The 133,624-nt window shown below is 64.4% G+C and overlaps 8 protein-coding genes across 18 annotated transcripts in view; 5 read left to right on the top strand and 3 right to left on the bottom strand.

The window, feature by feature from the left end:
- LOC116960062 (sialoadhesin-like) overlaps window positions 1-19,672 on the top strand; it is a 20,480-nt gene extending 808 nt beyond the window's left edge. The window contains 24 exon segments of the mRNA XM_042807921.1: window positions 1,840-1,990; window positions 2,674-3,030; window positions 3,128-3,424; window positions 3,817-4,080; window positions 4,779-5,033; window positions 5,559-5,858; window positions 6,818-7,073; window positions 7,816-7,968; window positions 7,970-8,118; window positions 8,725-8,979; window positions 9,914-10,207; window positions 10,953-11,207; window positions 12,735-13,037; window positions 13,508-13,762; window positions 14,007-14,179; window positions 14,315-14,351; window positions 14,822-15,130; window positions 15,402-15,653; window positions 15,895-16,377; window positions 16,558-16,812; window positions 17,259-17,555; window positions 18,420-18,519; window positions 18,631-18,703; window positions 19,080-19,672. Coding sequence (XP_042663855.1) covers window positions 1,840-1,990; window positions 2,674-3,030; window positions 3,128-3,424; window positions 3,817-4,080; window positions 4,779-5,033; window positions 5,559-5,858; window positions 6,818-7,073; window positions 7,816-7,968; window positions 7,970-8,118; window positions 8,725-8,979; window positions 9,914-10,207; window positions 10,953-11,207; window positions 12,735-13,037; window positions 13,508-13,762; window positions 14,007-14,179; window positions 14,315-14,351; window positions 14,822-15,130; window positions 15,402-15,653; window positions 15,895-16,377; window positions 16,558-16,812; window positions 17,259-17,555; window positions 18,420-18,519; window positions 18,631-18,703; window positions 19,080-19,097 — 5,541 coding nt within the window. The 3' untranslated portion in view covers window positions 19,098-19,672.
- An 8,562-nt stretch (window positions 19,673-28,234) lies between these two features.
- On the top strand, window positions 28,235-54,450 carry VAX2 (ventral anterior homeobox 2). Of its 3 annotated transcripts, none has more exons than XM_042807589.1 (4): window positions 28,235-29,697; window positions 30,250-30,546; window positions 35,612-35,799; window positions 51,486-54,450. In XM_042807589.1, exons 2-4 carry the CDS (start codon window positions 30,252-30,254, stop codon window positions 51,972-51,974), a joined length of 972 nt encoding a protein of 323 aa, XP_042663523.1. In that variant the 5' UTR covers window positions 28,235-29,697; window positions 30,250-30,251; the 3' UTR covers window positions 51,975-54,450. The 3 variants fall into 3 exon arrangements, with proteins under 3 accessions (XP_042663523.1, XP_042663524.1, XP_042663522.1); XM_042807590.1 differs by lacking the exon at window positions 28,235-29,697 and adding an exon at window positions 29,962-30,030; XM_042807588.1 differs by lacking the exon at window positions 28,235-29,697 and having other exon boundaries at window positions 30,165-30,546.
- On the bottom strand, window positions 53,143-54,266 carry LOC122154866 (nascent polypeptide-associated complex subunit alpha, muscle-specific form-like). 2 transcript variants are annotated; one of them, XM_042807591.1, is made up of 2 exons: window positions 53,664-54,266; window positions 53,143-53,454 (listed from the first exon to the last, which is right to left on the bottom strand). In XM_042807591.1, the coding sequence occupies exons 1-2, from the start codon at window positions 54,264-54,266 to the stop codon at window positions 53,143-53,145; spliced, it is 915 nt and encodes a 304-aa protein (XP_042663525.1). The 2 variants fall into 2 exon arrangements, with proteins under 2 accessions (XP_042663525.1, XP_042663526.1); XM_042807592.1 differs by having other exon boundaries at window positions 53,143-53,460; window positions 53,670-54,266.
- Window positions 54,451-56,502: 2,052 nt separating the features above from the next.
- On the top strand, window positions 56,503-78,271 carry LOC116961795 (V-type proton ATPase subunit B, kidney isoform). Of its 2 annotated transcripts, XM_042807586.1 has the most exons (14): window positions 56,503-56,666; window positions 65,992-66,047; window positions 68,558-68,656; window positions 69,576-69,669; window positions 71,695-71,772; window positions 72,133-72,272; window positions 73,203-73,304; window positions 73,483-73,580; window positions 74,815-74,938; window positions 76,139-76,289; window positions 76,780-76,862; window positions 77,037-77,141; window positions 77,664-77,793; window positions 77,894-78,271. In XM_042807586.1, exons 1-14 carry the CDS (start codon window positions 56,582-56,584, stop codon window positions 78,058-78,060), a joined length of 1,512 nt encoding a protein of 503 aa, XP_042663520.1. In that variant the 5' UTR covers window positions 56,503-56,581; the 3' UTR covers window positions 78,061-78,271. The 2 variants fall into 2 exon arrangements, with proteins under 2 accessions (XP_042663520.1, XP_042663521.1); XM_042807587.1 differs by lacking the exon at window positions 65,992-66,047 and having other exon boundaries at window positions 56,565-56,666.
- A 407-nt stretch (window positions 78,272-78,678) lies between these two features.
- LOC116961797 (shootin-1-like) lies at window positions 78,679-87,973 on the top strand. 2 transcript variants are annotated; one of them, XM_042807585.1, is made up of 16 exons: window positions 78,679-78,932; window positions 80,386-80,459; window positions 81,532-81,595; window positions 81,932-82,026; window positions 82,231-82,357; window positions 82,886-82,983; window positions 83,286-83,367; window positions 83,667-83,761; window positions 84,092-84,238; window positions 85,574-85,727; window positions 85,840-85,951; window positions 86,301-86,350; window positions 86,787-86,896; window positions 87,048-87,101; window positions 87,300-87,468; window positions 87,715-87,973. In XM_042807585.1, exons 1-16 carry the CDS (start codon window positions 78,890-78,892, stop codon window positions 87,855-87,857), a joined length of 1,617 nt encoding a protein of 538 aa, XP_042663519.1. In that variant the 5' UTR covers window positions 78,679-78,889; the 3' UTR covers window positions 87,858-87,973. The 2 variants fall into 2 exon arrangements, 1 of the variants encoding a protein (XP_042663519.1); XR_006166994.1 differs by lacking the exons at window positions 86,301-86,350; window positions 87,300-87,468; window positions 87,715-87,973.
- A 3,751-nt stretch (window positions 87,974-91,724) lies between these two features.
- On the bottom strand, window positions 91,725-98,525 carry LOC116961796 (protein TEX261). Its single transcript, XM_032993845.2, has 6 exons — window positions 98,356-98,525; window positions 96,862-96,941; window positions 96,273-96,426; window positions 94,527-94,594; window positions 93,290-93,392; window positions 91,725-92,965 (listed from the first exon to the last, which is right to left on the bottom strand). The coding sequence occupies exons 1-6, from the start codon at window positions 98,423-98,425 to the stop codon at window positions 92,850-92,852; spliced, it is 591 nt and encodes a 196-aa protein (XP_032849736.2). The 5' UTR covers window positions 98,426-98,525; the 3' UTR covers window positions 91,725-92,849.
- A 16,663-nt stretch (window positions 98,526-115,188) lies between these two features.
- On the top strand, window positions 115,189-118,085 carry LOC116961794 (N-acetyl-D-glucosamine kinase). Its single transcript, XM_042807942.1, has 10 exons — window positions 115,189-115,234; window positions 115,667-115,751; window positions 115,999-116,097; window positions 116,227-116,368; window positions 116,462-116,572; window positions 116,695-116,807; window positions 117,092-117,179; window positions 117,411-117,508; window positions 117,605-117,683; window positions 117,797-118,085. The coding sequence occupies exons 1-10, from the start codon at window positions 115,206-115,208 to the stop codon at window positions 117,982-117,984; spliced, it is 1,032 nt and encodes a 343-aa protein (XP_042663876.1). The 5' UTR covers window positions 115,189-115,205; the 3' UTR covers window positions 117,985-118,085.
- Window positions 118,086-120,153: 2,068 nt separating this feature from the next.
- LOC104367011 (polyadenylate-binding protein-interacting protein 2B) overlaps window positions 120,154-133,624 on the bottom strand; it is a 15,952-nt gene continuing 2,481 nt past the window's right edge. For 3 of the 6 annotated variants that reach the window (XM_042807944.1, XM_042807943.1, XM_042807945.1), the window contains exons 2-5: window positions 128,593-128,756; window positions 126,317-126,471; window positions 121,988-122,164; window positions 120,154-121,045 (exon numbers count right to left, since the gene is read on the bottom strand). In XM_042807944.1, coding sequence (XP_042663878.1) covers window positions 120,989-121,045; window positions 121,988-122,164; window positions 126,317-126,463 — 381 coding nt within the window. In that variant the 5' untranslated portion in view covers window positions 126,464-126,471; window positions 128,593-128,756 and the 3' untranslated portion in view covers window positions 120,154-120,988. The remainder of the gene's footprint in view (window positions 121,046-121,987; window positions 122,165-126,316; window positions 126,472-128,592; window positions 128,757-133,624) is intronic. The other 3 variants (XM_042807946.1, XM_042807947.1, XM_032993843.2) reach the window with 1 other exon arrangement.

The following is a 133,624-nucleotide window of genomic DNA, read 5'->3' as shown; positions in this document are numbered from 1 at the left end:
CCGGTCCTGCGGCTGGGCCGGTGCCAGCTCAGGCCGAGCGTGACAGTGGGTGCGCTGGGGACCGTGGCAGGGTCTGTCACCGCCTCTTTTCCCCCCGTTTCCCCGGGTTTCTACATGTCCTTGCTGCGCTGGGGTTGGGCGATAACGCGTGACACCTCCCGCTCGGGCGCGTGTGGCGTGGCTGGCGCTGGGCACGCGTGCCCACGCGCCCCCGGCCGCCACCACAGCCGCTTTCGGTCCAGAAATCGGCTTGAATTCTGCTGAGCTGACAAGCAGCAGGGCCCCCACCGCGGGCTGCTGCCGGGGTGGGTGGGCAGAGGGGTGCTGGGGTCCCCACCCTGCACCGAGGGTCCCGCCGAGGCCACGCTGCCCAGAAACCGAAACCGGGTGATTTGAGGCAGAAGAAACGAAACTTGGTGTCGGCGGGGAGCGGACCCCGGCGCTGAGCCGGCGCTTCCTTCCTCCTTCGCCCCGAGCCCCGCAGCCCCCGACGAGCCCACGGGCTGTTTCTGGCCCCGGGGGGGGAGCGGGGTGGGGGTGTGATACCCCCCATGTGCACGGTCACCCAGGGGCCGGTTCATTTGGGTGCTTCAGTCTGGCCAGGAAAAATCCCCGGGCAAAGTAAATCTCTCACGAGTGCTTTGGAGTCTAAAATAACCTCCCTAAACTGAATGAGCAGCAAGCAAATTCGAAGCATATGTTGGAAAAAAAGGTGTTAGCAAAGCAGCAAATCCCTGTTTGAAGGAGGAAAAGGCTGGCTCAGGGAGTAAAGAGCTGCCTCGTTCCATATGAAAAGATATTTGGCAAGGCTGCGCGATAGAGGTCTAGATTGAAATCAATCAATTAATTGATTTCCATGATAATGAAAAAAAATTCAGAAAAAAAATATCCGGTTTCTCACTGTTTTTTGTTTTTTTTTTTTTTTTTTAAATTTTGAAAACATTTAATCAGTTTGCTTAGGTCTAGAGCTGCAAAAAGCCATTAAGCCCGTTAAAAAGGGATAAACCCTTTGTTAGGGCCATCCCAGGCAAAGGCACACCGCCGGAAAGCGGGGGCAGGCCCCGAAAGCTCCCGTTGCCTCCAGCCCCCTGCAGCCCGCGCTCGGCTCCGCGCACCTGCCTGCGTGCCCGCGGGGCTGCGGTACCGGGGCAGCCTGAACACGAGCTCTGTCCCTCTGCCCTGCGTCCCCCCCACCCCCAGACGCTCAGACCCCCCCGGATCTCGGCCGCTGGCCGTGAAGGATTTCTGCCTTCACGGGGATTTCCCCGAGAGCGCTTCTTTAGGATTACCTCTCCTCTTGATTTCAGGTATCCCCTCGCTTTCCTTTGCCCTCAGCTTTATTTTCAACCCAGACGCCGTAACCAGCATTTGCACAATCCCGTCCCGTGCCATGCTCACATTTTCATCGAATCATCAATTCCCCAGGTTGGGAGGGACCTCAGGGATCAGTTGGTCCAGCCTTTCTCGGCCAAAGCCCCCCCCAGAGAGGGTGGCCCAGCGCCCCGTCCCGCGGAGTCCTAAAAGTGCCCAAACTTGGGGAAAAATTTTCCGTGCCAGTGTTATCCTTCATTTCCTCCCCACATCACGCGGATGCGGCGAGCGCGTGACTAAGCTCCTTGTCACCCCACAGCAAAACCCGGACTTGCTCCTTAAGCTCCCGTGGGAGTTTGGGGGGGGGGGGGTCCCCTCCCTCTGCCCCCCGCCCGGCCCCGCTGCTCTCCTCCGGGATGCTCCCCGTGCACCCGGCGCGCTGCCGGCAGGATTTATCCCACCCGGACCGATGACGTGTCGACACGCGACGTGTTTCAAGGCTTTTGGCCAACCTCTTCTTCTCGTCAGGGTCCCCGCTGCCCAACGGTGACCGCGAAGACCGGCCGCCCCCCACCCTCGCGGCGTGAGCCTGCCCTGCCTCGGCCCCCGGGGACCCCCCCCCCTGCCCGGGGTGCTGCCATGCGCCTGCTCGTCCTCCTCGCCACCCTCGTCCCTCCAGGTAGGGTGTCACCGGGAGACCCTCTGCCACCGCTGTCCTCTCCCCGGCCAGGGGACCTGCCTGGATTTGTGCTGGGGTGGCGGGGAGCGCTCCGCTGCCGCCCTGGCGATGCCCGAGGGACGGGCGGGACGGCCCCCCGGGGATCCCCGAGCCTGCTCCTGGCTCTCCCGCGGGCCGTGGCACGGGGGATGCTCCGCGGAGAATCGCCGACACGCGTGGCAGCTCTGCCCGGGCCGTGGTGCCCACGGGATGGGGCTGGGCTGCGGGACGGGCTGGGCAGGGGGTGGCAGGGGGACAGCCAGGGAGTGAGAGAGGGGACAAGCAGACAGAGAGGGGCGCGAGGAAATAAGCTTTTGGAGGGCGAATTTTCCCTTTTTACTAGTTTATTAGGCCTTTGCTTTATAAATCAGGCTGCTGCCGTGTGCTGTCTGAAAGCACCACCCACAGCTCCAGCTTTTCCCTGTCATCTCCCCCTCCTCCAATTTGAAATTTTCTCCTGGTGGGGGGGTGGGTGTTTACCTCAAATCCCCACTCTCCTCTCCCACCTCCCCGCCTGCTCAGGCAGCTCCGGAGATGGGACAAAGCCCTCGTGGGTCCCAGGAGGGGAGCGGGAGGGGGGGGAGCGGTCATCCCCCCACCCTGACCCCCCCACCCCTCTCCCCCCCGTCTCCCCTCCGCCACAGCCCTCGGCTCGTGGGGGGTCGCCTACCCCGAGTCCCTGCGGGGCGTCAGGGGCTCCTGCGTGATGATTCCCTGCACCCTGAGCTACCCCGGGGACGTGGCGGCCGCCGACGGCATCGTGGCCATCTGGTACAAGGATTACAGCACCCAGAAGGTGCTGGTGTACCACTCGGCAGCCCAGGAGGTGGACGCTCGCTTCAGGGGCCGTGCCCAGCTCCTGGGGGACCCCGCCACCCGCAACTGCACCCTGCTGCTGCGGGGGGTGACGCCGGAGGACAGCGGGCCCTACAGATTCCGCTTCGAGATCGTCAACGGCGACCGGTGGTTGGCGATGCGGGAAGTGATGCTGAGCGTTTCGGGTGGGTACGGTGGGGAGGACCCCCGCCCCGCCTTCCTCCTCCTCCAGCTCCCTGCCCGCCCCACGCAGACACCCCGCCCTCGGCTCTCCATCCCCAGACGACCTCGAGCACCCGAGCGTTGCCGCCAGCGAGGAGCAAACCGAGGGGCAAACGTCGACTTTGGAGTGTTCCACACCTTACGGCTGCCCGCCGGGCGACGTCGCCCTGCGCTGGGAGGGCTACGACCCCCAGGTCTCGACGGTGTCCGGCCGCGTCCGGCTGGACACGAACGAGGTCAGCCAGCGCCTGACCCTCACCACCTCCTTCTCCTGGAAGGACCACTCCAAAAAACTGCTCTGCCAAGTCTCTTACGGCTCCAGGAGGGCGAGCGGGGAGGTCGTCCTGCGGGTGAGACGTACGTGGGGCGGCTCTGCACAGGGGCGGGGGGACGGGGGCACCTCTGCCACGGCCACCCCACCCAGGTCCCCATCCTGCCACCCACCACGCCTCCTCCCTTCCCTCCTTCCAAAAACCCGGAGAAGTTTCCTCCTGCTTCTCCCTCCCTCCCCAGTTGCCCCTTGGCTCTTCACGGCCAGAGCCGGTGTCGGTCCCATAAACCAGCTCCAGCTCCGTGGCCCATCCCAGTCCCCGCCGCTGCGCCCACCCCTCTGTGCCGCCGGCGTGGCGGCTTTGCCCCCCCCTTTCCCAGCTCCCCTTTCCCCCCACACCAGACCCCCCGCACGCCCCACGGGTGCCAGCCTCACCGCTCCCCCCCCCCCACCCCGCGCCTGTCCGTCCTCCCCGCAGACGCCCCTAAGGACGCCCAGGTGTCGGTCGACCCGCCCGCGCAGAACATCCGCGTGGGCGACGCGGTGTCCCTCACCTGCGAGGTGAGCAGCAGCTACCCCCCGATCTCGGGGTACCGCTGGTACAAGGACGGGGTGGCCGTGGGCAGCCGGCGGGTCCTGGCCCTGCGGGACATTCGCCGCACGGACTACGGGCAATACCACTGCGAAGCCGAGAACGCTGTCGGGGCCGGCGCGGCGCCCGCCGTGATGCTCTACATCTTCTGTAAGTGCCGGCGGGGCTTGGCCGAGGCCGGGGTGTCGCTGGAGGGGGGAGTGGGGCTGTGGGAGTGGGAAGGAGTTTCCCCAGTGGGTCTGGACTGCAGTGGGCAGCGCTTGGCACCAAGGTGGCCGGTCCAGGCTGGTGGAAATTGTTATAAATAAACGTGGCAATTTCTGGTCCGAGAGCTCGGTGGGTGGGGGGGGGACTGTGGTGCTGGCATTGTGCTGGGCTGTGGCGAACCCCAAAACCAGGGCAGGGCGGGATTTCCAGCCAAGGCTGCGAGGCTTCGCTGCTGGGAAGGGGGTTGCGAGAGCTGACGGGGGGCGCAAAGCTGGGACCCTCCACCAGATCCCGCAGTGGAAAGAATCACCCAGGAGCTGCCCGTGTGGGGGGCCCACAGAGAGCATGACCCCCCCTGTCCTGGTGCAGGCGGGGTCAGTGTGGTGTGTGTGTCCCCCCTCCCCGTGATGCTGCTGCACCCGCCTGGGGCTTTGCGCTAAAGCCCGAACTCGAACGCCAGCTGGCAAAGTGCTGGTGGCAGGGAACAAACCCAAACGCCTCCTGCCTCCGTTGTCATCCTGGGGGGGGGGCAAGGGGGGGCTCCCACCTGCCCCCACAGGGATGGGGTGGGGAGGATTGGGGGGGGGGGTGCAGCTCTCCTGCCTCCCCAGCCGCCCTGACCGCGGTCCCGTCTCCACCAGCTGCGGAGATCTCGGTGAGCCCCGCGGCTGAGGTGCGGGAGGGGACGGCCACCACCTTGTCCTGCGACGTCCCTGGCCGGGGGGGCCAGGACCTCAACTACACGTGGTACAAGAACGGGGCCTGGCTGGAGGAGGGCACGGCGCACACCCTGTTCTTCCCCCACGCTGCCGCCAGCGACGCCGGCTTTTACTCCTGCAAGGTGACAAACGACCGGGGCAGCGACACGTCCCAGCCCATCACCCTGAGCGTGACGTGTGAGTGCCTACAGCTCCTGCCAAGGGGGGGTCCCCGCTAGATGAGGGTCCTTTCAGGCTGTGCAAACCCCGCCACCCCCCCCGGAGTCAGAACCAAGTCTGCCTCAGACGCCTCGGGTCCGGTTGGAAGAGGGGGTGATCAGCCCTCCTGGGTAGAAATGGCCAGAAAGGCAACAATTTTGGGTGGTGAGCTGCGTTTGGAGGTGCTGAGAAGGGGGGTTCGCTGCAGCAGCTGCTCACCGGAGCGCCTCCCGCTCCTCCACCCGCCGGTTACACCCCACAACCTGCTGGGAGGTTCCCAGCCGAGGAGCCGGCTACGGGAATAACAGCCCCGGAGCTTTTGCAAGTCCCGGGAAAAAAAATCAAACAGCCCTGGGGTTTGGCTTTGACATTTCTGTGGGTGAATATAACCGGCTTACGTCGGGGGGGGAAGCAGCTCGGGGGAGCGGCTGGGTGGCTCACGGCGGGGGGTCGCGGCGCGATGTGCAGCTTGCGGCGGCCGCAGCACCCTCTCCCCTCCCGCAGACCCCCCCCGGCCCCCCGCCGTCACCCTCTTCCAGGAGACGCCGGGCGGCAGGCTGGCCGTCATCCGCTGCGCCGTGGACAGCCACCCCCCGGCCACCATGGCCCTTTACCGCGACGGCACCTTGCTGGCGGCCAGCAGCTCGGCGGGGGCCCCGCGCCCGCGGCCCGGCCTCACCGTCACCCCCAACAGCCTGCGGCTGGAGATCCGCGGCGCGGGGCCGGGGGACAGCGGGGAGTACCGCTGCACGGCCAGCAACGCCTACGGCAACGCCAGCGCTGCCAAGCTCTTCGTCGCCCGCGGTGAGTCCCGCCGAACCCCCCGGGGATGGTCAGGCTGGGGTGTCTGGGGAGGGGGGCACATGGCCCTGAGAGCCGGAGGGACCCGCGTGGCGCTGGGGGACATCGGGGTCTTGGGGATGACGTGGTGGCCGTGCCCTCCCCTTCCCCACCTCGGGGGGTCAAAGGTGCTCACAGCGTTGGAGGCACCTCTGAGGTTTGGTTTGGTTTGGTTTGGTTTGGTTTGGTTTGGTTTGGTTTGGTTTGGTTTGGTTTGGTTTGGTTTGGTTTGGTTTGGTTTGGTTTGGTTTGGGGGTTTTTTTGTTGTTGTTGTTTTTTTGTTTTTTTTTTTTTTTCAAAATGCCGCAAAAGCCGCAGCAAAGTTTTTCTTCCGTGTCCCTGCAAGCCCCCGGCGGTGCGTGGCACCTGGGCACACAGCGGGGACCGGCTCCTGCTCCGTCCCCTCACCCTCCGCACCCTCCCGCTCCCCAGCCTTGAGGATTTGGGGAGACAGGAGGAGAAGGAAACTCCCCCCCAAAACCATGTCCGAGAAGAACCACCCTTAGGATGTCCAAAGAAACCAAAGGGCACCTCAGGGTCCAATTCCAGAGAAAATAAACCTGAGTTTGGGTGCCACAGGGATTAATCGGGGGCCGTTTCAAGTTGCCCCAGGTGCCCCCAGCCCAACCCAACCGCCGGCGCTTGGGGAGGGCGGGGGGAGGCTCAGGAAAGGCCCCGTTTGTCTTAAAACCCGGGGTGAAGGGCTGGTCTGGAGACATCCCAGCTGACACCCGGTGTCCCCAGGGAATGTCACCCACCAAAGGCGCAGCCACTGACGCGAGGGAGAGGGCTGCTCCGGGTCCTGCTTCGGGGGGGGGGGGGGGGGGGGGGGCTTTGGTGGGATGGAGCCAGGGGAAGGGGCGCAGGTTTGGGGCAGAGCCCTCCCCTCCCTCCCTGACATCCCTCTCCCATCCCTCCTCCAGCGACCGAGGTCCTGATCCAGCCCTCGGCCGAGGTGCGGGAAGGGGAACCTGTCACCCTGACCTGCCTGGGGGCCGGGGGGGGCGGCGGGGGAGACCCTCTACGCCTGGTACAGGAACGGCAAGAGGCTGCCGGAGAGCTCGGCCCCGACGCTGAGCTTCCCCTCCGTCCGCGGCGAGGACGCCGGCGCGTTCCAGTGCGGGATCCAGAGCAGCGACGGCAGCGGCGCCTCGGCGGCCGTCCCGCTCCGGGTGCTGTGTGAGTGCTGCCGGGGGGGCCCCCCACCCCAACAGCCGGGCTGGAGGGGGGGCGGGGGGGAGCTGGGTGGTCCCGCTGGGAAGCCCCTCTGCCGCTCCCACCCGGAGGTTCCCCCCCGTCACCGCCGAGCACTGCTAAGGAGCTCCTGAGTGGGAAAAGGCAGAAATTTCCCCTTCACAGGTAAATCTGTGAATCCGGGGTGGGGGGGGGGGAGGAATTCGGAGAATCCCAACATTCCCAAGAACCAAAGAGTTTTCAAATGTCCTGTGAAATTGAATTCAATTTCTCAGAACATTAAATGATCCCCGTGTAAAATATATTGCGGTTGGATTTTGCCTTCCAAGTATTTTCTGTGCTGTAAAATAAAAACTTTCCCTGATACCAAACCAGGAGAAACACCGTCGGGAAGTTTCATTCCTGACCAAATGGCATTTTTCCGTAGTCACGGTAGGAAATGTGGGTCCCAGCTGCTCCCCAGATGCCCGAACCCCTGGGGTCTCTGCAGGCCTGCCCCAAGGGTTGGGGTAGGGTCGGACGCCTGCACCGGGACCCTGAGCTCCAGCCGGGTGACAACTGAGGAGCCAGGGACACGCAGGTCCCTTGCAGAGATCGGGCAGATGCGGGACCCTGGGGTCTGGCAGCTGGAGGGGCTTGGGATGCCCAGCAATCCCCCCCAGGTTTTGGGGTTCTCCCAACCTCAGGAATCCATGACAATCTCACCAGAGGGGTTTCCACCCTGCAGTCCCGCCGAGGCCACCGGTGATGAGCTCCTTCCTGGACACCCAGGGCGGGCGCCTGGGCATCATCCAGTGCACCGCCGAGAGCGACCCCGAGGCCAACCTGACCCTGTGGAGGGGGGGAGAAGCGATAGCCTGCACGCGGGGCTGCCCTGCGGCCCCCCACCCCAGGGTCCACGCCACCTCGACCTACAACAGCCTGAGAGTGGAGATCCGGGACGTGGTGCTGGAGGACGAAGGGACCTACCTGTGCTGGGCTGGGAACCCCCAGGGCAACGCCAGCTCGACTGTGGAATTTAGGGCTGAGAGTGAGTGTTGGGGGGCGGCGGGGGGGCGGATGGAGCCGGGTGCCACACACCCCCACAGGAGCGGGGGAGGCTGGGGAGGGGATGTCGGGGAAGGAGACGAGCTCAGGAGGGGAAGGGCGGTGGGGGGCCGACGGGCAGAACGGTTTCAGGTGAAATCCGGGGTATCCAACCTCGACAGAGCTGCTGTGACCGAGTCGCCTGGTGCTGGGGTGGGGGTTAAAGTGGGGGTTGCTATGGGGGGGGTGGGGGGCAGCTGAGCCAGCCCGCCCCAGCCTCCTCTGGCGGGTTTGGAGGGCTCCCCATGGCCATAGGGAGGGTTCCAGCTCCCTGCTGACCCCAGCCTGTGTGTGACCGGGAATGCTGAGGGACTTGGGGCTGGTGTGGCCCTGGGGGGGCCGGTACCCCACGGTGTCTGGAGCTCGGAGCTGTCCCCATCACGGCGTAGCGGGACGAGCCAGCGTTTGTTTGCCTTCTGGAATAGACACAAAGTCACTTGCTGGCTGGCTTGCCCCGGCGTTGGGGTTCCCCCCGGCGCGGCCGAGGCGGCGCTGGCCACCCTGGCTGGGTCCGTGCCGGAGCCTGTTTGCCTCCTGCCTCTCCCCGCAGCCGCCAGCATCGCGGTTTCTCCGTCCTCGCACGTGCTGGAAGGCCACGCCGTCAACCTGACCTGCCGGCTGAGCAGCATCTCCCCGGCTCTTCCCAACATCTCCTGGTACCGAAACGGGCAGCGGCTCGCCCAGAGCTCGGCCACCTCCTTGGTCTTTGGGCAAGTGGCCAGCGCGGACGCGGGTCTCTACCGCTGCAGAGCCACCGTCGCCGGCCGCGGCCGGAGCTCGCCCGCCGTCTCGCTGGACGTGCTGTGTACGTACGGGTGGGGGTGGTGGTGGTGGGGGGACACGACACACGGGTGGTGCGTTGGGACGTGGGGTTTGTGGCTGGTGGCCGTGGGTGCGCGGGGGGAGCATCTCCATGCCCCCCCCCGGCGGGGTTCCTCCCGCGGGCGCCCAGGGCCACCCTCTGCGTGCGCCCAACGCGGGGGCGTGCGACCCTGCGGGTGTAAAGCTTCCAGACCGGGGGGGGGGGGGGCGGGCGGCGCTGGGTGGGATAGCACTCCCCGAAAAGCCCGGGAGGGTGGGTGCTGTGCGCCTGGGACAGTGTGGTCACCCCAAGGATGCTGTGCTCCCCCTGGATCTGGCAGGGCCTTGGCTAGCAGAGAACTTCCCCTTCCCTTTCCCCTTCCCTTTCCCCTTCCTTTTACCCCTTTCCCTTCCTTTTTCCCCGTCCCCTTCCTTTTTCTCCTTCCTCGTCCCCTTCCTCTCGCCCTTTCCTTTCCCCTTCCTTTTTCCCCTTCCCCTTCCTTTTTCCCCTTTCCCTTCTCTTCCCCTTCCCCATCCCCTTCCTTTTTCTCCTTCCTTGTCCCCTTCCTCTCGCCCTTTCCTTTCCTTCCTTTTTCCCCATCCCCTTCCTTTTTCCCCTTCCCCTTCATTTTTGCCCGTCCCCTTCCTTTTTCTCCTTCCCCCTCCTGTTCCTCTTGCCCTTCCCTTTCCCCTTCCTTTTTTCCCTTCCCTTTCCCCTTCCTTTTTTCCCTTCCCTTCCCTTCCCTTTCCCCTTCCTTTTTTCCCTTCCCCTTGCCCTTCCTCTTGCCCTTCCCCTTCCTTTTTCCCCTTCCCTTTCCCACTTCCCCTTCCTTTCCCCTTCCCCAAGGGATGCAGTTTTTCCCTCTCTTTCTGGGTGACTCCGTGCCGGGGAGCGATAGCTGTGTGACCCCCCCCCCCCCATTCCCTGCCCCGCGCAGACCCCCCGCGGGACCCCCACTTCACGGCCTTCCTGGAGACGGAGCGAGGCCGCCTGGCCATCTTCCAGTGCTCGGTGGCCAGCAACCCTCCGGCCGAGCTAGCCCTGCACCGGGGCGAGGAGCTGGTGGCCACGGGGGCCGGGGGGAGCAGCCCGCGGGTCAGCGCCTCGGCCACCCCCAACACCCTGCGGGTGGAGGTGCGGGAGGTGACACCGGCGGACGAGGGCAGCTACAGCTGCACCGCCACCAACGCGCACGGCGCCGCGTCCCGCCGCCTGTACTTCCGCGTGCAGAGTGAGTACCGCGCGCCGGCGGCCAGCCTAGACCCGCCGGAGGGGTGGGTGACACTGGGGGGGGGGGGGTGGATCAGGAGGGAGGGGACACGAAATGTTCCCCCCTCCGGCAGCTCGCCAGCGGGTGGGACGGGGTGTCCCCATCGCTGCTGGGAGCGGGGGGAACCCCGGGCAGGGGTTTGGTGTGATGAGCTGGTCTGTGCTGGGGGGGCTGGGGGGGCGTTTCTGGCTGGGGGTGGCTAACCAGCACCCAGCCCCCCTGCCCTCTGCGCCCAGCCCCCGGGGAGGGGGGTGGGGGGGGAGCGGTTAGTGGGAATCCTGGGCTGCATCCGCCTCGTGGGTTGGGATCCATCCCTGATCGATCCGAACGTGGCTCCGTGGGGGTGTCCAAGTGGGAGCCGGTCTCTGCGCACCCACCCAGTGCCGCTGGATCCCACCCAGGCTCCGGGTGCTGCTCGGGGCGGGGGGGGGTGGGCACCCCCCCTGCCCAGACACCCGATTTCAAACGCTTCATCCCTGGGCACCACAGGTGATGGAACTGGGGGGGCTGTGGGCTCACGGGAACAGGGAGCAACGAGTTTTTCTTAAAAAGAAATGTCTAGTGCCAGCCCCCCGGGGTTGCGAGGGTCCCCGGTCAGAGCGAGAGCACCGCAACGTGCCGGAGGTGATGGGGGGGTTTGCCGCCGTCCCACGCCGCGCCGGGGCCGCCCAGTCTGAACTGGTGGTGTCACCTCTCCGCGGCCCAGCGGCCCAGGTCCTCATCTCACCATCCGCGGAGGTGCGGGAAGGAGACGACGTGTCCCTGAGGTGCCAAGTGGCGGGGGAGCCGCGGGGCGACACCGTCTACTCCTGGTACAAGGACAGCCGGTGGCTCCAGGAGGGCCCCGAAAACCTTCTGGAGCTGCCCCGCATCGCCAGCGCGGCCGCTGGTTCCTACCACTGCCGAGCCCACAGCCCCGCGGCGACCAGCGTCTCCCCAGCCGTCGCCCTGCGCATCTCCTGTGAGTGGGGGCCCTCCTGGGAATTGGGGCAGGGGGTGGGATGGTGCTTGGGGGTGGGATGGTGCTGGGACAGTGCCAAGGATGGTGCTGGGGTGGTGCTGGGGTCATGCCAGGGATGGTGCTGGGGATGGTGTCAGGGATGGGACAGTGCTGGGGTGGTGCTGGGGGTGGGATGATTCTGGGGATGGTGCTGGGGGTGGGATGGTGCTGGGATAGTGCCAAGGATGGATCTGGGGTGGTGCTGGGATGGTGCTGGGGATGGGACGGTGCTGGGGGTGATGCCGGAGGTGGGATGGTGCTGGGGGTGGGATGGTGCTGGGGTAGTGCCAAGGATGGTGCTGGGGGTGGGATGATTCTGGGGATGGTGCTGGGGTGGTGCTGGGGTCATGCCAGGGATGGTGCTGGGGATGGTGTCAGGGATGGGACAGTGCTGGGGTGGTGCTGGGGGTGGGATGATTATGGGGATGGTGCTGGGGGTGGGATGGTGCTGGGATAGTGCCAGGATGGTGCTGGGGTGGTGCTGGGGTGGTGCTGGGGATGGGACGGTGCTGGGGGTGATGCCAGAGGTGGGATGGTGCTGGGGGATGGTGCTGAGGAAGGTTCTGGGGTGGTGCTGGGGATGGTGCTGAGGAAGGTTCTGGGGTGGTGCTGGGGATGGGACGGTGCTGGGGTGGTGCTGGGGATGATGCCGGAGGTGGGATGGTGCTGGGGATGGTGCTGGGGATGGATGGTGCTGGGGATGGGATGGTGCTGGGGATGGTGCTGGGGATGGTGCTGGGGGTGGATGGTGCTGGGGATGGGATGGTGCTGGGGATGGTGCTGGGGGTGGGACGCTGAGCAGGGCTACTTGGCTGACCCCTTGCACAGCCCTCGCTGCTGGTTCTGTCCCCAAACGCCGCGTGTCCCTCGCAGAGGAGGGGGCTGGGTTTGAACTAGAGCTCTGCAGGCTTTGGAATGGAGCATCCTCTGCCCTTAGAAAATGCCAAAGTGCTAAAAGCGGGAGGTTTGCAGGAGCAGATCTCCCCAATAAACCCCAGGTCTGAATAAACCCCACCCGGTCGGTCACATCCCCCCTCAAGCAGAACTTTATCATGAGAAGTGCAGTGCCTGCGCCACATCTCACCTGCCTGCCCTGTGGCATAAAAAGGGGGAAAAAAAATGCAGTGACAAGTATTTTGGTCTGTTAAAACATGTTTCAACTGACGTGAAATCACTCGCGTTTTTCAAGCCTTCAGTTTAGGGGAAATAAGTTTCTGAGGTCGAGGGGAAAATCATGGAAAGGGCAAGTCTGGCTTCGGCTTCGCCGCAACCCCTGGGCTGCTGCCGCGCTGGTGCTTGCCCCGATGCCAGGAGCTGCTGCAAACACCTCGGGGTGTCCGAGGGGGCTGGGGAGGGCGATGCAGCCCAGGTCCTGGGTGGGGAGGGGACCCCTCCCGGGCTGGAGCTGGGGGCAGACAGCCCGGTCTCGGGGCGGGGGGGCTCTGGGTGCAGGCTCAGGGTTTGCTCCCCGCTGTCTTGCCTGGGCAGATCCCCCCCGGGCGCCGGTGCTGACCTTCCTCCTGGAGCCCCCCGAGGGGCAGTGGGGTGTCCTGCAGTGCACGGTGGACAGCAGCCCGCGGGCAGAGCTGGCCCTTTTCAAGGACCGGGCTCTGGTGGCTTCCACATCGTCGGCCCGGGCCACCAACCCGCCACGGGTCACCGTCACCTCGGCCTTCAACACGCTGCGGGTCAGCATCCGCCCCGTGCTGCTGGAGGACGAAGGGGAGTACGTGTGCTCCGCCGGCAACACCTACGGCAACGCCAGCGCGGCCGCAAACTTCACGGCGGGCGGTGAGTGCGGGGCTGGAGCTGGCGGCGCTGGGGCTGGGGAGCGATGGAGGGAGAGGGTTCTGGTGAAGGGGGGGGGGGGGAGGAGAGCGCTACCGGGGGGTGCCGGTGGGGCAGGGAGGGGGAGCGAGAAGCTGGAAGAGGGGGGACGGCGCAGAAACGGGGGAAGCGGAGGGAGGTGTGTGTTTATGGGGAGGGAGGGCTATGCCAGGGCGTGCCAAGGAACCGCAGCTCCTCTCGGAGCGGGTGCGAAGGGCTGGCTCTGCCCTGTCCACCCGTGACACCGTCCCGGCCGTGGTCGCAGGGGCAGGGAGGGTTGGCGGCGAGGGAGGGGGGCTGCAGCATCTTCACCACTCCTCGTCTGTCGGGAAAAGAGCCCCGAACTAACTCCCGGAGGAGAGCAGCTCCCCCACGGCGCAGCCCACCGCCGCCGAGTACCCCCCCGAGCATCGCCACCTCCTTCCCCCCCGCAGCTGCCAGGGTCTGGATCTCCCCTTCCCCAGACGTCCGGGAAGGCGAGGCCGTCAACCTGACGTGCGGGGTGCGGAGCGGCGGCGGGGAAGCGCTGAGCTACACCTGGTACAAGAACCGGGTCTGGTTCGGCTCCGGCGCGACGCCGGCCCTCGCCTTCCCCAGCGTGGCGGCCGCCGACGCCGCTTCCTACCACTGCTCCGTGCGGACCCCGGCGCGGAGCCACAGCTCTGCCCCCGCCACCCTCAACGTCCTCTGTGAGTCCCCCACGACGCGGGCAGCGGGGCTCGGGCTGCGGGCTGGGGAGGGGGGATCCCCGCTGCCAGGACCACCCCCCCCGCCCAGCCAGGCAGCGCTGCAGGGAGGTCCCGCGGGGCGTCACCCGTCCCCTTGGTCCCTCGGCTGGGAACCCCCCTGGGGTATGGGCTGGAGGGGTGGGAGGTAGCAAGGCCCAGCTTAATTTTAAGCGGGGGCTGGATAAAAATGAGCCTTTGTCCCAAGGGAGAGCTAAGCCCAGCTTTACACCCAGTCCTGTCTCAGAGCCCCGGCAAGCAGACCCGGCCAAACAGCCCCACGGCGGCTGCAGGAGATTTCGGCGAAGCTTCCCCAAGTTTGTCCTTAAGCTTGGTACCAAACTGAAGCAGAAAAATCTTTGGCTTTCGGGAAACGCTGCAGTATTTTTTTTTTTTATTATTATTTTTATTTTTTCTTGATTTGCAAAATGAAAACCAGACTTTGTTTAAAAAAAGACGTGCAAAACCCATGTAGTCGCAAGTCAGAACATAAGATTTTTTTTTTTTTTTTATTAGAAAAAGACGGCTTTAACTTATAAATCTGCTGTGAGGAGTGAGTGTGGAGAAGCACTCCTGGAAACATCTTCCAGAGAGCCTGAGACCCCGGCAAACAAATCCCAATCCCGGCAACAAATCTGTTGCTTCTCTCCCTCCTCCTGATTTCGGATGGGGAATGCCGGGTGGTAAAATATCTCGGCGCTATGGGCCCGAGCTGCACCCTGCGTCGTGCTGCCTTCGCACAAGCCTCGCTGTCGAGGTTTGCACGCTCCGACGTGCGAAGGGTATTTTTTTTATTAAGGCCGGGGTGTGAGCGGAGCAGCGGGCTGGGCCGGCGTGGCCGGAGCTGCGGGATAGAAATGAGCTCGGGAAATGCCCCCGCGCCCTGGTTTTGGGGACGGTTTGGGTCAAGGAGACCGCGGGCGCTGCGGGCAGCGGCTGAGCATCGCGGCCTGGGGATGCTGCGACCCCCCCAGATGCTGCTCATCCCACAGCTCCCCCCCCCACCTTTTTCCCTCCCCGCAGACCCTCCCCGGAACCTGCAGATGAAGGCTTTCACGGAGAGCGGCGAGGGGACGGCAGTCATCCTCCTCTGCGCTGTGGAGAGCAACCCCCTGTCTGAGATCACCCTGCTCAAGGGGGGGCAGCCGGTGGCCTCCAGCCCCCCCGCGGGGGGTGACCACCACCCCGGGCAGAGCGGCCACATCTCCCCCGCTCCCAACGCGCTGCGCCTGGAGCTCCGCAAGCCCTCCGAGGAAGATGAGGGCGAGTACGAGTGCCGGGCCCGTAGCCCCCTCGGCAGTGCCAGCATGTCTGTGCCCCTCCGTGTGTGGGGTGAGTCCGGGGCGGGGGGGGGGGGGGGAACACACACACGAGGGGGGTGTGGGGATGGTGTGGGCAGCGAGGGGTACGCCCCAAATGGGTGTTGGGCAGCAGAGCATCGGGGTGTGGGGGGGGTCAGGGCGAGGAAGCGCTGCGGGTGGGCACCCACCCCACGCACGCACCCCGCTGTGGGGGGGGACGGACACAGGGGCTTGGGCGCCTTTTCCTGGAGGAGGGCGAACGTCGTGCGGGCGAGGGGCCAGCTCCTCTCCGCTCTCCCCAGGGGTCAGCGTCGTGGTGCGACCCTCCGCCGAGGTGCCCGAGGGGACCGACGTGACACTGACCTGCCGGGCCGGGGGGGCCCCCCCGGGGACCCTTTATATCTGGTCCAAGAACGGGCGGTGGCTGGCGGAGGGGCCCGGGGCCACCCTCGCCCTCCCCGGGGTCCAGCGCACGGATGCGGGTGCCTACGGCTGCCAGGCGGGGAGGGGGGTGCGCGGCCGCCGGGCCCCCCCCGCCGCGCTCAGGGTGCTCTGTGAGTGAGGGGCGGCTGCATTTGGGGTGAGGGGGGAAGGAGGGACCGCCCCCCCCCGACACACGCACATCCCCACCCCCCCAGCCCCCCCGGGTCCTTGCGGGGCGCGGCGCAAAGGCGGGAGGCGGCCGCGCTGCCGTTGGGAGGGGCGGTCTATGTCGCCACCTGGTGACATCCCGCGACAGGACCGCGACAGTTGGTGGTCGGCCGGGCAGCGCAGACCCTGTTCTGGAGGGGTGAGGGTTGCGGGGGGGTGTGTGTGTGTGTGTGTCTCCCAGGCGCTGCCGGGTGTCGCATCGCACCTCCATTCTTCAGCCAGCAGCGAACGTGTCACCCCCTCCAACCCCAACCCCACGGGAGGGACGGTCCCTTGCCACCGCGGGGCGGGGTGGGGGGGGGATAAACACTATCCCTGTCCTCGCAGATGCCCCCCAGGAGCCATCCTTCATCTCCCTGGTGGAGCCCCGGGGGGGGCAGCAAGCCGTCCTGCTCTGCACCGTCGACAGCTTCCCACCCTCCGACATCGCCCTGCACCGGGGGCCCGGCCACGCGCCTCTGGCCTCCACGCAGGGACCGGCCGACCCACGTTTCACCGTCCAGGCGACCCCCAACTCCCTGCGGGTGGGGCTGGGGGGGCTGGGGCCGGGGGACGCGGGGCTCTACGTCTGCTCGGCCAACAACAGCTACGGCACCGCGGCCTCGTCCCTGCGCCTGGACGTGGGAGGTGAGGGTGCCCACGGGGTGCCCCGTGTCAGGGTGCCCGTGGGCCCTCCCGTGGGCGCGTGGCTCTTGGGAGCTTTTGCAGGGGGGGCTGGGGGATGGTGTTTTCCCGTGTAAACCCAAGCCCTGCGCAACCCCACCCCCCCCCAGCCGCTGACTTCCCGGCTTCCCTCCTCTTCCTCAGGGGTCACAGTCACGGTTGAGCCCTCGGCAGAAGTCCCCGAAGGCACCACAGCCACGGTGACCTGCTCGGCCGTCCCGTGGGTGGGCGAAGAGGCCAACTACACCTGGTACAAGAACAGCCGGTGGCTGCGGGAGGGACCGGCCGGTTCCTTCGTCCTCACCCCCGTCTCCAGCGCCGACGCCGGCTCCTACCGCTGCCGGGCGAGCGGGGCGCGGGGCAGTGCCACCTCGGCCCCGCTCAGCCTCCGCGTGCTCTGTGAGTGTCCCCCGGCCCCGCGGGGCAGGAGCCAGCGTCACACGCATCCCCTCCGCACCGTCCTGCTGCGCCGAGGGGGCCTTCCTCCTCTTCTTCCTCCTCTCCTTCCCCTGCGCCTCTCCGGGGAAGAGGACGTCAGGGTTTTGTCTAGCAGCGGCTGCAGATTCCCCTCGGCAGTCAGATTTAAAGCCAATGTGCTCCAGGCTGGGGCGGGGGGGGGGGACGGACACACACTGTCCAGATGTGTGGGGGGGTGGGAAATGAAGGGCTGGGGAGGGTGGAAACCCGCCGGCCCTGGGCTGGGCGCGCCGGAGCTGATCCAACCTGGAGGAGGGATGCGCTAGCCCTTGGCAAGCATCCGGGCCAGTGTGTGTGTGTGTGGGGGGGGGGCGTGGGGGGTGTCCCACGCCATGGCCCACCGCCAGCCCCTTCCTCCCCCCACGCAGACCCCCCCCGGGACGTGTCGGTCAGCACCTTCCTGGAGAACCGCAGCGGGCGGGTGGGCATCGTGCTGTGCACGGCCGACAGCCACCCGGCTGCCACCATCGCCCTGTACCGCCGCGGCCAGCTCCTGGCCTCCAGCCGGAGCCCAGCCACCGCGCCGGGGGTCCGCGCCTCCCCCTCCCACAACACCCTCCGCCTCGACCTGGGGGCCGTGGGGCCGGAGGATTCGGGGGAGTACGTCTGCGTGGCCGGGAACCCCCTGGGCAACGCCACGGCCGGCGCCTACTTCGACGTGCACAGTGAGTGAGGGTCCCTCCCATACCCCCCCCCCCAACCCCGGGGCAGGGAGGATTGGTGGGGAACAGGGAATTGTGTCCAAAAAAAAAGATTTTAGAGCGGTGGGGCTGACGGGCAGAAGTGGGTTGAATCGGCCACAGGTCTTTAGGTAGGTGGGAAAAAAGGGAGGGTTTTACAGTGAGAATTGGGTATTTCCTCTCAAGGCACTTTTCTCCCCAAGAAGCCCTGGCTGATTTTTGTGAAAGGGTTAAAAAAGCCCCCTCCCCAGAAACAGAAAATTGAGTTGAATGCTGCAGAATGCTATTAAAAAAAAAAAAAAAAAAAAAAAAAAAGTGAGGAGGAATTGGCTTGAGTTTGACAAACACCAAAACGGGGTGCTGGCGCTTGTCGCTGTGCTGGGTGACCCCCCCCCCGCCCCCTCCCTGCCTGTCCCCAGGCGCTGGCAGGGGACAGGACACTGCCCAGCTTGGGGTGGCACACAGAATCCTGCCAGCTTGGTGCAGGGGACGGTGACGTGGGCAGGGGCAGTGAGTGTCCCCGCCTGGTCCCTGTGGGGTCCCAGCGTGGTGCCCTGCCACCCTGTGACCCCCCCCCCCCCCACCCGCTTGTCCCCCATCTCCAGCCAGCTGTCACGGGGTCCCTTTCACCCCTCACAAGCCACCCCAAGATCTAAGGGGGGGGGTCCCACATACACTGAGCCCACACCAGGGCCGTGCCGCAGCTGCAGCCGTGGGGAGAAGCATCAGGGGGAGGCCACCCCTTACCCCCAACCCCCCCCCCCCAAAAAAGTGCTCCCCACAGCCCGCTGCGGCGTCGCCGAGGCGGCAGCCCCGGTGGGGATCTGCCCCGGCTCCCTCTGCCCACAGCGCTCACCCACCTCCTGCTCTTCACCGTCCTGGCCGGGCTGCTCGTGGCCGCGATCTGCGTGGCCACCCTGGCCCTCCTGGCTGTGAAGATGTGGCCCAGGTAATGTCCCTAGCTGGGCCGGGGATGGGAGGGGGGGGACAGGGACCCCGGGATGAGCCAGGTGGTGGCGGGGGGGGGGGGGGTGTGACAGCTCCTTCTCCTCCCTTCCAGGATAAGGAAGTTTTGGGGCTGGTCCGGTGCCGAGGACACCTTCGAGCTGCGGAGCAAACAGGAGCAAGCGCAGGTAGGGACCGCGGTGGGGCTCAGTTTGAGGACACCCCCCGCCCACCACCCCCTCCCCGACCTCCCGGGGGATCCCCGTGGTGGTGGGGGGGGTGTCCGTGGGGTGCTCTGTGCTGGAGAACACCTCAGTGCTGCCCCCAGCACAGGGCTGGGCTCACGCACCGGGCAGGACCTGGCCCAGCCAGGCTGTTCCGTGCCGCCACCGCAGCCCTGGCTGCCCTTGCCGGAGCCGGGCAGAGCCGAAGGGGCCGAACCTCGTCAGGACCAGAATTACCCCTTGCAGGCTCGTCCCAGCGGGGCTTCAGGGGTGCTGATCCCTCCGGGCGATGCTCGGGGTGCTCCCCTGGGGTTCCCCAACCAGCCCCAACCTTTTCCAGGTGGATGGAGCTTCCTAAACCGGTGGCTCTCTGGACCTGGAGCAACTGTAGGAGCCGGCGCTGGAAGCGCACAGCCCTGACCTGGCTGGATCCAGGCAGCCTCCTCCCTGGGGATAACCCAGCGCCATCCCCGTCTCCTCCCAGCCCCCTCTGCCCCTCTCCTCTCCCGCCGTGCCCCTCGTCCCTCCCCGCCGTGGATGTTGTTCTCACGCCGGGCACGGTTCGTGCTCGCCGCCGCGCCTGGTGCGCCACGCGTGCCAGGCACCGGCAAGCTGTGACGGCTCAGAGCTGCTCTCCAGCAGCAAAATCCCAGGAAAAATAAAAAAAAAAAAAAAGAAAAAAGAAAAATCTCTGGGTGGTGGTGCAAGCCTGGGGACAGCCTCTCCATCGCCACCACCACCAAAGCCACCACCCCAGGGTGCTGCCTGCCGTGGTGCTGCGCAGCCCCTGCGTGCCGGGGCTTCTCCCTGTGCTTTTCCTGTCTGGAATTAAACCCCGGAGCAACGTGCAGCCGGTGTCTGTTGGGATGAGCTGGGAAGGGGTTTGTTGCCCTGCTTTGGGAAGGGTGGTGGGCTGGGGGGGAGCCAGGCAGCCATGGGGCAGGGCTGGTTCTCCTGGGGCCTCCCCCATCCCCGTCTCTGTCCCCATCCCCATCTCCATCCCCATCCCTGTCTATCCCATCCCTGTCCCCAATCCCTGTCCCCATCCCCATCTCTGTCCCCATTCCTGCCCCCAATCCCTGTTCTCATCCCCATCTCCATCCCCATCCCTGTCTCTGCCCCATCCCTGTTTCCATCCCCATCCCCATTTCTGTTCCCATCCTTGTCCCCATCCCTGTCTCTGTCCCCACTCCTCTCCCCAATTCCCGTTCCCATCCCCATCCCCGTTCCCAACCCTGTCTCTGTCCCATCCTCGTTTCCATCCCTGTCCCCATCCCCATACCTGTTCCCATCCACGTCCCCATCCCCATCTGTCCCCATCCCTGTCCCCAATCCCTGTTCCCATCCTTGTCCCCATCCCTGTCCCCAATCCCTGTTCCCAACCCCATCCCTGTCCCCATCCCCATCCCCATCCCATCCCCGTCCCTCCCCCAGTCCCCAGCTGGCAGCCAGACATGGTGCAGTGGGGAGGGGGCCAGGGCCCCCCCTCCAGCAGCCCACCCCTCCGGGTCCTCCCTGGGGGGTCATTCAGGGAGGAGGGGGAGGCTGGGGTGGGGGGCCGGGTGCCCCGTGTGAGCGATAACTCCCCCTGCCCGGCACTGGGGCCAGCCCCACGGCTCCCTGTGCCACTGGGAGAGGGGGCTGAGTGGCAGTGGGGACAACTGGGGATCTCGTAGCCACCCGCAGCTGGGGGAAGGAGAGTCAGGGAGGAGATGGTTAGGGGGGAGGGTGGCAGCTGGGGGGGGTCCCCAGCCCAGGTTACAACCTGGGCTGGTGACGGGACTCGGGGTGCGATACCGCAGAGCTCGCCTGCACTGGGAGGTGCCCAAATCCCCACTGGGCAGCCAACCCCACCACCCCCCCGCCCCCCCTAGAGCCAAGCCTGCAGTGAGGGGCAACGCTGGGGGCGAGGGGGAGCAGGAATGGGGGGGCTCGTCGGACCCCAGACCGGGCAGGAGTGATGCCGGCAGAGCTGCTCCCACCCACAGCACTGGGATGGGAGGCTGAGGGACTGGTGCTGGCTGGGGACTGGGGGGGCTGGGGGGGGGGGATGTCGGGGGCCCAGGCAGTGACCAGGTCCCCTGGCCTTGGAGCTGCCATTTGGCTCTGTTCCTGGGAGCATCGGGCACGAGCTTTCCGAACGTGGCTCCCGCCAGCAGGAATCTGCTCCCCAGTTTACACCAGTCAGGGGCTCATGCAGCCGGTTCCTTGCGCTGGGAGATGGAGACACCAGTTTGGGGGGGGGACATCGGGATAGCCCCACAGAATGACCCCTGCGTTGAGTCCCCCGAGCACCCCGCAAGGCCCTGCGCTCTCCAGGCGTGGGGCTGGCTTCGCTCCAGTGGGACCAGCTTGTGCCCGTGTGCTCTGGGGACAGGAGTGGGGTGGGGTGGGGTGAAATGGGGTGGGATGGGGTGCAATGGGGTGGGGTGGGGTGAAATGGGGTGGGATGGGGTGCAATGGGGTGGGGTGGGATGGGGTGAAATGGGGTGGGATGGGGTGCAATGGGGTGGGGTGGGATGGGATGGAATGGGGTGCAATGGGGTGGGATGGGATGGGGTGGGGTGGGATGGGGTGAAATGGGGTGGGATGGGGTGCAATGAGGTGGGGTGGGATGGGATGGGGTGGGGTGGGATGGGGTGCAATGGGGTGGGGTGGGGTGGGGTGGGGTGGGATGGGATGGGATGGGATGGGGTGGGGTGGGATGGAATGGGATGGGATGGGGTGGGGTGGGGTGGAATGGGGTAGGATGGGATGGGATGGGGTGCAATGGGGTGGGATGGGGTGGGATGGGATGGGGTGGGGTGGGATGGGGTGAAATGGGGTGGGATGGGGTGCAATGAGGTGGGGTGGGATGGGATGGGGTGGGATGGGATGGGGTGCAATGGGGTGGGATGGGATGGGGTGCGGTGGGACAGGAGCAGCGCTGAGCCCACAGGTGACAGGCAGGGTGAGGGGCAGGGTGGGGGTCAGGGTGGGGGGGTCAGGCATCCCCCTCCCCAGCCCGTTGCAGCAGCTGCTGCCTCCTCGCTGGGATCCCCCCGAGCACCTGGCAGCGGCGAGGTTAAACCCCCCTCGTCTGCTGCACGGCCAGCCCAGACAGATGGGTTGGGATGGAGCTGGGGTGACCTGGGCAGGTCCATCCCTCTGGCTGGCAATCACCTTTACAAGGTACCTCTGTGGCAGAGCCCTCCAACCCCACCGCTGCCGAACCCGCCTCCTCCTCTTCCTCCTCCTCCTCCTCCTCTGCCACCTGCGCCCACGCTGCCCGCCGCCTCCCCACTGAGCCCCCGGGCTTCGTGAAGGGTCCCCGTGCGCATCTATTCCCTCCCTCCTGCATCTCCCCACCCTGAAGTTAATGAATTCTTGCCCAAAGCCCCCCCGGGTGGCCGGGCTGCTCCAGCTGGCCCCCCCTGCCCGGCCGTTTGTTGGGGGGGGGGCCAGGGCAGATGCTGCCGGCCGGTGCGCACACGCCGGGCCCCGTGAGCTGCCGTGCCAGATGCCCGCTCATCCCAGCAACGCAACTGGTCCGGGGGGGGGGGGGGCGTGGGGGGCACGGAGAAGGGGGCGCAGGGAAGGTCCCAGGTCCAGGACCTATATCCAACCCGGAGCGAGGGCAGCACGGAGACGGGCTGTGGGGCAGGATGGGGCAGGCGCCGAGGGATGGCTCCTGCGATGCTGAACCACCCACCCTGCCCCACACGAAGGGGCTCGGGGATGTGGGGAGCGGCAAGCGGCAGGGCTTGGGGGGAGGGACGGGACCGGTGTGTGTGCCTGCCTTAATCCAGCCCCACGGCTGCAGGAATGCCCCTGGGCCACGGGCACGGAGCCAGCGATTACCCCCGGGCCCTCTGAGCTCCTTCTCCTCCTTCCCTTCTGGAGCGACACCCGTTAAGCCAAATCCTCCCGTCACATGGTTTAAAGGCAGAGCAAGGGAATAAGGGCAGGTCAGGAGGTGAACCGGAGGCCACGGATTTGCCGTCGGGCAGAGGACCTTGCAGCAATGTGCTAGGCATTTCTCCTCGGATAAATTAGTGCATGCTTTGATTTGCTGTTCGCGGTAATCCCGGCGACGGCTGAAACGCGCCCGGCGCTGGCGGCGAGGGGGGGGGTCTCGGGGGCACGCGGGGCGCTGGGCTCGCTGCCCTCGCCCCGTGCTGCCAGGGCGGCCGCGATGCCGGGGGCTTCTGGCGATGCTGGGCCGCTGGCCCACCGAGCTCGGAGGCCCCGTTTGGTCGGGAAACGAGCCCAAGCAGCGGCGCGGTGGCCCTCACCGTGGTCCCAGGCCCCGGCCCCCACCGGCTCTGCGGTGGGACGGGCTCTGGACGGTGCCAGCCCCGGGGGCAGAGGGGGGGGGTGCCGGGGGTGCCACCAAGGTGAGAGACGTGGGGCAACACCGCTCTGCCCAGCATGTGCCTCCGCTCTTCCCAGGGCTCAGCCCAAACCTTTGGCGGCCAAACCCCCCGGCTCTGAGTGGGGACCCTCCCCAGCCCACCCCGAGGGTGTCCCCACCCAGGGCCCCCTCTCCTCCACCCCACTGCTGGTGCTCCTCACGTTGTGTGTGTGTGTGTGTGTCCCTGCCCCGCACCCTGAGGTTTAGTGCTCTCCGTAACATCTAAGCCCATCCCGCTTCTTCCTCGCCATCATCATCAATTATCTGGAGGTCACGGCTAGCTGCGCGTGGCAAGGCTTGGTGACGGTGGTGGGACGTCGCGTGGGGCTCCCCCCCCCCCCCCCCAAGCCTCTGCCGTCCCCACAGCCCACGCCAAACACCCACGTGCCGTGGAAAGCAGGAGGCAAAGGGCTGGTCTCTGCCCTCCCGCAGCTGCGAGGGGCAGCCGGGTCCTGCCCAGCCCCCCCCGGAACCCCCTCCCTGCTTCTCTGAGCGGGGTCTCATCACCCCCAAAACCCCCGGGAGTCTGGGAGTCCGTCTGTCCTGCGGAGGGTGCCGGAGCAGCCCCAGCGCCGAGCCCCAGCGCCGTCAGGGCCCCACCGCTCCTCCCGACAGCAGACGAGGTTTATCGGGGTCCCTTGGGGCCCCCCCCTTGTCTGTTGGGATCCTCAGCTCAGCTGGAGGCCACTGGGGGAACCCCCACCCCCAGGAGCACCCCGGGGCTCCCCAGGCCCCCAACTACATTAATTTGATGCTCATTAACTGGAATCGCCTGGGGGGGGGGATGGGGGGTGCCTGGGGGTGAAGCGTGGTTTGGAGCCAGCTCCCCCATCCCGGGAAGCAGCCGGCTCGGGGAGGGTGGGGGGGGGGGGACACACAGTGGCTGTGGGGTCCCCGGCGAGTGCCCAGAGGGACCCACAGTGAGTGTCCAGGGGGACCCTGGCGGGGAGGGAGGTTTCCAGCAGAGCGGGAGCCGGGGAACCTGGGAAGGTCAAGGTTATCAGACCACAGCAGCAGGTCCCCGGGGTGCGCTCGCACCCTCCTCCGCCCACCCCGTGGCACGTGGCGAGCCGGCAGCACCGACACCTTGTCACCCGCGTGTCCCCGCAGCCCCACTCGCCCTCGCTGCGGGTGGGGGGGGGGGGCAAGACCCTGGGGCTAGGGGCCGCCGGCGGGCAGGGGGTGACCCCAGAAACTACGGCGAAACGCTGAGACGCATCTTCCAGCGCAGAATGACCCACGACGGCACGCGGGGGAAGCCCCCGGGTCTGTTCACCCTCCTCCTCCTCCTCACCCCCCCCCCCCCCCCCACCTTCGGGTGCCATCCCACGGCTTGTGGCTCTTTGTCCCTTTGGCGGTGGGGACGTTTCCAGTGAAGACACTGGTGTGTGGACACCCGTGTGCCTCCAGCCTTCACGGTGGGGATGGGACCAGCTGGGCCACGGTCCTCAGCGGTGGGACGCAGGCGGAGTTGGGGGGGGGGGCGGGGGGGGGGGGGTGTGGTTCTGCAGTCACCCCACTTTCCCCACGGGTCCTGTGCACACTTGCAGAGGGTAAACTGAGGCACTGACAACACAGCCTCTGCGTGTTCTGGAGTTGGGGGGTTCTGGGGGGACACAATCAAGGCGTCATTCCCCTCTCCCCCAAGGTCTGGGGGTCCACCCTGCCCCGTGGGGGCCTGGGGACCGTGGGGACCTGGGAGGGGGTGTGGGTGCAGGGGGATGCCAGCACTAATTCTTTCAGCTCCCCCCTCTGCCCCGCATCCCTCCGATCTCTTCACTTCCCCCCCAAACCCCAAATTATTATTATTTTTTTTTAATTTATCCAGAGCGGGAGCTGGCAGGATGCTTGAGGCCAGGGCTGGGTTGTGGGGGTCTCTGGAGCTCGGCCTCTGCCGGGACCACCGCGCCGGCGTGCCAGGACGAGGGGAGAGGGGCTGCCCGGCGTGGGGAGGGCAGAGATCCCAGGAGCAGGATCCCTGGAGCCGGGAGCCCTGAAATGGGCACCCCAGGGGCTCGTAGGGAGAGGGGAGCCCCGAAATCAGGGTGCTGTGGGGGAGAAGGGTGCCAGGAGTGGGGTCCCAGGAGTGGGGGTGCTAAGGGAGGAGGTCCCAGGAGTGGGGAAGGATCTGGGGTTCCCAGCCCCCGCCGCTCCCCGTGTCGGGGTGGCCCCGCCGCCGCGAACTCGTTTGGGGTGGGGAGCCCCGGGGGAGGAGGGGCGCTGGGCGGGGACCCCCCGATCCCGCCAGGCTCGGGCACCGCTGGGCTGACGGACCAACCGTGTCCGGGGGGGTTGCGGTACCGGCCCGCCCAGTTTTCGTTGGATTTCTTTGGATTTCGTTTGATTTTGTTTTATCCGAGTGGGAGCGGTGGGGCCGGGTCGGGTCGCGTTGGGGGGGAAGCGCACTCACCCGCGGGCGATCCCGGTGGGGCGGGGGCGGGGGGTCCAGGGAGGGGTGTCCCCAGCCGGGGAGGGGTGTCCCCCACCCAGGGAAGGGTGTGTCCCCCCCCGCCCGCTTCCGGGGCCACCCTGGGCTCCCCGGGACAACCGGCTCCGCTTAACGAAATCAGCGCTGCCGGGGGGGCGGGGAGGGCCGCGTGGGGGCTGAGCCCCCCCGGGAGCATCCTGGGACACGGGAGGGCCCCCAGGACCCCCAGCGCTTCCCCCAAATCCTCTCCCCTCGGCGGGATCCCCGGAGCAGCCGCCGGAGCCCGGGGCGGGTGAAGCCGCCGAGGCTGCCCGGTCCCCGCTCGTCCCGGCGAGCAGCCCCGAGTGGGCGGGGGGTGTCCCCGTGGGTGTCCCCGGAGCAGGCACCCACGCCCGGACGTGGCAAAACGCACCTCAGCGCTGCAGAGGGGTGCACCCTCACCCCGCAGCCGGCTGACAGGGCACCCTGCGCACTCGCGCCGTTGCCTGCTGGCGGTTACAGCGTGGCCGTGCACACCCACCCGTGTCCGTGCACCGTTACGGTGTGTCCACGCGCACCCACCCGTGTCCGTGCACGGTTACACTGCGTCCATGAACTCCCACCCGTGTCCGTGCACGGTCTCACTGAGCCCGTGCACACTCACTCACCCGTGTCTGTACACCGTCACGGTGTGTCCACGCACATCCCCCCGTGGCAGGGCGTGGCTAGATCGGATAATTGGATGCGCTGTGTCGGCTCCGGCCGCCCTGATTGATCTAAAAACAAACAAACCAACCCCAAAACCCAACCCCAAACCCGTCCCCCGCCACGAGAAGGGAGCGGTGCACGGTTACACCCTGCCCACGCGCGGCTGCCCCGTGTCCGTGTGTCCGTGCACAGCCACACCGTGCGCCTGCAGCTCCCCGAGCCCCTGTAAAGCCGTGCACCGTGCCCGTGGGCGCTCACACCGTGTCCGTGGACATTCACACTGTGTCCGTGCACACCGACGCTGTGTCCACGCACATTTACAGTGTCACAGCGTACCCGTGCACATTTCTCCCGTGTCCGTACACAGCCCCCCCGTGTTTCTGCACGGCTTCCCCGTGTCCCCGCACAGTGCCCCCGTGTCCCGTACACGTTTACCCCGTGTCCGTGGACATTACCCCTGTCTTTTCCCTCACGGCGGAAGTCCCCCCCCCTACACAGCCCGGGCCCGCAGGCCACCGGCGTGGGCTGTGGGCCCGGGGAAACGCGGCCGAGCCCAGCTGATCCGAGCCGAGCCGAGTCTAGCTGAGCCGAGCCGAGCTCAGCTGAGCTGAGCCGAGCTGTGCTGAGCCGAGCCGAGCTGTGCTGAGCCGAGCCGAGCTCAGCTGAGCCGAGCCGAGCCGAGCCGAGCCCAGCCCAGCCCAGCCGAGCCCAGTCGAACGGAGTCGAGCCCAGCCCAGCCGAGCCGAGCCGAGCCCAGCTGATCCGAGCCGAGCCCAGCCCAGCCCAGCCCAGCTGATCCGAGCCGAGCCGAGCCGAGCCGAGCCCAGCCCAGCCGATCCGAGCCGAGCCCAGCCCAGCCCAGCCCAGCCCAGCCCAGCCCAGCCGATCCGAGCCGAGCCCAGCTGAGCCGAGCCGGCCCTGCCTTACCTCCACTTCCAGCGAGCCCGAGCAGCTCTGGGCGGCAGGTCGGGCCCCTTCGCCGGGGCATAAACCGGGGAAATGCACCAATATTGGGGTTTTGGGGGCCCTTGCCCGGCCCCGGAGCGGGGTGGGGCGGCTCGGGGGGGCCCCGGGGCTCGGCGGGGATGGCAGCGGGCGAGGGGCCGCTCGAACGGGGCTGCTGCGGGCGAGCGCGGCCCCCCCGGGCCCGGCTTCCCTGGGCTGGGCTCTGCTCTGCACGGCCCACGCGAGAGAGGAGAGAGAGTAGGAGGAGGAGGAGGGATAATAACAACAATAATAATAATTAAAAAATAGAAATAAAATATTACAACAACGGCAATAACAACGCTAGAACAAAATCAGCAATAATAATATCATAATAGTAAACAGTATAATTTTTTTAAAGTATCATTATTACTATTATTATTTATTAGGGTAAGGTAGGTCAGGCAGAGGCTGCCGTGGCTCCGCTCCACCCTGCACAGCCCGCGGAGGAGCGCGGATCTCCTCGCCTCTGCTCCCCCGGCATTTCCCTTCCTCTGCTCCCCCGCAAGCCCAGCCCCATCCGCAGCAAAATCTCTTATCGTCGTTATTAATGATAACCATAGCGATAACGAGAAAAACAGCAGGACCCGGGGTTGGGGAGCGGCGGGTTCTGGGGCTCCCGGCCTTGTCGCGGCTCGGGCAACCGGGAGCGGGCAACCGGTTGCCGCCGCCAGCCCCTACCCCGAGCCGGGGCTCCATCCGCCCGGCCCGGGCCCCCGGCCCTCCGCGTCCCGGCTTCCCGCTTCCCCCTGCTCAGCCTTTTTCGTTTGCTTTTTTTCCCCTTTCTTTCTTTCTTGTCTTTTTTTTTTTTTTTTAATTTTATTTTATTTATTCTGTTTATCATTTAAAAAAAAATATTTTGAATTTTTCTTTTATTTTTTCCTTTTGTTTTGTTGTTCCTTTTATTTTTTCATTTTATTTTTTCCTTTTGTTTTATTTTTTCCCTTTATTTTTTTCCCTTTCATTCTACTCTTCCCGTTTATTTTATTTTTTTTTCCTTTTATCTTTTTTTTCCCTTTTATTTTATTTTTCCCCCCAATCTCTTTTTATCCGCTCTGCGCTGTTTCGGCTATTTCAGGGACGGCCACAGCCTGCCTCACACACGGACACACAGGGCCCACCCCAGCCCAAAGGCAAATTTGGAGGCCTTGAACTTTTCGTCCCCGAGGCTGGGCGGCTCCTGGCTCGGCCGAGCTCTCCCTCCGGGGAACCGGAGCGTTCCGAGACCCCTCCGGGACGCCCCAGCTCCGGCCGAGCCCGCCGCAGCCCCGGGCAGCATCGGTCTCGGGTGGGTCTCGGGGGGTTCGGGGCCCCCCGGCGTGTCCTTCGCCAGGTCCCGGTCGCTGGGGATTGAGCTCTCGGGGATGTTGGGCTCTCGGCAATTGGATTAACAGCTAATTTATTTATTTTTAATCCACCGTCATTACAACCGCTTCGATTTGAGGGGATACAAGGCGAGGCGAAGAGGGGTGCCGCCCCCCCCCCGGCCCCCCTCGAGGTGAAGCATCGCCGCCGCCGCTTTTCCGCTGGGTTTTGCCCCGTTGCAGAGAGCGGCGGGACGGAGCCCCGGGGGGCTGGGGGGGAGCTGCCCGGGACCCCCGGCCTGGGACGTCGCCCAAGGAGCCGCTCGCCTCGGTGCCGGTGCCGGTCTGGGGGGGCCGCAGCTGCCGGGAGCGGCTGTACCGGAGCGGGGGGCAGCGTGTGTGTTTTCGGGGTTCCCCCGCTGCCCGATCCCGTGGCGGGGGCGCTGGGGTAACTCCGGTAGCAGCGGGGACCCTCGGACTACCGGGCAGCGGGGGGCAACGTGGGGAAAAGGAGGGGGGAGCCCCCCCCGGCTGGCCCCGAGGGGTGCGGGCAGCCCCGGGGAGGGGAGGGCGGGCAGAGCCGGGCCGGGTTATTTCTTTATTTGCTTCTATCTCGGTTAGCGCTTCTCTGCGCAGACGGGGGTCGCCCCCGAGAAGAGGGGACCCCCCCCCCCCCCCCGCCGCGGGAGAAGGAGCCGGAGCCACCGCCCCCGGCCCTGCCCGTACTCCCGGGGCCGGGCAGCGACCGCCGAGGGGGTCTTTTGTTTACCCATCGGTATCACGGAACCGGGAGAGCAGGAAATTGCGTCTGTGCCGGGCCGTTAATTTAAAATCGCTCCTTTTCCCCCACCCTCCACCCCCCCGAACCGCTCCCCGCCGCGGCGGGGGCTGCGCAGAGGCGCGGGGTGGGGGCCGGAGCAATAAGGACCCCGGCTTCTACCTCCGCAGCTCCCTCCCTTCGGCCCCCCCTTCCCCTCCGCCCCCCTAAAATTACCACATACCCCCCCCGCCCCCAGTATTGATTTCCCCGCACGCGAATCCCAGCGCAGCGCGGCGAGACCGGGCACCGGCGGCTCCTCCCCACCGGCACCGGCACCGGGACCGGTTCCCCATGGAAGGGCAGCGGCTGCGGCCGGAGCACCTCAAGTTTTCCCGGAGCGAGGTTCGGCGGGAGGTGGAGCTGGGGAGGGTTTGAGAGGGGGGGTGTGTGTGTGGGGGGGTGGGATGCGGTTCAGCCGCCTGTCAAAGTTTTTAACTCCTTTTTACCCCCCCTCGCACCCTCTCGGGACGCCCCGACGGGTCCCGCCACCACCCTGTCCTCGTCCCCACCCCTGGCCGGTGGAGCGGGGGGGGGGGGGAGGAGGAGGAGGAGGAGGAAGAGGAGGGGGGGGGGTGCTTTAAATGCCAGCCCCCCCCCCCCCCCGGGTGGGAGAGGGCCGGCTCCGTCGCGGAGAGGCGGGAGAGCGACGGCCCCCGGCGGTCTCCGGCCATGGGGGTGAGCTGGGGCGCGGTGCCCCCGGCTCTGCCAGGGCGCTGAGCCCCAAGGGGGGATCGGGGGGGGGCCGGGGAGGGGCGGGGGTCTGGGGAGGGTGGGGGGGGGGGGGCTCTCCTCCCCCCCCCCCCCCCCCCCCCCCCCTTCGCCTAGTCTTGCCTCCTCTCTCTGTCTCTCTGTCTGTCTCCCTCCTGATGTTTGATCCCGCCGCGGCGCCCGCAGGGATGAGCGATGGAGGGGCCGAGCCTGGCAGGAGCCCGGTGCTGCCGGCCGAGCCCACCGCCACCGGGAGGGCCCGGGAGAAGCCGCCGACCCGGGCGGAGCTGGAGAGCGCTCTGCGCGGCGGCGGAGGAGGAGGAGGAGGAGGAGGAAGAGGAGGCGGCGGCGGCCGCGGCGGCTTCAAGGACATCCCGGGAACGTCGGCGGTCAGCCCCGGCTCCTCCAAGGAGTGCGCCCCGGATAGCGAGAGCCCGTCGGGAACCGGCGAGGCGGACTATTGCCGCCGCATCCTGGTGCGAGGTACGGGCAGGGGCGCCGGGGCCCGCTTCCCCCCCCCCCCCCCCCACCGGGGCACTTCCCGCCTGCGCCGACCGGGTCCCCGCTGCTCGCCCCGGTGGCCCCGGGATGGGGCAGGCTCACACCCACCCCTCGGCTCCCCCGGCCCCGCTTTCAGCGCATCCCCGGCCGCTCTCGGGCTCCGGCCGGCTGCTCGCCCCGGCCTCTCGGCCCCGCCGCGGCTTCCCCCGGCTCCGCTCGGTGCGGCGGGGACCGGGCCCGTTCCCCCAGCCCGCTCCCGCCGTGCGGTTCCCGGGAACGGGGCCGGGCTCGCCGTTCAGCCGAGGGACCGGGCTCGGGGAGCAGCCGCGGGGGCACGGATCCCCCACGGGCTGGCTGAGCCCCGCCGGGGAGGGGGGGGGGGACGCGCAGGCAGTGGGAGAGGGGTGAAAGCATCAGTTTTGCTTTTAAAGCGTTGTCGCAGGAGAAAAGCGTCATGCAGCGGCGGCGAGTTAGGGGCTCGCGCGCTCTCTCTCTATATATATATTTTTATTTTTTTTTTTAAACCTCTTTAAAATGTCACTCGCTCGCCCGGGGATGGGGGGACGCGGCGGGCTCGGCCGGACCCGGAGCCGGTGCATCCCGCCGCCCCGGGGCTGGCTGGGACCAACCTGGGTTGTGGCGAACCCCCAAAGTTTGGGGAACCCCGGCGGGGATGCGGCAGGCGGGCAGTGCCGGGCGCTCCCCGGCTGCGGGGGCAGCAGCGCGGCTCCAGCCCGGGGCCGGGGGCGGGGGGGGATGCTCAGCGTCGTATGTCCGACCGCCCCCCCGCCTCCGCCGCCCTCCAAGCCGGAGCCAGGAGAAGCTCCGCGGCCGCTCGGGCTCCCCCGGGGGCGGCGGGGCCTGAGCCGTGTTTCCGCTCGTTCGCCATAAGCGGGGCCTGGCACGGCACGGGTCGGCTCGGCTCGGGCATCCCGCCCGCCACCGGGTCGCACGGAGCCCCGCCGCCCAGCCGAGCATCTTTCCCCGCTGTCGCGATAGGCGCCTGGCGCCGACAACCCGGCTGTCGCGGTCTAAACGCTCTCCGGGCACCTCGGCGGCGGGGGGGGGGGGGGGGAGCGGGCAGCGAGCCCCGGGGTCCCGCCGCGGGGTGGCCCCGGCTCCTCGGTGGTCGCCGAACGGGGCCACCGCAGCTCCCGCCGGGGTCAGGCCGGGGTCGGGCCTTTCCTCCGCCCGGTCTCGGTCCTACCGGGGCCGCCCCGACGGGCCCGGGGCCGCGAGCGTGCCGGGGGGGCGGTGCCCACCCCCGGGGCAGGGTCCCCGCTTCTCCCGGCCCCGGGGACCCCCCCCCGCCCCCGGGAGCGGCCGGTCTCACCATCTTGCTGCAGCCGCCACGGCGCGGACAAAATGGTGGCGGGGAGAAAAGCCGCAAATAAACGGGAACGGAGCCGAAATAATGCGGGGGGGGGGCGTGGGGGGGGGGACACTCGGGCTGCGGGGCCACGGGGTCCCCCGGCTCCCCGTCCTGCCCCGGCCGGGGGCCCGCTCCCGGGGAAGGGGTCGGTGCCAAGCCCCGGCCGGTGCCGGGGAAGCGCCTCTAGGCTGATTTTTCTGCGAGGTGGGATTTAAAAAAAAAAAAAAAAAAAAAAAAAAAGATTTCTTTTTAAAATATATTTTTAAATATTTTCAATTTTCCCCCAAGTTCGGGGGACCGCTCTCCCCCACCTCGCTGCCTGCCCCGGGGGAAGGGGCCGCATCTCCCTCCCCGCCTTCCCCTCGCTGCCCCAGGGGCTACCGCCGGTCCCCGCTGCTCGCCCGCGGTGGCTTTGGCGGGGACGGGGCTCTCGGGGGGAAGCGGCGGGATCCTCCGTGCCCGGCCGGTCGCTCTCCCGGGGGCTCGGCCGGGCTCCGTCCGCTCACCGGTACATCTGGGTACCGGGGACCGGCCGTGCGGGACGGAGCCTCCAGCCGCCGCGACTGGGCCACTTTGCCCGCGGAAGGGTGGCCCTGACCGCCCGGCCATCCCCGTCTCGTCGGGGCGGCGGGGCTGGAGGGCGCTGCCGGGTGCGGGCACGGTTGGGGGGTGCAGACCAGCAGCCGGTCGGTCCTTAGCGGGGATTAACGGGATAAGGACTCGCTGGAGGAGCCAGGCCGGTGGCGCTGGAAGGGGAAGGGAGCAGATATCAGGGTGCTCACCTCCCGGGGGCTGCCCCAGCACTGTGCCCCGGGGGGATGTGGGGAGCTCTGGGGGGGGGACTGCGGTGCTGTTTGGGGTGCGCTGAGAAGGGCTGCGGGCTCCTGTGCCTCCCCAGAGTGTGTCACCATGGCCACGCTACCCCCCCCCCCCCCCCCCCCGGCATGGAGAGGGGTGAGTGTGCACCCCAGAAACGTCCCGGTGGCCGTGTCGGTGTAGAAACCCCCATAGACACGGGTGTGCGTGGGGTGTCCCTGGGTGTGTGGGGGCATCTGTGTGTGCCTGGTTCTGTGGTTCGGTGTGCAGGATGCGTCCCTCCCAGCCTGCCATGCTGCGCTGCAGCGCGGGCGGGCTGAAAAACCTCTTGTTACCAGCTTGGGGGGGTCGGTACCCCAAAGCTGCTGCCTACTAGCCTTCCCTCCTGCTCCCCGGCCGTGTCTGCCCGTCCTGCCTTGTTGTATTTAGCTGCTAAAGCAGAGGAGGGCTTGATCCCCCTTGGTACCAGATCTCTTTTGGGGGGTTTCAGCCCCAGACCTTCTCCTGGATGTGTTGCCATCAGGTGTAGCCTGGTCCCCAAAATGTCACCACGGCCCCGCTGCCGAGGGCTGCTGGCAAACCCCACAGGACTTGGTGGGTGTTGGGGGTCCCGAGATCTAGCGGCTGCTGGGGGGGAAGGCTCTCAGAAAGGGGTGTTTCTCAGACAGGATGGTGTTGTGCCCTTCCTGGCACGGAGGGATGGCTGTGGAACCCCCCTGCATTCTGCATGGATGGGCTGCGGGGAACGTGCAGTGGGGCTGTGGCGAGGGGTTTTGCCTCTCCCTTGCTGAGCTGGCACCGCGGGCTGTGCCCCCTTCCCTCTGGGGCTGTGCCCCCTTCCCTCTGGGGCTGTGCCCCCTTCCCTCTGGGGCTGTGCCCCCTTCCCTCTGGGGCTGTGCCCCATTCCCTCTGGGGCTGTGCCCCATTCCCTCTGGGGCTGTGCCCCCTTCCCTCTGGGGCTGTGCCCCCTTCCCTCTGGGGCTGTGCCCAGCCTGCTCCCCCCCCAGCTGCCGGGGGAAAATAACAATAAATAATACCCGTAATAACGCCGGCAGCGCCGGCCGGGGTGGCGAGGGTGGAGGGGCAGCTTCTCGCAGCTGCGGCTGGCAAGCGGGAGCGGCTGTTAGCCACTCCTCGCTGGCAGCCCCGGCTGTTGTTGTGTCGGGGAAGCGCGGCGCGGCCACGGGCGTGCGGACGTGGTCCGGGCAGCATCCCTGCCAACGCTCTTCCTCTCCTCGCAAAATGGTTCCCAGCCTGGCGTCCCGATCCTGCCAGAGATCCCTCCCGTCCACCTCCGACCCCTTTCCTTTCCAACAGCCCCGTGCCCACCTGTGGGGTTTGGGGGTGCGGGGTCTCTGCCAGACCCTCTCCCGCCCCGTTCCCCCCCCCGAGCCCCGCTGCAGGGCCGTGCTCCAGCCAGGCTGGCGCTTGCCACGCACCAAAACGTAGCGGTGGGGAACCAGCTGGGGGTTGGGATCCCTCTCCCAAGTCTGTGCTTGCTCCACGCCAGCTCCATCACCCCTTCTCAGGCCATTCCTCACTATTTTTTCCCCATCCTGCCCCAGCAATTTTATAATCCTTTCACGCCTGAGTCGGGCAAAAAGAGAGAAAATGACTTACCTCCAGCCGGGGCTGCTGGGGACCTCGGGTCTCTCCGGCACGGAGCCAGCCAGGGCTGAAAGCAGGGCCTGGAGTCGTGGCTGCTGGCCCAGCGTGGCTTTTGTGGCTGGTTTTTAACGTGCAGGAAAGCCCCCGGGCAGAACCGGGGAGCTCCGCAGCCAGAGCTCACCCAAACCGGGCTCTGCACCGCTGTTGCTGGTGCTTAAGGAAAGCCGGGCGCACGGGTCGAGGGGCGCGATGGGTTTGGGGTCTGGCAGGAGCCCGGCGGGCGATTTCCAAAGCTCGTTTTTAAAACCTGGTGCCGCACGTGGCACACGGAGCCCGTCGGGGCACATCGCAGCCCACGGAGCTGGGACAGGCTTCCTGGCATCGCGGGGCTCCCTGGATTTTTCCTGGGAGAGCTCGTCCTCTGCCAGCGGAACATGAAGCCGCGGCATCCCGCGGCGCGGAAGGGGCTAACGTGGGAGCTAAACCCTCCGGCGTTTGCTTCCCCGCGACAGGCCCGGCCTCGTGAAATCCGCTGCTGTGAGCGGCTCGGGGCGTGCGGCGCTTCTAAAACTTGTCCTTTATTAGAGAACTGCCCCAGAGTAGGAGCTGCTGCTTTTCAGGAAAATATTCCTCCAGCGAGAATAAGTTTGGAAAGAAGGGAATTGTAAGAGAGATAAAAATTTTCCAGTATTCCCAAGGAAGAACACAGATAAAAAATAAAATACATTTTTAGTTAAAAAAAAAAAAAAATCTTTAATTTGAGCTGTTTTTAGGTATAGAACTGTTTTCTGCTTCTGGCTTTCAGAAACTATTATTTCTGTGATTAAACGCTCTGTTTTCCTTAGAGACTTTATGGTTTCTGTTTATCTCTTAAAAAAAAAAAAAAAAATATTCAGCAAGACTTGTTACCATTCCCTGGAGGTTTATAAACTTGCAGCATTTGGGGCCGGAGGGAACAACCAACTTACGGGCTGTCGCCCCTTCTAGCCACAGCTTGGGGGGATTTTCCCAGTTGCTCCTGCAGCGAGCCCCTCACTCGGGCACCAGCCCTGGTGGTGCAGCCGGTGTTGAATTCAGATTTTCCTTCACCAGTAACCGGCCTTTTGGACTAGTTACACCCAGTCCCTTTTCTCCATAGCCCAGCTTTTAAAAATTATTTTTATTTTTACTTTTATTTTTATTTTTATTTCTATTTTTTTCTCTTTCCTGGAGACTTTTTCCTGACGGCCCTTCTCCCCGCTTCCCTCCCAGATGCCAAGGGGACGATCCGGGAGATCGTGCTGCCCAAGGGCCTGGACCTGGACCGGCCCAAGCGGACGCGGACATCCTTCACAGCGGAGCAGCTCTACCGCCTGGAGCTGGAGTTCCAGCGCTGCCAGTACGTGGTGGGCAGGGAGAGGACGGAGCTAGCGCGGCAGCTCAACCTCTCCGAGACCCAGGTGAGGGTCGTGGCGGCTCCTCCGGGCCGGGGGCACAGCCCCGTGGCCACCCGCAGCTCTCCGGGGCTACCAGCATTGGCGGGAGGGGGGGGGGGACGGGGGACAAGGGCAGGCAGAGAGGGCAGAAAGTGGGGCTGGGGGCGGGTGGGAGGTGTTTTTTTGGGGTGGGGGGGTGGGCTCGGTGCTGGCTGGTGTTTTGGTGAGGAGCCGGGGCTGAGCGCGGCCGGGAGCGTGGCGTGGCGCTGCGGGCAGTGGTTTTTGTCTCCACCCTTTTCTCGTGAATTTTGGGGGTTGGGAGCGGGGGGGGGGGGGGGGGGGGGGGGGGCAGCCCTGAGTGGGGTCTGCAGGGGATAGCCCCCCCCCCCCCCCGCCCGCCTCTCCAGTTTCCCCGGGAGGCTCCGGCAAAGCGGGGGAGGGAAAAAAGAGCGGGAGGGCGTCAGCGGGGAGCCGAGCCCCTTCTGGCAGCACCCACAGCCCCGGGTGGGCGAGCGGGGCCGGGCGGCAGCGTGGGTGCTGGCGGGATCGGGCGTTTGGCCGTGGACGAGCTGGATGGATCCCGCACCCCCCCACGCTCCCCAGCCCCCCGTGGCTCCGCTCTCCCGCTCCCAACGGGGTGGGGACGCTGCTGGGGATGGTCCCTGCGGATCGGGGGATCCCCCCCCCCCAACACACCCCCCGGAGCTGCGGCGTGGTCCGGGTATCTCCCCTCCATCCTCGCCGTCCCCCCCTCCCGCCATGCCCGGCCCTGCGAGGAGCTTTGCCGGTGAAGGGGGGGGGGCGGGGGGGAGATTTTCCCGTTTTTCTTCCACCGAGGTGGGAGAGGTGGCGGGTGGCTGGGAAGTTGGTGTTGCCGTCTGCTAAGCCAGAAAATGCATCCGCTGGGGTTGCGATGGTTTCAGCTTGAAAATTTATACAGAAATAGTAGCAGTAATAATAATAATAATAATAATAATAATAATAATAATAATAATAATAATAATAATGCAATTAGTGAAGATGGCCGTGCAAAACAGCACAGCTGGGACCTACAGAAAAACCCCGACAGCCCAGTCTGCCCCTTCTCTGCCCGGTAAAGGGCATGTTTGGAGACGGCTACATGGTTTCAGATAAGAAATAATTTCAATTTTTTCCAAACTTCTTGTGAAGGAAACCTCTCCCGGCTCTCAGCAGCCAGGCCCCCACCACGTGCCGAGGGGGGGGGTTGATTTTGGGGAGACCCTGTTGCTCCGTGGTGCTTGGGCGCTCGCTGTGCGGTCCTGCGAGGGGGAGCAGAACCTTGACGCGTAAAAAATAGTTGCTTTTGGTTCTTTTGGTGGCAGAGCAGCGTTTGGTTTTTGTGTTTTTTTTTGTTTGTTTGGTTTGTTTGTTTTTTGTTTTTTTTTTTTTTTTTCTTGGTAAGGAGCAGGTTTCTGTCTGTGGGACCCGTGCAAGGAGGTGCTGGTGTGCGGCTGTTAGGAGCAAAGCACCCCAGTGAGCTGGGTGCTGCACTGAGGTCCCTCTTCCCAGGGTCCCAGCCGAAATCCCAGTCCCCGTCTCACCTCCACGGACCTGGGAGGGACACGGGTGGGCTCGGCCGTGCCGTGCCGGGGGAAGAGCTTGCGGGGCACCGGCTGTGCCGAGCGGGGGGCCGGCTGCCGCAGCCCCGGGCCGGGAGGGTGCAGCCTCTCCGGAGGGACCAGTGTCCGCTGATGTACTGCCTGCTCGGCGTCTCATTGCTGCCTTCATCACTCAGTGAGAAAATTCACACCCTGTAGGCCACGGCTGTCTCTCCTCCTCTTCTCTTCTCCCTCCCGCATCCTCTTTTCCCCATCTTTCTCCTTCATCTCTGTCTTTTTGAATCCCTTTCTGTGCTTTTCACAGCATTTCCTTCCCTGCAGCAAATTCCCAGTTGTACCTTCCCGGCTGCCCCGCTGCCCCCCGTCCCTCCCCAGCCACCGCCGTGCCCGGGGGTGGCAGTGCCAGGCTCGCTGCCCGGCTTCCTCCTCTCCTTACCGGGCTGCAGATTCCCTTGGGTGGTGGTTTCAGGCTCTCTGCACACTCAGGCATCCCCTGCCACCCCGGTCCCTCGCCGTTCACAGCTGGGAGGTTTCCTCGGTCGTTGCAAGAGCTGGGCGGCCCCAGGGTTTTACTAGACCCCTGAGGTCTGGAGGGTGTTGCACGGCTCTGTGCAGCGTGCTGCTCCGCTCTGGATGTGGCCCGGAGACGGGGGACTCCCCGCCAGCCACTCCTGTCCCACCAGGCTCCTCTGTGTCCGTCCGCTCAGACAGGGACAAACACAACATTTGCAACAATTTTGGGTACTTTGGGGGATTTTTCCTCCCGGCGTTAACCAGGAGCAGCTCCCAGGATTTAGGGGAGTTCACGGTGTCGTTGCTTCGTCTAATGTTTCGGCGGTGGATTCCCAACCAGTAGCATCTTGTGGCTCTCTTTGGGTTCATATTTGCGTTGTGCGGGTTGGTTGGGACGGCAGGACGGATCCTTTCCATCCCTCCCTTGGATTAGGTCTCGATTTCAAGACTAGGAAGCTCCCCCTGCCAGACTTTGCTCTCTGCCGGGACCCCTGGACGTGATGGGAGCCCACCACGGGAGGGGAGAGCAAAGCGGGGGGCACGGAAGAAGGGGCTGCTGAAGAGGGGTTTTTTGTGCTTGCGAATGTTCAGGGTGGGAAGAATGATTCATCTCCGCTCCCCTGCGAGAAGAGAGTGGTGTAAACAGCGTGATCAGATAGGAAGAGACACGATGTCATCGCAGCTGGAGAGCTGCAACCAAGCGTCCCCATAAGTGGGTCCGCTGATCAGGCTGCGCCCCTGAGAAATCCTGCTGGAGAAAAAAAAAAAAAAAAAAAAAAAAAAAAAATCCCACCTCTTCTAGGCTCTTATTTTACTTTCCTGGCATCTGATCCTGAGTTTCGGCAGTCTTAGAAGCAGGAGGCTATCGCAGCCCCTGGCAGGGAAGCCAGAACAGCCCCCCACTTGGGGAATAGGGATCTTCTTGCTTTCTTGTCTCTGGCCCCTGCCCCTGGGAAGGGGGGGGCTCACCCAGGCTAAGGCAGGGAGAAGCAGCCGTGCGGGGGGGCTGCTCGGAGCTGTGGTGGCAGAAGCCGGTGGGCTTCCACCTGCCCCCCCGAGCCTGGGGAGTTGGCCTGGTCCCCCTGGGAGCCACGTACCTGCTCTGCCTCGCCGGGAGCTGCTCAGGCTCCAGCCCTGTGCCACTTGTGCTTTTGTTTTTCCTCATTAATCCACGGACGTGGTTAGCATGAAATGACTTTAATTAGCCAGTAGAATATTTTCATTAACTTGTCGAGCGGCGGCGTGGGGACGCGGATGGGCTGGCTGCTTCGTCCCAGGTGAGATGGCGCAGAGAGCTGCGGGGGGGGCTGCCCGAGCCCCCCCCCTGCCACAACCCACCCAAGGCACCAGCCCCACGCTCCGAGCAGGGAACAGCCCCTATCCCTGCAGCGGGCTTGCTCCGAGCAACGCACTGGGGGAAAAAACGCCCCTTTTTGGTGACATTGAGGGCTGGGAAAAGCGAGGCGGAGAGGAGGCTGCGAGGCAGAAGGACCACGGGGGGAGGATAATTCCCACAAATCCGGCAGGACGAGAGGCGGGATGGGTTGGCCGAGGGGATTTGCCTGGGCCAGGAGGCTTTGCCCTCCGGGTCAGGAGTGCAACGCCAGGCTCAGGTTCAAGCGCCCTGGTGTATTTGCCAGCAGCTCTCCCTGCCCTCATTAGAGCAAGGACAGAGAGGCGGCTAACGAGGGCCCCTTTGGAGGGCCGGGCACCCGGGACTTCAGGACAGGGCTGGTTGTATCGGCGGTTCTCCACGCCGCTCCGAGCCGCGTGTCTCCGCTGAGAGGTGGCTCATCCCATCCCACGGGCAGGAGCTTTGGGGGACGAGGGGTGTCCCCAGGCCCCCGCGCCCGGGAGCGCTGCCGGCAGCTCTCGGCTCGCCCTGGGTGTGAGTGGGCAGTGGAGTTTTTGGTGTCAAACCATCCCAGGGACCCACGGACCCCCCGGGAGATACCGGTGAGCTTTTGGGCTCCTCGGCTCCTGCGCAGCACCCGAAGACCCTTTGTAGAGTAGACGGTGGGGCACAGAGTGGGGAGAAGAGGGCTCAGCATCGCGCTGCTGGCCGCTGGAAAGGCCCTGGGACCCCCAGGGAGCCCCCCGTGTTCCCATCGCCGCGATGGGCTCCGTCACAGCTGGGCTGGCAGAGCCTCCTTGGGACTGACCCTGAGCCATCCTTGGCAGAGGTGGCTCAATAACCGCCCCCCCCCCCCCCCCCCAGGCTCCGAGCATCCCACACAGCGTGGGGGGGGGCTGCTCGCAGCACGGAGCTTTCAGGACCGTGATCCCCATGACGTGGAGCAAAACATACGTGAGAAAGCAGAGGAGGGGCGGGAAGGCCTATTTATAGGCCGGCAATTAAGACGATGCCGTTAAAAATTAATCGCACCTCAAGTCATTGGCAACTATCAGTCCCTGCAGCGGGAGAACAGCGAAACGAGGGTTGGTGCCAGCACAGGTTGTCCTCTCGGGGCCGGGGGGAACCTCCGGGAAGCTGTGGTCTGGAGGAGGTGAGGGTCCTCCGGAGCTTGGCGATGGGGGGCTGCGGGCCGGGGTCTCCCCAGGGCACAAGGTGTTGGGGGGGGGGGGGGGGTAGGACCGTGACGCTGGTCTGCTCGCTGCAGGGCTCCTTGCCCCCAGGGCCTCTGCCGTCCTCAGCTGAATTCCCAAAGCTTCCTTGGAAATCCCTTTTCTAGACCGTGCAGAAGATACGGGTGTCAGAGCCAAGCACGTTCTTCTCTGACGAGGCGTCCGTCCATCTGTCCGTCCATCACCAATCCCTCCCCCCTACCCCTCTGTCGTGCCCTGCTCTGCTCAAGAAAATCCTCTCCAACTCCTTCTGTGGTTTGCGTTGCCTCCAGCCGGCTGCTTTCGGAGCGCCGCTGTTTGGGGAGTTCTCCAGTGGGTAACTGCCCGGCGGGGGGAACGTTTTCTCCCTCCTCCCCCCTGCGTGGGAAGCGGCAGTCGGGGTGCCCCATCCCAATGCAGCCTGGGTTGAGGGGTGCTGCTCCCACCCCTGGGTGCTCCTGCCCGCCGTCCCCCCCCCCCCCCCCCCCCCCCGGGTCGCTTCTGCTGGAGTTTTTTCAGGACAGGCTGAACTAACCAGCCCAGCAGAAGCGTGCCCTGTTTTCCTGTTTTCTCAACCAAACTGGGTCTGACCCACCTCCTCGAGGGACCTGGGGGGCTCCGGGGCAGGGGACAGCGCAACGGGGATGCAGGTAGCTGGGGAAATCATCGTGTCCAGCCGCGAGAGCTGGTGGCAATAAATCTGTGTTATAACCAGGTAACGGCAGGACCGGGCGGGAGCAGCCTGGCCCCAGCCCCTCGGGTTCCTCAAAAATGCACCTTTTTGGCATTTTGTTTCCCAAAGCACGTCAGGGAGCTGGGGAAGCGGGTTCGGGTGATGAGCACTGGGTTCTTGGTTAGAAAATATTTCTGAAGAGAGGAAAGGAGCCGCTCTCCTCAGGGGGGATCAAGAGGATGCTCTAGAAATGGGGCTCGTCTACAGGAGAGCTGCTCCTGTGGTGAATTAGATGACCCAAAATATCCGGGTACCTCTACAGTTCTCCAAGCTCAGCTGGCGCTAGGCAAAATGGATCGTGTAAGTGAATGTGAAATAATTAATTGAGATTTTTAGCATTCAGCATTTTCAATCGGAAATGCCTGCACAGTGAAAAATCGATTTCAGAATTTGTGATTGAAACTTTCAGTTCTAAATGTTGCGAGGGGGCTGGGGGTTTCCAGAGTGATCGCCGAGGCTCTCTCGGCGTAGCCCTCATGGGAAATTTTTTCCTTAAAACCACCGTTTCTGATGGAAATTGGTTTTGGAGACACTTTTGGATCCAGCTCCGATGCTGGGACGGGAGCCCCAAACGCGACGACCCAGACCCCAGCCGCTGCCCGGGGTCCCCCTGCCCGCCCGCACCCCCCAGCTGGGTGCTCCCGCCTCCCCAGCTATATTTTGTTTTCCGCTGGGACAAAACCACACAGGTTTGCCCTGTGCGTGGAAAATGAAACGCCACATCCCACCCAGCCCCCTGCCCCGCCGCCCAGTGAGGGGCTCTGCCGTGGGTGACCCCACCCCGCACCCCCCGCACCGCAGCACTTTCCGAAACCCCGATAAATGGGGGGGGGGGGGGGGGGGAAATCATCCGTCGGCCTTCGGGGGCACCTCGGAGGAGGCAGGGGGGTTGTCTCTACCCGATTTTGGGGTGTTGGAGGATGCTCCCCCGGGGCCAGCTCGCTTGGGGGGCCGCCCGCCTCTCCCTGCTCCTTCATCTCGTGTTTGCAGAGGGAGGGAGCACCCGGGAGGTTCCCCCTGCCGCGAAGCAGAAAATATCCGGAATTTCCGAGCAAAAGCAGGCCGAGGGCGTGCTTCTGGCTGGAGGTTTGGTGCGGGGGACAGGATGGTTCCCACCTCGGCTGCCAAAAAAATAAACACCGTCAAAAACCCAAGGGGGTACCCCCCAGCCCTGCCCGCGTGGGTGCTGGGGTCCGGGGGTGTCCGGGGGGTGGAGGGGGATTGTCCTGTTTGGCTGCTGAGCGCGGGGAGGCCAAGGGGTTCAGGATTTTTTTTTTTGGGGGGGGGGGGGGGGTGGGGAGAAGGAGGCACGTGGGAGCGGGTGCGCCGGCGTGACGTGCCTGGGTGGGCAGGGACACGGGCTGTGGGGTCCCAGTGGCAAGCGGGGATGGCTGCCGGCGGAGCGCCGCGGTTGGGTGCCGGACGATGTGAAGGAAAATAAAACGTGGGGAAAGGAGGGGCACTGCCCGGTCCCCGCCGAGCAGGATGCGGCCACGGGGAGTGGGGAGCGCTTCGGGCAGCGTGGGGGGACGGAGGAGCCGAGCAGGGGCAGAGCGAGGCAGCTCCCAGGCTGAACCCCCCAAATCGCCGGGGGGCGCGTGGGGGTGGGACGGGGGTGGAGGGTCCAGGGGGCTCCGGGAGCGGTCCTGGGGGGATGAATCCTTCCTCGGGCGAGGGAAACCATGTGCAGGGAAAACACCAGTGGGCGGAGGGCTGCGGGTACGTCCCTGTGAGCCTCAGCTGCTCAGGCAGCCGCATAGCAGGCACGAAGGGGAGGTGTATGTTGAAGATAAAATACAAGAATATTAAAAGAAAGTAAAATGATATAAAATGAAAGGAAACAATATAAAATAAAATGTAAAAAACGAAAATAAAAATAATAGAATAGCATAAAATAGAATAGAATGTAATAGGATAGAATGAAATGAAATAAAATATAATAGAATAAAATAAAACAAAACAATACAAAAGAAAATAATTATAAATAAACCAGAATAAAATAAAATAGAATAAATAAAATAAACCAAAAGAAAATAATAATAAAGCAAAATAAAATAAAATAAAACAGAATAAATAAAACAAAACAAAATAAAATAATAATAAAACAGTAAATAAAACAGTACAAAATAGAATAATAATAATGTAAAACAGAATAGAATAAAATAAACCAGAATAAAATAAAAATACAGAATAAAATAAAACAAAATAAAATAAAGCAGATCAAAATAAAATAAAATAAACCAGAATAAAATAATATAAAACAGAATAAATAAAACAAAGCAGAACAAAATAAAATAACAATAAAATAAGATAAAATCACAATAAACCAGCATAAAATAAGCCCCGAGCCGCCCGAGGCAGACGGACACGGGGCCCGGCCGGGGGCACGCGGGGACACCCCGCCGGGCTCTCCCAGGGCTCCCCTTCCCGCTCCCGGGCGCGGGGGCTCCGAGCCCCCCGGGGACCCCCCCCCGCGGCGGCAGCTGCCCGGGGGTGCGGGGGGTCGCGGTGTTCCCATCCCGGCGGCAGCTCAGCGCGGCTTCTGCGCCTCCCCCGCCCTCGTCCTGGGGGGGCTCCCGCGGGGCGGGGGCAGCGGCAGCTTGGGTGCCGCTGGGGTGAGCAGGGCGGGAGCGGGCCGGGGGAGACTGTTTTGGGGGAAGAAGGCAAAATACAAAATCCTTATATAATAATAATAACGATAAAAATAATAATATATATTTTAAATATAACTATATGAAAATATTTTAAAAATATCTAAAAATATATTCAACCTTTACGCCCCCGCTCCAGAGCTGCCATCTCCCCTGAGACCCTTCTCCCGGCACTTGGGGATTTCTTCCCTCTGATTCCTTTCTCCCTGGAAATGGGAATGCGACGGGACCGTCCCGTGGCGGGCGATGGCCGAGCCTGCAGCCCGAGGGGCTGAGCCCCCTCCGGTGCTGCTGGGTGACGGGCGCCAGGAGAAGGGGAGAGGATGCTGGCGGGGGATGGACACCGGCCGGGTGTCACCCCCCGCGCTGGGAAGCGCCTCCTCAAACCGTCAGGCAGCAGGTTTCAAACTTCCCAAATTGCTCGAGGTCTTCTCCTCGTGGTCGCTGCTAGCCGGACACCACGTCCAGCCTCTCCACCAGCAAGGAAAGGGCCAAGCCACAGGCATCTTCTGCTGTGCTGGGGGGGGGGGGGGGGGGGGAAAGCTACCTGGGGGGGTCGGTGAGATGGTGGTGGTGCGTTACTGTACGCTGAGGACTGTTGTAATGAGTCCCGAAGGCTTTGGGTGACTCTGCCAGTCTGGGAGGGAGGGGACAGATCTGTGATGGCACTGGGCTTGTCTCCTTCCCTTCCTGCCGGTTGTTATTGCAGTTCATGCCCTGGGGGCACCCCAGGTCCTAGAGGAGGTGGGGACCCCCCCCCATACCCTGGGAGCACCCCCAGGTCCTAGAGGAGGTGGGGACCCCCCCCCATGCCCTGGGAGCACCCCAGGTCCTAGAGGAGGTGGGCGCCCCCCGTGCCCTGGTAGCACCCCCAGGTCCTAGAGGAGGTGGGCGCCCCCCGTGCCCTGGTAGCACCCCCAGGTCCTAGAGGAGGTGGGGACCCCCCCCCATGACCTGGTAGCACCCCCAGGTCCTAGAGGAGGTGGGGACCCCCCATGCCCTGGTAGCACCTCCAGGTCCTAGAGGAGGTGGGCGCCCCCCGTGCCCTGGTAGCACCCCCAGGTCCTAGAGGAGGTGGGGACCCCCCGTGCCCTGGTAGCACCCCCAGGTCCTAGAGGAGGTGGGGACCCCCCGTGCCCTGGTAGCACCCCCAGGTCCTAGAGGAGGTGGGCGTCCCCCGTGCCCTGGTAGCACCCCCAGGTCCTAGAGGAGGTGGGCGCCCCCCGTGCCCTGGTAGCACCCCCAGGTCCTAGAGGAGGTGGGCGCCCCCCGTGCCCTGGTAGCACCTCCAGGTCCTAGAGGAGGTGGGGACCCCCCGTGCCCTGGTAGCACCCCCAGGTCCTAGAGGAGGTGGGCGCCCCCCGTGCCCTGGTAGCACCCCCAGGTCCTAGAGGAGGTGGGGACCCCCCGTGCCCTGGTAGCACCTCCAGGTCCTAGAGGAGGTGGGCGCCCCCCGTGCCCTGGTAGCACCCCCAGGTCCTAGAGGAGGTGGGCGCCCCCCGTGCCCTGGTAGCACCCCCAGGTCCTAGAGGAGGTGGGCACCCAGCTGGGTACCTTTAGACCTTCTCTTGTACCTACACCATGGCAGGCCTAGACCTGGATAAGTCTTTGAGGAAGGAACACGCTTTTTGATCCTTCTGGTTAGAGTCTGGGCTGTGGAAGCCACCTCTCCTCCAGAACAACCGTGGTGCTGGGTTTAGACATCTCACGCTGGCCAAGCAGCGCCGCCCTCGGGGCTCGGCGCGTTCGTGCTGGTATCAGAGGAGGGAAGGCACGATGACGGGACCACGTCTGTCACGCGTGACCCAAAACCTGCGAGTTCAAGGTGGACAGCCGTGCTGAGAGAGCTCCGGGTCCCTCCCTGGTGCGCGCACATGTGGCCCGTGGCTATTTTGGTGGACAGGCTGGGATCTCTGCCCTGAATTTTTTATGGAAACATCCAGCCCAGGGCGGAGCGGATTTTCCTGCTCGATTTTCCTGCCGCAGAACCTAGAGAAGTCCTACTCTTCCAAGCTTAAAGGGACTCAGAAGGCAGACAGACCTTTCTGATCAGCTCGTAGGACTTTCCCCCTCACCCTACCTGATCCAGGACACGTCCCTTAAGAAAACCAGGCGGGTCTGTGTGGTGGCGAGCCCGCTCCTGCCCTGGGAACGGTGCTCCACGGGCAGGTCTCTGCATGGTTCACCTGCAGTGTCTCCACTGCTCGAGCCTGCCTTGCTTCAGCCCAGGGATCACCTCCTACCTCTGCCCACGGTGCCAAGGAGGCCCCTGCTCTTACCAGTCTCCCTCCTGCTGCAGAGACGGAGCAAAGCAGAATTTCCAGATTCCAGAAACGCCAGGGGCTTTGTCCTGAGACCCCTCCAGCCGGTCACATCCCTTGCGGAAGGGTGGACACTAGACCTTGTCGCAGTACTGGGTTGGCTATCCAGCGCCGGGCGTCCTTCTCCAAACGCTCGTGTGGATTTATAGACCTGCAGGTCCTCCGACCTTCCGCGTCCTGCTGCCTCCTGCCTGCCGTGTCTCCCAGGGCCGCTGGGGATGTTTTCTCTCTCCGGCTCGCCTCCTCGCCGTCCCTCGGACAGTCGCCTTCCTCGCCCGGTGCACGCGTGACCTCTCCTGTCCCGCTCTTCGGTGACGTCCGAACGCACGCTGGCCTCTGGCTGCCCGCGTCCAGGCTTGGCCCCACTGGCCTGCCGCGTGCGGTCCTGGACCCCACAGCCCCAGGGAAGGGGCTGGTGGCAGCTGTGGGAGCCGTGGGCGCGTCCTGGGGGTGCTCCGGAGCCGTGGGAGGCTTCTCCCTCCCCGCCGTGCCCTCCCCATCCGAGCATCCCGGGTGTCCCCCAGAGTGGCGCATCTGGGAGCTGGCCTTTCTCTCCATTCCTAGGGAAAGGGTGTCCTCGCTCTCGCTTTCTTCTTCGCCCCCCCAGTCTGGCAGGAGAGCTAGAGGTGGCTGGTTTCCTCCCGCAGCCCTTCGGTTATTAACCGTAGCTCACTGAACTGAGAAACAAAATACTGCACAGCGGGCTACCCTACCTTCCCTCCTCCGTAGACGCCGGAGGTGTGGTGCCCGCCGAGGATGTGCCAGCATGGTCCTCCCTGCCCCCCCTCCCTGCCAGACTGGGAAGGGAGTCATCGCCACGTCACAGGCACGCACCAGTTCACCCAGTAACTCGGACAAGGAAGAAAAGCCGCTTTTGTAGAGAATGAAGCCGGCCTCACGAAGGCAGACTTTGGCAAAGCGCTTGCTGGGGTGGCTGATGGGGAGTTGTGGATGGAACTGGAGCAAAAGGCAAGTAGCGAACTTGCCGTGTGGAGGGGAAGGTGTGGGTGAGGGGAGATGGTGGAGGATGTTGCTGAAAAACAGAGGATCAAGGCTGGAGGGAAATTACTCATGGACTCGTCAAGGACTGCATCTGGCTGAGCTTATTTACATCCCCAGTGATAGGAACTCAGGGCTTGATCATAATGGAGGATGAAAAGGACATGGATCTGCTAATTAATGACAAGCTGTAGACGCGCTTTAGCCACGAAGGCAAACGTGATCCTGCTCATCCGATACGTCACCGGTGCAGAGGGGGAAGAGCTCGTGTCAGTGTACGAGGCGTGAGGAAACCGTATTTAGCACAGCACCTTCAGCTTGGGTCTTGGTGTTCCAGTGTGATGGGCGCAGAGAGGAACCGCAGAGGTGGGTCGAGAACGGGAGAACCTCCTGCAAGAGGATCAGATGTAGAACGGAGGCGGGGAGAAACCTTCTAACTCTACCTGTAAACGGAGGCGCGGTCATCACCGAGGGCATCAGCCAGCCCTGGCGAAGGGGTGAGAGCAGAGGATGTCCAACTGGGAGTGCGGAGGTGCTGGGCTGGTCTCCCAGTTGGGTTCCTCCTCCCCTGCAAACCATATTGGCACCCTTCCCCAGCTGAACCCCGTGTTGGGACGTTTGAGGCCGGTGTCACCTCCACCCTTTTTCCCTCCCGTCCTTTAGCGTCCCCCCCCCTCCTGTCCCCCGCGGTGTGGAACTGGTTTCAGCACCAGGAATTCCTGCACATCAATATCCGCTTCAATTCATATCGATCTATTTATTGGCCTCGCCCATCTGTATGGCTGTTAATTGGTGGTATTCTTCATCATACCCGACCAGATGACCGCTGCCCCTGGCACGTTCCTCCCCAGCTGGCCAAGGAGAAGCAGCAGCACAGAACAAAAGCCAAAACTCCTGAGAAAAATGAGCTCCCGTGGGGAGGTGGAGGGGGAATCAAAGACTGGAGACCCTGACAAGGGCCCTTTGTTTTTATTGAGCTGGGTTTGCTTTGTGCAACCTGTAGAAGACAACCAGAACGTAAGAGCTGGCCTTAGGGGGCACCAGGGCTGAGGAGCTTGTCTCTACTGGTGGCCGGTGGTGGATGAGTAGAGAAAACAATACTCGGGGTGTGAAGTGGTCCTGTCCTCGCCACGACTCCCCAGCCGCCGGCATCTCGGGAAGCGCTCACCACGAGGAGGGACTCGGATCATCACGTTACTTCGTGATGGATCTGGTCTCCTGCAAGGATTTTTTTTTTTTAATTTTTTTTTGAGTCCCTTCTTCAGCCCGCTTCCAGTTTGGCTCCCGGGGTGCCCTGCGGCGGGGACTAACGCTGTCTGTGCTGCCCAAAGAGGCTCTGCCTCCTCCCTGGCTCCGCTTTCCAGCCGCTACCTGCTGACCACGCCTGGTGTCTCCTCGTCCTCGTGTCAGGCTCCCCACGGCCGGTGCCCGGTTTAGATGGTCTTTAAGGTCCCTTCCAACCCAAACCGGCCTGTGATTCTATGGTTTAGTGGTGGACTTGACAGTGATCGTTTAACGATTGGCCTCAAAGATCTTAAAGGTCTTTTCCAACCTCAACGATTCAGTGATTCAATGATTCCGTGAAATCCCTGTGGAGCCTCGGTGGGTCTCTGAGACCCGCTGACATCTCAGGGGACCTGGAGGCGATGCGCTCAAATTGGGGGGGTGCAGACACCGGGGAGAGAAGGGGAGGAAAGCTGGCGGTGGGTTCCCAGCCCCGGAACCTCGGCAGCGGGCTTAGGCAGATGTTGGGCTGAAGGAAGTGGGATTTGGGTTGGGTTTATGGCAGCGGGGCTCTGGAGCACCCTGGTTTGGGGCTCAGGGGTGAAGCTGAGCCGTGCCGGGGCAGGGACTGGGCTGCTGCACCCAGAAAAGGTCAGGAGATGCCAAACCTCACCCGTGGGTGGTGGTGTTGGGTTTTGAGTTTTTTTTTTTTTTTTGGTGAGCTCTGGCACTTCCAGAGTTGGGTGGCTGGGGGATGCTTTGAGCGGAGAGGGCCGGGGCTGTGCGTTTCTGCATGGACTCACACCGGGCCCTCGTTAAGGTGTCAGTAATGACACGGGATCGCGGGGCGGCGTGAGTCCCTCTCGGCCCCGCCGCCTGCGCTCTGGGGCTCTGCACCCCCCAGAACTCGGCACCTCGGGGTGGTCCCTGCCAGAAAAGCCGGTGGGCTGCTAATTCTGCCTCAGGTCACCGTACCCGGGGACGTGGGACCTGCCCAAACCCATCCTGCTCGCTGGCGTGGTGGGACCGATGGGGACGGGGAGGGGGGGACACCAGCCCTGGGGACCCGGCTGGGGGGTGATGCGAGCCCAACGGTCCCGGTGGCAGCGGGGGTCCCCGTGCGGGGCCAAGGCGTGCATGGGATGTTCTCTAGAGCTTCCCCGTGGAACTCTGTGGGTGGGGGGGGTCAGGACGTGGGCTGGCAGTGGCCCGTGGTCCCAGCAGCTTTTGGCTGGGGGGGTCATTAGCTCAGCCCCGTGGTCCTGGTGTCCCCCCATCGCTCGGCGGCAGCTCCTGCCGCTCCTCCCCCCGAGCACCCCCAGCCTCCGGCCGGCTTCGCCCAGGCGTCAGCTCCACTATTATGTCCCTGGAAAGGGGCCGGGGCGGTGGGGTTTGGTGGTGGTGGTGGTGGGGGGGCTGACACCTCCTCCACCCCCACGCTCCATTAGCTCTGTACTGTGGGTCTATTGTGCCGGGGGACGCGTGAGGGCTGTGTCAGTGAGCGACTGTCCTGCCCCAGTGAGTTTCCGATGACTCGGATGAGTTTGAGACCCGCTGGCTCCGGAGCCAGGCGGGGACAAAGCCTGTGCCGATGGGCTGGGGTTTGCCCCCGGGGTCCCGCCAGCGCCCCACTCGTCCGCTCCCGTCCGCCACCCTCTAATCCGAGTGTCTTCCCATCCGTCTCCTTCCCTCACCTCCATCTCCATCCGTCTGTCTGTCCCTCACGCCTCTCTCTGTCTCTCTGTCTGCCTCTCCTACCCCTCTGCTCTGCCAGGGAGGGACAGAAGCCTGTGGGGGGGGGATGTAGAGGGGGGGCTGCCCTCCCAGGGGAGAGATTAGGGGGTGCGGGGGCAGCTGCAGGGGGATGGGAGCTGCGGGCTGGGGACTGGGTCCATGTCCCACTCGGGTGAGTCAGGGGAAGTTTTGGGTGTGGGGGGGTTCCCCTGGGGCCTCAGCCCAGACTCGCTCCTTACTGTTGGGGTGGGCATGTCCCCAGCGGGGTTCGGGCACAGAAGCGGGCCTGCGCCCAGAGATCCAGGGCCACCAGAAGCCATCCTGTCCCCTAACGTGTTCCCCTGAGCCGTGGCAAAGCCAGGGACCCTCCGCCCTGCCCCACGTCTTGGCCCGGCGAGGGAAGGGTTTGCAGGTGGGGACACAAACTTGGCTTTGATGAGCATCACAGAGGAGAAGCCAACATGTCCCATAGCTCAGCATCCCCCAGAGAGCCAGCGCAGGGCAGAGCCAGGGTGGCTCAGCCCCGGGCTTATGGCTCTGGGCTCCCATTCCCAGGCTCCCATCCCCGGGCTCCTGGCTCCAGGCTCCCATTCCCGGGATCCCATCTCTGGGCTCGTGGCTCCAGGCTCCCATTCCTGGGCTCCCATTCCTGGGCTCCCATTCTTGGGCTTGTGGCTCCAGGCTCCCATTCCCGGGCTCCCATTCCCGGGCTCCCATTCCCGGGCTCCCATTCCTGGGCTCTCATTTCTGAGCTCTTGGCTCCAGGCTCCCATCCCCGGGCTCGTGGCTCCAGGCTCTCATTCCTGGGCTCCCATTCCCAGGCTCCTGTTCCCGGGCTCCCATTTCTGAGCTCCTGGCTCCAGGCTCCCATCCCCAGGCTCCCATTCCCAGGCTCCCATTCCTGGGCTCCCATCCCCGGGCTCCTGGCTCCAGGCTCCCATCCCCGGGCTCCGGTTCCCGGGCTCCCATTTCTGAGCTCCTGGCTCCAGGCTCCCATGCCCGGGCTTCCATCCCTGGGCTCCTGGCTCCAGGCTCCCATTCCCGGGCTCCCATTCCTGGGCTCCCATTTCTGAGCTCCTGGCTCCAGGCTCCCATCCCTGGGCTCGTGGCTCCGGGCTCCCATCCCTGGGCTCCCATCCTGCTCCCTCCTGGCACCCGCAGGAATTTGCCGTTTCCCTGGAAGCGGCAGGCGGGAGCGACTTCTCCGCAGTCCCTGTGGCAGGGGGTGGATTTCGCTTGGGTGTTTTTTTTTAATACGTCTCTCTCTCTCTCTCGTATCTCTCACTCTCTCCTGGTTCTCACCTCTCTTCCCCCGGCCCCCCCGCGCTCTCTTTCCGTCCGTGCCTTTCTGTCCCCCCCGCCCCCGTCCCTCTGCTCCCCCCCAACTCAGGTCAAGGTCTGGTTCCAGAACCGACGCACCAAGCAGAAGAAGGACCAGAGCAGGGACTCTGAGAAACGCTCCACCGCCACCTCCGAGTCCTTCGCCACCTGCAACATCCTCCGGCTGCTGGAGCAAGGCCGGCTCCTCTCCGTCCCGGCCCCCCCCAGCCTCCTCTCTCCCACCTCCAACCCCATCGGCGCTCCCACGGGCAACGGATCCGGCTTGGCCACCCCGGGAACCACCTCCCCCGGGCTCGGCGGCGGGAGCAGCCCCCCGGGGCCGGGAGCCTTCAGCCTGCAGGTCCCTTCTCTCGCCTCTTCCTCCTCCTCCTCCTCCTCGCCCAGGCTGCCGGCCACCCCGCTGTGCTTTGGGGGGCCACTCCTGGGCAGCCTGCACGACCTCCCGGGCGCTTACGGACTGGGCACTTCTGCTTTTGAGCCTTACACACGGCTGGAAAGGAAAGACAATTCTATACCCAGCAAGAAACCGAGCCCTTAAATCAAAAATGAGTGTCAAAAGCTCTCCCCCCTGCCCACCCCCACCCCCCACCCCGCCTCGCCACCCCCTGTGCCCCCCACGCAAGCTGCCCTTTGGCAAGTGGGGTGTGGAAGCCCGTTTACCGCCCGGCCGGGTGTGCGTGCGAGTGTGCTCACACGTGTGTGAGCGTGCACGCCCGGCCCCCTCCCCGCACACCCTGCTCTGCCCGGGGATGCCACCCTGCTGATGCTGAACCCGGTTATGCCTGGGGGGGGGGGGGGTGGAATGTCCCTGGGTGTCCCGTGTCACCGGCGCTGCCCCTTCCCTCGCCAATGCCGCTGGATCTGCCAGGGCCACGTCCCCCCCCCTCCAGATATCGCCCGTTCAGGGGCTGGAAGATGATGCCGTGGTCTGTGCTGGGAGAGGAGCAGCTCCGGGGGGGTGGAGTGGGTTGGATGCTGGGGGCGGGGGGGTGGTTACTGGTGCCCTGTGGTTTTTTGGCGCCGGGCTCTGGCCCTGCCTGGCCGTGGTGTCCGTGGGCAAGCGTCGGGCCTCAGTTTCCCCACCTGCTGAGGTTGTCTCGGAGCATCCCGGTGGCTGGGGGGGGGATTGAGGTCCCCTGTGCCAGTGGGGAACACTGCTCCCATGGGGGGCTTGTCCCCTCCCAGCCCGGGGCTGGGGGAGGTTTGTGGGGGACCGATGGTGCCGGGGATGTCTCCAGCCCCCCCTGCGCCGGCGGTCCCCGCGCTCGGGAGCAAGCAGCTGCCCCGACTGATCGCGGAGCCAAACCACCCTCCCAGCCCCTGTTTTGGTGCTGTCCCACCCCCGCAACCCCCCGGGGGACACTGGAGGAGCCTCTGACCCTCCCGGGGGGGGACCCTGGTGGGTTGGGGCCAGGCTGCCATCCTGCTCCCCCACCGAGGGGGGTGCAGACGCGTGGGCACGTGTGACACTGGGATCTGCCCCTCTGGGTCAGGCCGGGCCGTGGGGGCTCTTTGCCATCGGCAGGAGCCCCAAAGCACCCCCAGCCCCGTCCTGGGGTGCTGGGTACTCAGCTCTGGCACTGCAGTGAGCCCCATCCTGAGCGCTGAGCAGTACCAGCACCCAGCAATTTGCTCCCATCACCTGGCAGAACCAGGGTGCAGCCCTGAGAGGTGCTGAGCACCCGCCGCCTGCCCCTCGGGCAGCCTCAGCTGCTCTTCCCCACCTCAGCACCCTGATCGAGGGTGACGATGGCTTCCCGCCGGGCAGGATTCGGCCTCGGGTGTGCGGTGCCGGGGCCGTTCTCAGGCATGGTGGGGGCGAGCTCCGTGGGGGTTGGTGGTGGGCTTGGAGCCCCGCCAGTGGCAAAACCGAGAGGGGCAACGCATGAGGTGGTCCTTGGGGAAAGGGGAAGCCCCCCCCCCCCCCCCCCCCCCCCACGCCGGTGTCTGCTGAGGGAGGTCTGTGGTGGGCAGAGTCTGGCCCTTCTGTGGTGTGAGCATCGCCCTGGCTGGGTGCTCTGGGGGTGGCAGCACCCTGGCTGGGTGCTCCGGGGGTGGCAGCACCCTGGCCGGGTGCTCCGGGGTGGCAGCACCCTGGCTGGGTGCTCTGGGGGTGGCAGCACCCTGGCTGGGTGCTCTGGGGGTGGCAGCACCTTGGCTGGGTGCTCCAGGGTGGCAGCACCCTGGCTGGGTGCTCCGGGGGTGGCAGCACCCTGGCTGGGTGCTCCGGGGGTGGCAGCACCCTGGCTGGGTGCTCCAGGGTGGCAGCACCCTGGCTGGGTGCTCTGGGGGTGGCAGCACCTTGGCTGGGTGCTCCAGGGTGGCAGCACCCTGGCTGGGTGCTCTGGGGGTGGCAGCACCTTGGCTGGGTGCTCCAGGGTGGCAGCACCCTGGCTGGGTGCTCCGGGGTGGCAGCACCCTGGCTGGGTGCTCCAGGGGTGGCAGCACCCTGGCTGGGTGCTCCGGGGGTGGCAGCACCCTGGCTGGGTGCTCCGGGGGTGGCAGCACCCTGGATGGGTGCTCTGGGGGTGGCAGCACCCTGGCTGGGTGCTCCGGGGGTGGCAGCACCCTGGCTGGGTGCTCTGGGGGTGGCAGCACACTGGCTGGGTGCTCCGGGGGTGGCAGCACCCTGGCTGGGTGCTCCGGGGGTGGCAGCACCCTGGCTGGGTGCTCCGGGGGTGGCACAGCCCTGGCCAGACACCCTGCAGGGACATGGCTGTGGCAGGAGTGGGGTGATGCCCTGAGCCCCCTCCCAGCACCCAGGAGCTGCCATGGGGCCACCCCCACACAAACCGGGGGGGGCTCCTTCATCCCTCCACTGCAGTTTCATCTATAATAACAATAATTACCTACCCCGAGCAGCCCCCCAGGCTGGCCCGGGCTGAGCATCGCTGCACCCCCCCCACCCAGGCTGCTGCTCCGTAGGGACCGGTCCCTATGGGGGACACAGCTGCTAGCCCACGTGGTCCCAGGATTTTGCAGGGAAATATTTAAAATAAATGAGTTTATGAAAAGCTTTTGGTGATTTTTATTTTTTTTTTTTTTTTTCCTTTAAATCAAGTGTTTCTGTGAAATGGTGTTTATCGATCACCTCGCGTCTGGAGCACTTTATGGGAGCGAGCCCTTGGGGCTCGTGTGGCTCTGCAGAGCTCAGGAGGGGTCGGCACCCCCCCCCCCCGCCACCGGCCGCAAGTGGGGAAACTGAGGCAGGGTTTGCCCGGGGATGCAGAAAGCAGGGACAGAGTTTGGCTGACGGTGAGGGGCTCAGACCGCAGCTCGCTGCCAACCCCTCCCCACCTCTCCCTAAATGTGGCATTTGCCGGATCCCCCCGGTGCCCTGGGGTGCTCAAACCCCGACACCCCGATGCCGCGTTGGATTGAGGTTTGGGATTTTTGACAGGACAGCCACCTTCTCCCTTCCCCTCACCACTTCATTTATATTTATATCGCCGTTCTTTGCCCTTCCCTGGCCTGCAAACGTGGTGTTTGAAGACAGCGAGCAGAGCCGGGCCGAGGTGGGGGAATCCTGCCTGCAAACCTCCCCGGGACAGGTTTTTCCCTCTTTTCCCCAGGAATTTCCCAAGGACCCCAGTTCCTCCCACCTTGGGTCACTGGGAGGAAACTCGGTCTGGTTTGATGGAGGAGTGACCCCCCCACGCTTGCACCTTCACAAGTTTTGGGGCATTTCAGAGAAAGCAAGGTCCAATTGTATTTTCAAGAGAGCCCCCAAAGCCTGGGAGGTTTTTGGGGGGCTGTTTGCCCCGGTGTGTTTGCCCAGCTTGGGGCATCCTTGGGGGTCTCCTGCATCCTCCTCCCACGACTCAGTGGCCAGAGGGAGGGGTGGAAGGCGAGGCAGGGAGGCCACGGGCTGCCTGTCCCGCAAATCGAAACCCAAATGCTGCTTTCCCAAAAGGCCCCAAATCTGACCCAAAGCTGCTGCGTCTCCAAAGTCTCTCCTCTCAAAGGAAACAACCCCAGCGAAGCTGCCCCGGGGGGGGCAGGAAGGTCCTGGGGGGAAGCCGGCTCACCCCCAGCCCACCCCACTCCTCCTGACGTATATCAGTGAGAAAAAGAGAAAGTTGGGTTTTTTTTTAAAAAAAGTACTGGATGTAAAACTTTGACAAATAATCTGGTTTCTTATGGTTTCTAATGGTTAATAAAAGTTATGTCCTGCCTCCTCCTCTCCTCCTCCTCCTCCTCCTCCGTTGCCTCCAGGACCCGTGGGTGATGTTTTGAAGCCCTGCTCGCCCCGACCTCCGCGCATCGCCAGAGCCCCCCCCGAGCGTGCACCCTTGGAGACACCCCCAGCACCCCCTCACCCTCCTTGTCGTCCCCCCCCCCCCCCCCCCCAGCAGGCCCGGGCTGCCCTGTGCACCGGCCCCAGCCCAGTTACTCTACAACCACCCCACAGCAGCCCCCCCCCCCGCACCGGCACCCACAGCCTGTGGCAGGGAGGAGGTGGGGTGGGGGGGGCGCAGACCCCTCACCCCTACTCATAACCCCAACCTTACCCCAGCCCGCCCCCCCCAACCAGCCCCACCCCTCCCCCTGCCCCTAATGCTGCCCCAAACTTCACCTTTACCCCAACCCTGCCCTCACCCCCCTGGTACCCCCACCCCTACCCCTATACCCACCCCTACACCCATCTGCACCCCAATCCCACCCCATTCCTGCCCTAATCCCACCCCCACCCCCCTCTCCACCCCCCCTCACCCCAATCCCACCCCATCCCCATCCTAACCCAACCCCCCTCCACCTCCATCCCCACCCTAATCCCACCCCAATCCCTCCCCATCCTAATCCCACCCCCCACCCCATCTCCATCCTAATCCCACCCCTTCCACCTCCATCCCCACCTCTCCCACCCCCCCTCCCCTCCCCAATCCCACCCCACCCCTACCCTTACCCACTACCTTTAGGTTTTCCCCCCTTTCCCCCTCCCTCCACCGCCCCGACGCCCCGGTGACGGGCTGCGGGGGTGGGGGGGTGGGGGGGGCGGTCCCGCTGTTTACAGCCAACACGGCGCAGCGGGCGGGGCGGGCGCGGTTGGGGCCGGGCCGGGGGGGTACAAAGGCTGAGCGGGGAGCACGGCCGGCCCCGGCCACGGTCACGGCCACGGTCACGGTCACGGTCACGGTCACGGCCATGGCCGCCGCAGCGCTCCCCGCCGCTCGGGAACAGGCCCTGGCCGCGACCCTCACCCGCGACGGCACCGGCAGCCCCAGGCTGAGTGAGTGCGGGGGGGGCACCGCACCCCTCTGTCCCCGAGCTGGGGGGCTGTGGTGGGTTCCCCGGGGTGGCGCTGGGGCGGATGGGTGACAGGGACGGGTGGGTGGTAGTGGGACAAATGGGTGACAGGGGTGGGTAGTACTGGGGCAGATGGGTGACAGGGATGGGGGGCAGTGGGGCAGATGGGTGACAGGAATGGGTGGCAGTGGGGCAGATGGGTGACAGGGACGTGTGGGTGGCAGTGGGGCAGACAGGGGTGGCAGGGATGGGTGGCACGGACAGGTGGGTGGCAGTGGGGCAGACAGGGGTGACTGGGGTGGGTGGCAGTGGGGCAGGCAGGGCCACGGGTGGGTGCTGGTGGCCCTCCATCCCCTGTGCCCCCCCCTTCCAGGGACGGGTCCCGCCTTCGCTGCCGAGCCCCTCGGGGGGAGCGCGGGGGGCTGTCGTGTCACCCCCGCAGCTGCAGGGGCTGGGGAAGATGTGTCAAACCCCCCCCCCCCCCCATCCCCGGGGGGGGGGGGGGGGGATGTCTGTGGGCTGCGGCCGATCCCGCAGCGATGCTGGGGTGCACTGGGTGCCCCTCCAGCCCCTGCGGCCCCCCCCCCCCGCCGAGGGCACGGCCGTGTGTCTGTCCTGCCACACCACACCGGGCCGGCCTCCCCTGCGCTGCACCCATGGGTGCCAGCAGCTCTGCCCGCCCCTGTCCCCCCCCCCCCCAGCCCCCAGCCCCCAGCACAGCGGGCTCAGGGGCATCGAGGGCGTTCGCCGTGACCTTGACGCTTCGCTCCCGGCTGGAAGGGGCTTTGCTGTCACCTCCCTCGTCCCCAAACCGGGTGGCTCCGGGCCGGCGCGGTCCCCGCCGCACCCTCCCGGCACGGCTGAGCTCTGCCCTCCCCCGGGTCACCCCTGGGTGACTTCTCCCCAGTTTCCACTGGGTGAGAGCCAGCCCTTGGCGCCAGGAGGGGCACTGGGTGACGGGGAGGGGGGCTACAGGGACCCGAGGGCTGGTTTTTGTCACATCGGGGGGGCCGGTCCCACCCTCCCGGGGTGGGGGTGTCCTGTGGGCACAGGCTCCTGCTGCTGCTCCTTCCTGCACCCATGGGAGACAGTTTGCTGGGCTGGGGGAGCAGCCTCGAGGGGTGACCGAGGGCAAGGACCGAGGGCTGGCACGGTGGGGCCCAACCGGCACCCGTGGGGGTGCTGGCTCGTTCTCTGTGGGTTTTCCCCTCCCTGGAGCTGGACCCACCTCGATCCAGCACCCTGGCACGCGGCTCCTGCGCTTTTCAAGGCGAAACCGCTCATTTCCATGTTTGTTTGTTTTTTTTTTTTTTTTCCTGCCCACCATGACCGCGGCCAAGTACTTGAATTATTTCAGAAGAAGCCGTGGTTTGCCCCCTCGCCTCCCCCCCCCCCCCATCGCTCGGCCCCAGACGCCAGGCTGGGACCAAGTGCCGGTGCGTGCCGTGCCCCCACCTTCCCCCCCACGCTGGTGATGCCACAGCCTCTCCCAGCCCCACAGCTGCACTGGGGGCCGGGGGTCCCGGCGAGGCACCGGGCACAGCAGCAGCTGTGGGATCCCCAGCACCCCGAGCTGGGGGGGCAGCGGGGGGCCGAGCGGGGCCGGGGGGGGCAGGGCCGGCTCTCCCGAGAGGCGGGAGAGGAATTCGCAGCCGCGAATCCATTAGCAGGAGCGAGGGGAAGAGGCACTTTGCGCCTCCCGGCCTTTGGCTTGACCCGTCTTTCTGAAAAACACTCCAGCGGGTGAGGCTGCGGCCCCCCCGCGGGCTGGGGGGGGTTGCTGTACCCTCCGTGGGCTCGGGGGGGTGGGGTTGCTGTACCCTCCGTGGGCTCGGGGGGGTGGGGTTGCTGTACCCCCCCGTGGGCTGGGGGCACTGCTTGAGCAGAGTGGGGTGCCCCATGCCCTGCCCCACAGCCCAGGATAGCCCCACGGCACAAGCACAGCCTGGGGGAGGCTCGAGGGCTGGGATGCAAAGGGACGGATGGACGGACAGATGGACGGATGGATGGGTGCAGGGATGGATGGATGGATGGATGGATGGATGGATGGATGGATGGATGGAGGAGAGGACAGATGGATGGATGGACAGATGGATGGACGGACAGATGGAGGGATGGATGGACGGATGGAGGGATGGAGGGATGGAGGGATGGATAGACAGACAGACGGATGGAGGGATGGAAGGATGGAGGGATGGATGGAGGGACGGATGGAGGGATGGATGGACGGATGGACAGATGGACGGATGGAGGGATGGATGGAGGAGAGGACAGATAGATGGATGGACGGATGGATGGATGGACCAACAGATGGATGGACAGGAGGACGGATGGATGGATGGATGGGAGGACAGAAGAATGGATGGGTGGAGGGATGGATGGATGGGAGGATGGGAGAATGGACGGGTGGATGGATGGATGGATGGCCGGATGGACAGACAGATGGGAGGATGGGAGGACAGATGGGCAGATGGACGGGTGGACAGAGAAAGCAGGAGGTCGCTGGCAGCAAGCCGGGGACCACAGCAGCTGTGCCGTGCGATAGCAGCCCGGCACGGCGGGTTTGGTGGGACGCGTCTCGGCTCCTGCTCTGCCGTGTCCCGGCCAGCCTCGTTAGCCGGGACGCTCGTTTGCAGCCGGGGTGGGACGGTGCCACCGGGACCTGCGGCCGGTGGGGTGTGGGATGCGGCGTTGCCTTCTGGGGACATGGGAAGCGGGAGAGGAGGAACCAGGGAGACCCTCAAGCCCTGGGGACCCCGGTTTGCCTCTCCTTGGGGACCGGGTGCTGCGCAGGGACCGGGTGCTGAGCCTCGTGGGGCCGCAATGCGCTGTGCCCCCAGCCCTGGTCCCCCCAGCCTCCACGCGGGAGCCGTGGGGTGCTCGTGGGGCTCCGCACCGAGTCGCAGGATGGAGGAGCGTTAAATTGTCTGGTTTTCGGTTTATCTGCCCTTCACATTCCCTGCCTCGCCAGCGGCTTGAGCTCAGTTTCAGCGGAGGAGCCCGCGGGAAGGCGCGAGCCCCTTGTGCCCATTTCCCGAGTGGAATTGGATATTTTTTTTTTTTTCACGTGTCGCTTGGCCGCTGGTGCTGGGGAGCTGGGCTTGCAGCTCTCGCAGCCCTTTGCCCCTCTCACAGCTCTGCCAGCACCTCGCCCCCATCCCCGGCGCCGCCGTGGCATCCCAGAGCTACGGCTGGGAGGGTGGGTCGGGGAGGGGACCCCCCAACCCCACGGCTCCGCTCTCCATCACTTCTCCTTTCCTTTTGGGGCCATCTCCTCCCCTCCACCTCTCGGAAGCCCTCGGTGCCTCCATCACCCTCCCGGGGCCGTGGGCCGGCAGCCCCTCTCCTCGCCTCCCTCCCCCTCCAGCCCTGTTTTGTCTGATGGAAAAATGCGACAGCAAGCCCAGCAATTTTTTTTTTTTTTTTTTAATTTAGGTTTTTTTTTTTTTTTTTTTTGGCCTCGGGTTGGCTTGTTTGGTTCACGCTCGGCTGGTCCTGCCATTCTTTGCCTTTCCTCACATGACGTGCAGGTGTGTATGGGAACCCTCGGCCGCCGGGTCCTAATTAGTGGCATAGAGTGTGACCCCCCGCCGGGCTTTTCACGGGCTCTGCCGGGCTGGGACAGGCCGGTGGGTTTGACAGCGCGGCACAAAGTGACACGAGGCACAATGGGCAGGTTTTGGAGGGGGAAAAAACGGTCACTTAGGGACTGTCGGAAAAATCCCACCGTGGCCCCGGGGCTGCCGCACTCGTCACCCGGAGCAGGATGAGGCCGCCGGGCGATGCTGGCTTTTCTGAGGGGGGGGCAGATCTGTGCCCGAAGGATGGGTCACCCCCACGGCTCTGGGGACAGGGATGAGCGGGATTTTGAGCTCAAAGCCACTGTCGGGGTCCGGATTTATGTCCCATGCCGGCTGCGACACCTCGAGCGTCGGCACGGCGTGGGGTTTTGGTTAGAAGCGAGGTGTGTGCGGGGAACGGCATCCGGGGGGGCCGGGGGGGGGGGGGGGGGATGGATGCCAGGATGCATCCAGCCGGGTGCAGAGCAGCTCACGGCCACCCCAGCGCCTTGTGCTCAGCGCACCCAGACCCCTGTGGGGACCCACGGCGGGGCCCGCTGCCCGTCGCCCTGGGGTGCTGGGTGTGGGGGGAGCGCAGTGGGATCCCCGCGGAGCTGGGGGGCACTGGAGCCCCGTCCTGCTGTGCTGGGGCGGCTCAGGACCAGCTCCACACCCACCAAGATCCCTGCCTGTGCTCTGGGCTGGGGGGGAGAAGTTTGAGGGATTTTGGGGCTATTTATCAGTCCCGTTTCCTATCTTTGCTCCAGCTTGGTTCCCTGTTGGTCCGGATGGGGAGGGGGGTGCTGGAGGCCGCGTGCAGCCCCCCCCCCCCGGTTTGTAATTTGGGATGTGCAAAGCCCCTCGGGCGGTGAGCGGGGACGAGCATCACTCGCTGCGCGCCACGGCCAAGGTGACGAATCTGTCCAAAAATTGGCGGCGAAGGTGATACCCTCGGCAGGTTTTCGGCCCCTCACCGGGGTCAGGACTGGAGCAGGACGGGGCCGGGGCTGCGCCCACCCCCCTCGCCGCCACCCCGGGACCCTCGCGGGGGTGGGCAGCCAGCCCCCCAGTGCACTTTGGAGCAGAGCCCTAAGGCGAGTGTGTCAGGCCGGGGCGGGGGGGGGGGGGTCGGGGAGCGATGCCCGGGCAGGGGCAGGGGGCTGGGGAGGGCAGGACGGGTGAGCGGGAGCAATTAGTGACGGGTGTAGTTGGGTCGGGTCCCCTTTGTCACCGGGGGCCCTTTCCCGCCCCCCCCCCCCCCCGCCCCCCCGGCCGCCGCGGTGGTTAGTAGTGCGTGAGTGTCAGGAATAACGGAGATTGCATCTGACAGGAGCTGTGAATTTGGGGCTGGGGGTGTGGAAAGGCCAGGTCAAAAGACTTTTCTCTTGGCCCCTCTCCCCCTGCCTCCCGTGCCCCCCCCTCCCCACTCCCTGACCATAACCCGCCCCCCCTCCCAGCCACTGCAGCCCACCCACCCCGCCGTTCCTCCCCTCGCTTGTTCATAACAGCTCAACATCTTAATTATCTGAATTAGTGCTTTCCTGTAGCAGGGGCTCCCCAGCCCTCCCCGCCCTTCTCCTCCTCCTCCACGTTTGGGGCAAGCAGGGGCTGGGGGGGGGGGGGGAAAGCCCTGGGGCTCCCCCCTTTTTGAAGCTGGGAGCTGCAGGTTCCTTGGTAGCAAATGAAATATTTTGCCGAAAAAAAAAAAAAAAAAATCCCCCCTCGCGTGAGGTTAATTTTTTCACAGAAGCCAAAGGCAAAGGCGGATCCCCCGGGGCAGCTGGCGAGGCGAAGCCCCTTTGGGTTTTGTGAGGGGCTTTTCGGTGGGGACGGGGGAGAACCGGGGAATCCTGGAGGAACATTATTTTTTCACCTCCCTGTTCCCTTCTCCACGGCCACGGCCGGCTGGCTGGCGGGCCATCCGCTGGAGGCCCAGGCTCCAGAAGCCTTTTCTCGCTGGGGAGGTGGTTGAGCTGCCGGGGCTGTGGACCCTCCACCTCCGGAGATCTCCAGAGCCCCGGCCGGGTCCCGGGCAGCGACCCGGCTTGGGCTTGGTCCAGAAGATCTCGAGGTCCCTGGCCACCTCCACCGTGCTGGGAATCCGAGGGCAAGCGCGGATCGTCGTCACCAGAGCCGGAGGTGACGTTGCAGGGCCCTGGGGTTACGTTTGTCCCCTCCGTCCTGGAGATGCTGATGGTGTTGCCGCCACCCCCCACAACCCATCCCCAAACTGGTTGTGGTGGGGGAGCCGGGCTGGGCAGCATGCCCTGCCTCAGTTTCCCCATCAGGAAATGAGAGGAATCGTGCTCCCCTCTCTGAGTGACGGCGGGGGGCCAATATAGGGGTGTATATATATGTGCTATTTAAGGATGGATGGAGGAAGGGAGCGAGGGATGGAAATATGGATGAGTGGATGGGTGGATGCAGAGCTGGCTGGCTGGACAGATGGATGGGTGGATGGACGGATGGATGGATGGACAGATGAGTGGACGGATAGGTGGACAGGATGGACGAATGGATGGGCAGATGCAGAGCTGGATGGGTGGAGGGGTGGATGGAGGGATGGAGGGATGGATGGCGGGATGGAGGGATGGATGGGTAGACAAATGGGTGGATGGATGGATGCAGAGCTGGATGGATGGGTGGACAGATGGACACATGGATGTACAGGTGGACGGATGGATGGGCAGATGGATGGATGCATGGAAGGATGGACGGATGGATGGATGGATGCAGAGCTGGATGGATGAGTGGATGGGCAGGTGAGTGGATGGATGGATGGATGAATGGAAAGATGGAAAGATGGATGGATGGATGGATGCAGAGCTGGATGGACAGGTGGATGGATGAATGGAAAGATGGATGGACAGATGGATGGATGCAGAGCTGGATGGTTGGATGGATGGAGGGATGGATGGAGGGATGGGTGGATGGAGGGATGGGTGGATGGAGGGATGGAGGGATGGAGGGATGGAGGGATGGGTGGGTGGATGGACGGACGGGTGGGTGGATGGACGGACGGGTGGATGGATGGACGGACGGGTGGGTGGATGGATGGACGGACGGGTGGGTGGATGGATGGACGGACGGGTGGGTGGATGGATGGACGGACGGGTGGGTGGACGGATGGACGGACGGGTGGGTGGACGGATGGACGGACGGGTGGGTGGACGGATGGACGGACGGGTGGGTGGACGGATGGACGGACGGGTGGGTGGACGGATGGGTGGACGGATGGGTGGACGGATGGGTGGACGGATGGGTGGACGGATGGGTGGACGGATGGGTGGACGGATAGGTGGATGCAGAGCTGGATGGATGGAAGGACAGATGGTCAGAGAACTTGGCCGATGATCCAGTGCCACAGCCCCGGGGCACCAGGCGGTGCTGCCAGAGGCTCCGGTGCCCTTGGCGGGAGGGGACAGCGCGGTGCCGTGGAAGGGAAGCCAGGAGGGTCCCCAGGGGGCTGGCAGCCAGCGGGGCAGGGCCGGAGACCACCCTGCTCGGGGGAGAGGGACGAGCCCCGTGGCCCTGTCCCGCGTGGGTGGCTCCCCACCAGCTGGGGCTGCGGAGGAGACGTGGGGAGAGAAGAAAAGAGCCCAACAAAACCTCCCAGGGGAAGGGAGGCGGGCGAGGCAGCGGCGGCGGATATTTGTGAAGGGGTTGGAAGGGGAAATAAAAGGCAGAATGGTCACTTTGGGAATAAAGGAGACAAAAGGGAGCGAGGTTGGCGGCGGAGAGCCGGCTCCCGGCGTGCCAGCCCCACAGGCTGCTGAATGGGCAACCAGCAGGAACTGGGCGTAATTGGGTAACGGGGAGAAGGCTAATTGCAAAAACGGCAGGGATTACCGGCACCGCCAGCGTCCGTTCCGGGAAACAGGCTGGGAGGGGGAAGGGGGATGCTGGGGGCCTGGTCATGCCCTGGGAGGGGGACCCCACGTTGGGCTGTGGGGTGGCCGGGGATGGGTGCTCCCCGGCGTGGCCGGCAAGGGCCAAACGGGACCCGTTCCCTTAGAAACGGAGTTGCCGGGGCGTGGGGACCCGCATCCCGCTGCCGTGGCGCTGGACCACCCATCCCCGCGGCCGGCGGGAGGGAGGCCGGCGAGCTCGCCAGCTGGCCCGGACCCTCCAATCCGATTAGGATCATGAGTAAATCAGAGAACCCGGTGTGAGAAGCGAGGGCAGAGGGATGAAAGGGCCCGGCGGGGTCAGCGAAGCCGGGGCAGGCGTTACGGCGTTTGACACATCGGTAAAATGATGGAGGAGCTGGATCAGGGCACCCCCCCCCCCCCCTCCCCGGCACCTGCACTCGCCTGGGAAGCTGCTCCTGACCCGCGGGGTGTGTGTCCCCCCCCGCCTTGGGGACGTGCCGCCTCTCACTGGGCTCGTACAGGGGTTCATCCCCACTTGTCACCCTTGTGTTTAACGGCCCCGGTGCCTCCCTGCCCCGCGGTTATCCCCGGGGTTGTTTTTGGAGAACTCGCGGCCCCAGCACCCTCATTTCCTCACGCCGTGCGAGCCCCCCCAGCACCCTGAGCCCTCATCCCGAATCGCGGGGTCCCAGGCCGGCACCCCATGGCACCGCCACTCCGCACCCCCCAAAGGCAGGACCGGGCTGGGTGCTCAGACCTCGCCTCGGCAGTGGCGACCCCCGAAAATTCATCCCGCTCAGCAGCACCCAGCCGGGATCCGCCATCCCCGGGGTGTCCCCTGGGGACCGGGGGTGACCTCCTGGGGTGCCCTGCTGGGAAGGGAACTGGGACTTGTAGGAGCTACTGGAGTGGCCAGCGGGTCACCGGGCTGCGGTGCCACCGGGGTGGGGTTGCCCAAGGTTGGGGAGCGATCCTGGTGCTGCTCGGGGAGCGGGGGGGGGGGGGTGTTTGAGCTGCGGGACGGGGGGGACGGTGCTCATCCCGGGTCTGAAAGCTGCCGGTTGTGGCAGCATCCCCGGCCGTGGCATCCCCGCTGTCACCGGGCACGGTGGCAGGAGCCACCACGGAGCAGAGCTGGGGGAGAGGGGGGGTGTGGGGGGGTGACACACGGACCCAATCTTGCCTTCGTTGTGCTGCAGGCAGCGACTGGGGGGGGGACACAGCAGCTGGGGGGTGCGAAACAGTGTCCTTCACAGCCCGGGTGGGGACAAGGGAGGCACCAGGGTGTCCCTGGGCCGGGGGGGGGGGTGTCCCGCAGTGGGAGAAGGTGGGGGGTGATGGCCCATTTTTGGGTGGAAACTGCCCCCCCCCCCCCCCCGCCATCTGCACTGCCCATGGCCCTGGCTCTGGGATCCCTGGCAGGATCTGGCTCTTGTGACTTGCTTATATTTTTTTTTTTTTCCCACAAAATACATTTTTTTTTCCACAAAAAGGTTTTTTATTATGGGTTTTGTTTTATTTTTTTTTATTTATTTTATTTTGGTTTTGTTTTGTTTTATTTTGGTTTTTGTTTTGTTGGTTTTGTTTGTTCGTTTTGCTTTATTTTGTTTTATTTTATTTTGTTTTGTTTTGCTTTGCTTTGCTTTGCTTTGTTTATAACACAAAGTGTTGGTGCTATGAAAAACTGTGCTCGGAAAGAGCAAATATTGACTTGTAGAAAGCTTCTCGGTTTGCTGCCCGGGCCAGATCCTGCCCTGCCGAGGCCATGGCCCCCCCCCCCCCCCAGCACCCACAGTTTGGGGGTACCGATGCCGGGAGTGGGGTGGGAGCAGCCCCAGCTGGGGGGGGCTCACAGTGTGTCCTTCCCCCCCCCCAGCCTACCAGACGGTGTGCGGTGTCAACGGGCCCCTGGTCGTGCTGGACAATGTGAAGGTAGGACCCCACGGGTGACACGGGGACCCCGTGACGGTGTCGCTTGGGGCGGTGCGGGGACCTGGCCGCCGGCCCCCTGGGGGTGCCGTGGGGGAGCGTGTGTCGCCTGTCCCCAGCGCTGTCCCCTCCTCTCGGGGTCTCTCAGCCATCTCCGAGCTCCCTCCTCTGGACGCGGCGGGCAGCAGAGCCCGTGTGCCGGCCCGCACACGCGTGGGAGTGTTCCAAGCACGCGTGTCAGCGTGTGCGCAGGCATGGGGACACGGGGGAGCGGGCGGGTGGCCGTGTGTCCCACTGCACCCAGGTACCTGCTGTCCCCTGTGCCCCTTCCTGAGCTCCATCCCTTGTCCCCTGTCCCCTGTGCCCCTTCCTGAGCTCCATCCCCTGTCCCCTGTCCCCTGTGCCCCTGCCCCATCTCCATCCCATGTCCCCTGTCCCCTGTGCCCCTTCCTGAGCTCCATCCCTTGTCCCCTGTCCCCTGTGCCCCTTCCTGAGCTCCATCCCCTGTCCCCTGTCCCCTGTGCCCCTTCCTGAGCTCCATCCCCTGTCCCCTGTCCCCTGTGCCCCTTCCTGAGCTCCATCCCCTGTCCCCTGTCCCCTGTGCCCCTTCCTGAGCTCCATCCCTTGTCCCCTGTCCCCTGTGCCCCTTCCTGAGCTCCATCCCCTGTCCCCTGTCCCCTGTGCCCCTTCCTGAGCTCCATCCCCTGTCCCCTGTCCCCTGTGCCCCTTCCTGAGCTCCATCCCCTGTCCCCTGTCCCCTGTGCCCCTTCCTGAGCTCCATCCCTTGTCCCCTGTCCCCTCTGTCCTTGTCCGAGCTCCGTCCCTGTCCCCTTTGTGCCTTTCCAAGCTCTGACTCCTGTCCCTTGTGCCCCTTCCTGAGCTCTTGTCCCCTGTCCCCTGTGCCCCTTCCTGAGCTCCATCCCTTGTCCCCTGTCCCCTGTGCCCCTGCCCAAGCTCTGGCTCTTGTCCCCTGTCCCCTGTGCCCCTTTCTGAGCTCTGGCTCTTGTCCCCTGTCCCCTGTGCACCTTCCGGAGCTCCATCCCCTGTCCCCTGTCCTCTGTGCCTTTGCCCAAGCTTCATCCCCTGTCCCCTGTGCCCCTGCCTGAGCTCCGGCTCCTGTCCCCTGTCCCTTGTGCTCCTTCCTGAGCTCTGGTTCCTGTCCCTTGTCCCCCTGCCCGAGCTCCATCCCACCTCCCCGTGCCCCTGCCCAAGCTCCATCCCCTGTCCCTTGTGCCCCTGCCCACTCCTGGCTCCATCCAGGACCCTGCTCTGAGCGAGGCCACAGCCCAACCCGTCCCCCCGGGTGGCACCTTGGTGGCACCCTGCCTGTCCCCACTCCCAGCGCAGGGGCTGGGTTCCTTTGGGTGGGTGCTGGGGGACTCGGCACCCCCGTGGCCCGGCCGGCTGGGACCCTCCGAGGGGCTTTGCTGACCGGCGGCTTATTTCTGTGGCCCCTTTCACACCCAGCCCGGCAGGACGGAAATTAATAAGCTCAATTAAAGAGCCAGACCGTGGCGGGTGTTTCCTTTGCTTTGTTGTCCTTTATGCAAAGGTCTTTATAGAAGAATTAAAGTCCAAAGTTCACAGTGCCAGAGCCAGCCTGGGTGGCTGGGAGGGAGCAGGAGGAGGAGGAGGAGGAGGAGGAGGAGGAAGAGCACAGGGTGTGCTGGGCAGGCAGCGTGGCTCGTGGAGCGAAGCCCCTTGGACGTTGTCCCCAGAGCAGGATGTGTCCCTCCTCCAAGGGGCTGCAGAAGAGACCCCTCCACCCCTCCCAGGGGTCCCAGCTGGGTGGGGGGGCCAGGGAGGTCGGTGGGTGTCCCTGGGGGGGGGGCTGTGGCTCTCGCCCCCCGCCGTGGGTGCTGGGTCCCACTCACCCCCCCCCCCCGGCCGATGTGAGGTAGCGGCAGCGTGATCCCCAACTTAACCTTCCCCAGCTCGGGGGGGGGGGTCACAGGGGATCTGCTGGCTCCCTGGGGTCTCGAGCGATGTGGGGTCTCTGTCCTGTGGGGGCTGGCAGTGAGGGGGGGTCCCCGACGGATGCCACCAGCTCTGCAGGGGGTGTGTGTTTATCTGGGGCTGTGGAAGCTCTCAGAGACGTTGCTTTCTGGGGGTGCTGGATCTGAGAGCACCCCTTGGGGGGCGGGGGGCACCCCGCAACGCTGGGGAAACTGAGGCACAGAGCAGTGCCATGGCCTGGCGAGCGCTCCGGGATGGGGCAGGGGAGGCAGCGCCTTCCCCCCGATCCCTCCTCCTGCCGGGGCTGGCGGTGGGCATCAGCATCAGCTGCTGAATGTGTGTGTCCCCCCCCCCCGCCCGCCCCGCGGTGTTCGGTGGCTGCAGGGAGCACCAACCCACCCCCCCCCGGGAGGGGAAACTGAGGCAGCACTGGCAGACAGGCCCGTGCAGGCAGGGCTGGTGGGCAGGGGCTGCAAGGGGTGGGTCGGGGTGGGGCGAGGAGGGGGGAAAAGGGGGGTGTTTCCCCCCCCCATCTCACCTTGACCCTGTCCCTACAGTTTGCCCAGTACGCCGAGATCGTGAACTTCATGCTGCCCAACGGCACCAGCCGCAGTGGGCAGGTCCTGGAGGTGATGGGCTCCAAAGCCATCGTCCAGGTGAGCCCGGGGGACACACACACACACACACACACACGTGGAGGCGGGGGGACACGCGTGGGTGCTGCACGACCTGGGGGGTCTATCCCCCTCCCGTGGTGGCTGGACCCTCCTACCATCACCCCACGGCCCCCAGCGCTCCCCAGGGCTGGCACCGGGGCAGGCAGTGGGTTCTTGGGGTGCCCCCCCCGCCAAAACTGGGGGTTTCACCGCCAGCACCGTGGCCGTTTGGGACTGTCCTGCCCAATTAGCCTGGGTGTCCCGTCCCCCCCCCACCTAGGGCTCGGGGTGGCCGCCCAAACCTCGCTCCTCTAAAGCCGCCCGGACCTCTGCAGCGCCCTTTTAATCCTATTAGGGAGTCAGTCTCGGGAAGGGAGGGGAAAAAAAAAATAAAAAAAAGGAAAAAAAAAAAAAAAGAGGGGGGAAAAAAGAGCCTTTTGCAGCAGCAGCAGCTTTGTCGGGGGCTGACCTGCGGGCACCTGTGTGCACCCGGGTGCCGCGGCCATCACCCGCCCTCGGGCCTGCCGGCTGGGTGCTCCCGGGCCACACGGCTCTAATTAAAGCAACGAGCTGGAGGTTAATGAAGACAAACGGTGTCAAATATTATACCGATCCCGATGCCTTCGGTTGCTCTGCCCTGCCCGGGGCCCTACTGCCGTGCTCGGTGCATTAACGAGAACGCAGCCCCCCCACCCCCCGGAACCCCCCGCCTGAGCCAAATCCCCTCAGAACGGAGTTTTCCCAACCCTGGGGTCTCTCCCCCTTTTTCATCACCTCTCCCTGATGAGTTTTTCGGGTGACCACGGGCCACGTCACCTCCCCACAGAGAGCCCGGCCACCCCCGAGCCTGCCCCCCCCCTGCACCCACTAATCCCAGCTCACTGCCACCCCCTCACCTCTTGCCCCGGGGTCTCCGCAGGTTTTTGAGGGCACATCAGGGATCGATGCCAAGAAGACCTCCTGCGAGTTTATGGGGGACATCCTCCGCACCCCGGTGTCTGAGGACATGCTGGGTAAGCCCAACCTGCCGCTGAGCCCGGACACAGCTCGGTGCACGGGTGGTGGGGGAACCCAGGCACGGGGCAGCTGCGGGGGGGGACACGGGACACACAGGCACTTTGGGGGTGCTGGGGGGGGGGGGGGGGCGGTTTAGCTCTGCGGCTGCACATCCCCGGGCACGCTCTCCCGTCCCAGAGGAGTCACAGCCAGCGTGGAGGGATGGTGACGGTCACCCTCACACAGGGCCAAAACATCCCCTTGCGCCCACTCTGCCCAGTTATCCCAGGAGCAAGAGCCTGGCGGAGGAGGTTTCCCTGGGTGCGGATGGGGGGGGGGGGGGGGGCTTCAGGAGTGGTTGTGCCGTTAGCACTCTCATTACCTTGACCTTGGGAGAGCTGGGGGGCTGCCCAACATCTTCCCAGCCCGTGCTGGTCGCTGCCTAAGATGTGACCAGGCGTGAGGATGATGCAGAGGGGGACCGGCCACCCCCCGTCCCCACGGGGACACCCGCCCGGTCAGAGCTGGGTGCTGACAGACACCCCCCCCACCCCCGCAACAGCCTCCCCTGGGGTTGTTCAAGTTCACCCCCCAAACCGTGTTAGAGTGTCCTGGGGGCCCCCCGGCCACCCCCGGGGGGGCTCGCAGGGGTCCCGGCTGGTGACGGCACTCGCTGGGGTCCCGGCGGAGGGTCCTTGGCTGACGCACGGGCTCGGTCCCCGGTCGGGGGCCGGTGTCTCCTGCCATCTCCTTCCCGTCTGCGCCGGCAGCGAGACCCGGCCGGAGCAAAGGGCAGCGGGAAAGGGCAGCCCGGTTGGTGGGGGCGGGGGGGGGACACACACACACAAGCATCGGGCACGGTATGGCAGCACACAGTGACAGCTCGACAGGCCCCGGCCCCCCCCCAGCAGCGGGCGGGGAGCCCCCCGCTCCTTTCCCAAGCAAACCAGGGTCCCCATACAGTCAGGGTGTGAACCCCCCGAGTCCATCCCAAGCTGTCCCCGCTGCTCCCCAACCCTCCCTACCCCAGTTTGGGGAGGGGGGTGGGATGTTTCCCTTCTTCCCCCCCCCCCCCCCCAACTAGGCTGGGGTCCCCCAGGTGCCCCTCGCCTCCCCTCGGCCCCTCTTTGTGCCGAACGAAGCGGCTGCGAGCGCCAAGGCTACTGACCTTTCATGCTCCACGCTCCCGCGCCCCGGCCCCGCCGTCAGCTTGATCGGCTCTGACAACGCCGATGCTCCCCTGGTCCCCGGCGGGGACCGGGGGAAGGTCCCACAGGGGTGGCAGAGGCACGGGGAGGGGGGGTGTGCCGAGGGGGGGGGGGGTACGGGGCAGGGGGGCAGGCACACCGGCTTCGCTGCCATCGATCCCACAGCTCGGAGCCGGTCGATGAGGATGAGGGCGAACGGTGATGAAGTAGCTCGCCGGGAGCACTTGTGCCCCCCTCCCCCCGCACCCGGGGGGGGGTGGTGGTGGGGTTTTGGTGTGTCCCGTCCCCCCACCCCCCCCTTTCATGGGAGCTGGGGACGGACCCCAAGGAGGGGGGTGATGGTGGGTGGCTTTTGGGAACCCGGCCCTGTGTGCGGGTGTCTTCCCCCCCCCCCCCGGGGGTTGTGGTGTCACCTTGGGCGACACCCTTGGTGTCACCTTGGGTGACACACTCCCTGCCCTGCCCCACACAGTGCCACGGGAACACCTCAGCCCCCGGCTGTGTCCGCAGCCCCCCCCCCCCCCCCCAGCACCGGTACCCCCCATCCCCTCTGGGGCGGCTGGGATGTCCTGCAGCACCCGTGGGTGCCCTTCGTCTCCTGGGTTTCCCCACAACCGGGGTGTACTCCGCAGGAAGCCCCCGGGTGCCCCCTCACGCCGCGGGGGGGGCTCGTAGGGAAACGCACCGGCACTGGGGACCGGGAGCAGGATGGAATCCCTGCCCTCCGGCCGTGGCGCAGGCAGCTGCCGGCTCGCAGGGCTGGCCGCCAGCCTGGCTCGCCCTCCTCCTTGGCTACCGGGTTCCAGCGGAGGACCAGCAGCTCTCTCCTTACAGGTCGGGTCTTCAACGGCTCCGCCAAACCCATCGACAGCGGCCCCGCGGTGCTGGCCGAGGATTTCCTGGACATTAACGGTGACGGCTCCGGGCGCCGCGTTTGCTTTGCCGGCTCCTTCCACCAGCCGCGGGTGATGCCGGAGGGTCTCGGGGCGGGGGGGGGGATAACGCCATGTCCTGATGGCCAGAGCAACCCCCCCTCCCCCTCCTCCCCCGCCCCCAGCTCCCGGGGGGGTTCCATCCATCCCCAAAGTGGGGGTGCGGGTGCTGGGGTGGTGCCTGGTGAGCCCGTCCCACCCCGGGGCTGGTGCTGGGTGGCTGCACTGGTCCAGGAGCGTGCTTCCTCCGTAGCTCCGGAACCTCATGCCTAATTTTTAGCACCAAGCGGGGTGTTTTGGGGTGCCCCCACAGACACCTCATTTCCCTTTCCCGTCCCAGGGCAGCCCATCAACCCCCACAGCCGCATCTACCCCGAGGAGATGATCCAGACTGGGATCTCGCCCATCGATGTGATGAACAGCATCGCCCGGGGCCAGAAGATCCCCATCTTCTCCGCTGCTGGTCTCCCCCATAATGAGGTGGGTCCCCACGGGGTGCTGAGCCCCCTCAGTGCCCCCCCGGCAGCAGGAGGAGGAGGATGAAGGAGGCAGCACAGGGGGATTTGGGAGGGCTGGAGCCTGTCTCTTGGTCTCTCCTCTCCCTGCTGTGCTCTGGCTCCCTGCTCGGCTCTGCGGGGCCGGACCCACATTTTGGGGTGTCTGTTGTGTTCCCCGACCCTCCCAGCCACTCAGGGTGCTGGGCTGGTGCGCGCAGGAGAAGGGAAGCTCGCGTTCCCTCGTGCCTCGGTTTCCCCATCTGCGCAGCAAAGGGTAAAGCAAACCCCCGCTGTGCCCAGCGCTGCGCTTGGGGGGGAGGAAGAGCTCTGGGCTGGTGTGGGGTGCCCGAGCCCATGGGGGGGGGGGGGGTACAGACCACCCTATGGCCTCACGAGCGCGGCCGTGCCGGGTGGGCGAAGCAGGAGGTGCTGGAAATAGCAGCCTGATCCACGGGCAGCACCGCCCCGGCCCCCCCCCCCCCCCCCCCCCCCCCTTCCATGCCCCCCCCCTCGGCACAGACGGTGATGCGATGGGACGGAAAACCAGCCCTGACAGATCGGGAGCGACAGAGGAGGGTGACCACGGTCAAGTCCAACGGGTGCTGTGCCACGGCAAGAGGGCACGGCTGGCTGAGGGTGGGGGGGCCCCATTCCCCCCCCCCCCAACCATGGGGCACCCACCCTGCGGGCTGGGTGGGCAACTGGGGGTGCTGGTGCCTGTCCTGGGCTGCTCTGTCCTTTGCTGATTCCTTTTTATCTTATCTCCATCCTCTGCCTCCCTCGCTGCTGCGGGGGCCATATCCTGGTCCTGGGGTGGGCGTTGTGGCCCCTCTGGGGTGGGGGGGGGACACCCACGTGGTGGTGGTGGGGAGGGACATGGTTGGGCTGCCCCCCTGCTCCTGTCCCGCTGCAGATCGCCGCGCAGATCTGCCGGCAGGCCGGGCTGGTGAAGAAGTCCAAGGACGTGGTGGACTACCACGAGGACAACTTCGCCATCGTCTTCGCTGCCATGGGGGTGAGTCGGTCCCGGGACAGGGCAGCCCAGACGCCCACGGGGAGCCCCAAATTACGCGGGACGTGTCGGCAGCCTTGCTGCCACCTCCCTGCACCGCCTCGTCCCCTGCCTGCCTCAGTTTCCCCGGCCACGAAGCCGCCGCACTCCTGCTGACCGGCCTCTCCTCCCGCCCGGGCAGGTCAACATGGAGACGGCTCGCTTCTTCAAGTCGGACTTCGAGGAGAATGGCTCCATGGAGAACGTGTGCCTCTTCCTCAACCTGGCCAACGACCCCACGTGAGTCAGCCCCACATCTTCGGCACGCAGCTCTCCACCTCCTCCCCCTCTTCTTCCACTTCTTCCTCCTTCTTCTCCTCCTCCTTTCTCCTTCTTCTCCTTCTCTTCCTCCTCCTTTCTCCTCCTTCTTCTCCTTCTTTCTTTTTTTTCCTTCTCTTTCTCCTTCTCCTTCTCTTCCTTCTCCTTCTTTCTCCTTTTTTCTCCTCCTTCTCCTTCTCCTTCTCCTTCTCCTTCTCCTTCTCCTTCTCCTTCTTTCTTTTTGTTCCTTCTCTTTCTCCTTCTCCTTCTCTTCCTTCTCCTTCTTTCTCCTTTTTTCTCCTCCTTCTCCTTCTCCTTCTCCTTCTCCTTCTCCTTCTCCTTCTCCTTCTCCTTCTCCTTCTCCTTCTCCTTCTCCTTCTCCTTCTCCTTCTCCTTCTCCTTCTCCTTCTCCTTCTCCTTCTCCTTCTCCTTCTCCTTCTCCTTCTCTTTCTCCTTCTCCTTCTTCACCTTCTCCTCCTTCTCCTTTCTCCTTCTTCCCCTTTCCCTTTCCCTTTCCCTTTCCCTTCTCCTTTCTTCTCTCCTCCCACTGAGGACTCGATCCATCTCGGGTGGATCTAGGTGCAGGTGATGATGCTGGGTGCAGCTGGGAGCCATTAAAGTCCTGCCATGCCTGGGAACCCCAAAGGCTGCGGGTCCCCCCACTCCCCAGGGGCCAGCCCCACTCCTGGGTGCTGCCAGCCCTGCCCTGAGCAACGGGCCCATCCTGCACGGTGCTGAGTCCCTCAGGCTCCTCCATGTGCTCTCCTGGCACCCCCCAAATCTGCCTCTGAGCTGGGACCGGGAGCAGCCTCTGGTGCGGTTCAGTGAGGGGCACTGTGGGGGTGCAGGGGGTGCTGGGCTCTGCCGGCTGTGCTCTGAACTGTCCCACGCACTGCTGGGCTGGGGGACCCCCTTGGTGAGATTGGGGGACCCCCCTCAGATGGGCTGAGGCATTTGTCCAGGGGTCTGCTGGCAACAAACCCAGCCAGATTTTGGGTCCCCATCCCTTCCTGGGTGAGCTGCAGCTGCCTCCCTCCTCCTCCTCCTCCTCCTCCCCGGCCATCGCCCGGCCCCAGCTCAGGGACCCCAAGATGTGGGGTGCCCGGGCGGGTGCCTGGTCCCCCCTGCCGACAGCCTGGCATGCTGCAGGGAGGCCGTGCGGCTCTGCGGGGTTGGGGATTGGGATTTGGGGGTGCCCACCGTGTCCCCCTGGCAGGATCGAGCGGATCATAACCCCCCGCCTGGCCCTGACCACGGCTGAGTTCCTCGCCTACCAGTGCGAGAAGCACGTGCTGGTGATCCTGACGGACATGAGCTCCTACGCCGAGGCCCTGCGGGAGGTCAGCGCCTGTCCCTGGGGTCCCTCCGGTCCCCCGTGTCCTCCCCGTGTGGCTGAGGATCGGGACTGCCCTGTTGGGGTGCACCCAGGGTGCTCGGGATGCCCGGGGTGCCCAGGGTGCTTGGGATATTTGGGATGTACATGGTGTTTGGGGTGTCCAGGACGCCCGGGGTGCTTGGGGTGCCCAGGGTTTTGGGGGGTGTTTGGGATGCCTGAGGTGCTCAGGGTGCCCAGGTTGCTCGGGGTGCCCAGGGCGCTGGGGGTGTTTGGGATGCCTGGGATGCTCAAGGTGCCTGGGGTGCTCAGGGTGCCCAGGGTGCTGCAGGTGCCCAGGGTGCTGGGAGTGTTTGGGATGCCTGGGGTGCTCAGGGTGCTGGGGGCGCTCAGGGTGCTGGGGTTGCTCAGGGTGCCCGGGGTGCTCAGGGTGCCCAGGGTGCTTCAGGTGCCCAGGGTGCTGGGGGCGCTCAGGGTGCTGGGGGCGCTCAGGGTGCTGGGGGTGCTCAGAGTGCCTGGGGTGCTGGGGGCACTCAGGGTGCTGGGGGTGCTCAGGGTGCCCAGGGTGCTCAGGGTGCCCAGGGTGCTTCAGGTGCCCAGGGTGCTGGGGGCGCTCAGGGTGCTGGGGGTGCTCAGGGTGCCTGGGGTGCTGGGGGCACTCAGGGTGCTGGGGATGCTCAGGGTGCCCAGGGTGCTCAGGGTGCTCAGGGTGCTTCAGGTGCCCAGGGTGCTGGGGGCGCTCAGGGTGCTGGGGGTGCTCAGAGTGCCTGGGGTGCTGGGGGCACTCAGGGTGCTGGGGGTGCTCAGGGTGCCCAGGGTGCTCAGGGTGCTCAGGGTGCTTCAGGTGCCTAGGGTGCTGGGGGCACTCAGGGTGCTGGGGGTGCTCAGAGTACCTGGGGTGCTGGGGGCACTCAGGGTGCTGGGGGTGCTCAGGGTGCCCAGGGTGCTGGGAGTGTTTGGGATGCCTGGGGTGCTCAGAGTGCCCGGGGTGCTGGGGGTGCTTGGGGTGCCCAGGGTCCTTGGGGTGTTTGGGATGCCTGGGGTGTCCAGGCTGCTTGCGGTGCTCAGGGTGCCCAGGATGCCTGGGGTGCTCGGGGTGCCCAGGGTGCTGGGGGCGTTCGGGATGCCTGGGGTGCTGGGGCTACTTGGGGTGCTTGACCCCCCGCCCCCCCCCCCAGCACTCCCGCCAGCCCCCCCCGTCCCGCAGGTCTCAGCAGCCCGGGAGGAGGTGCCCGGCCGCCGCGGCTTCCCCGGCTACATGTACACCGACCTGGCCACCATCTACGAGCGGGCCGGGCGCGTGGAGGGCAGGAACGGCTCCATCACGCAGATCCCCATCCTGACCATGCCCAACGACGGTCAGCGGCCCCGGGGGACAGGGGAGTCCCCGCGGGGTGTGCGGTGCCACCGCTGTGCCCGCACCGGGGAACCACAGGGCCGGGAAATGCCAAACTGTTTTGTTTGAACAAGTTTCAGGGGAGCTTGGGGGGAATCGATTGCGGTAGCGAAGCTCGCTGGGACGCTTTGGGGTTGTTTTTTATCTCCAAGTCGTCCCTCTGGGCTGTGCCCAGCTGGACCAGAGTGCTGGTTTCAGGCCCAAGGATGGAGGGGGCACTCAGGCCTGGGGGGTGCGTGCAGGTGTGGGGGTGCACGCACCCATGGGCAAATCGAAACCGGGCAGTTCTCTGCCTGGGGAGGGGGGAACCGGCTCTTGCTCACAACCGCAGGCTGGTGCAGCTTCCCTGGGGCTCCGGTCCCCCCCCCCGGCACAGGGCACAGCCACGTCCCGTGCCCGGCCAAGCAGCCAGATGCACTTTTGGGGCTCACACCACCCTGTTTTTCCCCCAGACATCACCCACCCCATCCCCGACCTGACAGGTTTCATCACCGAGGGGCAGATTTACGTCGACCGGCAGCTCCACAACAGGCAGGTTCGTTCCTGGCTCCCTTCCCGGCTCCGTGACCCGCCCCCCCCAGGAGCACCCAGATGGGGGGTGCCCAGGGGAAGGGGGGAGCCCGAAGCGGGGGCAGCGATCCCCTTGCCTACACGGGGATGCCTGGCAGCGGGTGATTGTGTGTGTGGGGGGGTCCCTCTTGCCCTGCAGATCTACCCCCCCATCAACGTGCTGCCCTCCCTCTCCCGCCTGATGAAGTCGGCCATCGGGGAGGGCATGACCAGGAAGGACCACGGGGACGTCTCCAACCAGCTGGTAAGGGATGATGATGATGATGATGATGGGAGGGGGGGGAATTTGGGGAATTTGTCCCTTCAGAGCCCTCCTCCCCGTGCTCGGGGCTGAGATCTTGGTGCTCTTGGCCGTGATGGGCCTGAGACATTATTTTTTGGCATCTCCTTGACGTGGGGCAGAGTTGGAAGTCCAGGGGATGCAAAGCCCCAGAACGGGGGCAGAGCTGTGGCATGGCCTGCTGCGGGAATCCCAGGCTGACAGCAAGCTGGATTCTTTCCATGCAGCCTATATTATTCTGTAGAACAGAATTATACATAATTGTGGCTGCGGCAGAGAGCGGAGGGCTTTGAAAAGTGCCTGCGAACCGAGGCCCTGCTCGGGGTGTCCCCGAGGCGTGGGGTGACACAGCTGGGCAGCAAACGGCCGAGCGAAGGCTGTTGGTGGGGACACACACACACACTCACGGGGACCCGCGCTGCCTCCCCCTGCTCTGCCTGCCCGGCGGGTTGCACAGAGCGTCCGTCTGTCCTGACCGTCCCGCAGTACGCCTGCTACGCCATCGGGAAGGACGTGCAGGCGATGAAGGCGGTGGTGGGGGAAGAAGCGCTCTCGCCCGACGACCTGCTCTACCTGGAGTTCCTGCAGAAGTTCGAGAAGCAGTTCATCACCCAGGGTGAGGCGGCTGGGGGGGGGGTGGGGGGTTTGGGGACTGGTCCAGACCCCCAGCGTCTCCCCCCGGCTCCTGCACCCCCCTAACCCGCATCTCTTCCCAGGCCCCTACGAGAACCGGAGCATCTTCGAGTCGCTGGACATCGGCTGGCAGCTCCTGCGCATCTTCCCCAAGCAGCTGCTGAAGCGCATCCCCGAGAGCATCCTGGCTGAGTATTACCCACGCGAGGCCACGGCGCCGGGCCAGGGGCCGGCCAGCACGGCCCTCTGACCCCCCCCCCCCCAGCCTCAGGGCTGAGCCCCTCGGCTTTGGGGGAGCAGCCTCGCCTCCCCTAAACCTCTATGGAGCACCCAAAGCCGGTGGGGCCGGGTGGGCTTTGCTGCTGGGAGGGCGCGGAGGGCTGCGGGGTCTCAGCCCCGGGCATCCCGACGCAGTGACAAACCCTTCTTGCTCAATAAAACCAGTGCGGTCACCAACCAAACCCCCTCTGTGTGTGCTCTTGTGCTCCCCACCGCCACCGTTTCCCCCCCACACCCTGGGCCCCCGGTCCATCCCCCCCCCCCCCCGACCTCGGGCACGCTGCCCGGTGCAGGCAGAGCTCCGAAGCCGCCCGAGCTGGCATCTCCTCAAACCCCGGCATTTTTCAATTTTAAGATGATGTGGGAGGTGTAAAGGCCGTGAGGTGGGGGGGGGGGGGGGGGGGCGTTTGCTGCAGAGCTGCTCGGCGGTGTCAGAGTTGAAGTTGGACTCAATCTTGAAGGGCTTTTTCCACCCCAACGGTTCCGTGCCTCCAGCATCTCGCTGGGTCGAAGCGACGCGTGGCCGGGGCTGAGCCGGTTTCGGTTCCTCGTGCTTTTTGCACCAGCACTTTCCGCCCTGCGCGGCCCCCCCCCGCTGTAAAAACCACCCTGCTCAGCTGGGTCTGGCTTTGCAGCCCTGCCGGGGGTTTAGTGGGGCGCAGCTTCGTGTCTCCCCCCCCCCACCCCGGCCCCGGGGGCTCAGCCGGGTCTGGCTTTGCATCCCCGCCGAGGGCGCAGTTGCTGCCGCGGCTGGACCAATCCTGCCTGGATCGGGGTGCTCAGCCCCACCGTAGCCGGCGATGACGGTGCAGCCGATTCACTGCGCGGTTTCACTTCCCCAAGGTGGGTGGGGAGGGGGGGGGGGGGGGGCAGGCACCCCACCGAGCTCGGGGTGCTGGGTGCCTCCAGCCCCACCGCCATGGCCCAGGCTGGGGAAGGTGCTGGGCAGCTCGCAGGTAAGGTCCCCCTGCGCGCGGCGGGGTGTCGGGTGGGCTGGGGTGGCCCCTGTGACCATCACCGTGGCCTCTGGGCGCCGTGGGCTGAAAGGTTTGCTTGGGGGGGGGGGGGTGGGGGGTGTGTTGGGAAATCAGCCCAGAATCAGGCCCCGGGGGAAGCAGGGCTGTTTGCACGGCCTGAGCCCCACAGCTGGTGTGGGGGTGCCGGTGTGGGGGGGTCCCAACATGGGGGTCTGACATGGGGGTCCTGACATGGGGGGTCTCAACATGGGGGGTTCCCAGCACAGGGGTCCCAGGATGGGGGTCCCAGGATGGGGGTCCTGACATGAGGGTCCTGACATGGAGGTCCCGACATGGGGGGGTCCCAAGCATGGGGGTCCCAGCACAGGGGTGCCAACATGGGGGTCCCAGGATGGGGGTCCCAAAATGGGGGTCCAGACATGGGGTGTCCTGACATGGGGGTTCCAGTATGAGGGTCCCAAAATGGGGGTCCTGATAGGGGGGGTCCTGACGTGGGGGTCCCAGCATGGGGGTTCCAGTATGGGGGTTCCAGTATGAGGGTCCCAAAATGGGGGTCCTGATAGGGGGGGTCCCAGCATGGGGGTCCCAGCATGGGGGTTCCAGTATGGGGGTTCCAGTATGGGGGTCCCAAAATGGGGGTCCTGACATGGGGGGGTCCCAGCATGGGGGTCCCAGCCCATGGGTACTGATGTGGGGGGTCCTGATATGAGGTGTCCCAGCACGGAGAGGGGGTCCCGAAATGGGGGTCCCGGAGCCTTTGCTCAGCAGCACGCCCCGCCCATCCTGTGGGTCCCACGGGGACCCCCCCAGCCCTCGCAGGTGGTGTGAGGGTGCAGCAGCCGAGGCAAGGTTACAAATCGGGGGGGGGGGGGGTGTGTGTGTGAGATTTAGATTCCCGAGCGCATTCCCCACGGGATTAGGTCTGTGATGGGAAGGGCCAGGGGCAGGTGCTGGATTCCAGCCGAGAGGAACCACAGCCCCTCTGGGAGCTGCCCTGGGGGGAGCTGGGTGAGCAGCCCCGCCCAGTTCCGACCCCCCCCCACCCCCCCACCCCCACCTCTAGAAAGACAGAAGGACCCCAGAGCACCTGGGGACGAAGCAGGTCCCCAGTCCCAACCACGGGGGACCACCAGCCCCGTGACAATCCCTGGGGACACGGGGCTCTGGGGGCCACAGCGGCACAGGCAGCCCCCCCCCAGGCCGGGGAGGGGGGGTGCTCAGCACCGCTCCTCGCAGAGCAGGATGAGGCTGAGAAAAGCAAAGGGGTTGAATCCCCTCCCACTGGTGACCCTTCTGCTGTGCTTTTGGTTCCCCTGCAGCCATCCTGGAGTCGGGAAGCAGCGAGGAGGAAGAGGAGGAGGGGGAGGAGGATGAAGAGGCAGCTATGGCGCAGGTATCACTCACAGGCTCGTTTTCTCTTTTATTTCTTCCTCCTGCCCGTGTAACTCTGAGGTGGTGAAGGGGGCGTCCCCCCCCGTGCCCTCCCCTCCCGCCGTGGCCGTGTGCCATGGCACCGGGGTGCTGGTCACTGGTGTCACGGTCACGGTGTCCCCAGCACAGCTGGCAGCAGCTGGGTGGCTCGGGGCTCACTGAGACCTGGGGACACCGTGTGAACACAATGCCGTGACAATGCAACGCCAATGCAACGCCAATGCAACGCCAGTGCAACGCCAATGCAACGCCAGTGCAACGCCAATGCAACGCCAATGCAATGCCAATGCAACGCCAATGCAACGCCAATGCAACACCAGTGCAACGCCAATGCAATGCCAACGCAATGCCAATGCAATGCCAGTGCAATGCCAATGCAACGCCAGTGCAACACCAATGCAATGCCAATGCAACGCCAATGCAATGCCAACGCAACGCCAACGCAATGCCAATGCAACACCAATGCAATGCCAATGCAACGCCAATGCAACACCAATGCAATGCCAATGCAACGCCAATGCAACGCCAATGCAATGCCAATGCAATGCCAACGCAACGCCAACGCAACGCCAATGCAACGCCAATGCAATGCCAATGCAATGCCAACGCAATGCCAACGCAACGCCAATGCAACACCAATGCAATGCCAATGCAATGCCAATGCAATGCCAACGCAATGCCAATGCAATGCCAGTGCAACGCCAATACAACGCCAATGCAACGCCAATGCAACGCCAATGCAACACCAATGCAACACCAATGCAATGCCAATGCAACGCCAATGCAATGCCAACGCAACGCCAACGCAACGCCAATGCAATGCCAATGCAATGCCAATGCAACGCCAATGCAACGCCAATGCAACGCCAATGCAATGCCAATGCAATGCCAATGCAACGCCAATGCAATGCCAACGCAACGCCAACGCAACGCCAATACAATGCCAATGCAACGCCAACACAACGCCAATGCAACGCCAACCCAATGCCAACGCAATGCCATGCCAACACAACGCCACGTGCGCTCCCCCCCAGCAGCACCCGCCCCCCGCCCAGGAGGTGGCCGAAGCGGAGGAGCGGCTGGCCGAGCTCGAGCAAGGTGAGCCCGGCCCCAGCTCGGTGTCGCATCCCAGCACGGTCCCGTACGGGGACTGGGGCCGGCTGCGGCCCCCCCAGCTGCCTCCCTGGACGGGGTGGTGGGGTCAGCCGGGACGGGGAGCGGGGGGGGACGCGACATCCAAGAGGGAAAATCCAAATCCCTGTCGCCGTGCAGAGCTGGGGGCCGTCACCGGTCCTGGGTGACCTGGCTGGGCTCTGCCAGCTGCTCAGCGGGGGTGGCTGTGGGTGGGGGTGTCAGCCAGCCCCCCCCCCCCCGGCACTGAGGGCCGAGGAGGGGCCTGAATTGGACACACACACCCCCCACACCCCCCCCCAGCGTCACAGGTGCTGCTGGCCGAGCTCTCGGCGCTGGAGACGGAGTTTGAGGTCGAGAGGACGTGCCGGCAGCGAGCTGAAGCTTACGCAGCTCAGGTAGGGATGGGCAGTGTGCCCCCCCCCTGCCCCCCCCCCAACCCAGCACCCCGATGCCCACCACCCCTCGCTGTGGGTGCAAAGGTGCCGGCTGCATCCCCCCCCACCCCAGCACACCCAGCTTGGTGGGTGCAGTAGAAACCCCGATGCTGGTTGGGGCGGGGGGGGTGGGGTGTGTGTGGGGGGGTCTCCTTTGCACCCCAGGTGAAGCAGGAGAACAACCAACTGAAGCGGCTCAGCCTGGCCCCCCCGGCCCCCCTGGCCCTGCCCGAGGAGGTGCCCCCCGAGGAGGACCCCGACCCTGCCCAGTGCTATGGGCAGCAGCTCAAGGGTGAGCCAGGCTTGGGGGGGGGGGGGGGGGGGGGAGGGGGGTGTGTGTGGGGGGGCAGGGGTCCCCAAATTCCGGCTCAGCCCTATTTTCAGCTGCGCCTGGGCCTTGTTCCGGGGAGCGGGGGAGAAAATGAGACTGAAACCAAACGAAAAAAAGTGAAATGAAAGCGCCGCTGCTCCCGCTTCCCCCTTTCCCAGCCTGTTTTCCCTCGTCGCTACCTGGGGGGGGGGGTGGTGGTGGTGTGTGTCCTGGGGACGCCCCCCTGGGGGATGCCCCCTTGGGAGAGCTGCACTGCTCGGGGGGGATGCACCCCAGCACCGCCCCCCCCCCCCCCCAAGGGTCACTGGTGACATGGCCAGGACCGGGGTGACCTGGGAAGGGGGGTTGCTGGAGCCCCACCAGCCTCATCCTCAAGGACCAGCTCTGGGAGGGCTGCATTCCCCTTTCCCACGCTTTGTCCCCCCCTTCCCCCCCCCCCCCCCCCCCCCCCGCTTTTCCCCCCCCCCTCGCTCCCCGCTTTGCCCCCAGACCTGCAGGAGAAGATCTCCTGGCTGCTGGCGCAGCGGAAGGACCTCACCATCCAGGTCCAGGAGCTGGAGAGGCAGAACCACGACCTACAGGACCAGGTACCATCCTGGGGACCCCCACGGGGACACCCCAGATGAGCAGGACCCCCCCCCCCCCCCTTTCCAAAACAGAGTCCCCCTTCATCACCCTCCCTGTTCCCCTCCTTCCCCAGCTCATCCTTGCAGCTCCTTGCTGAGCTCAGGACTGGTATTTTTTTTGGGGGGGTAGATCCCCCTCTGCAGCCCCACGCTGTCTCCCTGATGCCTTGGGGGGTGGGATGGGCACGGTGGGACCCCCCCGCCCCCCCGGGTTGAACCCGGGGCTGAGGAGGAGGAGGGGGGGGGGGCTTGTCCTGCTGCAGCTGGAGATGGGGCGGAGGGAGCAGCAGCGCCTGCGAGCAGCCCTGGGCACCAGCCAGCGGGCGCTGAAGTCCTTCAAGAGAGGTGAGTTGGGTGCTGGGTCAGCGGGCAGGTCCCCGGTGCCACCAGTGCCACCACCGGTGCCACCACCGGTGCCACCACCGGTGCCACCAGTGCCTCCCAGCCCGGTGAAACCCCAGGCAATGGTGCAGCACTGGGGGCTGCAGGCGGTTTGCTGCGACGCGGGCGGCCCCGTCCGTGGGAGGTGACGGTGTGGAGCCCCCCCCGCCACCTCCCCGGGGTGGGCACGCACCCCCTCCCCCCCCCCCCACTCCCTATGCCAGTGCCCCCCCCCGCCCCGAGCCCCCCGTTCTCCCCGGCAGTGTCCCAGATTGTCACCCAGGATTACTGCGAGGCGGTGCAGCAGCTGGAGCTGGAGCAGGACCTGCGCCTGCACGCCGAAGCCTTCGCCCATGAGGTTCGGCCGGGTCCGGGGTCACCCTGCCCATGGGTGCCGAGGCGGGGGGGGGGGACAGGCACCCACAGGGGTGGGAGAGCAGGAGAGCTTGCTCTCAGTGCAAACCCCCCCAAAGCTGAGCCCACTTAACCCACAAAACCTTAGCCCTGGGTCCTGAGGGGATGGGGACGCTCCCGGGCCCCCGTTGCGGTCCCCTGGGATGAAGTCGGATGAGTTTTGCTCCCAACCTCCCTGGAAAAAAGTTTTTCTCTCACCGGGGTGAGCCTGGGGGCTTGATCCCTCCCTGACACCCCCCCCCCCCCCGCCCCCTTTCCCCGTGCCCGTGGGCAGATGCTGGTGCAAAAGAAGGAGGCGAACAGGCAGAGCACGATCCTGCTGCAGAGCGCGGGGCCCAGCGCCCAGCTGCTGGCAGCTCTGCAGGAGGTGGGACGCCTGACGCGGGCGCTGGAGGAGGCCCGGCAGCACCAGCAGCAGCGGGTGAGGAGCCGTCCCCGAGGGTGGGTGACACAGGGTGGGGCGGGGGGGGGGGGCCCACACCAGCTCCACAGCCGGCAGTGGGTTCCCCTGGGTGTGGGAACGGGCTGCGAGCAGGATCAGACCCCCCTCCATCACCCCCTCGATGCCCATCCCGTGCTGTGCCAAGCCCGGAGAGGTTGGTTTTTCCATGAAGGTCCCACAACTGGGCTACCACGTCCCCATGGTCCAATCCAGACTGGGAGCCCAGGGAGCTGTAAAGGTTCTGTGATCCCCTCAGGTTAAACTAAGGTTGAAACGACACCAAACGACCAGCTAAATTGTTTTACTTGTGGTAGAAACAACTTAAACTTGGAAAAGGATAGGAAGAGATGTGGTCTCTTACTGATAAATCGGAAAGAAGGAAAGGAAAGGAAAGGAAAGGAAAGGAAAGGAAAGGAAAGGAAAGGAAAGGAAAGGAAAGGAAAGGAAAGGAAAAGGAAAGGAAAGGAAAGGAAAGGAAAGGAAAGGAAAGGAAAGGAAAGGAAAGGAAAGGAAAGGAAAGGAAAGGAAAGGAAAGGAAAGGAAAGGAAAGAGGAAAGGAAAAGGAAATGGAAAAGGAAAAGGAAAAGGAAATGGAAAAGGAAAAGGAAAAGGAAATGGAGTCAAAGAATCCAGATCACCACCCAGGTTCCAGCATTGTCTCAGATCCAATAATCTTGGGTAGTGGGTGCACCGCAGGCAAAGTTTTCTGTTGCCTTTTAAAGTTAATTTTATCAGCTGATTTGCATACTTGACCGAGAGAGGCAGGTATTCCATGAGAGACGAGGGAAAGGTGGAGTGTGGGTTCTGTGCGTGTGTTGAGGGGGCTGAGTCAGTGGTCGTGCTCCCCCCTACCACTTTTATTTTTTCCTCAGTTTTTGCCTCTTGGGCCGTTATCCATTTTCTCTCTCTTATTGATCTTTTAGCCCAACATACGGTTTTCCTCAGTCTGCATCTCCTCCCTTTCAGGCTTATCTAAGGAATTTGGCCACACAGCCTCAAGGGAGGGGAGCTGCGCACCCTTCCATGCGCCCTGATGAATGTTTGAGGCATTCACCCCTTCAGTTACCTGATTCCCCCCCCCACGGCTAGCACACACACCCCCCCCCCCAGCCCACCTGGCTGCCATCACCCAGCCGAGACTTGCCTTAAAATTAACTGGAAGTTCCTCGCAAACGGCCAATTCGTGGGGCTGCGCAGCATCCACGCCCCTAGCAGGGATGGCACCGGGTGGAGGTGGGTGGTGGTGGGGGGGGGGGGGGTCCCCAGCTCCTGGGCTGCACCCAGCTTCCCCCCCCCGCCCCAACTCTCCCGCAGGTGAAGGAGCTGGAGGAGCAACTGGGGAGGCGGCCGGAGCCGGAGGAGCTGGAAGTGGCCCGAGCTGCCCTGGCCGCGGCGGAGGATGAGAACCAGCAGCTGAGGAAGAGGCTGGGGGAGGCCGAGGGGCGGCTGGCGGGGTTGGAGGAGGAAGGTGGGTGGCTTCCCCGCGCGGGGGGGGCTGCCCACGGTGCCGCCTGGGGTGGGAGGCGGGGGGGGGGGGACCAGGCTCCCCAACACAGCCCCAACCGCACCCCCCTTTGCAGTGGGGTGGCTGCAGGAGAAGCTGGCCCAGGACCCGTCGCCCCCCGAGCCGGCTGCGCCCGCGCCGCCGCCGCCACCGCCGCTGCCACCGCCCGCGCCCACCGTCCCCGTGGAGTAAGTGACACGGACGGGCAGCGCCCGCTCACCTCTGGAAAGCAGCTCCGGGGCTTCCAGCTCGTCTCTGCCGGAGCAAATAAGCCGGGTTGGGGCGGGGGGGCAAAACCTTCTCCCTGCCCCACCCCATCGCTCTCGCCCGCCGTGCCAGGCTGTCCCCGAGCCGTGCCCCAGCATCGTCCCCGGCAGGAGGGGCAGGGTGCGGGGTGGGGGCCAGCCCCCCCCATGGGATTTTGGGGAAGATGAGGTGTGCCTGGCTCAGAGATGGTGGTGGGCACACTGGGCATTGCGCCTGGCTTTTTGGGGGGGTGCAGCTCGGCCAGGCTCTCACCTCCCCTCTCCCTTCCAGCCCGCTCTCGGCAATCAGGCAGAGGAAGGGGCTGGCAAAGCTGCAGCACAGTAAGTGTCGTGTCCCCCCCGCCCCGGCTGCCCCGCTGCAACCCGGGGGGGGGTCCCAGTGCCGTGGTGGGGGGCTCCCCAGCAGTGCCGTGGCCACGGGAGGGCCCCTGGGCACTGGGAGGATGGGGCTTCATCGGCTTTGCCAGCGCCACACTGGTCCAGGCATCTCCCATCCACCCCAAAATGTCCAAGGTCCTGTTGTGGGGTGCCGAGCGCCCTCCCAGCCCCCCCTGCTCCCCAAAGGGTCCTGGCACCCCTGTACTGCCCGGCACGGGTGGAAGATCAGGGTCGTATCCTGGGTCACAGTTGGGTTTGGGCTCGTGGGAGGGACCCCGGGTACGGGGGGAGCTGCGGGGAGGTGGCACCTCCCCACCTGCAGCAGGGACCGAGCCCTGTCACGAGCGCGTGGGGTCTCAGCACGGCGCTCCCCGCGCAGGCCAGCCAGGAGCCGACGACGTTAAAGCTCGGGCCGTGCAGGAGATGATGGAGCGGATAAAGAACGGGGTGGTCCTGCGGCCCGCGAAGGAGCGGGGGCCCCCGGAGCAGGTGGGCAGCGACCTGGGCTTGGCCGCTGCCAGACACCCCCATCCCGTGGAGGTGGTGGTGGTGGTGGTGGGGTGTCCCCGGGGACCCCCGGGAGTGGGTGTGGGGAGCGCAGGCAGGATGCGGCCGCATCTCCTCCCACCCCCTCCCGCAGGGTCCGGCGGCTAGTAAGCGGAGGAGCGCGGTGCTGGAGCTGCAGGGCATCCTGGTGAGCAGCGACGTCCCAGCTCGATGCGGGGGACACACACATATGCACCCACTCACACCCCCCACGCCCCCCCACCCCACCCCGGGCCATCACGCTGGGACACACCGCCACCGTCCCCAGCTGCAGCCGTCCTGCGTGGGGCTGCGTCGGGGGGGGGGGTGCTGGTGCCTGGAGGTGGCCGTGCGGGGTGGTCCTTAGGGTGCCGTGAGGAGGGCGAGCGGGCGGCGGAGCAGCGCGAAGGGCAGGGACGGGCAGCTGGAATTCATCTTGCAGCGCCGGCGCCGGGCGCTGGATGCCACCCTGGGCCCCCCCGGCCCCCCCCAGCAGGACCGTGAGGATGCTGGGGCTGCGGGGAGGCCGGGTGCTGGTACGGAGCAGGTTGGGGGGTGAAGGGGGGGGGCTTGTGCTGGGTCACCCTGCTATGAGAACACCCGCGGGGGCCGGCGCAGAGGTGACACCCACGCTTGTCCCCGCTGATGCTCCGCGGTCCCTTCCCGTCACCGGTCCCGGTGACAAGCTCCCGGGCGATGGCCCGCGTCCCCGCGGGCTCTTGGCGCTCGCTCCCACCCCGCTTCACATCTCCCCGTCTGTCTGTCTGTCTGTCTCTCCCCAGGGGACAAGGACGTCGACACGGCTCCGTCCAGCTGCTCACCAGGGAGCGGGGACGGGGTCCCGTTCCGACCCCGGGCGGTGGGTGGTCTCCCCAGGACCCGGCCCTTCACCCGCCCGGCCGGGGGCAGGGGGGGGCTGGGGTAGAGCCCCCCCCCCCCCACTGCCCTTTACTTGGCGGAGACGGCTGCTGCAAGCTCTCACCCTCATCTTCCAGCAGCTCCCATCCTCTCGTGTTTTAATTAAAAAGAGGTGGCACCGGGTGTGTGTCCCCCCCCCCAGCTGCAATGTCACCAGAGGGGCACGTCTTGCTGGGCGAGGGGGTGGCACAGTGGGACAGGGCTGGGGATGGCACTGGAGCTGCTGCAAACTGGTCCTGGCAAGAGACCCCCCCCCCCACCCCACCCGGAGCGGGGCACCCACCCTCCTGCCACCCTAGGGTGCCCAGCAGCCGGGCAGGGCTGCGCGTAACGTGGCAAGGCAAAACCCCCAGACCCGTGAAGCTCTCGGGTTTGCCATTAACACACACACCCCCCCCCCCCCAATTCCACAGGCAGCCCCCGCCGGGAGAGCCCCATCTCAGCAGGAGGGGGGTCCAGCCCCGGGGAGGGCTCGTGGGGCCACACTCTGCAGCCACAGCTGTGGGATGGGGCTCCCCCAAACTGCCAGCACGTCGCTTGGGGATCAGGCCCAGCGTTCCTGGGCTCCCAGTTGGCTCCATGCTCCCCCCCCCACGTACCCCGACACCCAGCTCAGGGGGTGAACGGTCCCCCCAGGCACGCAGCTCTGAGGCTGGGGTCCCCAGGGAGCCGGCAGACCCTTAGTCACTCCAAGGGCTGGTGCTCTTAAGCACTGGGGTCAGCAGGAGATGGGGTTTCCCCTCAAGCTGCTCCCCAAAATTTGCTGCTCCGGAGGAGGAGCTCTGGGGCCGCTCCCAAACCCCCCCCCCGTCAGTCCCGAGGAGCTTTCAAGCCCCAGCTGTTCCTTTTAAATCCAAAGAGCCACAAAAACATGAATTTAATTGTGGTTTCTGCAGCTCGGCTGCCTTGTTGCGGGCAGGAGCTGCCGGGCAGGGGCAGAGCAAGCGAGAGAGCATCCTCCTGCCTTGCACCAGGTGCTTAATTAGCCGGGGGCAACCCCCCCCCCCCCCGTCTCCTCTCGGGGCTGGTTTTAGTGCAGATAAACCCGCATAGCTCGGGTTCAGAACTCGCAGCAGGGAGGACGGGCCGGGTCCGGGCTAAAACCCAGGAGAAAAGGGCTCCACCACCATCGCCCCAGCGTGGGGTTTTGGGGAGGGGGGGGAAAGCCACGTGCCGGAGAGGCTGGTGGGTCCTCAAGTGTCCCTTCCCCGGGCGGAGGGGCCACCCCTCCCTTTGGAGGATGCCGCGGGGACGCAGAGGGGGTCAGGGCAGGTTTGTGCTGCCGGTCACTTACGGGGAGGGGTGAGGCCCCTATAGAAGCAGGCACGTACATCTGGCACCCCCTACAGAAGGCTGAGCCAGGGCTGCTCAACCCTGGGGGACAGGCAGGATGCAGGCAGGACCATTTGGGGGTTTTTTTTTTGTTTGTTTTTTTCTTTCCCTAAATAGTTTATTCAATTGTGCAAAAGCGCAGGCGGGAGCAGCCGGGACTGCGGCTGCTCCCGGGGCTGCAGCTCCTTCCAGGAGTTAATTACCCTCCCCATCAAGAACAGACGCCTCAGTTGCAGTCTGGATTTACGCACCTTCCGCTTCCAGCCAACGACCTCACGATGCCTTTTTGCAACAATTAAAAGAGCTGTCTGGGGTCAGAGCGAACAGCCCCAAGGAACACGGACGCGCCAGGAACGCGGCGGCCTCAAAGGGCGAGCGGTCTCCTCCGCAGCCGAGGAGGGGACAGGTCCCCTCCCGGGGCACCGGCGGCCCCCCCGCTCCCCAAGGACAGCCAGGACAGGCTGCTGTGCCAGCACTCCATCCCTCTGCTTTTTTTTTTGTTTTGTTTTGTTTTAAAACACATCTTCTTTCTCCTTCTCGAAGAGCGTAGGTAACTTGAACTAAAATATTTAAGGCAAGGAGCTTATCTTTCTAATCACCAAGCGTTTCTCACCCCGGCCTTTCCATTCTCCAGGCACCTGAGGGCTGCCGTGTGGAAAGCAGACAAGGACAGGCTGCTCGCGAGCCCTACGAGCTCCCCAGCCTGACGGATGAACGTCAGCCCGCGGAACAGATCCTCTTCCTGGAAAAGAAGGCGAGAGCCGCCGGGACCAGTTCGGAAAACCCTGGGAGGCTGCCCCCGCCCTTCCCCTTTCCCTGGCCGGAGCTGGATTTCTCCAAATCCAGCTTTTGGGGTGATTCCCAGCACAAGGGGACCCGGCACCCCCCGGCTCTGGCATTTCGATCCCCGCTGACGTCACCCCCTCCCCGGCTCGGCGCTGAGCAGGGGGGGAAATGCCGCGGCCCGAGCGCGGTTACTCATCGGCAGCCTGCCCTTTCCCACCGCCGCGCTGCCCGCTCCGTATCGAGTGAATTCCTCTCCTCTGATTACACCCTCCAAACGCCCGTGAAAATCAATGCCAGCTCCGCTCCCGCGGGACGGGAGAGCCGGGGCTGCACCCTCCCCGAGCCGGGGGGGGAGAGCTCCGAGCCGGCAGAGACGCACCTGCTCACCTACGGGACTTTTAAATCCTTCATCAACGCGGTAACTCACGCTTCTTTGGAAGCCGGAGCTTCCCGCAAACCCTCTGCGGGCGGACTCCGGAGCGCCCTTGCCTCGTCCCCGTGAATAACGAGGGATTATATATCTTAATTCCCCAGATTTCCCGGCGTCCCCATGTCTCGGGGCAAGGAACGGGGTATTTTGACCCACGCCGGGCGCGTTTCCAGGAGCCAACCCTCCCTGCTTAGAGCAGGAGCCGAGCAGAGCCCTCGTGGCGTTACCTTCTCCCCACGCAGGGGGGATTTTTCTGATGCCTGCCTTTTAAATATTTATAGGGTTTCACTCGCTATCATCTGGTTCCGCCACTTTTCTTTGAGCTGAACCAGATTCAGGTAAGCGTGTCACTAACATCTTAAAACACCCGGTGATCACAAGCAGTAGTCAGGAAAAACGGACTTGTCATCTGGGAAAAAAACACAAAGTAATCTACCCTCGCTTTCTGGCGAAGTGAACGGGAAAATGAGGATTAAAAAGGCTGGGCAGAAGGGACATTAAGGCGACTGATCTTCCCCGCTGCCATCCTACCCGCTGGCTCAGGACTCCCTGAAGCCCTCCACCCCGCCCGGCTCTCCCCGCCGCGGCAGTGACGGCTCTCACGGAGTTTTCCATCCCTCCCGTGTCACATCCACAGGGATAAAACGGAATTTAAACCCCGACCCGAGCCCGGCGAGCGGCCCTGCCCCACACATCACGCAGCCCCAGCCCGAGGGGGGGGGGTTTCACCTCGCCCACCCTGGCCCATCTGGCTGCACCCGAGGCGAGCTGCGAACACACATCCAGGAGCTCCGCATCCCTCCTCCGCGGCTGGAAAGTTATTTTTTTTTTCTTTTCAGCCGCAGTTTTAACGCTGTCAGGGAAGGGAGGAAAAGCAGGGGACGGCGCGCAGGCCCGGTGTCCCCCACCCCGGGGCCTTGAAGCAGAATTACAGCACGGCACCCGAGCTGGGGAGCCGCTTTTCCAGCAGCTTCCCGGCGCTCCGGGCCAGGCCGATGGGTTTTCTCCCACCCGTGCCCTCGCCCCTTCTCGTGTGCTTCGCTTCCAGTGCTTTTCCCTTCCTTTTTCTGACACCCCGATACCCAAGAGCTCCGCGCTGAAAACACGCACCCCCTGCTGACCCCCCCCCGGGGAGCGGCGCTTCCCAAAGCCTCTGCGCTGCGCCTCCTGCAGCCCTCTAGTCCCCTCCGTCACTCTCTCATCCTCCGCTATTTCTCTAAAAACATCAAAAATAATCCGGGGGCTGTTCCCTCACGCGACACCCCCCCCCCCCCCAACTCAACACGGGAGCCCAACGCTGCACCCAGCCTCTCCCATACGGCGAACTTCATCTACAGCCTTTATTAGAGGAGCAGCTCTCCAGCAGAAACCACACTTCTGTTAAATCAGCATCAACACACGCCAGCGTTAGCGGGGAGGGGGGGGCCCTGAACAAACCCGGGGGGCAGGGAGGGGCGTGGTGGGACCGCGGGCCTCACCTTCGCCTTCAGCCAGAACTGGCTGGGAGGGGAAAAAAAAAATGTGCCACTTTCCTCAGAAACGCCTCAAAAAGCCTTCCTGAATCGTGAAACCACGCTGCCGGGGCAATCCTGCGCTACAGCCGCGCGCGGCCCCGGCTCCGGGCGGGCACGGGGAGATCTAGTTCTGGCACAGGCTGAACGAAGCAGGAAAGAGGAGAAAAAGGTGGGTTTTTTACGATTACAAGAACCAAGAACAAAGGGTTCTCCTCCTCAGTGTGATAATTTTTTTTTTTTTTTATCCCCCTCTAGGAAAGGAGGGAGGCCCGGCGAGTTCAGCAGCGCTGGGGAGGGCGAGCAGACGACACCCACGGGAAGCCGAGAATCGCCCTCCGTGAAACGGCTTCGCGGGGCCGCACCGGGCAAAACCAGAGGAAAATGGGTATTCCCAACATTAAAATCAAACAAAAAGCTACGCTGAGTCCTTCCAGACTCGGGGGGACGCCAGCATCCTCCAGCGCTGGCAGGCTCCCAGCGGGAATATGCAGGAGTTCAACAGTTTGGTGACTTGGTTTGGGTTTTTTTTTTTTGTTTTTTTAATTAATGGCTCTGTGTAAACCTCAGTTAAACGTCGAGCACGTTCCGCTGCCGCGCCAAGGGAACCGTTTCCCCCACGGCCAAACTACACCACGTGCAAAACTCCCGGCTTTTAAACCCCAGCAGGTGACAGCAGCTCCCAGGTCCCTCACCTGGAGCCAAACATCCTTCCTGCACACAGCCCCCGGGGCGGGGGATCATCGGAGCTGGAATAAAAAGGCGCGAGCCCCCTGTCCAGCGCTGCTGGCACCTCCGGCCATCGCCCAGTTTATCCCATCCCAGAAAAATCCCGTCGAGAGACAACGGGGGAGGGCTGGAGCGAGGCCTGGGGGGCGGCGCTGCCTCGCAGCCCGCGGCACAGTCTGGGTCTGCCCTGCTCCCTCACCGCAGCCGGGGCTCAGTAAATCTTCTGTCGGCTGGGCAGGATGGCCTCCTTGATGAAAGAGAAGATGAGGAGGATACCGGAGCGCTTGCCCCTCTTCCCTTTGGTGAAGTAGTTGGAGACCACGTCGTCTGCGGAGAGGAGGGAAGGCCGATCAAACGCAAACCCGCTGACCCGGTGAGCCCTGGCGCGGGGCATCCGATCTCAGGGTGAGGCTTGAGCCGCTTTTAAAGCGCAGAAGCCACTGACAGGGAGCCCAAATCCTGAGCTGCCTTTCCTTCAGCCGTGGGGAGAGGCTGAGGAACGCCACGGGAGAGATGCAGGAAGAGCCCTCCACTCTGCTCGCCCCCCCCCCCCTTTTCCTGCCTCGTTTTTTTGGGAGGGTTTACCCCTTCTGTGCAGAGGGAACGGGGGTGCTGAGCACAGCCCCTGTCAGACACCAGCCCAGGCCTCACCTCCAGGCTGCACCGTGGAAGGCAGGACGTTTTCTCCAGCCGACAGGGAGACGAAAAATGCAAAAGGGATTAACCACAGGCAAAAGGTGAAGTAGGCGAGAACCTGCGGGCAGAGCAAAGGCGGTGAGAGCAGAGCTGCAACGCGCTCAGAGGCCTTCAACACGCTGACTGCTGTCCGGGCTGACGCCCGCCAGCCCTGCCCCAGCCCCAGCTGCACCTCCCTACAATACACCCCAAGTTTCTACCTGAACCCCTCGAGGGAAAGGGCACCGAAGGGGGAGAACGGCAACGCAACTTTTCCCAAGTCTCTTAGGTGCTGAGACAGCCTCGTCCTGCGAAGCTAAGGGGATAAAATTCACCCAGCACCTTCCACAGAAGGACAGGGCACACAGGAAAAGCCCTCGCTCCTGTCCGGAAAACCCTGCCTGCTCCCAAACCCCAGAATTTTAAAGACTGCAATTAAAAAAAAAAAACACCAGGAAATTGGCTGTGCCCTTATGACTAATTAAATCCTCTTCACACCCGAGACCCAGACCTCTCCTCCCGCCCCGGGGTGGGACGCAGGAGTCAGCGCTCTGGGGAGAGGGGAAGAGGTGTCGAGCTGCCACACCAGCCTCCTCCTGCACACAAACACTGGAGGAACGTTAAACTTCATCAGAAGGTGGCTGGGTGGTGTTTTGTTTTGTTTTTTTTTTTATTTTGGTGGAGGTTTTTTTCCATTTCTTTTTAAAATTTGCACTAAGTGGCAGCTACTGTCGGGCCCAAAACAAGCCCCTTGGTGGATCTGGGCCTTCGTCCGGGCAGGTGTGAGGATGGTGACACAGAGGGATTAGCACATCAGAGGCATAAAAATAACGAGGAGCAATTATTCCGAAAGGGAAGTGAATTGTGGTTAGCTCGTACAAAAACATTTTAAAAAAATATTGTCTACTTTTCCTAGTTCTCAGCATTTCAGAGAAAAAAAAAAAAAAAACTATCTGTGCTTAAGATTCAGTATTTTTTCTGCCCTTCAGCTGGCTGAGAAAGCCCCAAGCCCACAGTCAAGAAAAGACACTGCAGCTTCCCTGGGACTTCTGAGGGAACAAGCACGGGAACCCCTAGGGAAGGTCTGTGAAAAATATTCTTGGTGTGTCTTACTGCTGACTGAAAAAATGACATTTTCCTCTTCCCTCCTCCCACCAGCAGCTCCACGCCGGCTGGAAAAACACAGATTGACTCTTTCCCAAAGGTCTCTCACCTCAGAGAACAGGTAATACTCCTCAGCGAAGTACTGGAACGCTAAGTAGTGATTGAATATAACCAGCACTGCCAAAGAAAAACACAGCACAGTCAGTCTCCAGCCTGGAAGAAACTGAAGAGGACAAACCACCTCCACTGCCTGCCCTGCGAGGAACAGCTCCTCCCCGCCGCTAAAATATTTTCACGCATCTAGTGAGAAAGGGGTGTTGAGCAGCCAGAGCATCCCCATCCCAGCCCCAGTTTGTGCCTCTCCACAGCCCTGGCCGAGTCCCGTGTCCCCGAGGGCACCCTGGAGAGCCCAGCCTGACACCTGCTAATGCTGTGCAGCGCTGAGAGAAGCAGTGAAAAAAAAAAAAAAAAACCCAAGTCCCCGAGAGCTGCTGTGGAGAGCAGCTCTTCTGCCATCTGTAAACCAAGTCAAGCTGAAATGTGGCCAGGACAGCAGGATTAACGCTGTCCTCGGCAACGAAAAACACCGTTTCGCTCTTAAGAGGCGGGAAGCGGAGCTTCTTTCGCTTTTTAGTTAAGATGCCAAGACAGCAGCCCCAGCCCAGGAGAGCCCCAGGAAGAGACAGCCCCGACACAAAACGCGGCTTTATCGTCCTCTCCGGCCTGAGGACGTCACTGAAGATCCAGAAGAACCCGGCTCTGCCAGGAAACGCAGCTCCTGACCCACACACCACGGGAGAGCTACGCTCCTTTTCAAGTAGCGGCTAAAATCCTGCCCACGTGGATGCTCCGAGAAGCAAAGGTGTTTTAGTCGTAGGCAGGCTAAAGGGCTCCATGCTGGAAGAAATTTGTTACTTAAGGTGTCACTGCAAATCACTCGGACCAGGGATGTGAAGTCAGATCTGTGCACAGGACACTAAAATATGTAGGGGACTCGGCAACTCACAGTGGGAGGAAACCAAAAACCAGTTTAATTGGCAGAGCAACTGGTCCCCCAGCCCAGCCCCGGCAGCAGAGCTCCTCCCGGGTTCAGCCCGCGACGTGGCTTGGGCTGCTCGTGGCAGACAGACGAGTGAGCTGGCTGCTGTGGCCAAAACAGAGGTGCTGCTAATTCAAGCCCCCTAATTAGCTGCGCCCACCAGCCAGGAGGCAAATGGGAAAAATTAAAAAAAAAAAAAAAAAAAAAAAAATCCTGATTTAAGCTCAGCAACGCACTTTTCTAACAGGGCTTTCTGCCGCAAAGCTGACAAATTTCCATGTTAACTGTGGACTTTTGTCTCAAAGCTTTTCTTTCTCTACACACCAGCTCCCCCGACGATGACGCACACGCACCGTCCCGCGCAGCCCTGCCTGACATCAGGCTGTAATTACCTCACGCTGCGTTTTTAAAGTTTGCTTCAAAACCCTTTGGTTCTTTACCAAAAGCCAGTGAATGCCCAGAACAGGACGCTGAGTTTCAGGCCAGCCAGGATCTCGTTTCCCCAGCGCTGCCACGCGAGTTTGGAGCAGAACCGGCTGGAGGGTGAAGCAGAGGGTGCCCGGGAAATCTCGGCATCCCCGGCTCTGCACCGGGGTACGGAACCGAAGGCGCTTGCCACGCCGCCGGGCCCAGCCCACAATTACCACAGCCACATCATAAAACGCAATTAAAAAGCCCCGCACGAAAGCTCAAAGTCCTTTTAAAAGAAGCCACGGGGGCGGCCAACAGCAAACCCCAAACCTTTGCTGCCACCCAGAGCCCGGCTGGTGAGGGAGGGGACGCGCCCCCCCCCCCCCAGCCCCAGCGCCCACTCACCGCAGGACAGGATGAAATTGGAGGACGTCAGGACGATGAAGGGGAAGGTCTGCAGCAACCCGAAGTAAACCAGGTTGGTGAAGAGCCCCACGCCCACCATGAAACCGGGAAAGTGTTCAAAGAGGTAGAGGCCGACCAGCACGGCCGAGGAGAACTGGAAGAGAGAAGCGGGGAGGCGGGGGTTGCCCGGGGCAAACACGGGGGTGCGGGAACCCGGCCGCCATCACGGGGATTTCGAGGCTCTGCCAGCACCTCATCTCCCCACGCACCTCCCGCTCGGCGCCGGCTCCCCCAAACGGGAATCCCACCTTGCTGTGGGCAAGGGTGGGACGCGCCGCGGCTGCCCCTCAAGTTTCCCCAGCCGAGGGGGAGGGACGCAGGTGTCGCCCAGGAGGGGTTATCACCCCCCCGCCAGCCCCCCGTTAAGCGAGGGGCTGATTGAAGCAGCCTCTGCCAACCTCCTTCCTCAGGAGCCGGAGCCGTCTCGGGGCAGCAGGAGCCTCCCAAGTGCCGGTTCCCTCCATCCCGTGCCACGGCTGCTGCCCCGGGGGGGGCGTGATTTTTGGTGGGGAGCGACAGGGAAACTTACCCAGATCATGTATTTGATGATCCTCCGCGTGACAACCGTGTACTCCTCGATCAGCTCCGCCAGGTAGTACAGCCCGGCGGCTGCGGGAGGAACGGCCGGCTCAGCCCCAGCGCCCCGGAGGGACAGAAGGGCAGGGGGTGACACACACACCCCACCCACCCCACACCCCCCCCCCGCAACTCGCAGGGGTACCCAGGGAACCCCCAAACTCCGGGGCTTCCACAGGACTTCGGGGGCCTTGGGGACACCCATGGGAAGCTCCCAAACTCTGGGAGTTCCACAGGACCTCAGGGGCACCCGTGGGACTCCCCCAAACTCTGGGGCTTCCACAAAACTTCGGGGGGCTTGGGGACACCCGAGGGACCCCCCTCCCCCAAAACTCTAAAGCTTCCACAGAGCCTTGGGGACACCCACGAGACCCCCCCAAACTCCGGGGCTTCCACAGGACTTCGGGGGCCTTGGGGACACGCGTGGGACCCTCCCAAACTCTGGGAGTTCCACAGGACCTCAGGGGCACCCGTGGGACTCCCCCAAACTCTGGGGCTTCCACAAAACTTCGGGGGCCTTGGGGACACCCGAGGGACCCCCCTCCCTCAAAACTCTAGAGCTTCCACAGGGCCTTGGGGACACCCACGAGACCCCCCCAAACTTCGGGGCTTCCACAGGACTTCGGGGGCCTTGGGGACACCCATGGGAAACTCCCAAACTCTGGGAGTTCCACAGGACCTCAGGGGCACCCGTGGGACTCCCCCAAACTCTGGGGCTTCCACAAAACTTCGGGGGGGCTTGGGGACACCCGAGGGACCCCCCTCCCCCAAAACTCTAGAGCTTCCACAGAGCCTTGGGGACACCCACGGGACCCCCCCAAACTTCGGGGCTTCCACAGGACTTCGGGGGCCTTGGGGACACCCATGGGAAACTCCCAAAACTCTGGGGCTTCCACAGGATCTTGGGAACACACAGAGGCCTCGGGGGCCCCTATGGGACCCCCCCAAACTCTGGGGATTCCATGGAACCTTGGGGGGCACCCATGGGACACCCTCAGACTCTGAGGCTTCCATAGGACTTCGGGGGCACCCAGAGGCCTCAGGAGCACCCATGGGACCCCCCTCCCCCCCCAAACTCTGAAGCTTCCACAGGACTTCGGGGGCCTTGGAGACACGCGTGGGACCCTCCCAAACTCTGAGGCTTCCACAAGAACTCTGGGGCTTCCACCAGACCTCAGGGGCACCCAGAGGCCGCAGGGGTGTCCATGGGACCCCCCCCCCCCAAACTCTGGAGCACCCCGGGACCGCCGGGAGCTGCTGGAACCGGGTGCCAAGAGCAGCCCAGGCTACCCCCCTCCCTGGAGCCACCCCCGTAGCGAGAAACACACGACTTATCGCGACAACCCCCCCGTGAGAAACCTGCGGCTGGGCCCAGACCCGCATCCCCCCCCCCCCCCCAACCGCCGCCCCCCCGAGAGTCCCGGCAAACCCCCGTCGGCGGGCTCACCGATCGCCAGGGTGACGAAGGCCACCTGGATGAGCAGGGAGAGCCAGCTCAAGGCGTAGATGAACCACATGGCGGGGCCGGGAGGGGCCGGGCCGGGCCGGGCCCCGCCGCCGCCGGGGCCTGCTCCCGCTGCGGCGGCCGCGCTGACCACGCGGCGCCGGAACAAGAGAGACGAGGCCGCCGCCCGGCCCGCCCGCCGCCGCCCGGCGCTACGGCGACCCCTGCAGGAGCGGAGGGCTCGCCAGCCGCTTGCCGCGGAGCCCCGGAAGGGGGGGGGAAAAGGGAGGGGGGGGGGGTGAACACCCCGAAATGTACAGGGGCACCCCAAAACTGTACAGGGACCCCGAACCGCCGGGGGGGGTGGGGGACACACATCGAAACTCACAGGGACACTGCGAAACCGTATGGGACCCCCCCCCCCCAAAACTGTACAGGACTCCGAATCATACAGGGACACCCCCAAACCCCACAGGGACCCCCAAACCGTGCAGGGACCCCGAATTATACAGTATGGGACCCCCTCAAAACTGTACAGGACTCTGAATCAAACAGGGACACCCCCAAATTACACAGGGACCCCCAAACTGTACAAGGACCCCGAAGTATACAAGGACACCCCCCCACCCCCCCCAAACCGTACAGACACTCTGAACCCTACAGGGACACACACCCCCCTCAAAACTATACAGGGACCCCCAAACCGTACAAGGACCCCGAAGTAGACAGGGACCCCCCCAAAAAAAACTGTACAGGGATCCCTAACTGTACAGGGACCCCCCCAAACCATACAGGGACCCGCCAAACCCCAGAGGGACCCCCAAAGCGTACAGGGACCCCGAAGTAGACAGGGACCCCCCCCAAACCGTACAGGGACTCTGAACTCTACAGAGACACCCTCACCCCCCAAACTATACAGGGACCCCCAAAGCGTACAGGGACCCCGAAGTAGACAGGGACCCCCCCAAACCGAACAGGGACACTCCAACTGTACAGGGACCCCCAAAACCATATAGGGACCCCGAACCACACAGGGACGCCCCAAAACCGTACAGGGTCACCTAACTGCACAGGGACCCCCCAAACTCTACAGGGATGCCCCAAAAGCGCACGGGGACCCCAAACTGCACACACACACACACACCCCAATTATATGGGGACCTCGTACTGTATGGGGACACCCCAAAACCGTCCGGGGACCCCCAAACCACACACAGACACACACCCCCAAACCGTACAGGAACCCCAAACTTTATGGGGACCCCCTAAACTGTACAAGGAACCCCCCAAACCTATATGGGGGACACCCTGAAACCATATAGAGCCCCCCCCACCCACCCACAGAGGGACCTCCTGCGGCGGTACAGGGGTGCCCCCACTCATTGGGGGGTTCCTCTGCACCCCTACAGGGACCCCCTCACACCCATGTAGGGACCCCAGCACCCATATCGGGGCCCTGCAGCTTTGGGGTGCTCTTAGCACCTTCCTGCACCCCCCCCGCACCCTTTTGCACCCCTCCCGTCCCCCTGCACCCCCCCGCACCCCTTTGGCCCCCTTGCACCCTCCTTGCACCCCCCTTGCATCCCTCCTACCCTCCTGCACCTCCCTGCACCCCCTTGCACCCCCCTTGCACCTCCCTGACCCCTTTACACCCCCCTTGCACCCCTCCTGTCCTCCTGCACCCCCCCGCACCCCTCTGGCCCCCTTGCACCCCCCTTGCACCCCCCTTGCATCCCTCCTACCCTCCTGCACCTCCCTGCACCCCCTTACACCCCCCTTGCACCCCTCCTGTCCCCCTGCACCCCCCCGCACCCCTCTGGCCCCCTTGCACCCCTTTTGCACCCCTCATGTCCCCCTGCACCTCCCTTCTGCGTCCCTTCTGCACCCCCCCCGCACCCCCTTGCATCCCTGCACCCCCCCGAACCCCTCCTGTCCCGCCTGCCCCTGCTTGCACCCCTCCTGCCCCCCTTCACCCCCCTGCACCCCCCTGCACCCCTTTGCACCCCCCTGAATCCCCTTACACCCCCCTGAGCCCCCCTGGACCCCCCTTGCACCCCTCCTGCCCCCCTGCCCCCCCCCCTGCATCCCTTCTGCACCCCCCCGCACCCCCTTGCATCCCTGCCCCCCCTGCGCCCCCCCTGCGCCCCCTCTGATCCTCTCCTGTCCCCCCCTTGCACCCCCCTGCACCCCCTTGCACCCCTCCCGCCCCCCTTTTCACCCCCCCATCCCTCTCCATCTCCCCTGCACCCTCCAACTCCCCTCCCGCCCCCCCCCCCCGGATGCCCCCCCCCCCCAGGCAAAGGGGGGGGCGGTGTTGCCAGCAGCACCCCGTTATCGCGGGGGGGGGGCGGGTGGGTGAGTGCGGGGGGGGGGGGCGCACACAGCGGGTATGTGCGGGGGTGGGGGGTGGGGGTGTGCGCATGGGGTTTATGTGCCGGGGGGGGGGGGGGGGGAGCATGGGGGGTACATGGATGAGGGGGTGTGATATGTGTGCGGGGGGGGGCTGCGTGGGGTGCACACGCGCGTGGGATGCGTGTACGCGGGCTGTATGTGTACGGGGGGTGGGGGATATGGGGGTGTACCTGTGGGGGGGGTGCGTGGGAGGGTGGGGGGGTGCAGGGGTGCACATGCTTAAAGCACCACGGCACGGCGGGGGGGGGGGGCCCGGCGCTCACCCCGGGGGGCTCCGTGACCGAGCGCTGACCCCCACGCGGAGGGGCTCCAGCCCCCCCCCCAGCCCCGGGGCCGCCCCAGGCAGCCAGGAGCTGCGGGGGGGGGGGGTTGCGGAGGGGGGTGCGGGTGGGTGTGGGTGCGGGTGGGTGGGTGCTGCCGTGTCCCCTTCTGCTCCTCTTCTCCCAGCGCCCCCCCCCAACATCCCTGTGCCCCCCCCCAAAATCCCTGTGCCCCCCGCAGCATCCTTGTGCCCCCCATCCCTGTGCTTCCCCCAAAATCCCTGTGTCCCCCCATCCCTGTGTCCCCCCAGCATCCCTGTGCCCCTCCATCCTTGTGCCCCCCCATCCCTGTGCCCCCCCAGCATCACTATGCCCCCCCATCCCTGTGCCCCCCCAGCATCCCTGTGCCCCTCCATCCTTGTGCCCCCCCTTCCCTGTGCCCCCCCAGCATCCCTGTGCCCCCCCATCCCTGTGCCCCCCATCTTTGTGCCCCCCCAGCATCCCTGTGCCCGCCATCCCTGTGCTCCCCCCAAAATCCCTGTGCCCCCCCTAGAATCCCTGTGGCCCCCCCTCAAAATCCCGGTGCCCCCCCCAGCATCCTTGTGCCCCCCCCCGCACTCCTGTGATCCCCCCAACATCCCTGTGATTCCCTCATCCCTGTCCCCCACATCTCTGTGCACCCCCCAAAATCCCTGTGCCCCCCCCCAAAATCCCTGTGCCCCCCTCCCAGCATCCCGTACGGGAGACTGGGCTGGGGCGGGGTGTGACTGCAAACCCACGGAGCCCCCCCAAAACCAGCCCAACCGCTGTTCCAAATTTCCGAATTTTGCTTTCCACGGCGAAATTATGGTGGTGGGGGTTTGGTTTTTTTTTTTGTTTGTTTGTTTGGGGTTTTTTTAGTTTTTTTTTTTTTGTTGTTGTTCTTTTTTTTTGGCTTGTTCTGTTGGGTTGGCTTTTTTGTTGTCGTTATTTTTGTCGCTGTTTTTTCTCAGGCTGGTACCCAGTGGCCGGGCGTTGCTGGAACGGGCAGGATTTCGCACCACTTCTGGAAACATCCGACAAAAAACGGTCCCGGAAAGCTGCTGGGAAGCTCTTTGGAGAGACGGCCCCTCCCCCCTTTTGGGGGGGATGGGCCCCCCCCGGCTTTGGGGGGGGGGTCGTGCGGGGGTGCGGGTCGGCAGAGCTGGAGGTGCTTGGCGTCCCTGGGCTGCTGCCCTCTCCCCGTGACACCCCCCCCCCACCCGAGATTTCCTGTTTTCCCCCTGGATCCCCCTTTTCCCCCCCTTTGGGGAGCTGCCCTTGCGGCGGGGGCTGACCCTGGCAGCAGCAGTGAGCGCTGGGGGGGGGTCGGGGGGGGTCGTTTTGCCTTTTGCACTCCGGTGTTGCAGCCACCGTGAGCGTCAGTGCTCCTCACCACTGGGCGCCAGGCACCCCAAATACCCCGGGCACCCCCAATACCCCGGGGACCCCCAATACCCTGGGCACCCCAAGAAACCCCGGCACCCTAAGCACTCTGGGCACCCCGGGGACCCCAAATACCCCAGGCACCCCAAGCACCCTGGATACCCTGGGTACCCTGGATACCCTGGGTACCCCAAGCACCCTGGGGACCTCAGCCACCCCAAGCACCCCCAGGATCCCAAATACCCCAGGCACCCCAAGCACCCTGGGCACCCTGACCACCCCGGGGACCCCAAATACCCGGGGCACCCCAAGAAATCTTGGCACCCCAAGGACCCTGGGCACCCTGGGCACCCCAAATACCCCGGGCACCCCAAGCACCCTGAGCATCCCACATTCTCCAAGAAACTTGGGCACCCTGAGCACCCCGAGCACCCTGAGCACCCTGAGCACCTCAAGCACCCTGAGCACCCCGAGCACCCTGAGCACCCCAAGCACCCCGAGCACCTCGAGCACCCCAAGCACCCTGAGCACCCCAAGCACCCTGAGCACCCTGAGCACCTCAAGCACCTCAAGCACCCTGAGCACCCCGAGCACCCTGAGTACCCCGAGCACCCCGAGCACCCTGAGCACCCCAAGCACCCTGAGCACCCCGAGCACCCTGAGCACCCTGAGCACCTCAAGCACCCCAAGCACCCTGAGCACCCCGAGCACCCTGAGTACCCCGAGCACCCCGAGCACCCCGAGCACTCTGAGCACCCCGAGCACCCTGAGCACTCCGAGCACCCCAAGCACCCCAAGCACCCTGAGCACCCCGAGCACCCTGAGTACCCCGAGCACTCCGAGCACCCCGAGCACCCCGAGCACTCTGAGCACCCCGAGCACCCAATCAGGGAATCCTCAGCCCCCTCTGCAGACCCCACACCACTGCCACCCGGGGACAGCCCCCCCAGCAAAGCACCCCCGTCACCCCACTCCCCACCCCCCCACACCCCCCGGCACCGGGGTCCCCTGCTCCCCGTGTCCCAGTCGGGGGGGACACAGCGGGGCTCACCCTCCGTCCTGGGGACCAGCGAGTGCAGGATGCGGCCTGGGGGGGCCCTGGGGTCCCCGCCTGGCCCGGGGGGGGCGGTTTGGGACCCTCGATGCGCTGCGGTGGGTGAGTGGCCACAGCCCCACGCTGGCTGTGGGCTTGGGCTGCACGGGGGGCTATTTTGGGGGTGGTTTTTGTTTTTTTTTTGTTTCTGTTTTTTTTTTTTTTTTGTGTGTGTGTGGGTTTTTTTTTGTTTTGTTTTCTTTTTTGTTTTTTTTTTTTTTTTCCTCCCAGTTCAACCCAACAACAAAATGGCTGCGAGGTTCCTGTCGGTGCCCGCTGGGAGCTGTCGGGGCACCCAGGCACGATTAATGTGCGAGAGCACCCCGGGAGGAGGCGCGACTGGCTTTTCCCTTCGCTTTTCCAGCTCTTTATGTATTTGACAGAGCTTTTTGCTGCTCCCCCCCCCCCCCCCCCCCTTTCTCTACCTCCCTGCTCCCCACCCGCATGGGGCACCCCGACTCCTGCTCCTCGGGTCACCCAACATCCCCAAGGATCTGGATTTCTCGCTCCTCACCAGCCCCTCTGCATCCCCATGGACCAGGGTGGGGGGGCTCCCCCCCCCCTCTGCCCCCCCCCCAGATCCTACCTGCCACCCCCCAGCCCCCAGCATCCCCCACAGGCTGGGGGTCTTCACCTTCCCCAAACCCCGAGCATCCCCACGGATGGGATATTGCCCCCCCCCAAACTCCGAGCATCCCCCTGGGTGGGATTTTTGCCCCCCATAATCCTGAGCACCCCCCTGGGTGGGATTTTGCCCTCCAAGCCCCACACATCCCCACGGACAACAGGGTTTTGCCCCCCAAACCCTGAGCATCCCAGTGGACGGGATTTTGCTCCCCAAATTCTAAGCATCCTCCTGGGTGGGATTTTGCCCCCCAAATCCTGAGCACCCCCCTGGGTAGAAATTTACTCCCTAGGCCCCACACATCCCCATGGACAGGGGTTTACCCCCCAAACCCTGAGCATCCCCACAGATGGGATTTTTCCCCCCAAACTCAGCATCCCCCTGGGTGGGATTTTTGCCCCCCAAGCCCCATACATCCCCAGGGACAGGGTTTTGCCCCCCAAATTCTGAGCATCCTCCTGAGTGGGACTTTTGCCCCCCAAACCCTGAGCATCCCCAGGGATGGGATCTTTCCCCCCCAAATTCTGAGCATCCCTTTTTGGTTGGGATTTTTCCCCCCAAGCCCCACACCTCCCCATGGATGAGGGTTTGCCCCCCAAACCCTGAGCACCCCCAGGGATGGGATTTTGCCCCCCCAACTCTGAGTGTCCCCCCGGGTGGGATTTTGCCCCCCAAGCCCCACACATCCCCATGGATGAGGGTTTGCCCCCCAAACCCTGAGCACCCCCAGGGATGGGATTTTGCCCCCCCAACTCTGCCTGTCCCCCTGAGTGGGATTTTACCCCCCAAGCCCCACACCTCCCCATGGATGAGGGTTTGCCCCCCAAACCCTGAGCACCCCCAGGGATGGGATTTTTCCCCCCCAACTCTGCCTGTCCCCCCGGGTGGGATTTTGCCCCCCAAGCCCCACACCTCCCCATGGATGAGGGTTTGCCCCCCAAACCCTGAGCACCCCCAGGGATGGGATTTTGCCCCCCCAACTCTGAGTGTCCCCCTGAGTGGGATTTTGCCCCCCAAGCCCCACACCTCCCCATGGCTTCACCTCTCTCAGCCCCCCCACCCCACCCCCCCCGCCACGACTTTTACCCTCCCCACGCCCACCCCCCGACCCTTGCCGAGCAGCACGCCTCCCCCACCCCACTCCCCCTCCCACCCTCCGGGTCTGGGGAGCGGGGGGCAGCCAGAAGAAGGGGGGGGGGGGGGGGGCACCCCCATTCCTTATGCATCCCTGCCCTGATGCGCTCCGACAGGCCGGCTGCCTTGGGTACCCCGCGGAGCCGCGGCCGGGGCCGCCTGCTATTTTGGTTGACGATAATTTGCTCCGTGCTGGGCTGCGGTTCGCGCTCCGGTCAGCCTTGCCTGATATTATATTCCCGTTTGTTCCAGCAAAGGTTCTTCTGTCGGCTCCCCTTAGCCTTGACGTGCTCCCCGAACTGTAAATGCAACGCGGCCGGGGACCGGGCCATGTGAGCCTGTCAGCTCCGCTCAGCACCCGGCGCCGGGGGGGGGGCGGGGGGGCACCCCGGGGTGGGGTGGGGGGGCACCCACCCCGCTCGCTTCACCCCCCAGATCGCCACGTGGCGGGGAGGGGAGAGGGCTGGGGGGGGGGGGGGGGGGCGGGGAGCAGCGTTAGGAACCCCAAGGGGAAGGGGGAGCCCGGCTGGTCCCCGAGGGATGGCAGGGGAGCTCAGCAAGATCCCGTGGGGTTCTAGGGGAGCCCAGAACGTCTTCGTGGGGTTCTAGGGGAGCCCGGGATGGACCCTTGGGGTTCTAGGGGAGCCCAGAGTGTGCCCATGGGGTTCTAGGGGAGCCCAGAACACCTTCATGGGGTTGTAGGGGAGCCCGGGATGTGCCCATGGGGTTCTAGGGGAGCCCAGGATGTGCCCATGGGGTTTTAGGGGAGCCCAGAATGTCCCCATGGGGTTCTAGGGGAGCCCAGGATGTGCCCATGGGGTTCTAGGGGAGCCTGGGATGTGCCCATGGGGTTCTAGGGGAGCCCAGGATGTGCCCATGGGGTTCGAGGGGAGCCCAGAACAACTTCATGGGGTTATAGGGGAACCTAGAACATCTCCATGGGATTGAAGGGGAGCCCAGAATGTGCCCATGGGGTTCTAGGGGAGCCCAGAACATCTTCGTGGGGTTCTAGGGGAGCCCGGGATGGGCCCTTGGGGTTCTAGGGGAGCCCAGAATGTGCCCATGGGGTTCTAGGGGAGCCCAGAACATCTTCGTGGGGTTCTAGGGGAGCCCAGGATGTGCCCATGGGGTTCTAGGGGAGCCCAGAACGTCTTTGTGGGGTTCTAGGGGAGCCCGGGATGTGCCCATGTGTTCTAGGGGAACCCAGAACAACTTCATGGGGTTATAGGGGAACCTAGAACATCTCCATGGGATTGAAGGGGAGCCCAGAATGTCCCCATGGGGTTCTAGGGGAGCCTGGGGTATGCCCATGGGGTTCTAGGGGAGCCCGGGATGAGCCCATGGGGTTCTAGGGAAGCACAGCAAGATCTCATGGGGTTGTAGGGGACCCCAGATCATCTTCATGGGGTTCTAGGGGAGCTCAGCAAGATCCCATGGAGCTGTACGGGACCCCAGAACATCTTCATGGGGTTCTAGGGGAGCCCCGAATGTGCCCATGGGGTTCTAGGGGAGCCCAGAATATCTCCATGGGGTTCTGGGGGAGCCCATGGGGGGGTACAAGAGGCCCCCCCCGTGTCCCTGCCCCACACTGGTGCCACCAAGGTCCCCAGCCAGTGGAGGCTCCTCCCGCAGGGTCCCTCGGGGGGGTGAGGGGGTGGCCGAAAGCCTGGCGGGGCCCCCCCCGGCTGTGTGCTGTGGGGTGCTGGGCCTCGGGGGACCCCCAGTGAGAGAGGTCAGCTGCCCGTTGTGGGGTGCAAGGGGCCCCCCAACACGGGGGCCCACTGCCCCGCGGCCCCCCCGCTGAAAAGATCTGTGTCTTCGGGTGCTCCCCTGGATGTGGGGTGCCCACCTGAATTTGGGGTGCTCCCCTGGCCCTGGGATGCTCGCCTGGATTTGGGGTACCCACTTGGAGGTGGGGTGCTCCCCTGGCCCTAAGGCTCCCACCCGGATTTGGGGTGCTCCCCTGAACCAGGGGTGCTCCCTTGGATCTGGGGGAGTCCCTGGGGTGCTCAACCGGATTTGGGGGAAGCGCTGGGGGTTTCCACCAAGATTTGGGGGGCTCCCCTGGCCCTGGGATGCTCACCCGCGTTTGAGATTCCCACCTGGATTTGGGGTGCTCCCCTGGATTTGGGGTTCTCCCTGGGTCCTGGGATACTCACCTGCGTTTGGGGTGCTCCCCTGAACCTGGGGTGCTGCTCTGGCTCTGGGGGAGTCCTTGGGGTGCCCATCTAGATTTGGGGTGCCCCCCATCCCTCACAGAGCTCTCTCCCTGCTCCGTCTCCTGCCCCTCTCCCCGTCACTTGTGGGGTGTCCCTGCTGCCCCCTCCCCTCTCGGCCGGGATTTGGGGGTCCCGTCCCCTGTCCGTGGGGGTTTGGGGGTCCCGTCCCCCCTCCCAGTGCAGCCGGGGCTCTCTTTCCCATCCGGGGGGGGGGACACACACAGCGGGGACCTCCCGGGGCGGCCTCTCTGCAGGACCCCCCCGCAGTGGGTGCCCCACTGGTGACACCGCCGGGCCTGGCGCTGGGGCGGGGACACGGCACTGTCACCCCCCCCCTCCTCTGCCTCGGGTCCCCTCCGCCCCCCCGGAAACCGCCCCCCACCCCCCCCCCGGGGGCGAGGGGTGCTGGGGCCCACCCTGCGCACACCCCACGGCTCAGCACCCAGCACCCAGCACCCAGCACCGCCCCACGCAGCGGGGGGGAGGGGTGGGGGTGGGGGGGGGCACCGGCACCCTGTGCCCTTGCACACGCAGGGTGTCCCTCTGCACACGCACTGCACGTGCATCGCACCCCACTGGGTGCACAGAGCACCCCACTGCACGCACAGCACCCACTGCACACACAGCACCCACTGCTCACACAGCACCCACTGCACACACAGCACCCACTGCACACACAGCACCCACTGCTCACACAGCACCCACTGCACGCACAGCACCCACTGCTCACGCACAGCACCCACTGCTCACACAGCACCCACTGCACACACAGCACCCACTGCTCACGCACAGCACCCACTGCTCACACAGCACCCACTGCTCACACAGCACCCACTGCTCACGCACAGCACCCACTGCTCACACAGCACCCACTGCACACACAGCACCCACTGCTCACGCACAGCACCCACTGCTCACACAGCACCCACTGCACACGCACAGCACCCACTGCACACACAGCACCCACTGCACACGCACAGCACCCACTGCACCAGCACCCACTGCACACACAGCACCCACTGCACCAGCACCCACTGCTCACACAGCACCCACTGCTCACACAGCACCCACCGCACACACAGCACCCACTGCTCACACACAGCACCCACTGCACGCACAGCACCCACTGCACACACAGCACCCACTGCACGCACAGCACCCACTGCTCACACAGCACCCACTGCTCACGCACAGCACCCACTGCACGCACACAGCACCCACTGCACATGCACAGCACCCACTGCACGCACAGCACCCACTGCTCACACAGCACCCACTGCACACGCACAGCACCCACTGCACGCACAGCACCCACTGCTCACACACAGCACCCACTGCTCACACACAGCACCCACTGCACATGCACAGCACCCACTGCACGCACAGCACCCACTGCTCACACAGCACCCACTGCACACGCACAGCACCCACTGCACGCACAGCACCCACTGCTCACACACAGCACCCACTGCTCACACACAGCACCCACTGCACATGCACAGCACCCACTGCACGCACAGCACCCACTGCTCACACAGCACCCACTGCACACGCACAGCACCCACTGCACGCACAGCACCCACTGCACCAGCACCCACTGCACACACAGCACCCACTGCTCACACAGCACCCACTGCACCAGCACCCACTGCACACACAGCACCCACTGCACACACAGCACCCACTGCACACCAGCACCCACTGCTCACACAGCACCCACTGCACCAGCACCCACTGCACACACAGCACCCACTGCTCACACAGCACCCACTGCACGCACACAGCACCCACTGCACATGCACAGCACCCACTGCACGCACAGCACCCACTGCTCACACAGCACCCACTGCACACGCACAGCACCCACTGCACACACAGCACCCACTGCACGCACAGCACCCACTGCACCAGCACCCACTGCACACACAGCACCCACTGCTCACACAGCACCCACTGCACCAGCACCCACTGCACACACAGCACCCACTGCACACACAGCACCCACTGCACACCAGCACCCACTGCTCACACAGCACCCACTGCACACCAGCACCCACTGCACGCACAGCACCCACTGCACGCACAGCACCCACTGCACACACAGCACCCACTGCACACACAGCACCCACTGCACACCAGCACCCACTGCACGCACAGCACCCACTGCACACACAGCACCCACTGCTCACACAGCACCCACTGCACCAGCACCCACTGCACACACAGCACCCACTGCTCACACAGCACCCACTGCTCACACAGCACCCACTGCACACACAGCACCCACTGCACACACAGCACCCACTGCTCACACACAGCACCCACTGCACGCACAGCACCCACAGCACCAGCACCCACTGCACGCACAGCACCCACGGCACCAGCACCCACGTGGCACAGCCACACCCCAGCACCCACCTCGCTCACCAGCCCCCCGGATGCTGGTGCAGCCCCCCCGGGGAGCCGGGCGGGCAGCGGGGGGGGGGGAGTCGCGGGGGGGGGGGGGGAACCGCGGGGCTCCCCCCCCTGCTCCCCAACGTGGGGTCAGGGGGGGTGACAAGGGGACAACCCGGCCTCCCTCCCCACGGCCACGGGGGCTGAATCCCCGTGGGCAACCCCGGCCCTTGGGTGTCAGGGTGTGGGGGGGCCCGGGGGGGGCGCGGCCGGGGGGCTTAGCGGCCCCTGACGCCACCCGAAGCCGTGACCGGGTCCCCGGTGGGACGTGGGTGCACGAAGTGAGGGGGGGGGAGGGGATGTGGGGGGGCACAGCCGCTGGGCTCTGCTCTCCTGGAGTCACCCCCAAATCCTGCCCCAGAGGAGGGGGGTTCCCTGCCGTGGAAGGAGGGGGGGGGGCGTGGATTCTCGGGTGGCTGATACAGGGTGGGCACCCCCCCCTTCCGCCTGCCCCCCCCCCCCCCGGCTCCGCACCCATCATGGGGAGGAGGGGTTTTTGTTGGGGACACCTCAACGTGGCACCCCAAGACCTCGGCCTCAGGGCTGGGGGGGGGGGTGCTGGGAGGTGCCCATGGGTGCAGGGGGGGCTCTGTGTGTGTGTGCGTGTCCCCCCCCCCCCCCCCCCGATGGCACCGTGGACCGCTCGCCCACACGGGTGTTCCTCCGGCCGGGGAAACTGAGGCACGGGCGCCGTGAAGGACGCACCAGCCCCAGGCTGGCCGTGGGGTACCCCTGTCCTGATGGGGGGGGGGGGATCCTGCTCTCCCCCCCCCTTTCTCTCCCCAAAGCCCTGCCCTGCAATAATATCAATTAGCGGCGCACGGATCAGCCCTAACGAGCGGCAGCTCGGCCGCCCTCTGCTCCCGCTAACGTGCTGCCTCTTGCCAAGGGGCTCCACGGCCTTGACACCCCCCCCAGCACCGGGACCCCCCCGCAGGGCCCGAGCCGATGGGGGGGTGCAGGAGGGAAGGGGGGCGGGAGGGAAAAGCAGGGAAACGCTGAGTCAGCAAAACCGCTTGGAGGGTGGGAGGGGGGGTTTGGTGTAGGAGGGGGGTGGGGGGTCTGGCCTGAGGGTGACGGGCACCCCACAGTATCGGGGTGCTGGGAGGGGGGGGCAGGATGTGTCCCCGTCCCCACGGCGTGGCACGTGGGGCAGCGTGGGGTCTGGGGGGGGGCGGGATGGACACAGGTGACATTCCCCGAGTGGAAAGGTCACGAGCACGTCCCCGTGCTCAACCCTGGCCCCAAAACATGCGGCAGCCCCCCCACCCCCACCCCACCCCCGGGCAGGGCCCCCCACCCCCGGTCACCACCCCGTCCCCTCGGCAGGTGGAGGGTGGCAGAGCCTGAGCACAAATGTCACCGGCACCAGTCCCCTCAAACGGGGGGACGGACAGACAGACGGGGGGGGGAGGGAGAGGATGGAGGGATGGACGGAGGGAGGGAGGGAGAGGAAGGAGGGAGAGGATGGAGGGAGGGATAGAGAGGATGAATGGATGGAGGAAGGGATGGAGAGATGGAGAGGATGGAGGGAAGGAGGGAGGGAGGGAGGGAGGGAGGGAGAGGAAGGGAGAGGAAGGAGGGAGAGGATGGAGGGAGAGGATGGAGGGAGGGAGAGGATGGAGGGATGAAGTGATGAAGCAGTGAAGGGATGGAGGCATGGAGGAAGGAGTGGAGAGGATGGAGGGAGGGAGGGAGAGGAAGGAGAGGATGGAGGGATGAAGGGATGGAGGGAGGGATAGAGAGGATGGATGGATGGATGGAGCAAGGGATGGAGAGATGGAGAGGATGGAGGGAGGGATGGAGGGGTGGAGAGGAAGGAGGGAGGAATGTGGAGGATGGAGGGAGGGAGGGAGGGAGGGAGGAAGGGTGGGAGGGAGAGGATGGAGGGATGGAGGAAGGGATGGAGGGGTGGAGAGGTTGGAGGGAGGGAGAGGATGGAGGGATGAAGCGATGAAGCGATGAAGGGATGGAGGCATGGAGGAAGGAATGGAGAGGAGGGAGGGAGGGATGGATGGATGGAGAGAGGGATGGAGGGATGGACAGACAGACGGATGGATGGGCACCACGGGGACGGGCAGCAGGACAGACGCAGACCCCACCGCACGGCCGGGTTCTCTGGGTTTTGCCGCCGGAGGCAGGCGGCCGGGCACGGGGCCCCCAGGGTGGGGCAGCCCCCACCCCCCGCCACCCCAAGCCCCATTGGGCCGCTCACCCCCCGCTTCCCCCACGCTCGGTGAGGCCGGGATGGAGCCGGTGCCGGCCGCGGCCCCCGGCTCAGCACCGCACCCGACCCCCCCCCCCCAGTACCGCGGCCCATTTCCCAACCCGCCGGCAGCGGGATGGATCCGGAACCCCCCCCCCCCTCCCCAAAATATCTCGCAGCCCCTCCAAGATCGGCGCTTCCACGCCGGCGCCGAGGACCACGGCCAGGCCTTCCTCCCGCCTCGCCCTCCTCTGCCTCCCAAGCCGGGTCCAGCGGTGACCCCGGGACCCCCGGGACGCCCGAGCTGATGGTGCAGGTACACGTCCTCCCCCCCCAGCCCCGCTGCCCTCGCTCGCCCTCCCCGCGCCCGAGCCGGCACCCACGGGCGGGGGTCCCCGAGGGTTTGGCGGGAGCGGGGTGTCCCCCTCGAGCATTCCCAGCTCCCGCACCCCCACTTCTCCAGGGGGTCGGCGGAGGCGCCGGCGGGGGGATTTGCTGCCTCTTTGCCCGCCAGACCCCAAGCGGGACGGTGGGATGCCGGCGGGGTGCTCCCGGCATCACCCCACCGATGCCGCCCTCCCTGGCGCCGAGGGGGGCATCGTGCCCACGCGGGGCCACCGCTGTCCCGTCCCCTCGTGGGACACCCGCCGTGGGACCCCACGGACTCACCCGCAGGTCCCAGCCCCTCGGCCAGCCGCCGGCTCCCCTCAAACTTTGCCACCAGTTGTGAGACAAAGGCGGCGGGGTCCCGTCCCCTGTCCCCTGTCCCCGCTGTCCCCAGACAGTCTGGTGCCACCAGGACTTAATGAGGGCACTAGGGCGGTGGGCTGGGGGGGCTGCACACACACACACACACACACACACACACACACACACACACTGCAGCTTAACTCTTCCCCTGCCGCTCCTCTCCACCCCACCTTTGGGGACTTTCGGGGGGGCTCCCCTGTGCTCTGGGGGCTCCGTGCACCCGCTGTTGGCCTTAGGGGGTCCCATCTGCAGGTCATCCCCCCCTCTCCACCTCCCCACCCCCACACCCCCCCCCCCCCCCCCGGCCCACCTCGGGGCTTCCCACTCTGCTAAACACTCGGGAAGGATGAGGATGTCCCCGAGCATCTTCATCCCCTGAGCCATGCGGAGCTGGGGGGGCCACAGGCTCTGGGCCGCCCTGCTCTGCAGCACCCCATGGCCATGGGGCACCCCCCAGCCCCGGGAAGGAGGGTCCTTGCTGTGGACAAGGGGCCCCCCTCAACAGGGGGGTGCTGGGGAATCCCTGAAGTGCTGGAGCTGGCTGGGGGGGGGGGGGCCTGTCCCCAGTCCTGCGCTGGCTGCTCCGCCGGGGTCCCCATCCCAGCACCCCAGGTCTGGGGAACCCCCAGCAGCAGCGATGTCACTGGGCCGTGCGGGGGGGGGGGGGGGGGGGGCCGGCCTGGCCTGGAACTGGTCCCCTGCCCGGAACTGGTCCCCTGCCCGCACTGGGCCACCTCCCCCCTCCACCCAGTCACTGTCCCGGTGTCCCCAGTTTGTGACACCCCCTTCCTCCCCTCCCCCCTGCCTGCCCCATCTTCCCCCTCCTCCTCTTTCCATTCTGACATGTCCACCCACCCACCCACCCACCCATCTGCTCAGCCACCCGCCCCTCCACCCACTCCCCAACCTCTCCAGCCCACTGCCCTTTTGCCTTCTCCAGCCACCCATCCCTCCATCCCTCCATCCCCCCATCCATCCATCCATCCATCCATCCATCCATCCATCCATCCATCCATCCATCCATCCATCCATCCATCCATCCATCCCTCCATCCATCCATCCATCCATCCATCCCTCCATCCATCCATCCATCCCTCCATCCATCCATCCATCCATCCATCCCTCCCTCCATCCATCCATCCATCCATCCATCCATCCATCCGTCCATCCATCCATCCGTCCATCCATCCATCCGTCTGTCCATCCATCCATCCCTCCATCCATCCCTCCATCCATGCCCCCATCCATCCATCCATCCATCCATCCATCCATCCATCCATCCATCCATCCATCCATCCATCCATCCGTCCGTCCGTCCATCTGTCCATCCATCCATCCATCCATCCATCCATCCATCCATCCATCCATCCCTCCATCCATCCATCCGTCCCTCTGTCCATCCTCCTGCCCCCCCCCCCATCCATCCATCCATCCATTCCCCACCGCCCCCATCTCAGCCCCCGCCACGGGGCTGTCACCCACTGTCACCCACAGAGGGGTCACGACGCCCCCCTCAGCTGGGCCCGTGGGAGCTGACGGCTGCTCCCGCCCTCGTTAGCCAGGCTCTAACGAGGGGAAGGGGTGTCTGCTGCTGGGGGGGGGGGCCGAGCCCCTCACCCTGTGTCCCCACGGCGGGACAGAGGACCGAGCTGCCGTGGGGCTCCCGGCCCACAGACACGTCCCCCAGCCCCAACCCCACTGCTGGGACCGGGGGTGAGGGGGGTGGGTGGAGTGGGGGGACTCCCCCCGCCACGGGACTGCGCTTGGGGAACCCCCTTTTTGTTCAGAGACAAGATCCCGGGGGCAGGGGGCTGCGTGTGGGCATGTGTGGAGCTGTGTCACGCGTGGGTGCCTGTCTGGGGCCGTGGGTGTGTCCTGAGTGGGTGCGTGGGGGGTGGCTGTGTCGCAGGTGGGTGCACGCGTGGGGCTGTGTCCTGAGTGCGTGGGTCTGTGTCCCGGGCGCGTGCGGGGCGGGGCTATATTGTGTGTGTGGGGGGAGGAGGTTGTGTCGCGAGTAGGTGCGCGGGGCTGTGTCCTGCGTGGGCACGCCGGGCTGTGTCCCGCATGACCCCGTCCCCCTGCATTAGTGTATGACCCCCGCGGAACGAGCGCTCACCCCCCGTCCCCTTCCCACGGGGGTCCCCGCGGCTCCGCGAGGCGGGGATGGACGGCGCGGGACGGGCGGCACAAGGACCCGGGGCGGGCGGAGGGGCGGGGCAAGGACCCAGGGAGGCGTGGCGCGGCGCTGGGGGGGCGTGGCCAGGGGCCGGGCGGGGCGGGGCGTGTCCCGGCGGCGATGGCGTCGCTCTTCGGCGGCGTGGAGGGGTGAGCGGGGTCACGCCGCGGGGAGGGGGGGGTTCCACGGGGCTCTACAACCCCCACCCCGCGCCCCGATTTCCCTTGGGGGCCCCCAGACCCGGGGGGGCGCTGCGGGCCGGGCCCCCCATCCCTTGTCCCACCCCCCCCTCCCTCCACCGGGTACCCGCAGCCTGGGGGGGGGGGGGGGGGATCAGGGACCCAGGTCAGTGGGGCGGAATGAGGGGGGTCATCCCCCCCCCCCCCCCCCCCCCCCCCCGTCCAGCGACCCCCACCCTGGTGCGCCCCCCCCCAGCACCCCCAAGGTGCTGCAGGGGGTCCCCGGGGACGTGCGGAGCTGAGTGGGGGTGTCGTGTCCTCCCACCCCCCTGGCACTGGGGGGTGTTGGGGGGGGGGGGGGGTGTATTGCTCTCAGGGTGTCCCCCCCCCTTCTCTCCGCAGCGGGGGCACCCACTCCAGGGTGGTGCTGGTCTCCGGAGATGGCCGGATCCTGGCCGAGACGGAGGGTCCCTGCACGAACCACTGGGTGAGCTGGGGGGGGGACCCCCCCGTACCCAGCCCTCGGGGGGGGACACGGCGGGGGGGGCTGGCCTTGGTTGTCCCCAAGCTCCCAGGGCGCTTGGGTGGGATGAGGCCACCGGGGAAGGTGCTGGTGGCCGTCGGCGAAGCTTTTGGCTGTGTGGGACCCCCCCGGGGATGGAGCCGGGGGGGTGGGGGGGTTTAGCGTGCGTGTGTGTGTGTCCCCCCCCCGCCCCCCCGCCGCCGTCTCTCAGCTCATCGGCTCCGAGAAGTGCGTGGAGAGGATCGAGCGGATGGTCAGCGAGGCCAAAAGCAAAGCGGGGGTCGACCCCCACGTCCCCCTCTGCTCGCTGGTGAGTGTGTGTATGTGTGTGTGGTGTCCCCCCCCTTCCTCCACCGGCACCAGCAGCCTCCCCAGGGATGCTCCGGCTCCGTGTCCCCCCCCTCCCGGGGGTGACAGGGGACCCTCGGGTGCGGGGCAGGGGCTGTCCCTGAGCGGGGGCGAGCAGAAGGACGCGGCGGGCACGCTGACGGAGGAGCTGCACCGGCGCTTCCCCCGCCTGAGCCGGCATTACCACGTCACCACGGACGCCGTCGGGGCCATGGCTACGGCCACTGACCGTGGTAGGGGACAGTTCCCCCCCCTCCCCGGCCCATGAAGGTGGTGGTGGTGGGGGACACGGGGGGGGGGGGGTGTGACCGGCTCTGACCCCGCAGGCGGCATCGTCCTGATTTCGGGTACCGGCTCCAACTGCAAACTCATCAACCCCGACGGGTCGGAGACGGGCTGCGGCGGCTGGGGACACATGATGGGTGACGAAGGCTCCGGTGAGGTGTCAGGGGGGGGGTTTGGGGAGGGGGGGACACACACGCACACAGCCTGCAGTGGTTGGGGAGGGGGGGGGGGGGTCTCAGCCGGCTCCACACTCCCACCCCCCCCCTCCCCGCAGCGTACTGGATCGCTCATCAGGCCGTGAAGATGGTGTTCGACTGCATGGACAACCTGGAGGTGCCACCCCACGACGTCGGCTACGTCAAGCTGGCCATGTTCGACTACTTCCAGGTGCTGTTGGGGGGGGTCCCAGGGCTTGGGGGGGGGGGCTGGGGGGCTGGGGGGGTGTGCTGGGGAGCTCTGGGTTGCACAGTGGGATGGTGGGGGTCCCTAAGGGGCTCCGGGCTGCATGCGGTGCTGGTGGGGTCTGGGGGGGGGGGCTCTGGGGTGGGTGGTGGCAGCCTGGGGGGGCTGCAGGGGGTTGTGTGTGTGTGTCCCCCCCCCCATGCAGGGAGCTGGGATGCAGGGCTTCACCAGTGTGTGTGTGTGTGTTTCCCCCTCCCTGGGCACTGCAGATCTCCGACAGGATGGGCCTCCTGACGCATCTCTACCGCACCTTCGAGAAGTCCAAGTTTGCGGGGTTTTGCCAGAAACTAGCGGAGGGTAGGGGGGCCCCTTCCCCGGGAGAGGGGGGGGGCCAGACCCCCGGGGGGGTGACCCGTCCCTGCCGCCCTCGCTCCCCACCTGGGGACTGTCTCCCACCCCCGGAGCCACGCTGCACTGCTGCTCCCCCCCCAGCCCAGTTTGTGGGAGCTGGGTGTGAGCCCCAGCGGGTGCGGGGGGGGGGGGGGGGTGTCCTGGGTCCTCATTCCGTGTGTGTCCCCCCCCCCTGAGGCGCCCAGGCTGGTGACCCGCTCTGCTGCCACATCTTCAACAAAGCCGGCGAGGTCCTGGCTCGCCACGTCGTCGCCGTGCTGCCCAAAATCGACAGGGTGAGAGCTGGTGGGGAGGGGGGCGGTACGTGGGGTTGGGGGGGGGAGCCCCGGTGCCAGCTCTCACCCTTTGCCCCCCCCCCCCCCACATCACAGAGCCTGTTCCTGGGGGAGCTGGGGCTGCCCATCGTCTGCGTGGGCTCCGTCTGGAATAGCTGGGAGAGGATGCAGGCGGGTGAGCGGAGGGGTGGGGGGGGGGTTTGGTGGCGGGGGTGGGGGTCCTGTGGTCCCCTGTAACCCCAACCCTGCGGGGTGTGTGTGTGTGTGTGTGTGTCCCCCCCCCCGCAGGGTTCATCCAGGTGCTGGCGCGGGCGCGGGAGGAGGCCCCCGGCCGCCCCTTCTCCCGGTTCAGCCTCCTGAAGCTGAAGCGCTCCTCGGCGCTGGGGGGGGCCCGCCTGGGCGCCCGCAGCGTCGGCCAAACTCTGCCCTTGGACTACGCCGGCAACGTGGACGTCTTCTACACCCACGTCTTCTAGCCACGGCCCCCCCCCACCCGTGCTCCCCGCTCCCCGGGGGTGGGGGGACCCTCCGTGCGTGGCAGCGGGGCTGCCGGCAGAGGAGGATTTTTTTTTTTTTTTTTTTTTTTGTAGTTTGGCAATAAAAAGGTTCCACCGCCCGAGGGGAAATGGTGGCTGGGTGGGGGGTGCGCTGGGCTGGGGTGGGGCTGCTGGGAAATGGGAGAAAAAAAAAGAATTTGGAGGTTCCCGTTTTGGTGCTTGAGGAGGGTGAGCCTGCTGGTGTGGTGCTGGGGGGGGGGGGAAGCTGGGGAGGAGGAAGAGGAAGAGGAGGAAGGAGGAAGGAGGAGGCTTTTGGGCTTGCAGAGCCAGGGTGCGTGAAGTCGGTTGCGGGGAGCACGGCGAGGTTCGGCCCTGGCCAAGGGGAGCTTCCCCGGGGCTGGTCTTCATTTCAAAGGGGGGAAAAAAAAAAAAAAAAAAAAAAAAAAAAAAAGAAAAAAAAAAAAAAAAAAAAAGAAAGAAAAAGTGGAAAAAGCCCTTTTTCATCAAATCACAACCTGGTTTGGGCTGGAAGGGCCCTTAAAGCCCCCCCAGTGCCGCCCCCAGCCCGGGGTGCTCCCAGCCCCGTCCAACTTCTTTTGGCTTCTTTTTGTTTGAAGCCGGCAGCCAAGGGCTTGTGCCTGACCTGGAGCACAAACCCAAAAGCTGCCCCCTCCTTCCAGGAACGCTGGACGGGCCCCCCTGCTGGGAATCCTCTCTCCTGGCTTTCAAATATATTCTTTATAAATTGTAATTTCTCTGTGCCGAGGTCCTGACCGGGCATAAACGGGAGCTGTTTCCTCCTCCACGGCCAAGCTCAGCCCCGGCCTCGGTGGAAGCCGGCGGAGCCGAGGGGAAGGGTGCCACCACCGCGGGGGGAGGAAGGAGGAAAATCCCCCCGGAGCTTCGAGCTGCCCCTGAACCTGCTTGAGGCGAAGGGAGAATGGGGGGAGAATGGGGGGCGGTGGAGGCGGTCGCTGCCCTCCCCGGCTTGGTGGGGGCGAGGAGCCTCCTGCAAGGAGCTGGATGGAGTCACCCCTCCTCCAAGCAAGACTCCTGCAGCGCTCAGTTCCAAAAGTTTATTTTTAATAATGCGTTGTCTGAAATTTACAGCATGTCGGGGGGGGGGGGTGTAGTTTTTTTCTCTTTTTTGGGGGTAAGAAATCAAATAGAAACCAGAGAAAGGGTGTGTGTGTGTGTGTGGGGGGAAACTGCGCTACCCCTACAAAAGTTTTCCCAGCGTGGAGCTGCCCTTCCCCACGTCCTGCAGAGCCCTGGGCACGGCCCCGGCGTGGGGGGGGAACCCCCCCGGGGGTGGGGGGGGGGCTGCGCAGGCGCTGAAGGCACGGGTTGTACCCGAGAAACGGGAGAACTCGACCCAAAGCAAGCCATCCCTCTGGGCAGGAACAGGTAAATTGAAGACGGGCACCTTCAGCAGGCTGGGTGGGAGCTAGGCAGCCGGAGGCGGGAGAGCTGCTGAGTTATGGAGTTAAATCGGGAAAAAAAAACCCAAACCAACCCCCCCCCCCCCCTGCTCGCTGTATAACCCCGGGCCCACCCACCACCCACCGCCGGGCTGAGGGGGACGGAGCTTTTGAGTGGCCCTTGGCTTCCACCTCTGCAAACCCCTGGGGGATCCGTGAGATTTACACGGGGGGGGCAGAAGCTCCCCCCCCCCCCCCCCCCCCCACGCTGCTACAGCCGGTATTTTAACCATCAGGCTGCGCGCCTCGCCGAGCGGCTTTCTCTGGGCACAGATTTCTGCCCCTGGCTCTCCACAGGAGCCCCCTAAGCGCAGCGTTTAAAATCCCAGAAGCGCCCAGGGCTGCGGTTTAGGGAGCTGAAGCCCGGGCAGCTCCTGCCGAGGGGGAAGGAGGTGTCGTCGTCCCCCCCCCCAAGAGCAAGTTCACCCCACGCAGGCACGGATCCTGCTCGCCAGCAGCTGCTCCGGAGGCTTGGCCTGGGCTAACGTCACCCGCCACCAGAGCCTCAGCCAAGGGCTCTGCATGTGGGTATGCTGCCCACCCCCTGCTCTCTCTACGTCTGTGGGTGCTCCTCGGGGCCCGGACTCACCCCGACAGAGGATCCTTCTCCCAGGGAGGCTGCTCGACACCGACTCCCCGCTGCCCCACGCCTGAGAACAGGCTCTGCGCCATTTTTCTGGGGTTTATTTTGATGAGAAATGAAGGTACAGGTGCTTCAGAGCCGCAGCCCGTAGTGCTGGATAAACTCAAGAACTGGGGGGGGGGGGGGCGGAAAAATTCTTTAAGGAGAGGATGTTTTGTAGGAGCAGCCCCTCCCCTTGGGATGGACGGCTGGGGTGATGGCTGATGGGTCTGCTCTCCACCAAGAGCTCCTGCAACCGGTTAAGTGGGCAGGACTCTCACCCACCAGCAGAGAAGCGTGTGAGTTAGTGTTCAGCACCTATCGGAGAGCTGGGGCAGGCTGCTGCTTGGAGGAATTTAGGGTTTACAGTCTTGTTACACTTCACCTTTCCTTTAGCGAAAGAAATCCTGTTTAACAGAAACAGGGAAAGCCAGCGCGGCTCCCGGCCCAGGCTCGCTGCCTCTGGGGAGGGAGCAGGCGGGCAGGGGGATCCCTACAACTCCTACTTAAACAAGAAAACATGACTTTTCCACTAGCAGGTTTGAAGCACGCGTCAAAATGGGCCTCTGAAGCAGGGGGAGCGCTGGACTCCAGGACAGACCTAAGGGCCGCGAGTCCTAGAAAGCAACAACTGCCAAAAAAAAAAAAGGTGATAGACGATACAAAAGAAGAGTGTGAAAAAAACGAAAAAAAAAAAAAATAAAAGGAAAAATAAGAACCAAAAAAAAAAAAAGGTACTCGAAGCGTAGAGCAAGATTTCGCCACGTTGCAGCAACTCTGCTACGGTGCAGAGTCCAGCCGGGGGCCGATCCCCTCCCTCCTTCCCCCCCGGCACCTTCCCCTGGAGCAGGGACAGTCTTTCCAAAGCCTGCCTTGATGCTCAGTACTTCACGCCGGGCACAAACTCCTTGGCATCTGGATTCAAGTTGCTTTTGCTCTGGAAGAGAAGAGGGAGGGGGGGGGCTCTGTCAGCACTCCAAATGCTGACAGCACCCCCCTTACCTTTAAGCATCACTCCACGGTCCCTCCCCCCACCCCCCACCCCCCCCCGTGCCCTCGGCCACTTGCTGAAGGTGCTGCCACGGATGTTCACGCGTGGGAAGGGGCTGCCCTGGCCCTCGTGTCCTCGCAGGCACCCGCAGCGCTCGGGATGCTGCTGAGCGAGCGCCAGCTCGGGAGGGTCTCCTCCCGGGCTGAGGTTTTTAATGGGGGGGGGGGGGGGGGCAAAAATCTGCTTTTTCTGCCTCTCCCTGTGCTCGCTCCGGCGGCTGTGCTGCGAGGGGCGAGCGGCTGGTTTAGCCCCACGCATGCTAACACACACAGTCAGCGGGGCCCGGCCGGAACAACCCCCCTCCGTGCTGGTCCACACAGCCCTGAGGCATGTTCCTGCTTTCAGGGGTGAAAACAGGCATTGCCATAGCACCGCTGCTCCTCCAGCCACCCAGCAGGTTTTCAGCACTCTAAATGAATCTCTATCGGCTCGGGGTGCTCAGCACCCCCGGAGCAGACCTGGTGGGTCCTGCTGTACCTCTCCAGCCCCACCCAGGACACCCCGACACTGCCCGAAAGGCAAGAAGGGACCCGGCTTGCTCCAGGACCGCAGCCCAGCTCACGTGCAAGGGGCAGCCCCATCCCACGGCTTCTGGAGAGCGAGTTCTGCAAAGCTGGGTACTTTTGCCTTTAGGATGTGCGTGGCTAAAACAACTACCCTGGCAGAAAACTCCAAAATGCCTCGTCACCCGTGCATTATCACCAGCTCTCGCACCGACACCTCGCTGCCACTCAGGAAACCCCCCAAGGAAATCCAGCCCCGCTTCGCAGGACGGGTCCTCTGCTCTTTTGCCAGACCTCACAGCACGTTGTTCCCCGAGGTCCTTACCAGGATGTCCTCTGAACTGTGGCCGTCGCCCACCGAGAGCCCGTTCAGCTGCTGCTGCAGCTGCCCCATGCCCTGGGGCAGGTCCCGCGATGGAATGAACCAGTCCTGGTCTTCTTCCTCCAGCATCTCCTGGAAGCAGCGGTCGAGAAACTCCTGCTCCTGCAGCTCCTCCTCCACCTGCCCAGAGAGACCTGTTAGTCACAGGTACCAACGTCTTGGTGTTTCCCACGTGCTGTCCCCACCTGGTGAGAGAGTCTGCAACGTGCCCCGCCTCACCTCGGCACCTGGCCGTGCTTCAGAAGCGTCGCAGGACAGCCAGGGCTGTATCTGAAACCTAGATTTGCCGACTTGCCTGTAGCCAGAGCACAAAAACCGGCGTCTTTTGAGCGGAGCAAAGCCGTGCTCGGGCGTCGCTCCCCGGCCGCTGCGGATGCCCGGGGAGGGGGGATGCAGCCTGCGAGCTCAGGGCACCAGGCGAATCCAGGAGGGAAGGGGATTAGGATTTAGGGGACACCCGGCTGCGTCGGCGCACGCACGGGGTCTCGGGTTGGCAGGCTCCGGCGGAGCTCGCTGGAAAACGAAAGGGATGGCTAATAAAATCACAAGCGGGGAGCAGGGCTGGGGGGAGCGTGCTCGGAGCGCTGCCGCAGCTCTGCCAACCGTCCTTGCTCCCCGGGCTGCTCCGCTTTGATAAATCACCCCTGCTCAGCCCTCTCGGCCGACCGCTGCTCTGCCGGCACCGACGCAGGGTGGCAGTCGGCTCCCGCCGAGCGCGCCGCGGGTGAGGCCATCTCCGCTGCAGGAAAACTCCTCCCGAGGCCGAGGAGAGCCACGGGATTTGGCTCGGGCTCCTGGAGCAGAAAGCTGCTCAGGCAGGGGTGCGCTTCAGGCAGGAGGCGGGTATGAGGGGGGAGCTGGGGGTCCCGTCCTCACCCCCGAGGAAGCGCGTACCGTCAGCGGGCCGCGCTAACCAGCTGCTCCCACCTTCCAGGCCGGTTTTCTCTGGACGCTGGCTGGAGCAGAGCGAGGGAGGCAGCGAGCTGGGCAGCCCGCGCCGCCGCCGGCCTCCTGCTAAACAGGCACGTGGTCGCCAGAAAACGAGCAGACGGGGCGACGGCCAGAGAGCGGCGTGATGCTGAGCAGCTGCTATCGAAACCGAGAGGGCCGGGGGAGTCCGTGAACCACAAAATGCTCCGAAAAGCTGAAATCCTTCCATTTTCCGAGCAAGCAGGAGCTACAACCAAAACGGGCTTTCTGGGGCGGGAGGGGGAGAAGGGGAGTTCTGCCTGGCACCGTGCCCCATACCCAGCCCCTGAGCTGGGGACGGGCTGGCAGCCCCTGCCACTGGTGGGCTGCTGGGCTCCCACTGCCCCAGCACGGCAGCTACCGAGACCCGTCTGTCACAGGCAGCCTGGGAAGGTGACCCTGGTAAAGCCACCACGCCTCCAGGTTATTCACAGCCAGTCCCTGCTACATTTTAAATCACACTCCAAAAAACTCTTTGTGAGGACTAGATGACTTTTAGGACGGGGTGATCCTTTAAGGTCCCTTCCAACCCAAACCGTTCCGTGAGCGTTAAAAGCTCTCTCACAAGAACCAAGCCTTAGATGCTGCCTCCGGCCTCAGCTGCTGGAGAGCTTCTTGCCACCAGCCTTAGAAATCAGGTCTGCTCAGGGGAAAATCCCCTTTACCGCTGGCAAAACTTCCCATCGCTGTCCTCAACCGGGATTCCAGAGGCCATGCTTGAAACTACATGCTAGCATTAGCACATGAAGACAGGATATTTAAAAAAAAACCCCACCCCGGGACTGCTGGCTCGCCCGGTAGGTGACTGCCCTGGGATCCTGCACACTGACGGAGCGAGCCCAGAGCTTTGTGCATCTCGCAACACTACAAGCCCAGGTGAATATTCCCTCTCCTCTGAGTACTCTAACCACAGCCCAGCAGCACCTCGTTTCCCTTCCCAGCCTTTTCGGAGCACGCAGCTCCTTCGCACTGCACCGTGACAACCTGTGCTAGGAAAGAAAGGGTTTATTATTTGCTCAGGGCTCTGCTTTGGCTTCCTGTGGTATTCAATGCAGCTCTGTCACCTCCCACCCCAGGTCCTTCTCCGCCGACCTCACCTGCTGTCGGCACAGTTTCTTCTCAGCACAACAGCCCACCACTCCCTTTTTGCCCTCCGGGACGTGCTGGCTCCATGGGAAAAGGTTCGTCGTTCGCATAAATAAGGGAGGACCGTGCCAAGCAGCTCGTGGGTTTCTGAAAACACCCGCCTGTTCCCCTCGCTCAGGGCCTGGGCGGCAGAAAACCTTTGCGGAGGGAGGCAAGGAAGCAGCGTGGCTTCAGCAAGCTGAGGAAGAGCCAGTGGGTCTGGAGGAAGACTCAGCCCCAGATCTTACAGCAGCCCCCCAGCCACCGGGGCGTGCACATGAAGGCGGGAGAAGCTGCCACCATTGCCACGGAAAGGGACGTGCCTGCCGTCCCCCACGCTGTGCCCCCCCTCGCCGGCAGCTCGGCCTCTCCCGGGGGGGGGACACTCAGGAGCGGCTCAGGCCGCGGAGCAGAAGGCAGCCCGACGAGAGACACGAGGTGCAGCATCCCGAGCCCAGCCCCACGAGCCCCAGGACGGCTTCTGCCTTCCGACCGACACAGATCCTGGCGCGGGACGGCTCTCCCTCCCCCGGCCGGCACCCCGCCAGCAGACACCCCGACTTCAAAGCCCTTAAAGAGCGACTCCAGCCTCTGTACTGAACCATTTTCCCCCACTCAAGAGTTTCACCGGGAGCTGGACCAAGGGCTGAGCGCCCAGGGCATCGCTAAGGGGCTGGGAAGGGCAGAAGCAAGGGCTGGCACACCAGGAAAGCAGGGGTGAGTATCTCGGTGACACAGCGCCCAGCACAGGGAAGCCCTGAGGCCTTGGCTCCATTTTCCTCCCTCCTCCACCTCCCTCTGCCAGCGCATGCTTCCCTCCGCCCCGGGACGCTCCCTCGGGCACCCAGCTGCACCATGGTTTGCTTTTGCACTTTGCCTTCATCAGGCTTTTAATCAAGGCAGCGCTTTACGGACATTAACTAATTAATCTCGCACATTTCCATCGGGGCAGCAGCTGCTTGTGGGGGCTGGCTGCTGCCTAATCGCGTCATTAAATAAAACAAAAGCCTTGAGTCACGGCGTGCTAACAATCGCTAGTGTGATGGGGGGGGGGGGGGGGGGGGCGGTGCAAGGCGGCTGCTGCACACTCACCAGGAGTTACTGTCAGCGACTGGCTGCAGTTTCCTCCTGTGGGAATGAGACTTAAGTATTACCATATGGAGATTTTCTGCTGAGAACACCAGTAAAGCTGATGAAATCCTCCTTTGGTGACCAGGGGTGCGGTGGGGACATGGAATCCCCCTGCCCAGCCTGCCTGCAGCTCCAGCAGACCCCTCCCTACCTGTCTCCCAACAGCCCAGTGCTGGGAGGGTGCTCGGACGTTTCAGGGAGGGGACAAGCGTCCAGGAGACTTCAGGTTCTCTGCCTGTTGCAGAGCTCAGCCAGCTAAAGGGGCAAGGTCCCTCCTCGCCCAGTTCAAGGTCTCTGACTTCCCTCCAGCTACTGGGATGATGGCGGGAGGGACCAGCGAGCTCTTCCCTGCTGCCTGGTGCTGCCCTGGCGTTTGGGTGACGAGCCAAAGCAGAAGCACGAGGAGGATGCTCTGCGGCTGCTCCCTCTGCTCCAGCTCGCAGGGTCGCATCGTTATTCCACAAGCAAGAGCTGTCCAAGCCCCAGCACAATCTACCAGAAGCTCTCAAGAGCTCAGCTGGCCATTACGGGCACGGCAACTCGTGGCCAAGGCCCTGACCAAGTGGTCCGGCTGCTCCGAGCGTACTCAGCACCATTTCACTGAAATTAAGACTTCTACCTGAAACGAGAGGCGCTGCCTGCCGGAACTCACTGCTGAGATAGCTAGGCTACGAATGCTCTCAAATTTCGAGCACTGATTTTTATGCTGGTCCCCTCCCTCCAGCTGAGCACGCAGAAAGGGAAGGTCTCAGTTACCACAGCAAAGCACAGGAGAAGACGACAGTGCCATCGCCGTCCCTCTGAGAAAGATCTGAGAGGGTCAAAGGCACGGGGAGGTGTTTTTTTTTCTGACTCTATCCATCCCGTGTCCTTACATACAGATCCAACATAAACAGGATGACTCTTCCCTTGAGCCACCGTCTCCGTGCGGGGCCCGCGCCGGCTGTGACTCACGCACCCGTCATGGTGCCCATCAAAGGAAACCTTTCCCTCCCCTCAATTTTAGCCGTGGAAACGCGGAGCTGGCCACCACCCTCCTGGTCTCACCTGTCTGTTGAAGTCCTCTTCGTTCTCCATCCACATGTACTCTGCAAAGGGGTTGTTTTCCTTTTCATCGTGGCCATTCACTACTTGGTCCTCTTTGGATTTGGGACTGGACGCCGTCGTACTGGCGAGGTCGGAACCATTCATCATTACTGACTCTGGGAAGAGAAACACGGGGGGTGAGGGAGCTGCCGGGGACCCCCGTGCCTCCCGACCCACGCCAGCCACCCAGCTCCCAGAGGGACGCTCGCCACCGGCCGTGCTGATGGGTGACAGCTCAAGGCTTCCAGCACACAGCTCCGCCTGCTTCCAGGCTGCTTTTTTTCAAGGCATGGGGCTATTCCCGGCTCCTCTCCTCTCCCTGAGAGTGCTGGAAGCAGCACTACACCGCCCTGGCAGTGGCAGCATTTATTTCTTCAAGGTTTTGACCCATCAGGGATAGGCTGATGGTGCTTGGTCTGGACTTAGAGCAAGGAGTGAGTGACCTGACCAACAGCTCCTGGAGAAGTTGTGAACAGGGCTTGGACAGCACCGCCACCCCAAACCCTGTCCATCCACCACATTTATTTGAAATCTGCCACAAAAATACACCAAAAGACCACAACTGGGTTACCACTACAGTCAACACACCAACACCACAGAACCAGGTTGCCCCTTTCCCCAAAATAACCAATTTTTTGGCAGACCATACGCACGCCAGCTCGCGTCCCTTTATCTCTGCTGTAATTTCTTTATTTTTAGAGGGCATTTCGCAAAAGCCTGTTGGTTTGCGACACGAAGGCTGCCTTTTTCTAAAGCAGGCATTCAGAGTCCCAGTAGCGTGGCCTGAAGCCAGACAAACCTTACAGAGTCCCAAACCTCAATTTCTGAAAGGCCCCCAGGAGCAGATGGAGGGAAGGACACACAGACAGATGGAAGGACACACAGACAGATAAATGAGACAGTAATTCAATAGGAAAATCCTCCGGAATAGCGAAACATGGATTAAGGCCAGCACAACCCTGACGAAAAATGTCCAAACATCACATAAGGACATCCCAGCTGTATGTTTTACTCTCCCCGGGTAAAGGTTTTATCTGGAACTGTGCTGGACCCAGCTCCAGCGCAGCGCTGGGGCACAGAGATGAACTGGAGGGCATCCCGCAGGAGCAGGGGCTGGAAAACACGATTTCTTGGGAAGACCTGGCAGAAGAGAAGCGGGTTGGTTTGGTCTCGAGGAGGATGAGAGCTGGGGAGCCCCGCACAACAGCCCTTTAGGTACAGAGGGAGGTTGCAGAAAAATCAGCCTTTTGTCCTTGTGGATACAGAGGGGGTTGTGGCTTTTGCGGCAGTAGCAACTGGAATTGGAGGGGGTTGAGGTTGGGATAGTGACCGTGGGAACGAATGCCCTTTGCAGGGGGACAAGCCTCTCCCCAGAAATTTCAGGGAACAGTGCGTGATGGGCACCACGGCTGGTCCAGGTATGCCTAATGTTATTTTAAGAACACGAAGAACAAATTCGATGATCTCTCAGAGCGTCCACGAGGCCCTGCAAGGCTGTGAGAGCAAGCAGCACCCCCGCCGAAGCCCGGTCTTTTCTGCCTCCATCCAGGTCAGGGCTGCTGTCAGACCTGCAGCCCAGCAGCCGCTCCAACCACCCGGGAGCGGAGATCCCATGTTACTCGTTAAAGGCAGCCGCGTTTAGGGGCCAAGCAGATTATTCTCATTTTTGGGAGGAGTCCCAAGCACACCGAAGTACACGGCAGCTGTCACATGTTACTCTCTGAAAAGCATCCCCGCCAATAACAAAGGTGCTCAGCCCTTGTGTGCTGACACGTTTGGGTCCCCAAGAGCGGCACAGCTTTAACACAGCTGCTCCTGGGGGGAAAAAAAAAAAGGGGAAAAAGAAAAGGAAGAGCAGCAAGGTGGTCAGGCTGCCTGCAGGCTCGGGACACAGAACCAGGCCACACTGAAGCAGCCTCTGTTATCTGCAGAGAAGTGAGAAAGGCTCCGGGTTAAGCACAGGAACTTGAAGTGTGCCAAAGCCAACACAGCAGCTCCCCCGCCATCAGCCAGACTTATTGACGACAGCCCAGGTCTGGCAGGAGTCGCAGGGCAGGCGGGAAGGGGAACAGAGCTGCAAAGCAAGCGAAAAAGCACGAAAAGTTTGGATGGGGGAGCTCTCCTTCCTTCCCTGCTTGCTTCTCACACCACCAGCACAGCTGCTGGTACAGGCAGAGCCCGGAGCTCATGGGCCTGGGAGTTTTGAGGAGCTGGTGGGGTTCACAGTTTTTACGTACGGCGTCCAGAGCCGGGTCCTCTGCGCGGGCGGGAGCGGTGCTGGGTCGAACCGAAAGTCCTCCCGCTGCCCTGGCGCCGAGCAGGCAGCTGCTGCCCAGGGACGGAGCGAGGTGCCTGCGCTGGTCCGGTGGCTCCCTACCAGCCACTGCAGAGAACGGCTTCGCTGGAGAAGCAGCACAAGAGAGGAGGGAAGGTTTTTTTGAATGTTTAATTTTATGCTTAAAAAAAAAAAAAAAAAAAAGCTTCCTCTTCCCCAAGACTTCACACTCCTTGCTAATCCGGCTGCAAAGAGACCTCGCTCCCATGGTGCCGGCTCTTGGCAGCGCTTTGCAGCTCTTTCTGACCAGCAAAGGGGGTTTTTCCCCGAGTGTTTGGCGTGGGTGACCCAGGACCCACGGCACGGCCGTGGGGAGCCACGGGTGGAGGAGAAGCAGAGGAGGGCGGCGTGCTGTGGTTTGGGAACAGAGACATGAAAGGGACGGCTTGCGTCTAGCTTCCCTTCCAGGTTTGTAAGGCAGCAGGAGGACTTTCATCGCGGTTCCCGTCGGCAGGACAGGTTTTTCAAGCAGCCGGTGGAGCAGCAAAAGGCAGCAGCTCTCAGCACAAACAGATCGCAACAGCGGGGCAGCCCCGAGCGCTGCCAGCATCCCCAAACCCCGCAGAGCCTGCAGCCCCGCAGAGCAAACCCAAGGGCTCCCTGGGGCAGGCAGGGTCTGGAGACGCCGGCTGAGCGAGCCCGGCTTCCCGATTTCAGCTTCCACCAGCCCGAGGGGGGGCCGGGGGGGAGCCGGGACCCGGGGGGAGAGCAGCCCCGGCACACCGGGCACCAGCTGCCGTGCTCCCCGGGCTGTGTGAACACAACTGCTGCGTCCCAAAATCAGACCGCAGGAAGCATTTGTGCCTCCACGTCACGGTCCATGTCACTTGTTTACTCTGTCACCAACAGGTCTGTTTTTTTTTTTTTTTTTCTCCCCTCCCCCTTCATTTTTATAAACACACAGGTGTCCACAGCCCCATTCCCAGCCCCACTCCGTGCCCCCCACACTGACTGTGGAAGTTATTTCACCGCTGTTATCACACCCATTTCCCTACCACACTACTCCCACCTCTTCTGTTAGATTTAAGCCATCCCAAAGCTTCCTGAGCTGTCCCCTGCCTGCTGGAGCCAGAGGTTTCTGCTCAGAAAGGGAGCTGGGTGACACTGAAGTGTCACGGAGCGAGATGGGAGCCCACCCGCAGAGCCATGCCCCTGCGCTTTGCTGGGAGAACCAGCAGGCAGCAAGCAGCAGGGGCTCCCCGCCTGTGCATCCACTGGGAATATTCTGGGTGAAAAAACTCACCAAACAGGGAGACAGACGCCCAAATCTCCTGTCGGTGCTGGCTGATACAGCGGCGGGTACCCAGGGGCAGAGGTACGCACACAGACAGCGGCAGCACGGGAGCGACCTACGTGAGGTACTGCTTCAGTAGCCCAAACACGAAAGGGAAAAACCAAACCCAACCAACGTGGTTTTTTATCTCCCATCTGTCACAGCCGGGTCTGAAGGACTCAAGGTCGTGGTTTTCCCCTATCAGCTGCTGCTCGGAGCATGCCAGCAGTCCCTCACAGCAGCCCCGGCCGTGCAGAGCCATCCCTGCCTGGAAAAGCACCTCCCGAGAGTGTATTTTCCAGTCTGGCCAAGCCAGGCTCAATGTATGTTTTGGTCTGCGTGTTATTTATCTGAGTCACTGGAGCAGCGCTGTAACCGTCAGCCTGTTGATGCTCTACCAAGTACGCCCAGAGCCAAGGTAATTTTGATATATCGCTGAGGCGCTGCAGCAAGCTTACTGCTCTGAGACATGGCTCTCCATTAAAACTAAAAGAAATTTAAAAATCTGCTTTCTTATAACGAAGGCTTCTTGGTTTTGTTTTTCCTTTCCCCTGGAAAATTAAGTAGATTTAAAAAAAAAAAAAAAGGAGAAAAATTAATCTTCAACCTGGGGACTGAATGCTCGGAAAATGCATCCAGGGCACACAACCCATCTCCTGAGCGCTGCACGTCCCGAGCTGGAGCACGGCAGATCCCGAGGAGCTGCGCCTGCAAGGCAGGGAGGCAGCCTGGGAGGCCCCTGTCTTCACAAACAGCATCATCACCACCCGTAATGCTCCCACACTCGCCCAGGGCTGGATCAGCAGCCTGGCAAGGCAGGTTTGCCTTTGGAGAAGGTACAGGACAGCACGAGGTGGGAAAAGAGAAATTCAGGCCCTGTTTGGTATTTGGGCGACGCTTAAAAGCGCGGTGCTTCAAAGGCACAGATTTTGCAGGATCCAACCCCAGCCAGGGCTACCAGGCAGTCCTGGGTCCCTGAAGTTGGAAATAATCACCAGTGCAAATTAGCACGAGCGACCGAGGCATCCGAGGGCAAACGAACCCGCGCGGCTGCCGCAGGAAGATGCCAACGCGCTATCCCCATCCCAACGCCGGCGGCATCTAAAGGGGATGGACTTTTTTTCTTTTTTGGAGGAGACCTCCACGTTTCTGCGTGGACGTGGTCCCTCAGCCCCCCCCCCCCCTCTCCGTGCTGCTGCGCAGAGATGGCACCGTGCTCCGGGCACAAGGCTGGGCACCGTCCAGCCCTGCCGCTGCGGGGCTGAGCGCGTTACCTGCCCTCCGAGGCCAAGGGCGAGAAGCAGGAGGCAGGAGTTAGCGGCGGCTCAGCGCTGTTCCCTCGGTCCCCAGCCCCTCGCCTGATCCCTTCGGCAGCAGCGGACACACGTGCCACAGCTGCCTACCCCCTTGCCCCTCTCCCTGCCCTGGTCCCCCGGGGCACCGCGCCGGCGCCAGCCTCGCCGAGGCGGAGGGGGGCCGTGCTGCGCGAGACGCGCTGCCCGGGCCGACCGGGCTGCCCCGTCCCGGCGGGCTCCCGCTCCGCAGGGTGACAAAGCAGAGCGAGGGCAGGGTGCCCCTCGTCACCCTGTTGAGACATTTGATGTGAGAAGGGCAGAAGTTTCGCGGAGGCGAGACTGAAGAAGGTGGGGAAGGATTCCTTAGGGCAGGCGGCACCCAAGCGGGGTGTAAAAGGGGGGTGGCTGACCCCGAGGGAGATGAGGATGAGAGAGGGGAGCGAGAGGACAGCGAGGGCAAAGGCGTAGGGACCCGCCGCGCTGCAAGAGGAGCGCGGGAGGCGAGAGCCTGATGCAGAGGAGGAGATAATGCAGGGCAGGGCAGTCGGAGCGGCAGGGAAGCAAGCCGATCTCGAAGGCGAGTTATTAATAATCTGAATAACGCACTTCAACATCCCAGAATTACACGTCCGGTTATCCGCTCTTTCCAGGCAGGCCGTTAGACCGTTTCCTTACCCAATTCAGGAGAACGCACGGCAGAGCAAATCAAGGTCAGTCACAGCAGGACTGAGGAGCTCCCGGGAGGCCAGGCCCTTCACGAGTCCCACTTCGGGCTGGTTTCTGCCTCTGCGAGAGCATCCCTTCCTTCAGCCAAGCGTGGCGTGAGCCCCCCCGTTCCTCCCCTTCGCCCCCAAAGAGTTAACAAGCCAGCACCAGACGGAGAACCGAGCGCAGCTGCGCGCCTGGCTCAAGGCGAGGGACATATGGTCCTCTTTACCCTCCCAGGCTGGCGCAGCCAGAGCCAAAACCTCGGCGGAGGCTGCTTCGGCGGGGAGCGCCGGGTTACGTGATGGAAGAGGCCGGCCGGCCAGGGCTCCCAGCTCTATAAATAGCTTTGGGAATCGTTGCGTTTGCAAGATGGGCTGGTGGTTCAGCAGGGAAACCCACCCAGTGCACCCCAGAATTTAGAAAAAAAAACCCCAAAACAAACAAAAACCAAACAAACAAACAAACACAAAAAAAAAAAACCCAAACCTGAGCTCTTCTTTCTCTGTGCACTTTCAGGGCTGCCCTCTGTCCCGCCTGCCCTGCGAGCGCTCAGGAGCACGGCGGGGTTTGCGAGGGCTGGCTCCACGGGGGAAGGGGAGAGGTCAGCGCTGCACCCTCGAGCCTCTGCTGCACTTTGGGTTTAACACTCACATTTCAACTTGCAGAACTTTCATAAAAATAAACCCACTATTTTTTGCCCTCGACCGGTGCAGAAACACTTCCCACAGAAGAGGCAGACCGGAGCATAAGTGAACTGGTTTCAGGTCCTCAACCAGAAGCCCAGGACTGATCCGTGCCTGGGCAGCACTGGGGCAGGGAGGAGAGAAAAGGGCTGGCTGTTTTTGCTGGCCACCTCTCAACTCCTCTGAAGCAGCAATTAGAGAAGGGCAGCTCGTTAGCCTCGTTTCCCAAGAGAGCAGATTCTCCCATTTCAGCTCGCACAGGTACTTCTCACGCTCCACAGGTCGGTCTGGTTCAGCCCCACTTCCAACGCCCTCGCTCCTTCCACTAGCTTCACTACCTGCGCCTTGCGCAGTAAACACGGAGCTTACCTCCCTTTAATCTCCGTTTGCAGATAAGGCCTCCGCACTTCAGAGTCCCAAGCTGCACTTTTTATCTCCCAGCTGTGTAGATTTTTCCAGTAGCCAGCTGCCCCGCATGGCACCTGCGATGTTCCCTCCTCTCTGCTTCCAGCCAGGTCTCACCGGGGAACCCGGCATGGCTGGGTCTGTTTTTTCTGCTAGGCTGCAATCTGGCTCCAGCCCAGCCCACGTTCTATCACCACCCTGACAGACTTTCAAGTATTTTTTTTTTTCCCCCCCCAGGCTTCTCCTTCCTATTACACTGGTGCTTCAGGTTTTATTCCCTACCACTGAGGCTGAAGCGCTGAGCTGGTGAGCTGCTGCAGACCTGGGGGAGTCACCCACTGCTCCCCAGTGTCTTCAGCCCTCTGTAATTAGAGGATGTTAAATCTTCCAGGTTAGTCTGGATTTCTAATGTTAGGCTGGACTCCTGGTACTCCCTTCTCATGCTTGCTTGGCTACTGGGGGCGGGGGGTGCCAGCCCCTGCTCACAGCCTGCAGCAGATGTGGAGCTTTCCATTTTCAGCTATCTCAGTTGCTGAGGAACTGCATCCTATTTCCATCTCCGATCCGGGG

This window comes from Tyto alba, unplaced genomic scaffold (genome assembly GCF_018691265.1).
Source record: "Tyto alba isolate M040663 unplaced genomic scaffold, T.alba_DEE_v4.0 Super-Scaffold_6, whole genome shotgun sequence".
Taxonomy (NCBI): domain Eukaryota; kingdom Metazoa; phylum Chordata; class Aves; order Strigiformes; family Tytonidae; genus Tyto; species Tyto alba.
The sequence above is the reverse complement of the archived record's forward strand: the minus strand, read 5'-3'. Positions and strand labels throughout refer to the sequence as shown.

Excerpts from the sequence above, each read along its gene's own strand:
- LOC116961794 (XM_042807942.1), top strand. The coding sequence starts at position 115,206 with ATGGCGTCGCTCTTCGGCGGCGTGGAGGG. Across the intron at positions 117,509-117,604 it reads TGCTGCCCAAAATCGACAGG|AGCCTGTTCCTGGGGGAGCT; the intron begins GTGAGAGCTGGT and ends CCCACATCACAG. Across the intron at positions 117,684-117,796 it reads CTGGGAGAGGATGCAGGCGG|GGTTCATCCAGGTGCTGGCG; the intron begins GTGAGCGGAGGG and ends CCCCCCCCGCAG.
- LOC116961796 (XM_032993845.2), bottom strand. The coding sequence starts at position 98,425 with ATGTGGTTCATCTACGCCTTGAGCTGGCTCTCCCTGCTCATCCAGGTG. Across the intron at positions 96,942-98,355 it reads CTTCGTCACCCTGGCGATCG|CCGCCGGGCTGTACTACCTG; the intron begins GTGAGCCCGCCG and ends TTCCTCCCGCAG. Across the intron at positions 93,393-94,526 it reads AGTATTACCTGTTCTCTGAG|GTTCTCGCCTACTTCACCTT; the intron begins GTGAGAGACCTT and ends CTCTGCCCGCAG.
- VAX2 (XM_042807588.1), top strand. The coding sequence starts at position 30,222 with ATGTTTGATCCCGCCGCGGCGCCCGCAGGGATGAGCGATGGAGGGGCC. Across the intron at positions 30,547-35,611 it reads CCGCCGCATCCTGGTGCGAG|ATGCCAAGGGGACGATCCGG; the intron begins GTACGGGCAGGG and ends CTTCCCTCCCAG. Across the intron at positions 35,800-51,485 it reads TCAACCTCTCCGAGACCCAG|GTCAAGGTCTGGTTCCAGAA; the intron begins GTGAGGGTCGTG and ends CCCCCAACTCAG.
- LOC116961797 (XM_042807585.1), top strand. The coding sequence starts at position 78,890 with ATGACGGTGCAGCCGATTCACTGCGCGGTTTCACTTCCCCAAG. Across the intron at positions 81,596-81,931 it reads GCTGGCCGAGCTCGAGCAAG|CGTCACAGGTGCTGCTGGCC; the intron begins GTGAGCCCGGCC and ends ACCCCCCCCCAG. Across the intron at positions 83,368-83,666 it reads GCTGAAGTCCTTCAAGAGAG|TGTCCCAGATTGTCACCCAG; the intron begins GTGAGTTGGGTG and ends TCTCCCCGGCAG.
- LOC122154866 (XM_042807591.1), bottom strand. The coding sequence starts at position 54,266 with ATGAAACTGCAGTGGAGGGATGAAGGAGCCCCCCCCGGTTTGTGTGGG. Across the intron at positions 53,455-53,663 it reads CCAGGGTGCTGCCACCCCCG|AGCACCCAGCCAGGGCGATG; the intron begins GAGCACCCAGCC and ends TGCCACCCCCAG.
- LOC116961795 (XM_042807586.1), top strand. The coding sequence starts at position 56,582 with ATGGCCGCCGCAGCGCTCCCCGCCGCTCGGGAACAGGCCCTGGCCGCG. Across the intron at positions 72,273-73,202 it reads CTGGTCTCCCCCATAATGAG|ATCGCCGCGCAGATCTGCCG; the intron begins GTGGGTCCCCAC and ends GTCCCGCTGCAG. Across the intron at positions 76,290-76,779 it reads CCTGACCATGCCCAACGACG|ACATCACCCACCCCATCCCC; the intron begins GTCAGCGGCCCC and ends TTTTTCCCCCAG.